Genomic DNA, 127,117 nt, shown 5'->3' with positions numbered 1-127,117 from the left:
TCACCTTGCTACTGGTCTCCAACAGGAGTGTTAATCATGTTCAATGTATAATTAATATCAATATATTTTAGTTTGAGAATTGTCTTATGACATCTGGCAAGAAGCATCACTAATTATTAATTAAAGTCCTATACTTTTGTCTACTTTCTTTAACATGTAATATAATGTAGACCAGACAGGTCAACTACACTCTTAATGTGTAGTTGACTATTTTTCGGCGTAGTGGTAAAGACTATCAATTCTCGTTGATAACAAGCTGATCAAACTATAAGTGTTAATAAGATACTATTAAAAGAAAGAATTCTTTACATGTAAAAGCTATATATAATTGAATACCTGAGTGGAAGAAGGGCCCAACTCCATCAAAACTGTTTTTGAGATATGAAGAAAAAACTTAATATTTGGAAAAGTTTTATAGACAGAATGTTTTCATCTTCAGGAGACCTTTTATACATGAACATACAATATTACATACATTCAAAATTATATATGATGTTTCCATGGCAACGGTACAGGTCTTAATACGATCTGGAGTTGGGCCCTTCTTCCACTAATATACTGCAAGTGGCAGTTCCGTAAGCAGTTGTGTTATAAATAGCTATGTGAATTTTGGTAATTATCCATTAATTGCACAAGTAGAAGCATGTAATATGTTAGCAAGAAAGTTTATTGTAGTGAAAAGCAGATTTCATGGATGAACAAAATTCCTATTTAACCCAATATTTGTGGAAGAAGGGCCCAACTCCATGGAGTTGGGTCTTTCTTCCATGAAAACCATGATTAAGTGTACGTGGAAGACTATTTAGAGAGTGGATTTTGGCTCATCTTTCACACACAAGGAAGAACTGTCTGCTAGCAATAAAATGCTGGGTCTAACTCATTTTTGTAAAAAATTGGAGTTGGGCCCTTCTTCCACTCAGGTATTCAATTAAGTGTTAATAAGATTCTATTAAAGTACATGTAAGGTAATGTATGTTACGGTTGTACAAGGTATATTTTGCTCAACCATTTTCAAATTGTTGGATTATAGAACCATCACTGCATGTGTGTGTGATTATTATTCTGTTATTTGCTTAAATGTTCATAATAATCAATTTCATGGATGAGGATAAGGCATTAGAAACAAGTTTGATCTTTGAAGAACAGGAATGTTGATTTTAACTTTTTAAATTTTAATTTTGTTTGAAGAATTTCATCTAAAAACGAAGGTGATTTACTCACATTTTAGTGACGTTTCACCACTACACCAGTGATTTCCCCAGACTGGCAACTCACACATCTGACTGTTTCCTTTTATGGACAACAGGAATCGCAAAAAATCTGCAATAAAGGACATGACACTCTAAACAAGGACGTGGGGGCCTTCGCACTCGATGAGATCTTTGACCAACTCATCATGCCCTCTACGGTGCTTCCTGTTGTCCATAAAAGGAAACAGTCAGATGTGATGAGTTGCCAGAAAGCACTAGTGTAGTGGTGAAACGTCACTAAAACGTGAGTAAATCACCTTCGATTTTAGATGGAATTGTTCATAATGGACAAAATTCACAAATTAGTTTAATCTTTTGATCAACCATTAAGGCTCTCATTTTCGGGAAATTCGGCTCCCGGATACCCGAACTTTTTTCGAAAGCGGTACCGGCACCAAATTGCAAAAAACAAAAAATTTTTTTAAAGTTTTTTTTCTGGACCTAGACCTAAATGCTAGGATCATGATTGACCTATAAAAAAATTTTTTTAAAAAATTGAATTTTGCACATTGTTTTGTGTTTTTAATCTGAAAATTGATACATAGTTTTCATGTCATACTCTATTAATGATATCAAAATGCATTCAAATTCAATGCATTTTTTTTAAAATTTCGGGGTACCCGGACAGGGAATTTCCTGCCCGGGTAATAGGATTATCGGGCGGGACTCGAATTCCCGGGACTCACTCAGAGCCTTATCAACCATTGATGCTTGGTCAATCCTTATTACTTATGATATCAAATTGCTAATTGTGATAACATATATGAATCTATGCCTGTATTGATATTGACCAATATGAATTTAGCATTAATTCTGATTAGTTCATTAAAGCCATAATGTTCGAGTTTATAATATAAAATTGGTTAATTTTTTTTAACCTGATTTTTTGGCATATTTGTTTAATACAATGCTTACACATCTCAACTTGCACCTAAATTAAAGCCAAGAATTTTCCGCACAGTGCGCCACCAATCGACTGGAAAAACTTCCTAGTCCAGTGTTTCTAACACGGGGGAAGTAGAGTCTAAATTGATTTAAAACAGACGCTTTTAAGCTACAATTTTGTAGTAGAAAACAAAATAAGCAATTAAAGATCACCGAGGCAAACTAACGGTCAATTCAAATATGAAAAACAGTTAAAATTGTGTATTTTGTTTAAAATAGTAGCTACTGATGTAATAAGTAGTAGAAACAATACGCAACGCGTGTTGGTACGTGGAGAGTGAGCTTCTTTCGATCTCGAGTCGGACTTTTGTACTGTCAGTATCAAAAGTCCAGAATCATGCAAATGCTTTATTTTGTCTAAAATACACGGCTTTCGACCGAACCACTAGCAGGCTATGTTAGCACATCTATGCCAATTACAAAGGTACCAAAATCTGAATTTTGATGATTTTTACGATCGTCCGGATGAGCAAATCACTGAATGGGCCTTTAACTTAAGGCTTTAATAACAAGTATCGAAACAGCATCGATGGTCGATCCAAAGATCAAACAAAATTGTTTCTGGTGCCCAAGATGTCTGAAAAAAGTCAAACTTTGCCTGCATGCACATCAACTGCTCAGTGCCAGAAGTGGGTAAGTGCAATACCTGCCATGTGTACATGTATGCAAAGTACAATATACATGCACTGTGTGTACATTGGCAAATGTTCATAGCCCGGGGTTCATAGGGCAGTTATTGCACTTACCCACTTCTGGCACTGGGCAGTCAAAATCAGGAATAAAACCATACAAATTTACAATTATGATCATACCCTATTACTCGTTTTTTTTTTTTTTGATGGTTATATTGTACATATTTTTAAATATGTACAAAAGTATGTTAAAACACCTAGCAGCGACATATGAGGGTTATGAGGTTTTGACGGAACTTTGGTATTAGTATCTGAACTATTCATTTGTTGATGGAACATAACAGTATTACTTTTGAGATTAAATTATAAAAATACTGTACTTTGGTGGTGTGCCTTGTCTTTATTGCTGTATTATACAGTCCAAGAATTTTGCTTTTATGTGAAGGGGCAGAATTACTGGTCCCCTCATCAATTACATACAGGCTTTATCAAAATGATTGTTACTCAGCAGTTTTCCTTAACCCTTTTCATATAAATTGCTGTTAACTTGCTCAAATCAAGTCATATAATACGTTTCATTGAGATATCAAAATGTGTAGAACAGATTTTCCATCCATGTAACTTCTTGATGTTCTCATTTAAGGGACTGTATAGCGACATTTGCACAATATGTTTTGTGGGATTTATTAAATTTACTTAGAGGACTGTTAAATGTTAAAAATATCAATGTTTACCGTAACCACTGGTATAAGCCCACCCCCTAGATGGCAGATTTCACTTCAAAAATGGGGGGGGGCTTATAAGCGGGAGGGGTTAGCAATAGAATTTAGAAATAAGATACATCATCCCCATTTGTACATGCCAATGTACCAGTAATTTCTATCATAATGTCAATTTCTTAAAATTTTAAGTGTGGAATGTTAATTATCAACTGATATTTTTTATATTTGTTCTTAAATATGAGAGCAAAGCATTGATTTGATTTTAGAACTTGGCCAAAATTTAGTACTGGGCTTATACCTGAATGCACCCTTGTTCCCAGAATGTTTTGAAAAATAGGGGGTGGGCTTATACCAGAGGGTGGGCTTATACCCGGGTGGTTACGGTAATAATTTGCCACAAAATTTGTATTATATCTCAAATTTCAAAAAATCTAAATTGTTTGATATTTGAAGAAAATTCCTCGTATTCAAAATGCAACTTGGTGTGTCTGATGTGCTCTCAGGTCCCATAAAAAATACAGGGTTCAAAAGAAATAACTCCCCCTTAAAATTACAAAACATTTCTTTACATAACTTGACATCTATTTTGTTGATTTGAAAAATTAAAAAAGCTGTGAATAGAGGAATAGTTTTTCAACCCTCCCACAGTTGTTTCATTTGCAAAAACAATATTTTTGGTCAAAAATAATCACATTTTCCAAAAATGATGCTTTCAGAAAAAGTTGCACTTTACCACATTATGTACAAAACGTTCTCAATAATGTTAAGGTTGATTTAATTCTTGGTTTTTTTCCTTCACCTTTCTGTCTCTGATCCTTCAGGCACCCATCATTCAGTGCAAAACAAAGATTTGTTGGAGTTAATTTTGGCGTAAAATAAGAATTTCTTTGAAGTTTTTAATCAGCAGTTGTTTCAAAATGATAAAATCACTAGGAAGGAGAAATGAGCTCTGCACGCATAAATTTGACCAAAAGGATGAACATTTACCTGTATTGGGTCAGTTGAAGCATCTTGCATTTTGATTTTAAATGATGGCTTTCTTGGATAGAGGTGTAACACTCATGGTGTAGCCACAAGAGAATGGCTGCATGCAGTTAATTGGCTGGATGCCGACTTCCAACCTCCAATCTTTGTTGGCCATTTCTTCTTTGTCACGTACACCTTTATTCAAGAGAGCCGTTGCTATAGATGTTTCAGTCTACCATTTGCAAGTAAATTTTTCATCTCTTCTAGCCAACGAAAGAAATAAGTATCACACTACAAACCTTATTTCGACTCCTATAGTGATTTTACCATTTTTGCAACACCGACTGAAAACACCATTCATGTCAATGAATCATTGTTTTATGTACTGAAAGATGATTGGATGGGTGACCAAGTAATCGAATACATAACATTTAATAAAATTAAGTCAATCAAACCATTGATCACATTGATATCGATTACGTTTTGAACATTACATGTATAGGATGTTGAAAAGTGTAACTTTTTCTGAAAGCATCATTTTTGGAAAATGTGATAATTTTTGACCAACAAAAATTGATTTTCAAAAGGAAGAACATCGGGAGGTGGCAAAAAGATTCCTCTATTCACAGGTTTTAAATTTTTCAAATCAACCTAATGTATGTCAAGTTATGCAAAGAAACGCTTTGTAATTTTAGGGGTCTTTTTTTGAACTCAGAGTTGTATTATGTACATCCAAATCGATGCATTTGTTGGCGGTTACATGTGTCTCATTTCACATATTAGTTAGGAATAAATACCAGATTCCTCCAAGTGGAGATCATTTCAATCATCCCAAGTCACATGGTTAAGGAATGTTCTTTGTATTCCTAAACCATGTGACTTGGGGATGATTGGAAGTGATCTCTACTTCGGAGATGAGTCTGGTATTTATTCTTTGCTATTATATGAAATGTGACATGTAGCAGCCGACAAGTGCATCGTTTTAATATGGATGTACACATATGTGACAATGTTGCTATCTGATCCCTCAACATTGTTAATTTCATCAAGAGATTATCTCTTATTTCAGTGTAATGATACTTTTTGTGTGCAGTTTTAGGAGTCTGTGAAGGAGATTCCTAAAAAGAAGCCAGTGTATTTCAGTGGTAAATGATAAAACAGTTTCAAGACCCCATTTAAAAAAATAAAGCCACATTCAGTGAAATTTGTACAAAATATTAATATTTCACCTGTTCAGAAGAGATATGGGACTATGGTGATGGCTTTAAAAAATTGGGTGAAACCTTAAACAGATGCCAGTCAGTGCATCAAAAAATCCTGAAATGGCAAAACAAATTCCTGAAAAATGTACTTTGCCTATACATTTGTGCAGGATCATCCGAGTAAAATTTTCAGGAAATTTCCTGACGACTGGCAACACTGCTTAAAATGATTGTAGTGTGTATGCATACATTGTGCATGTGTTGTACCTGGCTTTGTATTGTGATTCAAACACACACCTGCATACCCTCTTGTGAAGCACACACAGAGACGCAAACAGTAACATGGAGCATATTTATATACTGACCATAAATGAAATGTATTTGGCTCACAAACCCACTGTCACAACTTGCTTAAGATTCTACAACCAAATAAGATAAATATTTTCTTTTAACATAAAAATAAACTTTAGTTCTATGGTAGCCAGACTTTTTTTTTACTACAACTACAAACTATTCTACAATGGACAAAGCATTTCTGCCCAAATGGGTTGTGAGATCAGTTATTTAAAATGGAGATGGCAAATTTTATCACATTTTTACTCATGGAGGGGAAGCAGTGTAGCTCCAGAGTTTTTTGCAACCAGTGAACAACCTAGTTAGTTGTAGTAATGTATATATGTGTTAACCTTTGTATCACTAATGCTTTCTAAAGTTTGTTTGGCTGATAAAGGCGGAAATTATTCGGCTTTTGTTACTTCGCGCGTCAGTAAAGTCCTAACTCGCTCTCACGTACATTTACATAAGCGTGCACCAGTCACACATTACGCAATGCACAACACGCATTGCACCCAACTGCATTCATGCCATTCTATATCAATACAAGGTGTTATGAGTCTTTATTTTTTCCACCTTATATATAAGCCGAACAATTAAGCTTTATAACAAAAAAATTTGAAGTATACTATATCTTGGTCCCCAATGTGAAATAAACAAAAATAGAGTAATAAAGTGTGCCTTCTCATATTTAAATTATTTAGTTATGATACATCAACAACATGTTAATTTCAACAGCATATAGTGTGACACATGGATAGATGAATGTCTACTACACTTTCAAAGATAGGAGAGTATGCAATATCTTTTTTGTTTTTGGTTGTTGGTGGTCTTAATTAGTACAAGTATTTGAGAAATTCACATTTCATATTTGCTTCTGCAATTCAAACTTGAAGTAGATGTTAGAAACTTTTCCCCAATATTTGAGTAATATCCATACCTTTCCCCAAGACACAGACTGGTTATAGATATAATATAGCTTAATAAATGCATGTCACTTAATGGGAGCAGGGTTATCTTTAAGCATTTTGCTGAAGGGGTATATTCAATTTTTTGTACCCTTTCATTTGAGATTATTTTTTTCTCTGAAGGGGCACAAATTTTTCGTCTAAAATTTTCCATTAGTAGCTACTATTAGCATACCCCCTCTCCATTTTTTTGGCACCATTCAAATATCTCAATTGAATTCATACATGATGAAGATATCTGGTATTTCCATACCAAATCATGGAATATTTGAAGGGGTACGAAAAGTGTGTGAACGCAATGCATATACATTACACATGCTATTTGTGTGTTAAAAGAAAACCCTGAAAAATACTGAGATGTTGAGGCGTCTAAGCATGAGCCCTGCAGGGGGAGTGCATTAGATGCGTCAACATCTCAGTACAAGTGCGAGCCATTGTCCTAGGAGGGTATTATTTGTCCTATGAGGGTATTATTTAGGGATTCAATCATGTTTAACCGTTATTCATCACTGATTAACAATGATGCGTCCGCGTCGTCTGCATAGTTTACTTCGCGAGGGCAGTTTAGCGAAGCAAACCACAGATGCGCCGGACGCGAGTTGTTAAAACTGGACCTTTCGCTAATCAAATGCTTGTAACATTGCTTCTTGAAGTCACATTGGATTCAATGTGGTGTCATAATGTGCAGGATTAGATAGTACATCTATTAAAAAAACAAAAATTTACCCCAATATTGTTCAGTTTGGAATTTGTGATTATTTTTCCAAGTGTAAGGATACTTTATTGGCGCAGTATACTTTGGTTACAGAGACCGTGATATCATGTATTGAGCCAATCAGAGATATGTTACGAATAGTCAGTATGACTGAAGGAGATTCAGCTTAGAATTGCAAACAGACTTAATATCTCTATTTTGATTGGTTTTAAGCAATCGGGTACACTGAAACTAAGAAAATTTTATGTATCACATGGATCATTGTGCTATCATTTCATATGCAAAGAAAAAGTATATTTTACAATGTTTTGAGGAGTAAAGCAGTACTTGCAAAAGCTTAATTCATCAATTGTTTAAAATAATTGGTACAACCAATTATTTAGCTGCTTCAAGGGTATATGATTACCATGAAGTTATCAAACATGTCCCCATCTTTGCAAAATAGATTGATGGCTGTGACTCACAAAGATTTAATTTGGGAAAGTACAATTTCCCTCCAAATGCACACACTTACCAAAAAGGCGCTTCAAGGGTTCCTCACTTTCTCCAGCCCTTATCAATGACTAAATGTACAAATCTACATCATTCACTATTCAACAACAAATAAAGGATCAAGACTCGGTTATTTGCATTTTTCAAAAACAGCATTAACATTTTAAATTAGATGAGTGTCATTTCATTCAGTAATGTTCAGGCAACAGAACACTAGTACTATCAAGTACTGAGGTTCCACGACACTGAACAACACTTTGGTTAGCACCATGAGAACAGAAAAAGAAAATTGCATATCAGGATTGCCTGATCCTTTAATATGTTTGAGTAGTGTATGAGTACCTTATTACAGCTCATGAGTAAATCATTTGTGTGTAACAGGTATTTGAACTCAGAAATTAGTTGCCCGAGTTGAACCACTCAGTGCTTACACTTCATTTCAGTTCAAATTTGGAAGTGACATCAGTGCTTTTACATGGTTGCACCGCAAACGCGCCAACAAACTGCCCTTGTACACCTGAGCATACACTCTGCAGGAGTACGCTAATGCACACTATACTCGATACTGTGACCAGTAAAATACATACGGCACTACCAAATTTGAGTTGACAAAGTTAAAATAGAATTCTGCATGCATGGCCTAGTGTTCCTGCCCTGAAATGTAATATATAGCATCTCACTAGTACTCTTTTTTAAAAGTATGCCTGTTTCCACAATTCATGATAATTGGCTACACTTGTTTTCTGCAACTCTGTGAGTTCTGTAATCAAGCACAGAATTTTGCATCCATTTGGCTAGGCAGGCACACTAGTATAATAACTCGGACCTATTTGTGTACGTTGCCGAGTTTAATCACCAATCCTTGGTCACTTTGGGTGGTACTGCTGTACTTAGATGTCTTGTTAGCCAGAAGATGAAGATAGGTTGAAGGGCTGCAATGAAAAGCAATAGGTACATGCGTCTCTTGTTGCCATGCCCGATGTGGTCTGGATGCGACTCGGGGAGAATAATCAATTTTAAGTTGCGTCCCTGCAGAAGAAAATATCAAGATAGTCAAATATTATTGATAACATGCAAGACTTCAATTTCTTATGAACAGGTGGTTGACCCAATTGACAAGCAACATGAACCCTATCAAAATTTTTGACATCAGAAGAAAGCTCATATTTTTGTCATTATCCCAGTAACATTCCTAACCTGAGGTGAGCCTTGTTTAGATGGTACACATGTATCAGGCTTCCCGTTAGTAAAGGCCATTAAGCGCCCAGACGCGTATTTTACAAATTTGGACGCAAGTTCACATGGCTAATCAAGTATTTTGCGTCCATGTCAAATGCATGTGGACGCAGACAAAACTTCGAAATTTTATCATTAATTGATGATAAAAATAAGAAATATTTATTCTTTTATATTTTTAAGATAATAAAAGCCCCAAAATTTTGACCCACCTGCTGAGAATTGAAGTAAATTCTGCAATATTTGTAAATGCAACGTCAGGAAATCGTGCACTTTTTGCATGTTTTCCGAACGATCGCTAGCTGATTGATGGCCTGGGGAAGTCCCGAGTGATTTGTTTACAAGCAAGCACGTGCAGTTAATGTTTATTTAATTATTTATCACAACCCGACAATATTCAATTTTTAATATTTTAAGTTTATTTTCTCATAAATAATGTAGGTTTCCTTTATTAGTATTATTGTTACGATGAATAAAAGCAATTTTAAAGCCAAAATCCAAATGATAACCCTTTTTCGTATTTTTTGTGGCAGCGCGTGTTTTAGTTTTTGTAGCATCAACTACACGTTAATTTAAAAATAGAAATGCGGAAGTGAAAGTACGAACGAAAATTGCTAAAGATTGACAGACTTTGCTCATGTTTTTGACCACGTTTCGGACCAAAACTGACACAGAAATGAGAAAAATTATCATAGCGAATGGAGATAGAATATCACAGCGAAAATGCACTTTTATTTTTTTTTAACAATCAACATTTGATGAGGTGTAGACCCGGGGTAGGTCCTACGTCACGTGTGTATCGTCATAATCGTGAATTTCAGATGGACGCACAAAAATCTGTCTGGACGCAAGTTTTTGCAACCTCGTCAGCAAACTTGCGTCATTACGGACGCACATTTTTAAAACCTTAACGGGAACCCTGACATGTATGAACAAAAACATGGTAGTAGAATGATGTACTACCCAGTACGCATCAGTAAGAATTATCCCTCTACCACAAACACTGATGATGTATTTTACTTACCAAAAAGAAGACTATAGCAGCGCTTGTGTACAAAAGAGCCACCCAATAACCCATATTTCCAACCAAAATTTGTGCCAACAGACAGACTATCATTCTGAAACGGAAGAATCAACACAAAAAATATTAACGGAGCTTGAATACACACTTACTAGTTTTAACCAGTGTGAATATGAACACACTTGTATGTTTACATTCATTCTTTTCTTTGTAAGTTTGATGAACACTGCTCCACAAAAAAAAAAAAAGCGCAGTGATTTATAGTGCGCTACGCACAGGCACAACGCCTAGACGTTGATCCACAAGCCTCAGCACACTTTACAGGTTGTCGCTGACCACTACGGCCCCATATCATTCCATAAACCATTAAACATCAAATCAGGGACTTTGCTGCTTCAAGAGCGCACACCCTAGGCATTCCACAAATAACCTTCGCAACCAGGATCAGCTCCCCGAGTTTCGTACGGGGTACAACGAGACAAATTAGCAGTGAGTTCCTTGTCCAGGGAATTTCAAGCTAACTCAATTTTTCCACGTGAGCGTACTAGGCACCGCCAGGGTTCGAACCCGCAACCTTTCGCACCACAGTCGAACGCTTTATCGATTGAGCTAACTTGACTGCTAGATTGAAATTGTTGCCAGTTTCCAGTTGTGGGAATATCTAATTTAGTATATTATGCTGGTATCACATTGTTACTTCAGTCACCTACAGAAAAATATTACAGATAGGGAAACCCACCACTTGAACTACTGCATCCATCTTCTTAACCCGAACTCCACCAAAAGCCACAAAAAGATACTAGAGCAAGATACTGCGAGTGCAAGTATTAAACGCGATGTGATTGCGTCATCATGCGAAAGCACATTTTGTGACAGAAAGCTTGGCCAGCCAAGGCAAACCCCCATGGCAAGGTATGGCCATGAGCGTGTCTAGCAGCCGGTGGGTTGGGGGTTCAAAACCGCACCCGCAAAAAATAAAAATTCTCTTCATCTTCTTCCTTCCTTCCCCTGCGCGAAAAAGCCTCAGTGGAGTTAGGGTTATACAACCACTTTTTCCCCCTCGTCAGGGCGTTCCCTAACCCTAACTCCACCAAAAACCACAAAAAGCTACAAGAGCAAGGAAATGTGAATGTCTGGAACTTGTGTGCGCTACATGTTGTTTTCATTATTTCGGAGGAAGCGGCTAAACATTGCGCTTTTATTCTGTAGTTCTTTTGCTGTATCAACAGAAAAAGTATCGATCTTCTTGTAATATTGAGTGCCCGGGTTGAGTGGCAATGACTACAAAACTGGACATTCTTTAGCTTATTTTTGTTGTTGAAAGGGATTCAATCATGTTTCACCGTTGTTCATCACCGATTAACAACTCGCGTCCAGTGCATCTGCGTGGTTTACTTTGCTGCCCTCGCGAAGTAAACCATGCAGACGACGCGGGCGCATCTTGTTAATCGGTGATGAACAAGGGTGATTGAATCCCTAATTTATCAATACTGAATATGCACAAATTATATGTTCAGTTGTGTAAGTTCATACTTGCAGGTAGTAAACAAGAAGTAGAAAGATTAAAACATTCAACTGCACTCACCAGGTTATTTTCTCAAATATTTCGGAATTATATGTTGTTATTAGTTTTTCCAGTCCCCACCTTATGAATACAAGTGTACATCGCATACTACATGACCCAAACTTGTTATCACTATTCTTCCATTGAACTAAGCCACTTTTTAGTAAATTTGAAATGTTTTAGATCAATATCCCCTATCTAACATGCATATAAGTTTAAAGTAAAATACTTACCCCACATATTTATAACCACTAAATGCTATAAGATCCAAGGTTCTAAGTGTAGATTGTATATTCATTACGTAGAGTGTGAGCACAACTGCTAGGATTTCTATGACTAACCACACTAAGGCCGAGCTGGCTTGAATACCTAATTCTTCTGGAGTAAATCTGAAATGAGTGAATTAAAGACAAGAATCAAGACTACTTTTCTAAATATGTATTCCAACAAGGGCCAAAATAGCCCTCAAAAATTAAATTATGGGGGCAATTTTTGAAGAAAGTAGCCCCTGAAAGGAAACTATGAGGTTTGTGGCTCAAAATAAATGGAGATTTAGGGTATTTATCCCTTGAAATCCTGAAAGTAGCCCTCAAAAGTTAAATTACAAGGCGACTTTTTTCAAAAGTAGCCCCCAAAAGATCTGATTTTAATTTAAGAGTTTAGGCTGATATCCCTTTCAGACTTGTCAGTCTCACCGCATTTGGATGGAGACAAACTGTTTTAAATCTTTTGCCTGCATCAAGGTTAAATAGAGGGACACAATTTGAGTCACATGACATGATAGTTTTTGTTGGTAAGAAATCCCAGTAAATACATTTTAATTGTCCTGATTTAGTATTAGAGATCTCACATTCAAAACAGACCTCGAATACAGTCCAACCTCCCTTATCAGGAGTCTTTTATCCAGATCTCTCCATTATCTGGCTGTCTGATCATCATAAACCTACTCTGACACCATAAATAAATGATCTGAAGCATTCAGAAGGACATAACCATGTAGCATACAGCAATCAGATACCATCTCTCAGTGTTATTACCCCATACTGAGTAATTGCATGCTATTAGCACTTTGGTCATTCAATGCAGAAACAGCTCCGCAGTCATCTACTTTTGCAATATTGCCATGTGAGAGTCTTTGCTTAAGGGGGTACTACACCCCTGCCCCAATTTTGTGCCTATTTTTGCATTTTCTCAAAATTATAGTGCATTGGTGACAAGTAAGATATGTATATTATAGGGCAAGGACTACAACTACTGCACTGGAAATTTTATTTCAGCACAGACAACAGTTGTGGAGTTACAGTCAAAAATGAGGAAAACCAGTATTTGATCAATAAATCAATAACTACTTGCCTTGAGTTGCTGAATTTTCAGTGCAGTAGTTGTAGTCCTTGCCCCTATAATAAACATATCTTACTTCTCACCAATGCATTATAATTTTTGAGAAAAATGCAAAAATATGCACGAAATTAGCCTGGGGTGTAATACCCCCTTAATACATAAAACATGAACATGTGTTTACAAAATAAACCATGCTCAACAGTCTGACTGACAAGAGTGAGGTTTGGCTGATTCATTCCCTTCAGGTGAAATATTAGTATGTACAACAAACATGATCAACCAGAAATATTTACCTGTCTACTTTTCCAAGCGCAACACCTGCTAATAATAAGTATGTGACGAATCCCATGACTGGTATGTATAGGTCTGGTGCATTGATCTCGTACCGAGGTGCTATAGGCTCATCTTGTTGATTGTATCGAATGGACCACTCCTGTCAACAGGTGCAAGGGGGTCAATAGAACCATTTTAGTGACTTATCATGCTACAAGAATTACAAACAACTTCCCCATTCTACATACAACATCCACCCAAAAATATGATTTACTTAATGAAAATAAATGAAGTAAAACTTGATTAAATTTTATGATTGACAAATCCAAAAATACTCACTAGTTTTAGACTTTCGCCATCTTGGCTTCAGAATGACCATTGGGATCATTGACCGCTGCTTCCGGCAATTTTCGCATCACTCTGTGGCTTAGTTCAAAGTCTAAAACTAGTGAATATTTTTGGATTTGTCAATCATAAAATCTATCAAGTTTAATTTCTACAATCCTACAAATGCATCTATTTCATAAATGAAGTAGTTGATAAAACACATTTGATCAGATATGAGATTTACAGACTCATATGTAATGTATAGTGATCAAATATAATATTGAGTTGAATCAAACTAATGAGAAAAAACAATTATGGTCCTATTCAGTGCAGATTGCAGAACAGAGATGAACATTGTTGTTCCACTGGTTCCACTTTGCATTCACTATCTTCATTTTAGTAAGTCCCTGACATTATTAAACTGTTTAGATGACTATCAAATGTCACAGAAACAAAGCTTACCAATATAATTAGTGGGTTTTTAGCGGGTTCGCTGTCGGATAAGTCTAGAATTGTCAAGCAGAACAAGCAGATCTCGCCTATCTGCTAATTTTAAAGCAGATAGTTCTCTGTTGACAAGGGGCAGTCTTCAGTGAACGACTCTTTTCAGAGCCACCAGTAGGCAAAGGGCGGCCTCCATGTCTCATTCTTAGGTACTTTGTCCTGAAGAAGTCAGAGCTACTCCTTGACAGTTCTAAACTTGTTTGACGGCGAACCTGCTAAAAACCCACTAACTGTCCAACTACTTTTATATTCACAACATGACTTGTGTACTGTAGATAACAGGGCTTATGTTCCCTGTGTGTGTGGTACAGGCTGTATCAAAATCATTGGTAACAATCAATTTTAATGTTTATTAAAAATCCTGCTTCTTCCAAATGCAACATTGGATACTCTTGAAATGTCCAGAATGTACAATTTATGACTTGTTATACAATTAATCTACACATTTTATTTGGATCTTAAGTTGAATTATGATGAGTCAGACTCAACTGTCGGGTACCAATAAGTTTGACACTGCTTATATGTTTTGTATTGAAGTTCATCTGGTAAATCACAAGAGGTCCAGGAGCAAGAGAGGGGTTCCTGTTATATCTCCATGTTCCAATTAAACAACAGGTGTTATACCTCCAATGCTATGCGCAATGAAACACACAACTGTAGGGTGTAACACAACATTCTAGGTGCCCTTGAGTCAGTCAGAGGGTGATTTAAGGAAGCCCCATCATGCACTGCGAAAGTGTTATCACTAGAGTTTCAACTGCCACTTTACTTTTCAAATCCCATTGAACTCTGTGTAAAAGATGTTGTTTTAAAATTGTATGCGTGTCATTATTTTTCAGAACAAAAGTGATGTGTGTTTAATGGATAATTCACACCTTCTGTAGATAACATAAAATGTGAAATCGACCAGCATGTTCACAGCGTTTTTTATGTTCATATAACTGTACAAATTCAAATTTAACCATGCACTTCTATGCAGCATAGCAAAGCAGTGGTGTCATGTTACTCACACTGGTCGCCTGCTGCACAGTAAACCCAGTGGGGTATTGGGTAGTACTTAAATCATCCTCTGAGTCACAGTTGTCTTGGATTGGCTGCCCTTTCAAATTCTGAATTCAAAAAATGGTAGAATGTAAATGAACTCATTGTGATTTGGCACACTTACCGTATGTGTGAAGGGACAGAGCACAATGGCAAGTTTCTTGGCAACGTATGTAGTATCCACTGCAAAGTAGTACTTGAGTTTACTGACAGACATAAATCTGTCAATCTAAAAAAAAAAAAAAAAAAGTACAGTATTATAACTGACGAAAATTACCATGGTTTCAAATGTGTGTTGATGGGAATCAAAGGATTCACACCAATACATGTGCTGCCTGTTTAAAGGTGACTTTACCCCCATCAAAATGCAGATTTTGGTATTGGGGTGAAGCTGGTATTTTTCTCACACCTCTTGTGAAATTTTAGGTCTTAAATATGATTTGTTTAATTAGGTGGCATGAATAAATTAATGTTGTAACCCGTACAAAACTTAGGGAACTGATCCTGGTTGCGAAGGTTATTAGTGGAATGTCTAGAGTGTGCGCTCTTGAAGCTGCCAAGTCCCTGAGTTGTTAAGTGGTTTATGGAATGATGTGGGGCCATAGTGGTCAGCGACAACCTGTAAAGTGTGCTGAGGCTTGTGGATCAACGTCTAGGCGTTTTGACTGTGCGTAGCGTACTATAAATAACTGCACTTTTTTATAAGCTCATGCACTCACCTGTTTCTCCATAACATCTTTACCCTGATCAGCCAAATTTGCTCCGTACTGCATAGCCATATTCGCCATTGGATCATTCAGGTACTGTTGTCCAGGAAACTGCTGTACACCTCCATCATTGGGTGGAGGTGCCCCATATCCTCCCTGGGGTGGAGGTGGCCCTGTACTTGTGTCATCAAATAAGGGTGTTGGTCCCTCTTGTCCTCTTGATTTCTGGGTCTTACGTTGATGACCCTGTTGCTTGTGGGCTGCAATGAAATTACATGTTTGAAGATCAGATTACAATGAAGTCAATGAAAAGTACATTGATCTGTTTTTCTTTATGAAAACTGTAAAATTGATACCACTACAGAAATGGGTACAATTACTGAATAGGGTGCAACTTGCTAGACTTGAGTCCAGTCCTCGTTTACGGAATTTAGGGTTAGGGTTTAGGGTTAGAGTAGGGCAGTCTTGTAATAAGACTAGTAGAGTTGCACTCTAATCGGCAATCGCTCCCAGAAATGATAACTGTTTGTCAGGGGGTCAAACCCCCACCCTTTTTATTTTACCCCACGCTTTTTAGCCAGACACCCTTTTTATCAGGAACTGAACCCCCACCCTTTTGTGATCAAAGTTTACAACATCGTAGTTATCAAATTTGGAGGGGTGATACCCCGCAGCTTATTCCCTGATCACTCGTGTTAACTTTAAAAAAAATAGTGTCCCAAGCCATTCACGGACTTTAGCAATTTAGAGCCACCACTTAAATCAGGCGAGCTACAACCCTGCTGACAATGCTTGATTCTGATAGCGACCAAGAAGTTCCATTCCAATCTCTCGTCTTCCACAGAGCACAAGTGCTTGTTGTACACCGTTTTTGAGGTTAATACAATCATGACAAACACATTTGACACCTGAACTATGTGAAGTTTAATTCTGCATCCGATCATCGAGATGGCAAATTTCTCGAAAAACATGATACATGTTTCTGAACATGTTCCCTCATTTCTATAATTTTTCTGCACTGTCTATTCATCTGTTTATGCGATATGATTTGAGAAAAAAAAATCTAAGACAAACACACTTTCATTTGTTTTCAGTGGCGTAGCCAAAGGAGGGCAAGGGGGAAGCTGTCCCCCTGTGAGAAGTCTTGCCCAACCAACCCCTACATCACATCTATACACATGCGTGTACGAAATGCATATTCACATCAATTTTCTCATAAACATGGTTAATGCTGGCTGAATGCCTGCATGCACAAAACACAAACACAAAAGCCTCAGAACTTAACATGATCAATAAACAAAGAGTACGGTACAATAAAACATTAGTTCAATGACTTGATAAAAGGAACAGTGCTCAGCGAATGACGTACGTAGACTAAAAAATCTAAAGTATGCTCTCATCAAAGGTTTGCAGCATTTATTCAGCAATTTACTAATATTTATTGAAATTGCTGTAAACTTATGACATTTTACACTGCAGTTAATGCCACTGCGATGTTGAGTGTTGACGTTGACAAGCATGAAAAGTAAAAAAGGCAGAATAAATTTAAAAAAAATAAATGAACAGTCAAAGCGTACAACACATATGCATACATGTAGAACGTTCAGCAATGTTCAGTGACTTGACAACAGCAGGGATCGCGTCAGGCTCAGCCGTCAATCAGAATCTTAGTCTCAGACTCAGTCGGGAGCTGTGCGAGTGTGACCAATTTAACTGAGAGTAAAAATTTCATTTGAATGAACACAGCACAGCTGCCAATCTGTCAGCTGTATGCGATCGTGTGTCACACATTTCAAAATACAAAAGGAACTCACAACTTATAAACTCCTCAAAAAAAGTTTGGAAACTTAAAAAACGGCTGTATATCAGAAATTTTTGAAATCTATCTCTATATTGTTTCATATCAATGAAAACATTGTTCTTTCCTGTCAACAATGACACCTCATAATTTGTGACGATAACTTATTCCACGGCTGAGTAACTTTCTTTGAAAGACAGAGAGGTCTCAAAGAAAATGTGCCAAACTGACCGCTGTCTGCGCTCATCTTATTGCTTTTTGAATGAACGCGTGGTTTAATGCATGAATAAAAGAATGAATGAAAAGTTGTTTGCAGTACATGTACATCATGTTGAATGAAAAGTGTTAGGACGGGATTAACAGTTCTCTATGGATCAACGCAAGTCAATCTCTCTTGCTGGTCATTTGCAAGAAAGTTCTAATCAACCATTGTTCGATTATCACATCTGGATAAGGCTCAAGCTATTGGTCAGCTTGAGCCTGGCATACTTTAGAATCAAAGTTGTGACAACTTTTGGAGTTTCCCGCAGTATGATATTCTTCTTTCAACAGACCGGAGATGTCACAGACCCAGAAGTGGTAGCCCAAGAAAAACGGTTGCATAAGACCGGTACATCAGGCTGGCAGCACTTTGAAACCATTTTTAATGAAACAGTGTGATACTGATTCCTTAAATATTCATGTTTACCGATTCTCGGGTAAATGGCACAGACAATGGCAGATTTGGCACATTTTGTTTGAGACCTCCTTGTCTTTCAAAGACAGTTACTCAACCGTCCATGGAATAAGTTATGGTCACAAATTTGGTCTCATTTTTGACAAGAAAGAACAACAATGTTTGTAATTTGTATTGATATTCAAACAATATGTAGGTATGCCAGGCAAACCTTAGTTAACACATAATTTGCTAGTCAGCCAAATTCGCCTAGAACACAATACATATATATAAAAGGAAACCTACATACATGTACATAAATATGTTGTCTATACTTCACTTACATGCTTATTTAACCATATGATTTTTTATGGTGATAAGTCACTCGCACATGGAATTTTAGAGGGATTTTGATAGCAGTTCCATTAAAAAAGCTGCTATCAACATGAGGTCTAAGATCTAGAAACACCACCGAAATGCTTTTTTTGGGAATTTTGCTAGCTGAATCTTTTTGATGAAAGTCAATCTTTGACAAGATGTAACTTTGCTATGGAAAGTGCTATGAAAAAAAGGTTTTCAGTTTTGGCTTTCTTTACTCAAGAGCTTTAATTTGATATATAAAATGATGCAGTTTGATGGCAAATTTGAATTCACCTGGCATACCTACAATATGGAAATACAATGACATGTAGATTTAAAATATTTCTGATATATTTTTTAAAGCCATTTTGCGTATCCATGTATCATGCCCGGTACCCCAGGTCAACATAAAAAGTGGTAACCATGTGTGTTCTAAATTTCGCGGAAAAGGGGTATTTTGTTGACTGAAATCGCGGACCGCAAAATCGCGAAAAAAGGGGGTATTCTGAGCATTGTCTCCGCGAAATTTAAAAAAAAAGGGGTATTTCACAGGTTCGTTCGATCGATGTCTTCAGCCCGAGTCTTCAGCCTCCATCCTCTGGCATTTCATTGATTCCGCCCTCAATCGTCACAGCGAGAGCGTCAGAAGGCAGCTTTTTTACTATTGGCACGGCGGTTTCCGATATAGTTGTCTAGTGGGTGTTGCAATGTATGCTCCCGCGCTTTTGAAGAGAGCTGAATGAGCGACGCGAACATCGATGGTGTCAGATGTAACCGTTTTGGCTGCCGTATACACTTTTCCATGTGGTGAATTGAAAACATTGCGGGAAACATTGTAATTACCCCAGTTAATAACACAGGATCATCTGGGAGTACAACAGACACAAAGTAATGTTCATACTTGTACATTTTGTACTTAATATATTAAAATATTTGGAGTCATTGAAAAGGGGTGTCTGGAAATCTTCTCATTGAAAACCTTGAAAAAGGGGGTATTTTTACCCTGATTTTGTCAGTGATTTGGCAAAAAAGGGGGTAAAATCAATGAAAAATCAGTGAAAAGGGGGGGTTTGAAAAAGGAAGAACACACATGGTTACCACTTTTTATGTTGACCTGGCGTTGTGCGTTTATTCTCGACCAAATGAGAGCTGCACAGTAATGGAAGGAAGGAAGGAAGGAAGGGGTACCGGGGTATCATGCATGATGCGGGCAATCGTCACCACACTGTTGGCAGCTGTGTCCGTTTAAATAAAATTTTTACATAGTATTTACGCATGCATGATGATGACATCATTGACATGCATACATGTAGATTTGTAGTTTTAGTTTAAATACTGACACACCATGGACATACTGACATGACATTGGCATTGCATTGGCATTGCTGATGGCTGATCATGCTGAACTGAATAACTTCAATAAGCTTATAAATAATTATGTGGGCAGTGCTTGGCACAATTTTTACAGCGTGCAAACAAGACTTACACCAAGACGAACACCTAAATTAGGAAATTGTAACCTACACTTACGATTCCGGTATCCAACGGCACATCCATACTTACAAGGATGCAAAGGAATTACAAACAATAATAAATTTGATCAAGATTGCGACTAAATTTGTGTGTGATAAATTTGTGTACTGTCAGCAGCTAGACTGAGTCTTCCAGTCCCTCTTTCTACTCAGCGGAACAAAATTACACAACGGCCGTGCGTAGACTTTCAAAGACTAGCAGACTTATCCTGCCCAGTAGCCTCGATTTGACGTGCCACGAAAAGAAAGCCCCCTAGGCTGATAGATATTATTTTATCTTTAAAGGCACTTTGTGGTACATGTTTTTATTGATTCTTGTTTTGTAAATTACTTTTTCATCCATTTTTGTGTTTTATTTCACCATACTTTTGTTTTCTTTACTTTTTCATCAATGTTCTTGTTTTGATTATAATTTCAGTTTCATGTTTTACTGGTAGGCCCTATGATCCCTTTTTTTAATTTTTTATTTATTGACCTTTGCATTATTATTTTTTTGTTTACTGACTTTTTCATCCATTTTCATGTTTTACTGAACCCTTTGGATCCTTACTTTTGTTTTATTGACTTTTTCATTAATTTGTTTTGTTTATTGACATTTCATCCATTTTCATGTTTTAATGGACCTTTTGGATCCACTTTTTGTTGATTTTTTTCTTTGTTTGCTTTTTGTTTATTGACTTTTTCATCCATTTTCATGTTTTACTGGACCCTTTGGATCCTTTCTTTTGTTTTATTGACTTTTTCATTAATTTGTTTTGTTTATTGACATTTCATCCATTTTCATGTTTTAATCCACTTTTGGATCCACTTTTTGTTGATTTTTTTCTTTGTTTGCTTTTTGTTTATTGACCTTTTCATCCATTTTCATGTTTTACTGGACCCTTTGGATCCTTACTTTTGTTTTATTGACCTTTTCATTATTTTTTTGTTTATTGACCTTTTCATCCATTTTCATGTTTTACTGGACCTTTTGGACCCTTACTTCTGTTTTACTTTTTGTTGATTTTTTTTTTTAAATCCATTTTCATGTTTTACTAGATGGATCCTTTGGTTCCTTACTTTTGTTTTATTGAAGTTTTTATATTTTGTTTATTATACTTTTCCATTCATTTTCATTAATGTTTTTGCGTATTGCCCTTTTTCATCCATATTCAATTCACTGGAGTGGACGGATCCTTTGGATCCTTATTTGTTTTATTGACTTTTTCATTAGGCCTAATTGTTTTGTTTATTGACTTTTTCATCCATTTTCATGTTTTACTAGATGGATCTTTTGGTCCCTTCTTTTGTTTTAGTGAAGTTTTTTTAATTTTTTTATCATACTTTTTCATGCAGTATTATCATGATTACTGGACCCTTTGGATCCTTAGGACTACTTTTGTTTTATTGACTTTTTCATTCATTTTCATTACTTGTTTCTTTTGATCCCTGTTTTGGTTTCATCCTTTTCGATCCCTATTTTTGTTTCATTGACTTTTTCATTCATTATCTTATTTTATTGATTTTTTTCATCAATTTTTATGTTAACTTGAACCAATCCCCCTTTTTTTTATTTATTTAATTTTTCGTTCACTTTTATTTTTGTTGAATTTTTAAATTCATATTCATGTTTTGTTATTTTTTTTCCAATTTTCATGTTTTACTTGACCCTTTTGATTCTTACTTTTTTAAACATTTATTCATTTTCATATGTTTACTTGAGTTTTTGATCACTGTTTTTGTTTAATAACAATTTCATCCATTTTGTAGATCTTTTTTTCATCCATGTTTTCTGGGCCCTTATTTTGATCCCTACTTTTGTTGTATTGACTTTTTCATTCATTTTCTTGTTTATTAAAATTTTCATTCATTTTTATGTTTTATTTGAAACTTTGATCCATATTTTTTTTTGACCTTTTTTTCATTTATTTTGTAAATTTTTCCATCCATTTTTTTTCACTTTTTAATCCATTTTCTTGCTTTGTTCACCTGATGTTTTTTGTTTTTTGTTTTGTTTTGTTTTTTTGTTAACCAAAAGTTTACGATATGCTCAAATTGATTTTTTTTTTCTCCTTAGGCCTATAAGATCTTTTTTTTTTTTCCCAGATCTTCTTCGTGGCTGATTTTCAGATATTTTCCCTGACAAGTAAAAACAAATTCTTGGAGCAAATTTGTGAAGTTCTATCTAATTGAGAAATGTATAATCATCATTACAACAAATATGCCAAAAATATGTAGTTTGAAAAGTCATCCGGCTGTAGCTGTAGTATATAAGTTGTTGGTGAGCCTTTAAAAATTCTAGCAGAAACGTCAAGAAAAAGGCCCTCAGCTTAGAAATTCTTGACACACATTGTCAGCGTTTTTAACATTACCCTAAAAACGTATCTAAAAATTGCAATTAAATCTCTTATTCGAAGTAAAAACCTAAATTATCCCATTCTTATTTCCAAAACATTGAATCAATTGACAGCTAATGCTAATAATGGTACAAAATCTACCTTAGAAAAAAATACAACAAATTCACTAAACATCTTGATACAGAAACACTACGAGTTGTCACAGCAACGCCAAAACAGCTGAGAGAAAGTCGGAATATTGGCAAGAAAATAAACCTGTTTTTCTCTAAGAAATAAGCCTTACAAGGTAAACAAAAGTGCGTGAAATAAATGTAGATTAGAAGAATGTATTAAATACAATAAAATTAATGTACTGATTAAGTATTTTCCTTCATATTTATTGATGTGCATGACTTGGCCTGTTCGTGAGTTTTAAGCTTACCAACCACCAGCAGCACGTCTCAGCAAGGCCAGGGGCCAAAAAGGCCAAAAAAAAAAAAAAGAAGAAGATATTTACTTGCCCTCAACCGACCGACCCTAGTAATGGCGATTTAGTTTAGTTTAGTTTTTATTTAGCATTGCAACATATACAAAAATACAGAAAAATGGTAAGACATCAAGTACAATAAATGCATCAAAATTTAACAACAATAATAAAATGTGCACAAACCACAAAATGCCATCCCAGATTGGAACGGCATACACGCCACAACACCAAAAGTTGCAAGGCAAGGATAGCCCATAAAAGCCTGGCTACGTATGCAGGCTTATTTCCAATGGGGTCCCAAAACAAAAAAATGGCTGTGGACGTGGAGGAAAATAGAAAAAAAAGAGACATTTGGACATAAGCCTACATACGTATAAATTCTGCAGATTCCTGCTTCAAAGCACTATCAGCCAGGTGTTTTTGACAGCCTTTTGAAAGCCATCCTGTTGCTTATGGACTGAATTTGAGGCGGCAAGTCATTCCAATCTAAGATGGCATTATAGTAGAAGGACTTGTTGGCAATACCTTTGACTCTGGGCACAAAGAAATTAAAATTACTAGATCTGGTACGATGGGTATGAGCACTTGAGGTTCTAATGAAGTTGTTTCTGAGGTATGGTGCACCAGTATCATTGAAGATGTTGAATACATGGTTAAGCCTTAATTGTTTAGCACGGTCCTGAGAATTTAGAAGTTTAATGGAGTTACGAGTCAACTGATCAATGTGGGACCCAGTGTCCGATTTACAAAATTTTTCCTACCTGCACTGGTGCATGTAGCCCAAAATTTCTACATGCACAGCAAAAAGTGTGCATGCACCAAAATTAAAGCAAACATAAAATCACATTGAATCACAATCATTGTCAGTTAAGCTTGTAATAATATTCCGGCTCCACTGTCAGTGTCATTTTTATGCCGATCACTTTCGCCGATTTCTTAGCCAAAACACTGGATGCTGTGGCTTCATCTGTTCTAGAACTAGTCGCCCGACGGGTGCACAATTTCCAGAATGATGTAAGTGTTTTTTGAGCTATTTCCTTTTTTGCTGGACATTATTATGATTATTTTCCGTACGTAAACAAATATTTCCCACAGTTTAAATTCCGGTTCTTTTTTTTTTCAATTAAATGAAAATGACAGCTTCGACATGTGCGAGGGTATCGGGAATTGGTGGATGACGTCACATTACGCTAGCCCCTCTAAGGGTCTCGGACCAGACTGTATGTGGCTATCGCGAATGTTCGTTAGGATCGACGAGTATCAGACCGACGCAAACTGGCGGTGTAGAAGACTAGGGAAGTCAATGAAAAAAAGTGACAGTTCTCACGTGATAGGGGTATCGGGAATTGTCAATTGCGTCAGCCCTGAAGTCAGGATGTTGCGCTAAAAATAGATTGGGTTTTTCCAAATCGGACTGACTGCTTGTTTACTTTTGTATATTGGCCTTGTCATATCGCTAGCGCTAAAATCGTACATGCACGCGTGCAGGCAGGTAGTGAAAAGCTGCATGCACAAAGGGAATGTTACATGCACTGGTGCAGGTATGCAGGTGGTAAATCGAACACTGGTGGGACCTGGGAGACAAATTTAGAATAAAGCGGACTATTTTGTTTTGGGTGATCTGTAATTTGTGTTTAGCTCTGGTACTGATACCAACAAACCATGCTGAACAGCAGTAATCAAGGTGACACTGTATGAGAGCAGCACACAAATTTTTGCGAAGGGTTTGATTGAGATAGTTTGAATGCCTATAAAGAAACTTAAGGCGCCCAATGACTTTCCTGACAAGAACATCAACCATGTTGTCACCCGAGAGTGTTTGATCCATTGTGATTCCAAGATAATTAATACTATCTTGGGAGCAGATAATTTGCCCGTTATAATTGATGTTAAAATCAGTGACTCTCTTTAATTTCACATGAGAGCCAAATAAAATACACTCGGTCTTACCCACATGCAGGGATAATTCATTGTCGATTAGCCACTGATTACATGATTGAAGTTCTTTGTTGAGTTCATGGGAAACGACAGTGTCATCTTTGTCCGAAACTAAGATGACACTGTCGTCGGCATATAGTAATAGTTTATTGTGCACGGAGGACACCATGTCATTGCTGTAGCAAAGGTACAGCAGGGGACCCAATAAACTACCTTGTGGAACCCCACAGGTAATTTTCATGAAATCCGATGAAATGCCATCAACCGAGACAAGTTGTTGCCTGTTGGACAAATATGATCTAAACCAACCAGGGTTGATTCCCATGCACTCAAGTTTAGAACACAAAATATTATGATTTACGCTGTCAAAAGCTTTCTGTACATCTAGTAACAGCATCCCAACATAATTGCCGATCTTTTCCTTTAGACCACCCTCACTATATAGGGACTAAATTATTACTTTTGCATCAAGGTTTACTTTTGCATCAAGGTTAAACAGTTGCCAAATACTTTGAAGTCAAGGTTTAAATTTGAAGGAGGGCAGGGCTTCGATAAATGAGGGAAATTATGGGGTAAAAACAAGGTTAAAACAACTTTTTGCAAACAAGTGCATGAGTGAAAACGCCTATTACATGATTATGCACGGAAGTTTTTGTCTTAAAAACAATTTATAAATTATCGGAAAAACAAGAAACGTACCTTCATAAAAGCAGCATCACTTCCGTTAGGCTAATGAAAGTCAAGTCCCAGTTTCCCGTTACATAATATTTCATGACTGTGTAGGTGACCATTTCATTATTCATTATTCATTATTTTATACTATTTCATTATTGCAACTGTTACAGGCATAAACCAATAGCTGCCGATGTATACATGTGATAAATCACAGTTTGTAGTTTACAGATGTAGTTTACAACCACATGAAGGTGATTGTACAACTAGGCCCTATTATCAAAAGTTTCACAATATTTTTACGGATGAGATCAGAGCAGATCAAAAGTGCGGGACAGATAATTGAGTAGGTATTCATTATTAATTCATTATTAGCCATATACCATGCTCCTACTGCAAAGAAAAATCCCTGAAAATCAACAGAAAGAGATTTATGACATATTTAAAAACACAATTATTTATTTGTTTATTAAAAAGTTTGTTAGAAATCAACATTTATTCAAAATAATGAAATATTTGGCCAGCAATTTGTTTTGAGCGGAGTAGGGTAACGGGAAACTTTGAATCGACTTTCATTAGCCTTACATGAAAAGATGATCAGATGAGTGGAAAGTGGCAAAGAATTTGTGAAATGAGGGAATTTTTTAAAGAAAAATACATCGCGTTTTTCGAGAAATTCGCCATCTTAAATAGTGTAACGAGGTGGCTATTTACCTTTTATTAATCTGTGTCTTCACCTATCTGGGAGTGAGAGGAGCTAGAATAGGCCCTCTATTGATGCAATTCAGCAAGGATAATCAGAGGTCGGGAGGCGTGGTTTATTTTTTTATATCTTTGACCCCGATTGGTCATGGTCAAGGTCACATGTAACTTCTGACCAATCAGGGCTTTATGCAAATGGTCCAAAAACTGGACGCAAACTGGACGCAAACTGGACGCATTCTGGACACTCGTCCTGAAGACTTGATCGAGACCAGTTGTGTTTCTCACTTGCGGCGAGTTTAGTGTTTTTGGTATTTATAAAAAGGACAGGTCTGATTTTCAGGGGTTAGTAAACAATTGCAGGTATGTGATTAATTGGGTGGCGAATGGGTCGGCCAAAAGACCCGACGGGAGGGAGGGTAATTTCTTTTGCTATTTTACTAATTTCTTTGCTGAATTGCATTGGGAGTGTGCGAGAACAGACTGCTAGCACCAGGCAGATGGGGAAAGGTGGAGTCGGGAACATTGTCTACATCCAAAATTACGTCTCTAATTTAGGTCTTGTTTAAACTGTTAAGTGATACTTTTCTTAGGATTCTTTTATTAAAACCTTTGGGCGTTTATTGCACGGAAATGCTAGTCGGCATAGAAGTGACACTTTAGCGCTACTTGGAAAAGGTTTGGGCTAAAGACGCTAACTGCAGGGCGTTAAGGTCCTTCAAATTCTCAAGCTGAGTAGACATGTCAACCCACGCACCTTCCCTCTATATTGTCAGTTGTCACTCCCCCATGAGTATTAACATTGTTTTGATACACATGATAGGAATTTCACTTAGTCCTGATTCTGAACCTCAGTAATTAAGGTGTTATTAAACTTAGACAAGACGAAGACTAGGTAAGCTTAAGCCCTAGGTAATGCTAGGCTTTTAAAAGCATGATTGCTGAGATGGTCCCTAAAGTCTGTAGGTGTACAGCACAGTACACGCTACCTATTTGTGTGTTTGGGCATTTGTGCATAGACTGAGCTACAGTCTATGATTTGTCATATTCAGAATCAGGTCCCTTTATTTTATTAATCTCAGGTTTTTGGCATTGGAAGAAAAATAAAAAGCCTATTGAATTTTCTGGATGCCCTTTAATGTGTACAGCTTCGTCTGGTCTTTGTAACTAAATTTCAAGATGATCTTTAAATATTGATAGGAAATATCAAAGTAGTTCCATAACTAGAGAACCTTTTCAAATTACATGTATATTCTCTGGTAGTAAATGGTATGATGAAAGTGAGAAAAGAACCGCATACTCATGGTAAATGTAAAGACACAAAATCATGTCTCTCTTGTCATATTTCTTTATTAATAAACACAGATTTTCTTACAATCAATTACAGAAAGCTTAACATTACATTCAATAAGCTTAAAATCATAAGCTAGTGTTAAGGAAGGAAATTTCTTGGATTACAGGCCCATTGGTATTAGTTACTCATGCTCGGTGGATCACGACTACATTATAAATAATGAGCATGTTAATTTCTATTCATTTTTGCTGTCCAAATAATTGCTTGTGCACGTAATGTCAGTAGTAGAGATTTCTCATCCATTTCTTTGATATTAAGGTGATACTTCAAACTTGGTATCTGGTCATTTAGGCTTCCCCTCGTGTCGTTTTGTATCTTTCAGTGACCCCAGCACACCATCATCATCCCTATATCTTCGTCTTAAAAATTGCCGTGGTAGTAACGATAAATCCTCACGTTTTCAACAACTACGCATGGTGATTTTGAGCTATTTTGTTCGAGATAGGCCGTGCGACTCAGGCTATGCATACAATTTGAGATTTTGAGAGCCGGCCACACTGTTTCTATTCTATGTTTTACGATTTTCGCATGATCAGTATATGGCTGGCCGTAACCGCCACAACGTGGAGCTGCTACGCGTAGCTTACTTTGCGCTTCGGAGCTAAATTGACCAATCATGTTAGATCTTTTCATTACGCTGAGCCAGTTGATGCATCATCGTTCCAGAGAGAGAAAACTCTTGCCAAAATTAATGTTTACTATGTGGATTTTAAATGAATCGAATGTAAATAAACCACAAACAGTTGTACAGGATCAATACCATTGTTTGATTAGTGTATAGTCAATGTTATCTTGCATGCATGTGCCATGTGTGTGGCGTGTTTGTTTGTTTGTCTACTGTGTCAGGCCAGGATCACTGACACCCACGGTACTGATACTGTCATACTATCACGGTGATCATATTGTTGAATGTTGTTGACTTTAAAATAATCATGATGCAGTCATGTCTACAGTAGAATTCACCACGACCTTTGAAGGACTTAAACCACATTAAAAGCTATTAAACCAAGATAACACTCAATGAAAACAGCTCAACTATGTTACATCAGATCTTCTCTGGTTAAATACACACTGCACTTGTGTCTGTTTTACCTGTGCAATGAACAATGAGCTGGTATTATAGTTTCAGTTGGGTGAATGATTATAAAGCTTAACGCAAGGTAACAATACTGTCTGGGCTTTTGTTTACTTAAATGAGACAATAGTCTGCTTATTGTTAACCAGCGTTCTTGAAAATGAGAAGCATAATGGTTTGCAGACTTAACACAGTTTAGAAATAATTTGTTCATATTTTTTGGTGTTATCTGTCGTTTACATATCCTTCCTAAAACACAAAAGTACCAATATTTCCAAACACCTAAATTAGCTAAAAATTTAGGAAATGTTACAAAACTATATTTTCTAGAATTTCAGAGAATACTTTAAATATTGACTGGTTATTTTTTACACAGTGACGTCATATAGGCAATGGCATAAAACCTTCTAACATACACTACTAGGTCACGCGTCAATGGTGAGCGCACTGAGTATTGTGTATAGGAAAAGCGGGCAGTACCGTAACTACAGTATGTATGGCCTACTACTAGTATATAAAGTAGAGCCGAACTGGTTTGCTGAAGGTCGAATTCCGCAGGGCACGCCGCGCAAGATGTACAAATCAGCTCCCGGCGATACACTGCAGATCGCAGAATTGTGTGCATGGTTTACCACCACTCTGCCTAGCTATATAGTTGTGTACAATACTGTATGAGTTTCTTGTGAGTGCATGTCCATTTTAATAATAAGTCGGTTCGTACTTTTCATAAATTACTTTTGAATCATAACTATCGTGACCGAGGATATCTTGCAACCACGCGTGAAGCTCGTCTGGCAAATTCTTAATGACTAAATTCGCTTCACGTAATGAGTAAGTCGTACTTGATTGGTCAGTTTTACCTCCGAGTAATGAAAAACTCTAACATGATTGGTCAATTTGGCTCCACGGAACAAAAAGTCAGCTACTGCGTAGCAGCTCCACGTTAATGGCGGTTGCGACCTACCATATCAGTATCCCATATGATATTTCTATTGTAAGAAAATTTTATTTGTTGTCACGTAAATCACAGGTTTCGTTTAAATGTACTAACTGGATATTAAATGTACTAATTGGTGAGGACCGGTATTTTGCTGTGGATATGTTTAACTGCAATTTTGATGTAAAACATTTGAAATCCGCTGTAAAAATTTTGATAATATTCAACTCTTTGAGAAAATTATTTTATAAAGGAATGCTGGTAAAACCAGGTGCAATACAATGTACATTATTGACACACTATCACGCTCTTTATCTTCGTCAATAATAGAATAATCGATTTCAATCGAATTGAATGCATGAGTTTGTAGTTGACTACTGAGCGACCTAAGCGATCGATTGCTAGCCAATCAGATAGAACTCCTTTTCTTGCGTTCAGTGAAATACCACTCGCCTGTCGCTCACTACCACTCGCCCGTCGCTCACCAACGGAGTATTAAATTTATATTTATCGTATAGGACGTCGACCGTGTGCCCAGCCCTTCGCTTCGTCACAATAAATTCAGAATTGCGTCACGCAGTAAAAAACTGTCAAACGCGTTTGAAAATGCTTGATACGCGAGTGTTAATCACTGTCAAAGTGAGCGTACATCAAGTGCTCGTGCTACGCGAAGGTTTCTGAGTTTGCATCACCGGTTTTGCATTCAGCTCTTTTACGTCCAAAATTGCAATAAAAACATGGATTTTGGAACAAAATAAAGCTTGTTCGACAAAGTAAAATTAAAGGTATGTTTGAATAGCTAAAAACATGTTTAACCTTGATGCGAAAGTTTAATTTGATAAAATCGTAATTTTAACCTTATATAGCTGGGGTGGTCTAAAAGAAAAGATCGCCCTAATTTTTTGGAAATCAGAAAAACGGTTTTTTTTTCTATTTACTGTACAAAAGAATTTTTTTGAAATTCCTGAAAAGGTGTTTTTTTTCTTTTCAAATTTTTGCATTCTGAAGATTAAAAAAAATGTATTTTAGAGCTTGTGACGTGTTCAACATTTTAGTTGAACACGTAATGTTAGTTGATTCATTTTGACTCAAAAATTGTCTGATTTTTGCCAAATTCATACGGGACATTGAGACGAGGCATATACCGAGACGGTAATGCGAAAATTTGTTTGAAAACGGTCAAGAATTGGCTGCAAAAACAGTGAAAATATGGGTAAAAACAGTGTTTTTGATATGAAAATCGGTTGCCAGCCTGGTGACATCCCGCTATCTCTAAGGTCCGCTATCTCTAAGGTTCGCTATCTCTAAGGTTCGCTATCACTAACGCGTAAAGTCTATGGAGATCAGAATCCCCCTATTTTTAATAGAGAAAAGGGTTCGCTATACCTAAAAAAGGTCCGCTACTTCTAAGGTTCGATATCACTAATTTAGAATAAGGTTCGCTAGTTCTAAGGTTCGATATCACTAATTATAAATAAGGTTAAGCTATCACTAATATTTAAAATAAGGTTCGCTATCACTAATTTTGAATAAGGTCCGCTATCACTAATTTATTGAAGGTTCGCTATCTCTAAGGTTCGTTATCACTAATTCCAATAAAGGTCCGCTATACCTAAGGTTCGCTATCACTAATTTTGTTTCAGGTTCGCTATCCCTAATTAATTAAGGTTCGCTATCTCTAAGGTTCGTTATCACTAATTTCGATTAAGGTTAAGCTATACCTAAGGTTCGTTATCACTAATCTTAAATAAGGTCCACTATCTCTAATTTTAAATAAGGTCCGCTATCTCTAATTTCAAATAAGGTCCGCTATCTCTAATTTTAAATAAGGACCGCTATAGCGAACCTTATTTGAAATTAGAGATAGCGAACCTTATTTAAAATTAGAGATAGCGAACCTTATTTAAAATTAGAGATAGCGAACCTTATTTGAAATTAGTGATAGCGAACCTTAGAGATAGCGAACCTTAGAGATAGCGAACCTTAGAGATAGCGGACCTTATTTGAAATTAGAGATAGCGAACCTTAGGGATACCGGGATTGTTAAAATTAGAGATAGCGGACCTTATTTTAAATTAGTGATAGCGAACCTTAGAGATAGCGAACCTTCAATAAATTAGTGATAGCGGACCTTATTTAAAATTAGAGATAGCGAACCTTATTTAAAATTAGTGATATCGAACCTTAGAAATACCGAACCTTTTTCAAAATTAGTGATATCGAACCTTAGGTATAGCGAACCTTTTTCGTAATTAGTGATAACGAACCTTAGAGATAGCGAACCTTAGAGATAGTGAACCTTAGAGATAGCGAACCGTAACCGCCAGCCTACGCATCAATGCAGCTGGCCTGCAGCGCGTCGGTGCCGCATGTGTAATGCACACTACGCCAATGCGCGTGTGAACGGCGCAGAGCCACACGACTTGCGAGCCAGAGACCAGTGCAGCTGGACATGATAATAGGCCTACGGTGTTTCCCGGTATGATTGATCTTGAATTTCAGATGGATGCACAAAAAGCTGTCTGGACGCAAGTTTTTGCAACCTTGTCAGCAAACTTGCGTCACGCATGACGCACATTTTTTTAACCTTAATGGGAAGCCTGCCTGCGGTAACCAATCAAGATCAGCGGGCAGGTCTGCATTATAAGTTATAGTTCTGATATTTTTATCTCCACTACGGTAAATACAAAAGTATATACATGACCACCATCCAGCCTTTGTGTTATGCTTGAACTGCATTGTGCAGATAAAGCTGTTAGTGTTAGCACATATGTGACCATCCACCACGAAGTGGTAGTAAAGTCGGCTCTAAGTCATTTTCTGTTTATTGCAGATTTTGAAAGAATGCGCTTTCAGCTTTAAAATGACACCTCAAGCAGCTTCATCGGACATCTGGAAGTGAAGTTATGGTTCATCAGAAGTCAAATTCCTAATACTTTATATAGAAATCCATATACTGTTTTTGATTGTATCTCAAAATGGAAAATGCTGACTTTACGACCAGTTTGTGGTGGATGGGCACATAATTGTGTTAACATGCATGTCAGGAAAATCAATCAGCTCTCCCAAATTGTATTGACCCCTTGAGTTGACCTTGTTAGCTCTTTATAAATCCCAAACCATCGACAGTAGAGAGAGAGAAATCAACAGTTCATTGTTCAGTCATTGCACTTAGGAACGTAACTTTATACAAAGTATTTTAAATGTTATGGTATTTTCACAGACCTATAAGTATAATATTAATATTTATTATTAAAATGATATGAATCATTCATGTGCAGTCCTTCGTTTTTAAGGAGTGCAATTGCGCTAACGCTCCTTGGCGCTCCTGAATTCTGATCCTTTAGCGCAATTTACTGCGCTCCTTGCCCTGGACGGAGGCACAAGTAAACTAAACCCATCAATACGGCGCAGCGCATTGAACTTCATAATAACCTATGCTACACATACCACGGGTCTACACCCCATCAAATGTCAATTGTTCAAATAAATTAAGTACATTTTCGCCCTAATATTCCATTTCTATAGTCGCTTATAGATATATTTCTGTATCAGTTTTGGTCCAAAACGTGGTCAGAAACAGGTGCAAAAACATGCGCAAACTCAGCCAATTTCTAGCAAATTTTCGTACTTCCGGGGTCCAGACTTCTAAAATTAACGTGTTGTTGATGGCGCTAAAACATGTGGTGCCACAATAATACAAAAAAAATTATCATTTAGATTTTGCCTTAAAAATTGCTTTTATTCAACGTAACAATAATATTAACTAGCGGGAGACCCGCGCTTCGCGCGAGTCCCCGCTAGTTGAATAATGGTTAACGGGAGCGGTTAGTAAACAGGAGTGTTTAGTAAACGGGAGTAAACGGTGATAATAATCATGCTGTCTTGGTGTAGATTATTCATCCAGCAATAATCAGATGTTGATAATCATGTTAGCTCCTGTCATGTAAGAAGCTAAACTTTTATTTAAGTGAATATCCAGATCTGTGATAATGTTGTTATACTCACTCAATCCCTCAGATTTATTTTGCAAATCTGTCACCCAATAACCCCTTTTTTCACCAGCTTACACCCAATGACCCCCTTTTTTTTAATAGAAATTTACACCAAATCTGCAAATATTTTAGGCGCTTCGCACGCATTATGAACAAATTTAACATTTTTGTAGCAATTTCAGTTTCAAAAGGCAAATTTTCACAAAAACGTTGCCCAGAAAGTTATGCTTTACGGTTAATGGCACTGAATTTTAGGGTTCTCACACATTTTCTTAATCTTGGAGGCCCCCACTACTGAACAACCCCCTTTTTGACCATAATCGCTTTCGATAGACCCATAGTGTCATAGGGACAGGTACGTTACTTTCATATTCGAGTGCCCCCCCCCTTCCCGGCGCACCCTCCATCAGACACCCTCCCTCCGCGTATATTGATAAGAAGCTTGTTTTGGACATCCGATAACAACTATTATAGTGTCAAAGTGGTCGCGAAATAGCTTCAATTCGGTCTTTATTTTGATTTTTTTTTTTTTTTCAAATAGGGCCTACTCAGTGGGCCTGGCCACATCCCCCTGGGTATTAAGAAGTGTCCGTTTTTGCTTCTGCTTCGGACAGCTGTACACTTACGTTTTAAACAATGATAACAACATTAGTGTCAAAATTGAGCCTTTATTTTGATTTTTTCAAATACTCAACCCCCTGATACCCCCTGCGTATAAAGAAGTGTCCGTTTGGCTTCTGTTTTGGACACCTGTACACTTTAAAGCAATGACAAAACAAAAATGCTCCCGAAATGGCTTCAATTAGGCCTAGGCCTTTATTTTGATCAAGTGTTCAATTCTGAGTGGACACCCCCCCCTCCTCAGACCATCAGACAACCCTCTGCGGCACGTGACCTATAAACCCAGACGCAGTACGTGTCAGGGTGCGTGACTCGCCACTAATCACGGCGCATGCATTTGACACGTTTTTGGTCATGACCTGAGCCGTAAGGTTATTGACCTCAACGGCCTAGCAACCGACCATTTTTTTGTTATTTCCATAGTGATTGAATAGTTTTGCAAAATGAACCTCAGATGGTTTTTATGGCAATATGTACCCGATCAATGTACGAATAAATTAGAGCTGAAAGTGAAATCATCTCTGAGTCTATTCGCGAACAAGATTTAGCAACTTCCTTTTATTTATATAGATAAAGGAAACATAGATTATTTATGATAAAATAAACTTAAAACATTAAAAACTAAATATTTTCAGGTTGTGATAAAACTTAAAACATTAAATTTAAAAACTTGATATTTTCAGGTTGTGATAAATAAGTAAATAAACATTAACCGCATGTCGTCAGTCCAAAGTATGAATTTCATCAACCGGGCATGGGCTGGGATTTCCCATCAAACCATCGTTACGGAAAGCATACACAAAGTGCAAGATTTCCTGATGTTACATTTACAAATATTGCAGAATTTACTTCACTTCTAAGTTCTTAGCGGGTTGGTCAAAATTTTGGGGCTTTTATTATTAAAAAAATATTTATATTTTTATAAATGGAAATTTCTAATTTTCATCGTCAACTAAATTTGTTTCGAAGTTTTATCTGCGTCCACATACAATAAATGCATGATGGGATATGGACGCAAAACGATCTGCCTTCATGTTCAATTGGGAGCACAAATTAAGCTCCTCAGTTCTCAGGAGTGTAATTTTAAGTGCTCAAAGTTGCAATTAATTGAGCTCCACTGATTTATTTAAACGAAGGACTGAAGTGAATTGAGGAAACTGAAAATAGTTCAAAATAATGTAGTTTCCGTTGAGGAGCATTATAGACACCAAGTCGGCCCTGATCAATTATATTTTATTTTGAACAAAATTGGATAAAAAATGTTCAGTCGCAAGGGTTTTACAAAACATTATTTTTGTTACACCTTATACATGTACTGGCCTATTTTTTATGCCTTCAAATACTTTCTTTATATTTCCATAGATTTTGTAGACGCGGTTCAATCATGTCTGCAGAACCACCCTTGACAGAACAGAATGGCACATCAAGCAGTAACGGACAAGCTGCAGAGGACACCAATACCAATGTCAATGCAAACCCATCAAGTGGAAAGAAGTCAATACGTGGCAGTGCCAAAAGCATTAAGAAATCCATTCCCTCGCCTCTTACAAGTGCAAAGAGCAATGCAGCGGCTGATAATAGGAGCATGAGAAGAATCATTGCAGAAGATCCTGACTGGTCCCTTGCCACAGTACCACTCTTGACAGAATTGTGTGTTAAACATGTTGTAGATAATTTTGCTGGTGAGTTTCAAGACAAAATGGGACAATTATCAAGCAAAAGGAGGTGCTTGCCACTAAAATTGATTTTCAAGTTTTACAAGTTCGGCCTAAAGAAAATGAAGAATTTTGATATTTTTTTATATACATGTATTAAAGCCTACAATTTGGGCCTGGAAAAATGTTTTATTTCCCGGCAAGAGGGATAAATTTCCCTCTAACTTAGCAGGATTTCCCACTTTTTCTTATGTATTTCTTTATCTAGAAAAGCAAAATTTCCCTCCAAATGACCAATTTTCCTGGTCAGGAGATTGCCAAATTGCTCATTTTTTCCAGGCCTGGCCTACATGTAGTAGAGTTGGCCTAGTATTAAAACAGGGATTATAACGGAATAAAGCTATATAATCCCCCAATAAAGCCCTGACAAAATTTCTTGTAGGCTTAGGCTAAAAAAATGTTTGTTTCAGTTGGTTGTGTGTATTTTGTTTTGGGAGCAATTTTACTGCATTTTTTTAATTTGAGAAATTCTAGGAAGAAATTTTACTGCATTTTTTTAATTTGAGAAATTCTAGGAAGAAAAAATGTTTGAAGCAATAAATTTATAACAAAATTGTTCAAAAGATTTGAACTTTTTATTTTGTTTTGTAAGCAATATGAACTCAATAAATCCTGTGAAAATCATTTATCTAAATCTTGAAGTTTGCATAATTTTGTTGTAAAATAACTTCAGCAGAAAAGGTCTTCGGGCAACCTATGTACAGGAAACAAACTTGTTACACCAAATATTCTAGACTGCATCTTTATTCTATGGTTCACGTTTTTGTTTTTTTACAGATCACCCAAAATTAGATGAGCTGCAAGTCAAATACAAAGCCAAAGTGTTAGAAAAGATATCAGTAAACTTGCCTCTGAAAATTGTTGCCCATCTTGTGTCAGATGAAGGCTACTGGCAGAGACGATGTAAAGCAAGTTGGCATGTCTGTGACGTCTCCAAGTTTGGACACAGCTGGAAACGAATGTTCTTTGAAAGACATCTAGAGAACATTATCGAGCACTTTGTCCCTGAAACTACAGAACTAGATGAACTTAAAGAGACTCTACCCCTAGCAAGTCCATATGTACAGAGGATGGATATCAAACAACTCCTACCACCTGTCAAAGAGGAACAGATTAAAGCTATGGAAGATGTGTCCGATGCAGGAAGCGATGCTGGATTTGATGGTCCTGCTTTTGATCACTTTGAATTTAGCACAGTCATTGAGAAGCTTCCACATTTGAGAGAATTCCATGTGACGTACGGTGTTCAGGACTGTGGTATGAACTTTGAATGGAATCTCTTTCAATTTACTTCTCGTGATTGTCTGTTGTTATCAAAGTGTATCAAGAGGTGCAGCACGTTAAAGATCTTCCAGCTACATAAAAGTAAAGTGGATGACGACAAATCAAGAGTGTTGATTGCACACATCTTGGACCATCCGTCTCTTGAAGAACTTGATCTCTCACACAATATGATCGGTGATAGCGGAGCTAGAGCTGTTGGGAAACTTCTGAATGGACATTGCAAGTTGAAGAAGCTGGACTTGTCCAATAATCGTATCAGGTCAACTGGAGGAGCTGCAATAGGTCATGCACTTCAAAAGAATACAACCCTCAAGTCATTGAATATAAGACTCAATAGACTTGGAGATGATGGTAAGAAATGGTAATATAAGATAAGACTAATCCGAGGAAAATTACTTAGTACCAAATATGCAGACTACATTACACTCAAGGATTTATCAATGTTATTATTATTATCCAAGACATGTAGACTTAAAATGTACAAACACCATTTACACCAACACATAACTTATGATTGTGTTTCTCAGCATTGTTTTCCCAAAATAGGTCAACTTTGCAGGCACAGTATAACAAATGCCAACATTTTGTTTGGTGCTCACCAGAGTAAAGCAATTATATGTTACAGCTGTTAGCAACTAAGAGACTGCTTAATGCTTAAACATGGACAAACTTAAAGTTTGTTCGGTTTATATAAGGCTCATGCTCGCGTAAATTCACATAAGCGTGCGATAGTCACGCATTATGCAACGCAGACCTAGCATAAGCATTGTGCCCAACAGCGTGCACGCCATTCTATATCAATACACATTGTTATGAGTCTTATTTTTTCCGCCTTATATATAAGCCGAACAAACATTAGTATTATTTGTTTTTTCTTCTGAATAGACTAAACTACAATGATAACACACATTTTCAACTATCTATAGATATATCTATTGTTACCGGTTACGGTACGCTAATGATTAATTCTGTTAAATTAAAATATCATACATGAAATATTTCCATTGATAAATTAGCAAAGGCTCTAAATTTAAGTTATAGCATTTCTACACAAGTACTGATAGCGTACTTGCAGAAATACTATAACTTATTATGAATTCCTGTCGAGAATGCCTATACATATACTTGTAAAAGCTCTAAAAATACTGAACACCTTTTTTTGCCTACTCTGTTATGATTTGTGATGCCTTCCATTGATCATGTTCAATCAATATATTTACAAGTTCAGTTGTTTCAGCAATATCTGAATTGTGATTCATCTTTTACAGGTGGTCAAGCATTATGTCGTGCTCTGATGAAAAACACCACCTTGGAGCAAGTGAATCTTGGCAGCAATGAGATGACAGAACCAACGGCAGCTGTCCTTGCACAAGTGGTTATCCATAACACTACTATGTCACACGTTGACCTGTCTTGTAACAGACTGGGGCCTGTAAGTATATATAAAGGGTTAAAAAATACCCCCCCCCCTAAAATTACAAAACATTTCGTCACATAACTTGACAAACATTTTGTTGATTTGAAAAATTTAAAACCTGTGAATGGAGGAATCATTTTCTACCCTCCCAAAGTTTTCCTTTTCAACATCACTTTTCTTTGGCAGCTGACCCCCATTGAGAAGTCTTGTTAGTATTAATGTTAGTAACATTAATTATACAGGTGGCAGTGATTGCATTGGGTCTGTGCAAATTGTTATACAGTGTGGGCCAAAAACAACTTTACCCAATTTAAAAGGTTCATATCTCAAAATTGAAAAGTTTGCTTCAAATTGTTTTCACATATTCGTAAAAAACATCTTCTTAAGAGTATTTGGTGAAAAAACTATTAAAAAATGTATTAAAATAAAAACGTGACGCTAGTTTTAAATCAAAGGGTCAAAATTAACTTTGTCCACGCGAAGGCTGTCGCGTCGCATCACTTGCAATAGCGTGTTCGATAGAGAATGAGAACCACTCAGTATACGCACACATTTGTTCAGCAATTTTATATAACACAATCAAATATATCAAACATAAATAATTAGAATGTTAAAGTACGATATTTCTTCATGATATGCAACTTTCATGCCACAAAGATATAAAAACAATTCTCTTCAAATATGCGCAAAGCAATTGTAACCTCAGACCTAATTTTTGTCATTACGAAATGTTATCTACAATATGTCCAAGAAAGAAGTTAGTACACTTATTGCGTTCGTGGTATGTTCGGCAAACATTTGCGCCGAGAACTGACTCTGGGGTTAGCTTCAAATTCCCTTTGAACCGCTGCAATATTTGCAGCTGAACGGCCAGCTCTTGGACGCCCGTTTAGTGCTTTGCATCTATGTCATCACACTTCCGAAGTTGTGAAAGTTGTTCGCATATAGAGTTATGGTAGGTTTAAGCTGGACTCTTACATTCGGAAAACAAATCCGAAATTGACGCTGCACTTCCAAAAAGCTTTCTGTTCTTAAATAAACCTCTGCCATAAAATTCCTCTCTTGCGTTGTGAATTGCCTTATCTGACACCTTGCAAACCTATTTAGAAATACGCCACGCGGTCACAAAATGCACGAAGGCCTATAAGATTCAAAAATTGCGCCAGGTGAATCCTTTGTAATTGTGTCATTTTTATGCAAATTGTTGGTCAATGACAGGAGCAAAGTTCGAGTACATGACAAGTAAATGGGGATTAAAATCGATTGTATTTCGTTCATACATGTAAAACAATTATCACTTTCCAAAGACAAGCCAAACGTGTTTACCAATTACGTGTATGACTAACGCATAGGTATGCCTTACTCTTAGCAATCGGGCACATCCCATTGAATTACGTGTGGACAAAGTGATTTTTGACACTCGGACGTAAAACTAGCACCATTTTGTTAATTTAGCTTCTTTTGCTTTCATTTCTTCATCACATACTTTTAGAAAGACATACATTTAGAATATGTAACAATATCATGAACATCTCTTCTACAATTCGAGCAACCACCCCCCGAAATTGGGTAAAGTTGTTTTTGGCCCACACTGTACAGTGCATAATATGGAAATAGTGCCCTCCCATGCTGAAAGGTTTAAATTTTCGATTAAATGCAAGGTACAGAATACATGTATGCAAAGTGCTGTATGCAACAAGTGCGGTATTAAGAGCTGTTAAGTGGTGCTCACGTACATGTATGCATGATTTTACATTGTACCAACACGTGTACAGCTATGTACAAGGACCCTGCAAAAGTTTAAAATATTTTTTTAAATTAAGAATAATCTAAATATATCGGGAAATCTTATATAATTTTGCAATCTTATTATTATACCTGTGCTCCTGAATCATGATTGATCCGTAAAAGTATAATGTGCACATAAAGGTGAATGAATTGCAATTGCAAATTTGTGTGAATGACCAGGGTTGCATGAAATATATGGACAGAATGGAGATGATGTATTAGATGTAGAAGTAAAGTGAATGACCGCTGACTCATGTCCTGAAGGGTAACTAATATTATGAAGAGCAAAATGCATGTGTTCTTAGCTTGTATTGATGATACAATGAAATGAATAATTTTCTTGAATAAGGATAGCACAGAGAAGTATATGTATTTGTTCCCAGTTCCACATTCCTAATAGAAATCAACGATATATAATTGAAATTATTATAGCCTGTTCACTGCTTTCTTCTTTCATGCTATTTTCAGAAGATAACATTTTGTTTTACATACTATCTTCATAAAATAACATTTTATTTAACATTTCATTAATTGCGTGCCATCTTCACTCTTCAGAAGATAACATTTTATTAATTACGTGCAATCTTCAAAAGATAACATTTTGTTAATTATGTGGTATATTCAGAAGATAACATTTGATTAATTACTTGCTGTCTTCAAAGGATAACATTTTATTAATTACGTGCTATCTTCAGAAGATAACATTTTATTAATTACATGCTATCTTCAGAAGATAACATTTTATTAATTACATGCTATCTTCAGAAGATAACATTTTATTAATTACATGCTATCTTCAGAAGATAACATTTTATTAATTACTTGCTATCTTCAGAAGATAATATTTTATTAATTACATGCTATCTTCAGAAGATAACATTTTATTAATTACGTGCAATCTTCAGAAGATAACATTTGATTAATTACTTGCTATCTTCAGAAGATAACTTTTTGTTAATTACGTGCTATCTTAAGAAGATAACTTTTTATTAATTACGTGCTATCTTCAGAAGATAACATTTTATTAATTACTTGCTATCTTCAGAAGATAACATTTTATTAATTACGTGCTATCTTCAGAAGATAACATTTTATTAATTACATGCTATCTTCAGAAGATAACATTTTATTATTTACTTGCTATCTTCAGAAGATAATATTTTATTAATTACATGCTATCTTCAGAAGATAACATTTTTATTAATTATGTGCAATCTTCAGAAGATAACATTTGATTAATTACTTGCTATCTTCAGAAGATAACATTTTGTTAATTACGTGCTCTCTTCAGAAGATAACTTTTTATTAATTACGTGCTATCTTCAGAAGATAACATTTTATTAATTACGTGCAATATTCAGAAGATAACATTTGATTAATTACTTGCTGTCTTCAAAGGATAGCATTTTATTAATTACGTGCTATCTTCAGAAGATAACATTTTATTAATTACATGCTATCTTCAGAAGATAACATTTTATTAATTACTTGCTATCTTCAGAAGATAATATTTTATTAATTACATGCTATCTTCAGAAGATAACATTTTTATTAATTACGTGCAATCTTCAGAAGATAACATTTGATTAATTACTTGCTATCTTCAGAAGATAACATTTTGTTAATTACGTGCTATCTTCAGAAGATAACTTTTTATTAATTACGTGCTATCTTCAGAAGATAACATTTTATTAATTACGTGCAATATTCAGAAGATAACATTTGATTAATTACTTGCTGTCTTCAAAGGATAGCATTTTATTAATTACGTGCTATCTTCAGAAGATAACATTTTATTAATTACATGCTATCTTCAGAAGATAACATTTTATTAATTACTTGCTATCTTCAGAAGATAACATTTTGTTAATTACGTGGTATCTTCAGAAGATAACATTTTATTAATTACATTCTATCTTCAGAAGATAACATTTTATTAATTACTTGCTATCTTCAGAAGATAAAATTTTATTAATTACTTGCTATCTTCAGAAGATAACATTTTGTTAATTACTTGCTATCTTCAGAAGATAACATTTTGTTAATTATGTGGTATCTTCAGAAGATAACTTTTTATTAATTACGTGCTATCTTCAGAAGATAAGTGCGGTTTTTAATAGCTTGTCTATTCAAAAGCGTTTTTGTCACCATGGGGTCTCCCTGTTGGTTTTGTTTTGGCTGGGTTTTTTCTCGATGTTCGGGGGGAGTAAGGCAGGTTGTATTAATTGCCCCAGCTCAAGCCATATCAGTAACGTCACCCTTGTGAGGTAGTAACTGCGGCGGGGCTATTCCCTTCGTGATTGGCTGCCTTACGACCTTGCCAGGCTCGGTCCAATCAGATCTCTTGTTAGTGAGCGTCTGGTACTTCGCGGTTTTTTTCCCTTCCATCTCATTCACTTTTTCAGCTGGAGCGGTCAGGTTCGTTTGAAAATAAAATTTGTCTGAAGTGATCAAGTTCGCCTTTTAGAGCTGAATCAGTCGAACTTAGACTGAATTATAAACGGTCAAGTTCGTTGGACTAGCGTTGTTCTGATGGGTTGAAAGAGGGAAGTTACTGCACCGGCGAAGCAGCCGGACTCGGCGAAAAAAGGAAAATCTACAAGGAATACAGAAGATGACACATCGTGAACTGTGTTGGAAATTCCAAGATGGCCTCGGATAGCAGTAGCATGCATGTCTAGTGCCGGTGCGGTGCCTGCAGCAGCGCTGGGGCAAAACCAATGCCTGATGTCAGGGTCGGTGTCGATGCTGCAAATGCTATGATGCTGCCTCCCCACCTCAGGGGCCGCACCGGCCCTCCAGTAGTCGGCGTTTCAGCCACTAGAGGCCAAGATATTCACCCGGTGAGTTTAAACAGTTTAAGTAGTTCATTAAGCCCTCCTGTAGTGACTGAAAGGTGAATTCAAATTGGCCGTCAAACCGCAAACCGTAAAGAATGCAAAAACTGGGACCATTTTGTCATAGCCCTTTCCGTAGCAAAGTTACATATTGTCGAGGATCGTCTTTTATCAAAACTATTTCAGTCATTATTTTATAATGCATTATTTAAAAAACAAAAACAAAACAAAAACAAAAAACAGCATAGTCTTATGATAGCGCAGTTTGTCTCTACGCGTAGGCCAAATATCAAAATTCCTCTAAAATTCCATGTGCGATTGCTCATGAAAAATATTTAGGTGAAGTGAAGTATATGCAACATGTTTATGTAGCCTTTCATGGACATGCCTGAGCAATCTTTTCTTTTAAACTTCTTGTAAATATCAGGCTAAGATAAATCGCCTATCCGACTCGACTCCCGGGGCAATTTAAAAATACTGCCGGGCAAGCTAATTCCTCAGGCCTCTGCCGATCGGAAAATGGGGAAATTATTGTTCAAAGACGGCATTTTGACCCGCTGGCTTTACTTTTGTAACGTGGACAAGCAAACAAAATTTATTTCCGCACTAATTTCCACTGAAAATGTTATGGAGCGCGGGCTATTCCTAAAAGCATACATGCTAGACATGAGTGGACATCACCTGTTCAGACCGTGGGAATCCACCATATCAAAATAATGTTTTTAAATATTAATGAGGTCAAATCGTTTTTCATTTACCCCGAAGCGCGTACAGCGTATATCGCAGTGTTCATTATTGTTGGTACCGTACAAGCACATGTTTACTCTTTAATTATTAATGAGGTCGATCTGATGACGCGATGCTTTTTCCCTGACCGCGAAACATGTGCACGCAGTGTATATCGTATGTAGAATACGACCGCATGTGTACATCACTTATGAATTATTCAGCGCCGCGTGGGTTTTTTCGGGCGGCGCTGCTCGCCTGGGAGATGAGTGTCACCTAATTTGCATAGAACATTATATCAGGATTATCAGCCCGTCGAATTTTTCCCGCGCGGCCACCGCACTCGGAGGTTGCTTACAAAATTATTCATCACAAAAAACAAGATGATAATGAGATAATAATTTAGAGATAAACAGAGAAATAAATAATAGAGTAAAATTATTAACAATTACATAATGAGGAAATATATATATTAATAAATAAAGATATAAAAGAAAATCAAGAAATTTACAAAAAATTAAAATAGACAAGAAGGAAAAAAAAACATCTGCATGCAATAAGAAGGGGGTGCATTCCACATGCGATGACAAGAAAGGATGAAATGAACAATATTTATGATAGAAAAAAAAAAAAAAAATGAAAATTGAAAAAAAAAAAAAAAAAATAGAAAAAAAAATAAAAAAAAAAAAATAAAAAAAAAAAAAAAAAAAAAAAAAAAAAAATAAAAAAAAAAAATAAATAAAAAATAATAAAAAAAATAACGAAAAAAATAAAGTAAATAGAATTAACACAGTACATATATACATGTATAGTTAACAATAAATAAAGGACAATAGATAATCAAATACGAATAATAATAATGAAAAAAAAAAAAAAAAAATAACAAATAAATAATAACCAAATAGAATGATAGTTAAATAAAGTAATAGAATGAACACAGTACATATTATATATATATATATAACAATAATAAAGCAAAATAAATAGATTTAACTAATAGTTAATATGCACAAATAAATGGACCACAATGGGAAGGAATATACAAAAATAAAATAGACCACAACAATAGAAAAAAAAAAAAAAGATTAAAATAAATAAGTCAATAAAAGGGATTAAAGACTGGAATAACCCAAAACTCGGCTAGGTCATTCAAGACATAATTAAAGACAGGTACAAACCAAAACCAGTTAAGTTTAACAAGACACGATAATAAAAAGTAATAAGTTCAATATTAAGAACTAAATTAACAGGAGCAAAAACCCTAACCGGGTTAGTTGCATAATAATAAAAAGTAGTAAGATCAATATTAAGATTCAAGTCAAATTAAAATTAAATACAGGAACAAACCAAAATTGGTTTAGTTCTTAAATAAAGACAGGACAATAAAAAGCAATAAGTTCAATATTAAGAATTTAAGTTATCAAAGGCAGGAACAAACCTAAAATGGTTTATTTCAAGCAGGACATTAATTAAAGACTGGAACAAACAAAAATGGGTTTCGTTCAATCGGACATTACTCAGTTAGCTCAATTAAGGCATAATTACAGGAACAAATCAAGACTAGTTTACTTAAATAAATACAGAATAAGTTCAATATTAATGTTATTTATTTATGACAAAAAACAACAACAACTTGGTTTAGCTTAATCAGGACATTAACGAAAGACAGGAACACACCAAAACTTGGTTAGGTCAATCAAGACATGCTAATAAAAAGTAATACAGTTCAATCAAGGATACTCAATACAATATTAAAAATTCATTTAATTAATTAATTTAATCAAAATTGGTGTAGTTCAATCAAATCATTTAATATGGTAATAAGAATTAAAAGTTAAATATTATAAACCAAAAAATTAGTTAAGTTCAAGCACAACATATTCAAAGACAGGGAAAAACCAAAAGCGGGGTTAGTCAATCAACCCACGATATTAAGAAGCGTTAAGTTCAATATTAAAACTAATTTAGAAAGGATGGAAAACAAACAAACAAAACAAAAAACAAATTGGTTTTATAGTTCATTCAAGGCAGAGTGATAGACAGAGACAAACAAGAACTGGTTTAGTTCTTAAATCAAGACAAGTTTAGAAGAAGTAATAAGTTCAGCGTTAGTATTAAATTATTTAATCAAACAGAGTTTCAATCGAGACAGAATTTAAAAGCATGAACAAACCATAACTGGTTTAGTTGAATCCAAACATAATAGAAAGTAATAAGTGCAAAATGAAAAGAATCAATTTAACTAGGCAATTGAAGACAGGAAAAAGCAAAATTGGGAGTTAATATCATAGACGTAATTAAAGACAGGAACAAAACAAAACCTGGCTTAGTTCAATCAAGACACGATAACAGAAAGTAATAAGTTCAATAGTAAGAATCACTTTAATTACCGTAAGACAGTACTGAACAAGCCAAAATTTGTGTAGTTCAATCAAGGCATAATTTATGATAGGAACAAACCTAACGGTTTCGTTCAATCAAGATGATAATAAAAAGTAATAAGTTAACATGCAGAATTAAATTATTTAATCAAATAGAGTTTCAATCAAGACAGAAATTTAAAAGCATGAACAAACCATAACTGGTTTAGTTCAATCAAAACATAATAGAAAGTAATAAGTGCAAAATGAAAAGGTTCAAATTAACTAAGCAATTAAAAACAGGAACAAACAAAATTAGTTGAGGTAATATAGACGCAATTAAAGACAGGAACAAAACAAAACCTGGTTTAGTTCAATCAAGACACGATAACAGAAAGTAATAAGGTCAATAGTAAGAATCATTTTAATTACCGTAAGTAAGACAGTACGGAACAAGCCAAAATGTGTTTAGTTCAATCAAGGCATAAGTTATGACAGGAACAAACCTAACTCGGTTTCGTTCAATCAAGATGATGATAAAAAGTAATAAGTTAACATGCAGAATTAATTTAGTTAATTAAAAACATGACACAGGGTCGACACCCTATACTATTAACATAAACTTAATACTCTGGCGCTGCATTTTGCGGTCTATTGCCGTTTGGTCTAATACCATTTGGTCTAATTCCCGTTTCGTCTATATTCAATTGGTCTATTACCAGAAAGGCTAATTGCCATTTAGTCTAATAATCTTATAGTCTAATGTCCATTTAGTCTAATATTGTTTGGTCTAATATCCAGTATGTCTACTAACCATATAGTCTAATAACCATTTGGTCTAATAATTTTTCAATAACCATTTGGTCTAATAACCATTTGGTCTAATAACCATTAGGTCCAATACTCTTATGGTCTAATAACCAGTTAGTCTAATACCATTTCGTCTATTTGCCAATTAGTCAAAAAAAATTGCCATTTCGTCTACTACTGGTTACGGGCTGAAAATACATGTAATGAGGCAAGCATGTGTTATGAGATGAGCACATGTAAACAAAGGTACTATATGTATCAAATCTTATGCATTTTTAGTAGAATAATTGTTATTGTTTATTGATATATCCAAAAAATGAAGACTGATACATGTAGCCTACTCAAGTGGAAGTGACATTTTGCCGGATTATTTGTCCTTCTTTCCTCGGTCTTTTAAGGTTAATATGATAATAGGCTCATCACAGACCCTGGGCTCATCACGCATCACTGGAGGTGCCACGGGTACAGGGCATTTGCCGGTATTGTCATTCCAACATTAAAACAAATTAGGTTTCATGTTTTTGTCATTTGCATATGGAGTTACATGTAGATAATACATGTAGGCATATAGACATGTTTACACTGTTTATGAAACATGCTCCTTTAAGACCACGGTGACCATGGACTATGATCTCACACTCACAGTATGTGTAATAGCGTTTTTAGCGCTATGCAGCCTCACATATCGTGCTATTAGACCAATCGGTTAGTAGACCAATTGGGTAGTAGACTAAATAGCTTGTTAGACCAAATGGTTTGTAGACTAAATGGCTATTAGACCAAATGGCTATTAGACTTATTGGCTATAGACCAAATGGGTATTAGACTAAATGGTTGTTAGACTAAATGGTTTTAGACTTATTGGTTATTAGACCAAATGGTTATAGGACCAAATGGTAATCGGACCAACTGGTTATAGGACCAAATGATTATTGGACATACTGGATATAGACCTAATGGGTTTAGATTAAATGGATATAGACGAAATGGGTATTAGACGAAATGGTATTAGACCAAATGGCAAATCCCCCATTTTGCGAGCGGGCAAATGGTATTTCACCGAACGCAAGAAAGGGAGTTCGGTATGATTGGCTAGCAGTCGATCGCTAGATCGCTCAGCGGTGAGCGACAAACTCAAAATGGAGCGATGTATTCAATTCGATTGAAATTAATATTCTATTATTGATGCAGATAAAGAATGTGGCATAGCATGTATTGTTTAGACTTGTGATTTAATTTTCTAATATACGCGTTCCCTTATAGAATTGGAATTCCCAACAGTGGTATACATTAAATGTTTATTTTGACGATCCAATTCGTTGCTTATAAAACGTAGTAAAATATACCGCAGCAAACAGCAGACCCCGCTAATTATTCTTACATTTCCAGTTAGTGTATTTAAAATAAACCTGGGATTTACCTGACAACAAATCAAATTTTCTTGGAATAGCAATATCATACTGTTTATCAGAGTTAAGAAGGAAAATAAGAAATAAATACATACCATAGCGTAAGTTAAGTTGCATTTGCTGCTGATATTTCTCTTTTTTCTGTTCTGTGTCCCACCTTTTATTACAACAGGTCACCAGACGTGGACGGTGGGTGATAGCCGAGTATATTAGGCAGGAGAGCGCAACCCTCCACTCCCTGGCGCTGGACAGGTTCTCATGGATGGGGCTTGGCGGCACAAGAGTCAATACATTTAGGAAAGAGTTGACAAAAAGTGAATGGAAGGTCTGCTCCTCCTATGCTATAAGACACATTGGGAAAATGACATTTTCACACCCTAAGAAACTATGTCAGGCGGTTGACCGTCAAAGGAACTTCGACAGATTACCCCATACATGCGTAGGGTCGCATGACCGGTTTATTGTCACGCTATTCTGGTTCTGCAAAGTACTTTTGACGATCAAAAGTGGTGACAACAGGGTCATTTCACAAGGGCATCACGCATCATGTCCGTTCCGGGTGAAAGGCGGTGTCCATCCTCAATAAGGTTTTCGCCAGTGTCGCGACCAGGTGAAAGTTTTGCCAGCTCTATACAAACTCTTAGTCTAGACTGGTAGTCTAGTGGCCGTTTCATTTCATAAATAAACATTTTACATGAGTTGCACGGTAATTATAAGGGCAGCACTTTTCGAGCCTCAGTTTGCATTTTCTCATCCCATTGTCGGCCTGCAAAAGGCCCGGTTTCGGGTTTCATGTAAATGTAAAATGGTTTCACGGTTGGATAGGCCGGGCTGTGCTTCTGATATAGTTACCGTTCAATTGGATAAGGTATATCAGTAATTGGTTATAAGTAGTTGGTTAAACGGCTTGTTGGCATGCCTCGTTCAAATTCAATTCAAAAGATGTGCAAAAGCGTTGTAGCAGAAGGCCAGGGCAAACATGTCAGCTTTGTTGTGGGGCATTGGCTCACTTAAGGAAAACTAAAGCAAATTCTAAACCAATCAGCAATTTCAGGGGATATCGTTCAAAAACGTTAGTCTCGTTGTGGCGGTGCATTTTTCATGTTAACATCAACTTGCAGAATGGATTGATGTTGTTTTGTCCTGTTCTTAGTCCACTTACGTTCTGGTTGGATGGCAATGAAAAGCCAAGTGAAAATGAAAGAGTGTTCGGTAAGGCATTTTCATTGAATTCAATTAAAAATAGGCACATACGCTCTTGTGCGTAGGGTAACTAAGAGCAAATGACAGGAATCAACCAAAAGTGGTTTTGCATTTCGTTGGAAAAAAATAAAAAGGGTTTTGGGAACAGGATTCAAAAAATGGTTTCCGTTCAGAGTTCGCTATTGCCGGTGAAGATGGTAATTAAAAGCAGGTAGCTTTTTAAAAAAGACCAACCAAAAATGGGTTTCTGTTGTTGCGGTGACATAGTTCACTTCAACATTAATAGTTGAGTGCTTGAAAAAATGGTTCGCTTATTATGTTATTATTCAGTGGAAATCAAAGCGAGGTTGGAAAAAGAAAATGTGTTTTGGAAGTAACTTTTCACAAAGGTCAGCTAAAACATGCTTGCGTTATTGGCATGGTCAAGCATGTTTATTGTGTTGACGGCAATTTAAAAGCCAGACAGCTTGGTCACAAAAATCATTCCAAATGGATGTTGTTTGGGTGACTGTGTTCACTCAATAGGCAATTCAAATGCCCACCCAACCCGCCCCACATGAGTTTTACAAAAAGAAAAAAAAAGGGGCGGGGGGTTGGCAAGGGTTCAGTATGGAACCCTTGGGTGGCATGTTTTTCAGGGGGATCAGGGTCTGGACCGTGTCTTTTTTGGTAGTTTCAATGGTCGTGTCCGGAAAATATTTGGAGGTGTGTTGCCCCAAGTGGGATCCACCATCAAAATCATCAAATAATATGTCCAGAATCTGTTCCCACCTTTTTGTTCCCTATCAATGGGTAATCTCTGTGGATAGTCCTACTTGTTCGTGCATCAGTGTGGTGCTCTGACCGTTTCAGCTAATTCCGCAAAAAAATAAATGTTAATTGGGTGGTATCATAAATTGGCTGTGTGATGAGTTATTTTTCTCTCTGTGCATGTAGCCTAAGACCCTCTGAGGACAAGTGCGGTTTTTAATAGCTTGTCTATTCAAAAGCGTTTTGTCACCATGGGGTCTCCCTGTTGGTTTTGTTTTGGCTGGGTTTTTCTCGATGTTCGGGGGGAGTAAGGCAGGTTGTATTAATTGCCCCAGCTCAAGCCATATCAGTAACGTCACCCTTGTGAGGTAGTAACTGCGGCGGGGCTATTCCCCTTCGTGATTGGCTGCCTTACGACCTTGCCAGGCTCGGTCCAATCAGATCTCTTGTTAGTGAGCGCCTGGTACTTCAGCGGTTTTTTCCCTTCCATCTCATTCACTTTTTCAGCTGGAGCGGTCAGGTTCGTTTGAAAATCCCGCCCAACCCACCCAGTTTGTAGCTGGGGGAGGGTTTGGTGGGTCGTGCCCCAGACCTGTGGTGTTTGGGGGTAGCTGGCCAGGCCTGTGCGCAGTCCCCGTTCCGGATGTGGGGGTGGGCTGGCAAGATATCTTGCAGCCGTGTGCTCAGCCGGGTATGGCATGTTTTTCAGGGGGATCAGGGTCTGGACTGTGTCTTTTTTGGTAGTTTCAATGGTCGTGTCCGGAAAATATTTGGAGGTGTGTTGCCCCAAGTGGGATCCACCATCAAAATCATCAAATAATATGTCCAGAATCCGTTCCCACCTTTTTGTTCCCTATCAATGGGTAATCTCTGTGGATAGTCCTACTTGTTCGTGCATCAGTGTGGTGCTCTGACCGCTTCAGCTAATTCCGCAAAAAATAAATGTTAATTGGGTGGTATCATAAATTGGCTGTGTGATGAGTTATTTTTCTCTCTGTGCATGTAGCCTAAGACCCTCTGAGGACAACATTTTATTAATTACGTGCTATCTTCAGAAGATAACATTTTATTAATTACTTGCTATCTTCAGAAGATAACATTTTATCTATTACGTGCTATCTTCAGAAGATAACATTTTAATAATTACTATCTTCAGAAGATAACATTTTCTTAATTACGTGGTATCTTCAGAAGATAACTTTTTATTAATTACGTGCTATCTTCAGAAGATAACATTTTATTAATTACGTGCTATCTTCAGAAGATAACATTTTATTAATTACTTGCTATCTTCAGAAGATAAAATTTTATTAATTACATGCTATCTTCAGAAGATAACATTTTATTAATTACTTGCTATCTTCAGATGATAACATTTTATTAATTACTTGCTATCTTCAGAAGATAACATTTTATTAATTACGTGCTATCTTCAGAAGATAACATTTTATTAATTACTTGCTATCTTCAGAAGATAAAATTTTATTAATTACATGCTATCTTCAGAAGATAACATTTTATTAATTACTTGCTATCTTCAGAAGATAACATTTTATTAATTACTTGCTATCTTCAGAAGATAACATTTTATTATGTGCTAAAATTTACCTTTAAATTGTTGTCATGGTGATAGATGAAATCATGAATACACCTGTGTGCCTGTGTGCATACATGATTCTGTTTAAAAATAACATAAACACACAAATCTAATACACAAGTTGCACTTTTTACCTTTCTCCCTTCATGTACATTGTATTAAATGCATATGTGGCATACACAATGTATAATAATAAATATTATATGCATCACATAAAAATAGAAGTAACAAGACCTGTAGATACATACTCTGAAGTATTTGATTTACATGTTGATTATGGAATGAGATGCCATTAAATGTTTTAAACTCAGTTCACGTTTTGATACAAGCATATTGTAATCAGTCATTGTGCATCTCCCAGGTTATAAGGGATGTACGAGTAAGAGCAGATAAGATATCTCACCTCCCTTCCCTCCTTGCAGCAACTCATGCCCTTTTATAACACTAGTACATATATGCAGTATTAGATTACCCCAAGGGATGCAGACATGATGTTGAATCAAAGATAGAGATTCAGGTGTTTCCTTAGCTTAAATCTCTGGGTATATGATAATAACCAAACAATGTGTGTCTAGTTCTTTTTTTAAACTATATAGTACTGGGTATATTTGGCTCTCACATGTATCCAAAGTGCATAGCAGATGAATATGTGTTGTGAATGACCTACTGAGGGTTCAGCCGAAATCTATCATGGCACTTTTTTAAGAGTTTGAGTGAGTGAGAGAGGAGAGGTTGAAATGCATGATGCGCCTGGATGAAATTTTCCTGTTACTGTGCTATCGATTTCACACAAAATGTGAACATGAAGTGCCCATTTAGCTTGTTTCAGCTGTCATGTGAGTTCGTCTCTATCAATACAAACTGAGATTTGAGCCCAAAGATGTGTGCTCTGAATGTGCATTAGTGTTTGCCAAACAATTTCATTCTTTAATAATACTTGCAGAATGTAATAATAGTTAGTAGCACATTAGTTTCCCTACATGAAGCAAATTAAACCTTAAATTACGGAACGGAATGATTGATTTTAAGTAGTCGTTTGGCTTTAATTAATCACTTATTTTGGGTATGTGTTGAGCATGGATGTGACTTTTGACTTTCATACACACAGCCAGCATGCAAGAACTTTGTGGAAAATGTGAGACTCAACTTTACCATGAGTTAATAACTAAATGTGTTTATGCCTGAGGCATAGCAGCTGTATAGGAACAGCCGATTGTCATTTTAATTCATTGCCTGTCTGCAAACATGTGCAACCTGTCACGTTATCCCTTTGTAGGCAGTGTTTGTCTTGGTACTGAAATGTTGGGTGGTACTTTTCACACCTCTTTGGACATTATTGGACACTGTAAATGCTTAAATCTACTTTATAAATCTACTTGCAAATTGATCGAACATTATTTGTATGAATTTTACCTCTATTTTGATTTTATTGATCAGTGTAATGTTACTGTACCATTGCATAGGTAGGACAATTAGTAGCACATGTAATACAAGATTTTGTTTGCTTCAGGAAGGAGTTGAGGGAAAGTTGGTGCTGTGTGTCAGTCACACGCTTCAAGTTAACTAGTTTATTACCTTAGTTGTTTGGTGATGTCATTTTAATAGTCAACTGAATTATGATAGCTTGTTATGTATCAAAGGATTACCTAGTTTGGTGAACTCGTCAATGTATTATCATTTTTTTTGATATGCAAATAAGACAGTTGAACTGTTAACATTTTTAGTATGTTCATATAAATTTCAAATTTAAATCATGAAGGTTTGTTATGCTTGTTGGTGATATCATGTTGCTCTCCGCCTTCTGGTAAATTTGTTGTTGCCATCAGTGAGGTACACAAAGGGTTGTTTATTTTGTTGCAATTATATATGTGAATTTAGAGTGTTGTTTACAAAAACGAGTAACATAACACAAGAGAAACTATCAAATTCATGCAAATTGTTGTTATTCAACTATTCAAGTGCATCAATGATGAGACATGATTTCATCTTTTATTCACATTAATTTATTTTGATTGTAGTGTTTTTATTCTAATCTAAAATATGTTTGTGTCTTCCTTTTCTCTGTTGCAGGATGGTGGTAAACAGCTTCAAGAAGGAATGGAAGAAAACAACACCGTATTAGAAATGGATCTCCGTCTCACCGAGGTTGGACAAGAGAGTGAATATTGTATCAACCAAATCCTGAAAAAGAACCAAGAGAGGGATAGAGAACTCAAATTAGCACAGGAAAAAGAAAATAACAACAACATGAACTTAGATCGATGAAATGTTCATAATGTGACACCATCTGGTCCATGGAGTCCAAAGGAGACATCATAATACTGAAAACACCAAAGGTCTGGCATACTTTGTTCTAAAGCTATGACGTTTTGTGATGTCTATTTTATTGGGGGTTTTTTTTCTCCCTATTTTTGCCTTTACCTCAATTTCAAATTTGACCCCTTTGGCCTCCATGGACCAGATTGTCTCACATATTATGATTGCACCGGAGGGAAAGTTTGTAGTAATTGGTGCACAAAATAGTGCTGTTAATAAAAAAAAGTCATGATACTGTTGAATTGTGTCAAAATTGCATGACTTATCAATCAATAAGTAATTAGATGACTTCATGTCTTATATTTACAGTGTAAACTATTACAATGATTGCTATAAGGTAAATACGTACTGTCATTCACAGTTTCATAAATGGGTCCCTTCAACTGCTCATAGTGACAAATTGAAAGTGTAACAACACCTTGTACTAAATTAAGCCCCACATTGCAAAAGATTAAATTTCTAGTCTGGTACGAAATAAGCCTCCTGAACATTTGGCACACTATTGAATGTTCCGTTTTTGTTAACACCCCATGTTGCTGTAGGTCATGTCACATTAATCGAAGAATTCCATTAGGAGAGGCCTATGAAGACCATTGATTGTCCCATTTTATTACTTCACTAAGGAATTTTTCTAATTTGAAGTATCTTCCGAGAGTGATGTTCACATCATGTTGTATTACATCCAATTACTCTATTTACCCATAGTGATGTTTGCTGTAATTGAGCAAAACAGATTGACGAGATAGGTAAAGTGTGGAGTTGTGATGTCTTCCTTTTATCTTGTCTACAATGTACCTTGGCGTTATTACTTAATGAAAAACGAAATGGGTTTGTGTTCGTATACGTGGTAAATGAAATCTTGTTGATTTCAATGTGAGGTATAACCTGAACATACTGAATACATTCTATTTGTAAGATGTTGTTATATAAGATGTATAAAAGAATTTATTATCTGTATTATTTCATAATATTTTTCATAATTTTATGTGTTTCAAAAAATTTGTGAAGGAACAAAATTTCCAGCGTTAAGAATGCTAAAAAGAAGTTTTTGGTTTTAGAGTTCATGTTCCTGTTGTGTGTGCTTTAATCTTCAAAATAAAACATTTTCTACAAGTCACTTTTAGGAAAGCCATAGCCAGGAAAACCTACACTAAATTTTTTTGTTAATTGTATATTATGATGAAACAAGTTATAATATGACATGATTTTCATGTGTACTGTTGCTTTATGCAGTAAGCAGTTTAAAGTTATGCAAAATGAAATAAATATATCATTGTTACTTGCTATATAATAAACCGTCCTGATTGAATTTATAAGGAAGTGGTGTGTTTGGTTACTCTCTTTGATGTGTCTATGTGGTCAATAACCGTCTTAGAAATTCTCCTTTTAGTGTTCTTCATCATTACATGATACATGCAAATTGCATGTCAAGAGCATTGCATGATACAATTATTTCCGAAAGTAATACAACAAATTCGTGGATCGCCTCTGCATTGCTGATGGTGATCGACATCGATATGACATCATATCCCTAAGTATTTAGTCCACTACTTTATATTAGCTTGTATCATGTAATGGTGAATAATACGTACATTCCATCCAATATTTGGATTCTGGATTTGTCGTGTCTTATCATGGCTTCACAAGTCAAGTACTTCTTATAGTATTTCTTTAGTATGTGGAACGGGTTCACCTTCTAGAAGAAGCCGGGCAACATTGATTGGACTAGATGTGTAGAAAAGTTTTGCCTGTGCTGTAATACTAATATTGCCTGGCTTAAATTTCCTATATTTTTCTTGAATGATTCTCCAAATACTTGCCCATTGCATCAATAAGTCCACTTGCATACCGACTACCTTTGCGTCACTCAAGAAGGCTCTTTGCGTTTACTGTCTTCCTTTATTGAGAGAGGACATAAAAATAATCAGAGTGGCTTAATAGAATGGGGTGCACGTAATTTTGCTCTGACGGACCCAAAGTGGCATACTTTTGCGGACAAAATTAACAAACAAACATAAAATCCGCCGGACGTTATGTTCCCATGTACTGTCCATTTTGTAATGCAGTGTCTGTGGGTCTTAGGGCTACATTACACTAAGCCAAAAGAGTAAAATTTTCACAAGGTCATAGGCCTATCTTAAAATCATGTGCATCAAAATGAACCAAAATTACGCACAGGATTACTTCAATACTCTACTCTAAACACATGTGAGTAGTAACCAAGCAGTTGACACAACAGCAAAATGCACTGACATGGAACAGCTTCCTGGGCCACATTCACAGCCGAATAAATGGTACCCAGCATAAGAAATCTGTGAGTAAGTGGAATAAGACCTGTTTCTTGAAGAAAGTGCGTGAAAAGCAGAAATCAGCCCTTTCCACACTATTCTATTTACTCTTTGGAAATTGTCATCTGTGTAAGGATCGTATACGCACTTTCTATTAGGCTTCCATGGATGTACGGTAATAGATCAAGGTATTGTAACAAATTGGTTTTGACAGAGAACTTAAGTCAAGTATAAGACTTTTCGAAGGCAATTATATGGTAGTATTTTTGCCCGGAGGTCCTGAAGAAGGAAAGTTTTTATTAATTACGTGCTATCTTCAGAAGATAACATTTTATTAATAACGTGCTATCTTCAGAAGATAACATTTTATTAATTACATGCTATCTTCAGAAGATAACATTTTATTAATTACCTGCTATCTTCAGAAGGTAACTTTTTATTAATTACGTGCTATCTTCAGAAGATAACATTTTATTAATTACGTGCTATCTTCAGAAGATAACATTTTTAATTACGTGGTATCTTCAGAAGATAACTTTTTATTAATTACGTGCTATCTTCAGAAGGTAACTTTTTATTAATTACGTGCTATCTTCAGAAGATAACATTTTATTAATTACGTGCTATATTCAGAAGACAACATTTTATCAATTACGTGCTATCTTCAGAAGATAACATTTTATTAATTACGTGCTATCTTCAGAAGATAACATTTTATTAATTACGTGCTATCTTCAGAAGGTAACTTTTTATTAATTACGTGCTATCTTCAGAAGATAACTTTTTATTAATTACGTGCTATCTTCAGAAGGTAACTTTTTATTAATTACGTGCTATCTTCAGAAGATAACATTTTATTAATTACGTGCTATCTTCAGAAGACAACATTTTATCAATTACGTGCTATCTTCAGAAGGTAACATTTTATTAATTACATGCTATCTTCAGAAGATAACAGTTTATTAATTACGTGCTATCTTCAGAAGATAACATTTTATTAATTACATGCTATCTTCAGAAGATAACATTTTATTAATTACATGCTATCTTCAGAAGATAACATTTTATTAATTACGTGCTATCTTCAGAAGGTAACTTTTTATTAATTACGTGCTATCTTCAGAAGATAACATTTCGTTAATTACGTGCTATCTTCAGAAGATAACTTTTATTAATTACATGCTATCTTCAGAAGATAACAGTTTATTAATTACGTGCTATCTTCAGAAGATAACATTTTATTAATTACATGCTATCTTCAGAAGATAACATTTTATTAATTACGTGCTATCTTCAGAAGATAAAATTTTATTAATTACGTGCTATCTTCAGAAGATAAAATTTTATTAATTACATGCTATCTTCAGAAGATAACAGTTTATTAATTACGTGCTATCTTCAGAAGATAACATTTTATTAATTACATGCTATCTTCAGAAGATAACATTGTATTAATTACATACTATCTTCAGAAGATAACATTTTATTAATTACATGCTATCTTCAGAAGATAACATTTTATTAATTACGTGCTATCTTCAGAAGGTAACTTTTTATTAATTACGTGCTATCTTCAGAAGATAACATTTCGTTAATTACGTGCTATCGTCAGAAGACAACATTTTATCAATTACGTGCTATCTTCAGAAGGTAACATTTTATTAATTACGTGCTATCTTCAGAAGATAACATTTTATTAATTACGTGCTATCTTCAGAAGATAACATTTTATTAATTACATGCTATCTTCAGAAGATAACATTTTATTAATTACATGCTATCTTCAGAAGATAACAGTTTATTAATTACGTGCTATCTTCAGAAGATAACATTTTATTAATTACATGCTATCTTCAGAAGATAACATTTTATTAATTACATGCTATCTTCAGAAGATAACATTTTATTAATTACGCGCTATCTTCAGAAGGTAACTTTTTATTAATTACGTGCTATCTTCAGAAGATAATATTTCGTTAATTACGTGCTATCTTCAGAAGATAACTTTTTATTAATTACGTGCTATCTTCAGAAGATAACATTTTATTAATTACATGCTATCTTCAGAAGATAACATTTTATTAATTACATGCTATCTTCAGAAGATAACATTTTATTAATAACGTGCTATCTTCAGAAGATAACTTTTTATTAATTACGTGCTATCTTCAGAAGATAACATTTTATTAATTACGTGCTATCTTCAGAAGATAACATTTTATTAATTACTTGCTATCAATTCAATTCAATTCAATTCAATTCCCTCAAATGAGGGAAATTTATTCAGTATATAAAGGCATCCGGCCCTAAAATACATTGTAAATTACATAAACAATATTAACGTATACATCTACTGACGAAAGTATATATCTCTCTTCTTACATGCATTAAATAGATATTTACCGTATTTTTCAAGATCCTGCTATCAGAAGTCTGCATGAATTGGCAATACTTCAGTTCAGTTGGGTTTTCACGATAGTATCTAGGTATAAAACGTTGCCGCTCATTCGTAAAATAATCACACACTAGAACAAAATGCAGTTCATCTTCGACCAATCCAGACTCACATAATTTACAGAGACGTTCATCGCGTGGTATACCTTCATATCTTCCTAAAACTACTTCCAAATTCAAACTACCCAGTCGGAGTTTAGTCAACAAAATCTTCATCATAACATTTTCAATAATAAATAAATACTTTTCACATATGATATCAGTCTTAAAGATTGAATAATATTTTAACTTAGAATTAGTACGCATAGACTCATCAAAACGTTGTAGTTCTATGTCTGTACAACGTTGCTTAAAAAGTGAAATAAAAACATTTTTATTGGCAACACCTTGTGCAATCCAAACGTGACCAAATCCTCTAGAAAACAAAATGTTTTTGACAGCTAGTGTCCAACACTCCTGGCCACGTTCGGCTTTGTTGTACTGAAATTTATAACACTGAAATAATGTTCTATTATGACTTAATTCAAGAATATATAACCAATACTTGATAACTCTTATCAGAGTTTGAATAAACAAAGGATATCTGTCCAATTCACCTCGCACACCATCACTAGAAGTTGTTTTTGGTATGTTGAGTAGGTACCTGCAGAAACTTAAATGCACTCTTTCAATGAACATTGATTCATCTGTTCCCCATAATTCGCAGCCATAAAACATAATTGGGGCAATTTTAGTATCAAAAATTTTGCACATTACATCAGGAGGTAGGCGACCAAATTTACTGGCAATGCTTTTAACACTAAAAAGGGCTTTCTTAGCCTGTACACTTAAATACTCTTGTGATTTGATCCATGATCCAGACGAACTGAATGTAACTCCTAAGTACTTAAATGAATTAACAGTGTCTATTTGCTCGTCTAAATAATACCATTTTTCATATCTCTTTAATACACCACCACGACGAAAAACAATGATTTTTGTTTTCTCAGTATTGACTGTTAGACCCCATACTTTACAGTAGTTAGCAAGAATATTTATTTGTCGTTGCAGTCCAAATACTGTATCACTGATCAGTGCTAGATCATCAGCATAGAGTAAGTGGTTTATATATGCGTCGCCAAGTTAGATTTCCTGGATGTCAGAAGAATTCAGCTGCTGACTCAAGCTGTTGAGGAACAAATTAAAAAGAAATGGTGATAATACAGACCCTTGCTGAACACCTGATAAACAAGGAAAAGAATTTGTGACTCCATTAGGAGTTTTAACATGTGCATTTAATTGCATATACATGGAACGCAACACTTCAAGGATGTTACCTGTAATTCCAGCATCTTTTAGTTTAGAAATGAGCAGTTGGTGATTCACAGAATTAAAAGCTTTACGAAAATCTACGAAAGCAATATATAATCGACCTTTTTTACGTGACAAGTATCTATTAATTACTGTATACATAATAAAAACATTATCTGTTGTGCGATAACCTTTTCTGAAACCAGCTTGTTCTTGGCAAAAGAAATTCACTGCGTCTGCCCAGAAGTTCAATCTATTCAGGAGAACTCCCGAGAAAACTTTACATAGAACTGAAATAAGTGATATTCCCCGATAATTACTGGGCTCATCACGTTTACCTTGTTTAAAAATGGGGACAATCAGCCCAGTGGCCCACTGCAAGGGAAAGCAACCAGAGCTTAATATTGCATTGAATAAACTTACAAGCATATCGAGCAAGACTTTTGGCGAATGTTTAAGAAATTCAGCAGGTATGCCATCAATACCAGTCGCTTTGCCCTGTTTCAAAGAGTTCACAGATTTAGCTACCTCATCCTCAGTTCTTCATCTTCATCTGATACAGTGCATCCCTCAAAAATGAGTATTGCTGCACCTTGAATAATAACATGGCGAGGCGAACAAAAGTGCTGTGAACGTGAAGAGAGTTTGTTATATACAGTGCTTCGTGCGAGTAAAAATAGCATCACCAATTATGGAAGCTGGATGCTAGCAAGTCCGTGCCGAAATGCTTCTACGGACGGTGCTGCAACGAGGGATGGAGGAAGATCATTCCATAGCTTGATGGTATATGGAAAGAACGAGTACTGGAAAGCTAAAACTCTTGCACGCGGTTGGATGAACTTATGATTGTGGCCTCTCAGTGAGTCAATGTTCCTGCCACTTCTGATGGTAAGGTAGTCAGCAGCTGGAATATCCACAATGGCTGCTACAATTTTGTAACACATCACCACCTGCGATCTCATCCTCCGTTGGTGTAGTGTATCCCACTGCAGTGACTGAAGCATGTCGGTGACGCTACTGGTACGGCGATAATCACTAGTGACAAATCGTGCTGCCCGTCTCTGTACAGCTTCTAGACTCTGGATATTACGTTGCGTGTGGGGTGCCCAGGCAGATGATGAATACTCGAGAATTGGGCGGACAAAGCTCTCGTAGCACTTGGTCTTAATGTCAGGAGGACATTTGCTGACATTTCGCCGCAGGAAACCAAGTGTCTGGTTTGCCTTTTTGGTTATGGTGTTGATGTGAGCATTCCAGGATAAGTCAGAGCTGATGGTTACTCCCAGGTACTTGGAATTGGTTGTTAAGGCTAGATGTTGGCCATGTAGCGAATAAGTGGTGTAAATGGGAGATCGCTTGTTGGTAATACGCAGGACTTCGCATTTATCAGGATTGAATGACATCCCCCACTGCTTTTCCCATGTCTGGAGACAGTTTAGATCTTCTTGTAACAATCTGGCATCGTCGGGACTTTTGATGACTCGGTAGAGCAGAGAGTCATCTGCAAATAGGCGCGTGGTTGATGTGACACACTCTGGCAAGTCGTTAATAAAAACCAGAAAAAGCAAGGGGCCCAGGACGGACCCCTGCGGGACTCCAGATGTTACAGATGTTACAGATGAGACTTTCCCCTCAAGTAGAACACGCTGGGAGCGATTGGATAAGAAGTCCTCAATCCATGCCAAGGTGTTACCACCTATCCCGTAATGAGATAACTTATGAAGGAGGCGCTTATGTGGCACAACATCGAAGGCTTTGGAGAAGTCTAATAATATTGCGTCAATTTGTTGTCTCTCATTCAATCCTTTTGCCAAATCATGAACAGTGCGTATCAGTTGAGCCTCACACGACCGTTTTTTCCTGAAGCCATACTGGGCATCTGACAAGATATTGTGATCTTCAAGGTGTGATATGATGGTACTATGCAAGATATGCTCCATTAATTTGCAACTGACAGATGTGAGAGTTATAGGACGGTAGTTTGATGCTTTGTGTCTGTCTCCCTTCTTGAAAATCGGTGCAACATGCCCAAACTTCCAGTCAGTTGGAATTTCACCTTGAGCAAGTGAAGCTTGAAAAATCAAGGTCAGGCATGGTGCAAGCTCCTCTGCATATTCTTTGAGCAATCTGGTTGGGATGTTATCAGGGCCTGCAGCTTTGTGCGGCTTGGCTTCAGATTTTGAAGAAGTTTCAGAACACCTTCACAGTCAATGGTGATGTCAGGCAATTTAGGGTAAGGTGATGAGCCAAGATCAGGTAGATTATTGGTATCTTCCTTTGTGTAAACTGATGTGAATTGCTTATTCAGAATCTCGGCCTTCACTTTGCTGTCACTGAAGGTAATTCCATCTTGATACAAAGGGGCAACGCCACTGTTGTCACATCGTTAAGAAACGTATCCCATTCGGTGTCACTTTTATTGGCCTCCTCGGAGTGGTTATCAGGAGGACACTCACTTTCGATGATTTCAATATCATCATCACTGGCATCATCTTTCTCTGGGTTAAAAAGATTTCTAAAATGATGCAGCCACTGATTGGTTGATATACGATCAGATACACTTTTAGGAGGTGACTTTATTTGTGCCCAGAAAGTTTTGATATCATTACTGTTGAGGGAATCAAGAAGAGCCTGTTGCTTCTCTTTCCTGAATAAATATTTCTTTTTCTTTAAAAGAATTTTATACTGCTGTTTAATGATCTTATATTCTGACAAAGCCTCTTCTGTGCGACTCAATCTAAACCTGTTAAGTTTTCGCTGAACCGTATTTTTAAGCTGCAAACACTCGGCATCAAACCAGCTGTCTTGTTTCTTTGCAGTAGTTCTAACTTGCTTTTGTTGTCGGAACATACTTTTTCCAACAAAGTAGAACATGTCACCAAGAATTGAAACTGCCTGATCAATATGAAGTTCACGCAAAACCTTTCTAAACCTGTTATTCATGTGGATGAAGTCTGGATGTTTCCATCTTTTCATAAATGAATGCAGGCAATTGGTATTCCAAACAAAGCGCTTCAATAAGTTATTCATGGTGGTGCCTGCCTCATCATCATCTTCTTTATCTGAAATGTTAACATTCTCATTGTCCAAATGGTTCTCAAAATGCATGTTAAATACAATGGGCATATGATCTGACTCAATTATGTTGTAAATGGCAACATCAGTAATAAGCTAATAAGCGGGAAATTAGTTGGTTTGGTAAGTAAATAGTCGACGACACTTTTGCCTTGATGACTAATGAAAGTGAATAATCCGGAAGCTTGGCTATTAATTCTTCCATTCACAATTCTGAAGCCAGTACCTTTGCAAAAATTTAACAAATCTTTACCAAAACTGTTGAGTGTGCTGTCAGAATTTTTTTTTTTTTTTTTTCTTCATCCTCTTCATATGTCTCTGGGAGCCAACCATCAGGGCATTCATCTCCTTCAATAAAGTCGTCCTCATTACCTGTTCTACCATTAACATCACCGACTATAATGAACTTGAATTCACTGAAACGAGACTGGTAATTAGAGTATTCAGATTTGAGAATGTCATAAATATCTTCATTAATAGTAAATGGGGAGTTATGAGGTGACCTGTAAACAATACACACAATTAAAGCAATACCATCACTTGATGATATTTTGACCCAGAGGATATTATCTGAGCTACTAGATAATTTTTCTACAGCAATATCCAAGTTAGCTCTGTAATAAAATGATATTCCACCTGAATTCCTAATTGCATTGTTTGCCTTCTTTCGAATAGTGCTAACCTGGTCGAAACCTGTAATATCAAATTCATTGATTATTGATGCCCATGTTTCAACAAAGCATAAAAAGTCAAACGTTTGCAGAAATGCTTCAAAATCATAATCACCAATATTTGATGACATACCATTGATATTCCAAAAAATAAAATGTGATTTTATGAAGCTCTTAGCATCACTATTATCTGTAACACCACTCTCGTTGCTATTACAACCATTACTTTGATCAGTTGTCTCATTGTCATTATTATTATCACTAAGATTCTGACCTGTATCCCCTGTATTGTTGTTTTTATCACCCTCAGAAGCTTTGGCTTGTTCAGTGTCATTTTCCTTCTGTTTACTATCACTTTGATCATGACAATTAACCTTATCACAAGCTGAAAAAATGGATGGGTCAGTACTTTCTTCATTTTCACTATTGTATCCACTACTCTCATCGTTCACTTCTTTTCACCTCCTGCTTTCATCCCATTTACCTCACTGCCAGTTTCTACATCACATGTATCACACTCATCTTTCATCTTATATTCCCACAATTCATCTTTCATATCATTTTAACACTTTTTATGTTTTTAACTTCGCTGTAGTTTGACAATGAATCAAATAACAACATATCATCAAACTGAGAATTGTCAGTGCAAATTTGGCAACTATGATCATTGTTCATGTTCTTCGGCTTTGGCCAGCATCCTATGCTGTTTCCATGGCTACTGGTCTCTTGGTACCTTCATCCCATCTGTAAGCCTGACTATCAATAACTAATTTATCAAAGGCTAACTTTGCTTTTTTCTTTGCAGTTTTTGCTTCTTTTAAGAATGGTAGCAGGTTGCGGCGTATATCCCTTACCCTTGTAGTATAGTCTTCTTGTATTGAAATGACGCTACCCTTCAATTTGCTTGCCACTCCGAGCACCATGTTCCTATCCGGATAAAAACTGAATTTCACAATTATTGGTGCATTTTGCTTTTTTGTTTTTAGTCTATGTGCCCTTTCTATTGACATGTCCTTGCCATCTAAGCCCAGATTGTCCGTTATGATACCCCTTACTTTGTTTTCTGAAGTATCCCAGCTCTCGTTTTTATCTCCTTGCACACCGTGGAAGATCAGGTTTTCTCTTCTGGATTGCCCCTCCAGCTGGTCAACCTTGCTACGAAGTTTCTCAACGTCTTCTCGCAATCTGTCGGCTTCCTCATAAGCAGCTGCCGCTTCATCTTTGGCGTCCTTTACATCTTTTTTCAATTTGTTAAGGTCACCCGTTAAGCCGTCAATTTTCTTATTGATTGTGGCTACCGTATATCTGGTTCCATACAGCAATACGCAGTATTGCTGTCTGGTAAGCAGGTACGAATTGAGACGTCGTGAATTGAGACGTCGGAGCCGGTCAAACACAGAGGACTAGCCTACACCCCGTATCCTACTATCACTCAAACAAGCAAATCTCTTCACGAATTCACTCACCTTGCGATCCTACATCATCAGTTGAAACAAACATCTAAGTTTCCAAAAACAACTTTGTCATTCCTCAAAACTACAAGTAACTTCATTAATAAAAAATTGAAATCATACTATTACCCGTTATTGAAAATTTTGTTCGATTTATGTGAACCAAAAGAACGCACGAGTCGAGTTCAGTTTACCAAAATGGTAGCTCCTGCCTCCTGGTCACCTCAGATATGACGTCAGTATCAAGCTGCTTTATTAAACGGTGGATCGGATTGGTTGAAATCAACGCCACGTTTTTGACCTTACAGGGGTCAGAGATATGCATATTCATGTCAGCGATGCGGATATAGTATCATCACCGGAACTGAGAATTGCGACATTTTCGATGTTTGTACCGGGGAATTTCAGACACGGAGACTCCGCGTAGATTTCGAAAAATTCGTCCAAAGGTAACCAAAGGGTTGGGGATCGCATTTTTAACTATCACTAAATGTTTCGGAATTGAGGTCGGCTAAAAAGTAGACAGTTTCGGGGACTGTAATTGGTGTAGATGTCACATTTTGAACAGTGAGCGATAAGTGGCCAATTTCATGCTCAGCACAAGTGACTATCTTTACTCAGGGTAGTGGCTACCGATGCTTCGGTTGAACCTCTAAATTCACGCAACTCTTTCAGGATAGTATCTCCGATGTCTGTAGTATTTCGGCTACGCAATTCAGTAATAGGTCCTGGGTTAGATTCTACGTCCATTGCAACACACAAAAGAAAGAATGTGCATAAGCGTAATGCAAGCGTGACTCGGTCATGGTTGACTACTATGCCAAAATAGATGGACTTAGCTTTCCCGCGATACATAAAACAGCCTATTCTTGCACGCCACAACCCAATTCCAATTCCCATTGTATTGGTTGTCTGACTGCCACACACTGATAATAGAGATCAATAGTCCTTCTTGATTTGTATTGGTAGACTACTTGGTGAACTGATATATTCAATCAGTTATTGTAGTAGACTTGGGTTCGAGTCCTTCGAAGTTTCTTAAAAATAAAATTAGAAAGATCTCACCTGTTAACTAGATGAATATCGTGCTTTTTTGCTGATAAGCTGGCTGGAAGATGGGTTGTTTCTTGCTACATGTAGTGGCTATCTGCCTGGTACGCACTGTGATAAGCTGGTTGGAAGATGATTTCTTTCTTGCTGGTGGATATCTGTCTGCCTCTTTACGCACTGGTACGGGACTGGTACAGCCGTGATGCCGTAGACTTAATTTCTGTCCTCCCAACAACAACTATACTTTTCTTTCTTGAAGAAATTATGACCACCGGATTTTTATGAAAATAAAATTAGAAAGATCTCACCTTTTAGCTAGATGAATTTCGTGCTTTTTTTGATGGTACGATGGCCGGCTAATGATAACTTCGTTGTCACACACACTGGTACATGCACAGTAGAAATCAATGGTAGGCCTACTTGTACTGTTGTCACGCCTACTGGTGTTGACGGTGTTCAATGCAGAAGGTTTCTGAATTCGGCAGTATCACAACATGGGCGGCTCCCAGGTGATGATATTTTGGTCCAAAAGTGCATAAAAATGAGGTTCCAAACTTCAAAGTTGACCTCACAGTAGTTGATGATCAGCAAACTTTCAAACAGAAGGTTGAAAAGCCCGTGGAATATCTCCGGAAATGAGATAAAGTGATTTTGTCGCCAGAGAGAAACACGAACACGTCTGACCTGCGTGACGATGCATACGATGTTATATATCTTCAGAAGATAACATTTTATTAATTACATGCTATCTTCAGAAGATAACGTTTTATTAATTACGTGCTATCTTCAGAAGGTAACTTTTTATTAATTACGTGCTATCTTCAGAAGATAACATTTTATTAATTACTTGCTATCTTCAGAAGATAAAATTTTATTAATTACATGCTATCTTCAGAAGATAACATTTTATTAATTACGTGCTATCTTCAGAAGGTAACTTTTTATTAATTACGTGCTATCTTCAGAAGATAACATTTTATTAATTACTTGCTATCTTCAGAAGATAACATTTTGTTAATTACGTGGTATCTTCAGAAGATAACTTTTTATTAATTACGTGCTATCTTCAGAAGATAACATTTTATTAATTACGTGCTATCTTCAGAAGATAACATTTTATTAATTACTTGCTATCTTCAGAAGATAAAATTTTATTAATTACATGCTATCTTCAGAAGATAACATTTTATTAATTACGTGCTATCTTCAGAAAGTAACATTTTATTAATTACGTGCTATCTTCAGAAGATAACATTTTATTAATTACTTGCTATCTTCAGAAGATAACATTTTGTTAATTACGTGGTATCTTCAGAAGATAACTTTTTATTAATTACGTGCTATCTTCAGAAGACAACATTTTATTAATTACGTGCTATCTTCAGAAGATAACATTTTATTAATTACTTGCTATCTTCAGAAGATAAAATTTTATTAATTACATGCTATCTTCAGAAGATAACATTTTATTAATTACGTGCTATCTTCAGAAGGTAACTTTTTATTAATTACGTGCTATCTTCAGAAGATAACATTTTATTAATTACTTGCTATCTTCAGAAGATAAAATTTTATTAATTACATGCTATCTTCAGAAGATAACATTTTATTAATTACGTGCTATCTTCAGAAGGTAACTTTTTATTAATTACGTGCTATCTTCAGAAGATAACATTTTATTAATTACGTGCTATCTTCAGAAGGTAACATTTTATTAATTACGTGCTATCTTCAGAAGATAACATTTTATTAATTACTTGCTATCTTCAGAAGATAAAATTTTGTTAATTACGTGCTATCGTCAGAAGACAACATTTTATTAATTACGTGCTATCTTCAGAAGGTAACATTTTATTAATTACGTGCTATCTTCAGAAGATAACATTTTATTAATTACTTGCTATTAATTACTTGCTCAATACACTCAATTCTGAGAAAACAAAAATCATTGTTTTTCGTCGTGGTGGTGTATTAAAGAGATATGAAAAATGGTATTATTTAGACGAACAAAATAGACACTGTTAATTAAATGTAAATGTAAAAATGTAGATATTTATATAGCGCTTAATGCCGTAAACAGCCTCAAAGCGCTTTACATTTATTCCGCCGTCATTAGAATATGTCGGAACCACGTTTGCAGCCTACAAGTGGCGCAGGGTTCATCAGTACAACGACTGTGACTACCCCTAACAGCTTCCCATTGCACCTGGGTGGGGTGAGGCAAGCGAGGCAAAGCGCCTTGCCCAAGGGCGCAACACGGTGGTGGGACGGGGAATCGAACCCACGCACGTCGAGCAAGCTCTCAGATTATGAGTCCAAGGCCGTAACCACTGAGCCATCGTGCCCTCATAATTCATTTAAGTACTTAGGAGTTACATTCAGTTCGTCTGGATCATGGATCAAATCACAAGAGTATTAAGCCCTTTTTAGTGTTAAAATCATTGCCAGTAAATTTGGTCGCCTACCTCCTGATGTAATGTGCAAAATGTTTGATACTAAAATTGCCCCAATTATGTTTTATGGCTGCGAACTATGGGGAACAGATGAATCAATGTTCATTGAAAGAGTACATTTAAGTTTCTGCAGGTACCTACTCAACATACCAAAAACAACTTCCAGTGATGGTGTGCGAGGAGAATTGGGCAGATATCCTTTGTTTATTCAAACCCTGATGAGAGTTATCAAGTATTGGTTATATATTCGTGAACTAAGTCATAATAGAACATTATTTCAGTGCTATAAATATCAGTACAACAAAGCCGAACGTGGCCAGGAGTGTTGGACTAGCTGTCAAAAATATTTTGTTCTCTAGAGGATTTGGTCACGTTTGGATTGCACAAGGTGTTGCTAATAAAAATGTTTTTATTTCACTTTTTAAGCAACGTTGTACAGACATAGAACGACAACGTTTTGCTGAGTCTATGCGTACTAATTCTAAGTTAAAATATTATTCAATCTTTAAGACTGAGATCATATGTGAAAAGTATTTATTTATAATTGGAAATGTTATGTTGAAGATTTTGTTGACTAAACTCCGACTGGGTAGTTTGAATTTGGAAGTAGTCTTTGGAAGATATGAAGGTATACCACGCGATGAACGTCTCTGTAAATTATGTGAGTCTGGATTGGTCGAAGATGAACTGCATTTTGTTCTAGTGTGTGATTATTTTAGGAATGAGCGGCAACGTTTTATTCCTAGATACTATCGTGAAAACCCATTTGCCAATTCATGCAGACTTCTGATAGCAGGTTCTTGAAAAATTTGTGTAAATATCTATTTAATGCATGTAAGAAGAGAGATCAGTAGATGTATATTGTTTATGTAATTTACAATGTATTTTAGGGCCGGAGGCCTTTATATACCGAATAAATTTCCCTCATTTGAGGGAATTGAATTGAATTGAAAAATTAATTACTTGCTATCTTCAGAAGATAACATTGTATTAATTATTTGCTATCTTCAGAAGACAACATTTTATTAATTACGTGCTATCCTCAGAAGATAACATTTTATTAATTATGTGCTATCTTCAGAAGACAACATTTTAATAATTACATTGTACATGCCATCTTCAGAAGATAACATTGTATTAATTACTCGCTATCTTCAGAAGATAAGTACAGCAAGACTGAACCTGCCGACTTAACCAAGACAAGACAAGACAAGATAACATTTTATTATGTGCTAAAATTTACCTTTAAATTGTTTTCATGGTGATAGATGAAATCATGAATACACCTGTGTGCCTGTGTGCATACATGATTCTGTATAAAAATAACATTAACACACAAATCTAATACACAAGTTGCACTTTTTTACCTTTCTCCCTTCATGTACATTGTATTAAATGCATACGTGTGGCATACACAATGTATAATAATAAATATTATATGCATCACATAAAAATAGAAGTAACAAGATCCGAAGAGTACTCTGAAGTATTTGATTTACATGTTGATTATGGAATGAGATACCATTAAATGTTCTAAACTCAGTTCACGTTTAGATACAAGCACAGTAAGTACAGTCATTGTGCATATCCCCGGTTATAAATAATAAAATCTTGGATTTTTAAGGGATGTAAGAGCAGATAAGATATCTCACCTCCCTTCCCTCCTTGCAGCAACTCATGCCCTTTTATAACACTAGTACATATGCAGTATTAGATTCCCCCAGGAGATGCAGACATGATGTTGAATCAAAGATAGAGATTCAGGTGTTTCCTAAAGTAGCTTAAATCTCTGGGTATATGATAATAACCAAACAATGTGTGTCTAGTTCTTTTTTTAAACTATATAGTACTGGGTATATTTGGCTCTCACATGTATCCAAAGTGCATAGCAGATGAATATGTGTTGTGAATGACCTACTGAGGGTTCAGCCGAAATCTATCATGGCACTTTTTTAAGAGTTTGAGTGAGTGAGAGAGGAGAGGTTGAAATGCATGATGCGCCTGGGTGAAATTTTCCTGTTACTGTGCTATCGATTTCACATAAAATGTGAACATGAAGTGCCCATTTAGCTTGTTTCAGCTGTCATGTGAGTTTGTCTTTATCGTGAAAACTGAGATTTGAGCCCAAAGATGTGTGCTCTGAATGTGCATTAGTGTTTGCCAAACAATTTCATTCTTTAATATTACTTGCAGAATGTAATATAGTTAGTAGCACATTATTTTCCCTACATGGAGCAAATTAAACCTTAAATTATGGAACAGAATGATTGATTTTAAGTACTCGCTTGGCTCTAATTAATCATTAATTTGGGTATGTGTTGAGCATGGATGTGACTTTTGACTTTCATTCACACAGCTATGAATTTTTTTAGTATGCAAGAACTTTGTGGAAAATGTGCGACTCAACTTTACCATGAGTTGATAACTAAATGTGTTTATGCCCGAGGCATAGCAGCTGTATAGTTACAGCCGATTGTCATTTTAACTCGTTGCCTGTCTGCAAATATGTGCTACCTGTCACGTTATCCCTTTAGAGGCAGTGTTCGTCTTGGTACTGAAATGTTGGGCTGGTGGTACTTTTCACACCTCTTTGGACATTATTGGACACTGTAAATGCTTAAATCTACTTTATAAATCTACTTGCAAATTGATCGAACATTATTTGTATGAGTTTTACCTCTGTTTTGATTTTTTTGATCAGTGTAATGTTACTGTACCATTGCATAGGTAGGACAATTAGTAGTACATGTAATACAGATTTTGTTTGCTTCAGGAAGGAGTTGAGGGAAAGTTGGTGCCGTGTGTCAGTCACACGCTTCAAGTTAACTTGTAAGCTAGGAATCTAGTTTATTACCTTAGTTGTTTGGTGATGTCATTTTAATAGTCAACTGAATTATGATAGCTTGTTATGTATCAAAGGATGACCTAGTTTGGTGAACTCTTCAATGTATTATCATTTTTTGATATGCAAATAAGACAGTTGAACTGTTAACATTTTTAGTTAAATTTCAAATTTAAATCTTGAAGGTTTGTTTTGCTTGTTGGTGATATCATGTTGCTCTCCGCCTCCTGGTAAATTTGTTGTTGCCATCAGTGAGGTACACAAAGGGTTACTTATTTTGTTGCAATTATATGTGTGAATGTAGAGTGTTGTTTACAAAAACGAGTAACATAACACAAGAGAAACTATCAAATTCATGCAAATTGTTGTTATTCAACTATTCAAGTGCATCAATGATGAGACACAATTTCATCTTTTATTAACATTAATTTATTTTGATAGTAGTGTTTTTATTCTAATCTAAAATATGTTTGTGTCTTCCTTTTCTCTGTTGCAGGATGGTGGTAAACAGCTTCAAGAGGGAATGGAAGAAAACAACACTGTATTAGAAATTGATCTCCGTCTCACCGAGGTTGGACAAGAGAGTGAATACTGTATCAACCAAATCCTGAAAAAGAACCAAGAGAGGGATAGAGAACTCAAATTAGCACAGGAAAAAGAAAATAACAACAACATGAACTTAGATCGATGAAATGTTCATAATGTGACACCATCTGGTCCATGGAGTCCAAAGGAGACATTTTTGAACATTGAGTTACTGTAATTATTACCTTATTCAAATATTAGGCTATCATAAATTCATAATACTGAAAACACCAAAGGTCTGGCATACCCCGGAGGGGGTTCTTTCTGGTTGTAGGTATACGGGGATGTGCCACGGTTTTGGGGTACTTTTCAGCGATTTTGATATATCGATGGGTGGGTTTTCATTGGAGACCAATGCGCCCAAAATGCCCTTAAAGCGCCCAATTATGGCAAATTTGGGTGCTTTTTGGGTGCTTTTTCTTGAAAATTGGTATACTGATGGGTTGCAAAAACAGCAAAAAGTAGGTATAGAGAACGTCAGCATCCGAAAGTCTGCGTGGCATACCCCCGTACAAAATTTTTCGAAGAACCCCCCCCCCCCCGGGTGGCATACTTTCTTCTTAAGCTATGACGTTTTGTGATGTCTATTTTCTTATGTATTTTATTGGGCTTTTTTCTTCCTATTTTTGCCTTTACACATGTACCTCAATTTCAACTTTGACCCCTTTGGCCTCCATGGCCCAGATTGTCTCACATATTATGATTGCACCGGAGGGAAAGTTTGTAATAATTGGTGCACAAAATATAGTGCTGTTAATAAAACAAGTGTTGAATTGTGTCAAAATTGCATGACTTATCAATCGATAAGTAATTAGATGACTTCATGTCTTATATTTACAGTGTAAACTATTACAATGATTGCTATAAGGTAAATACATACTGTCAATCACAATTTCATAAATGGGCCCCTTAGTAGGGTAAAAAAGGGGATACTAGGACACCCTTGTATTTTCCCTGTAAAAATCAAAAAAACCTCTTAACACAAAAAATACACACAAAACTTTTTATACCCTGTAATCCCCCTGCATTATTTTACCCTAAACTTCCCTGTATTCTTCCCTGTAAATTGTTCAAAAATAACAACACAGGATTACACAGAAAAACAATTTACACAGGATTACACAGAACAATAATTTACACAGGATTACACAGAACAATAATTTACACAGGATTACACAGAAAAACAATTTACACAGGATTACACAGAACAATAATTTACACAGGATTACACAGAAAAACAATTTACACAGGATTACACAGAAAAACAATTTACACAGGATTACACAGAACAATAATTTACACAGGATTACACAGAAAAACAATTTACACAGGATTACACAGAAAAGCAATTTACACAGGATTACACAGAACAATAATTTACACAGGATTACACAGAAAAACAATTTACACAGGATTACACAGAAAAACAATTTACACAGGATTACACAGAACAATAATTTACACAGGATTACACAGAACAATAATTTACACAGGATTACACAGAAAAACAATTTACACAGGATTACACAGAACAACAATTTACACAGGATTACACAGAAAAAATAACAACACAGGATTACACAGAAAAACAATTTACACAGGATTACACAGAACAATAATTTACACAGGATTACACAGAAAAACAATTTACACAGGATTACACAGAACAATAATTTACACAGGATTACACAGAAAAACAATTTACACAGGATTACACAGAAAAACATCCTTGTATTTTTAATTCACCCCAATCCAAATTACACGGAAAAAATTCCCCTGCATTTCAACTTATCCAAAAAACTATTATGACCTTGAGCTGATCCAAGTAGGGGAACAGTCAATTTGTCTAACCGGAAACCTAGCCTGGAGGTACTTACAAACTAGCACACTTATGTACACTGTTGAGTTGCAGGAAGTGAGACAAAGTGGTTTTATGCTAAGCGGGAAGAATTAATTTGATATGTCTAACCAGGCGGAAACCTAGCCCGAAGGCATTTACATTTTATGTTTAAGGTTGGGTATGATTGTTCATCCTGAAAGCATCATGGGTAATATTTTTAATCAGCTAGCAGCCTATGCAGTGGCTGTCAAAGGTTATATGTCTACACCGGAAGTAGCAGCCAATGTATTGGCTATTAAAAATCTACTTGTGTGTATTGGAAGTAGCAGCCTATGCAGTGGCTGTCAAAGGTTATATGTCTACACCGGAAGTAGCAGCCAATGTATTAGCTATTAAAAATCTACTTGTGTGTATTGGAAGTAGCAGCCGATGCAGTGGCTGCCAAAGGTTATATGTCTACACCGGAAGTAGCAGCCAATGTATTGGCTATTAAAAATCTACTTGTGTGTACCACGTCCTGTATTATCAAAAAAAAATTTGATTTTTACTTTTAATATATTATTTCACAAAAATTATCCACAAGACCAAATTTGTCTTGATAATTTTTTAACATAGTCATATCTTTTTTTTCAATCGGTGGTTCGTTCGTAACAAACTCAAGAGTCTTTTTAAAACCTCGAACTCCTCTGTCCTTTCAGGAAAAATCCAAGGTGGTCTTAAACACAATCTCATCCTGTATCTATCCTTATACCACCCAATGTAACACATCAAAAGGTTGATTGCCTGGATTCTTACTTTGTTTCCGTTGTAACCGCTAGCAGCAACAAACAGGTTTCCGAGACTAGTACCATTCCACATATAAAAATCTCCTTTGGACGAGTCTTCCAGTTTTTGGAATATTTCATCATCAGCGAGCTCAAAATAAATCGAATCTGCCATTTTTTATTAAAATAAAGATGATCGTAGCATTTTGGATTCTCACGAGCGCTCTTTTGGATTCTCCCGAGAGAAGAATCAGGATGGAAGCCAAGCGTATGACAGAAATTTTAAAAGCCTACAACGATGCTAAAGAGACAGAATGAGTAGGTCGTGCAGAAATAAAAAAAACCTCTTGTGATTATTAATCACAAGAGGTTTTTTGTTGTATTTTGCACAGTTAATCAGATTTATACCAACTTTTGATAGTTCCATCAGGCAAACGTTCACTTTTCAGTTGGCCGTTTTGTACCATCTCCTTGATGCTTTATCAGGAAATATTTCAAACTCCAGTTGACCGTTCTCGTACCAACTTTTGATAGTTCCATCAGGCAAACGTTCACTTTTCAGTTGGCCGTTTTGTACCATCTCCTTGATGCTTTATCAGGAAATGATTCATACTCCAGTTGACCGTTCTCGTACCATTCCCTCGTGGTTCCATCCGGTAATTTTTCACTCATCAGTTGACTATTTATGTACCACTTCCTTTCAGTTCCATCCAAACATTCGTACAGCAATTGAGTTTCCATACTTTTATTTACAATATTTGTTCTTTAAATTTTGGGAGCAGCCGTTATTGGATTAGCCATCGTATATTTTCGTTAAAATAAAAAGATGGATGTCCCACCAGCCGAAGAAGCAAGTGAAAGGGAGAAGCTGATAGAAGAGAGAGAAAAGCCGCTTACAATACAAGAGTTGAACTAGCATTCACGTTTGTGTGGATGACTTGTCTCGCGGCAAAAATTTGGTGGCTTAAGTAAAAAAATAATCCTTAGCATTTATTTTTTGCTAAGGGTTATTTTTTTGCTCGTCGTATTACTTTTTCTTTTTCTCGTATACCTCTGTTATATTTTTGTACAAAATTCCTCCGACCGCGAGAGCAAAGATCCATAGGTGTTCCGCTAGAAATCCTACCACGGATCCGGCTGATTTCATCACAAAATTTACTACGGCTCCGATAACTCCTGGAAGAGCTATCAAGGCTTTTTCTCCTAATTTTAATAGAAGATTTGCGATCTTTTGCAGTTGATCCTTAATCCAATCCGACCAGGTTTTTGGCTTTGGAGGTGGACCTGGGTCGGGCTTGGGTTTTGGACCGGGGTCTGGTTTTGGTTTTGGACCGGGGTCTGGGTTTGGCGCTGGAGTGACGGCTGATTTTGCTGCTAAAAGTATTCCTTCAACAACAGCTGCAATTGTCATGCCAATGGCTGTAAGCAAAGATGCAATGGTAACACCTTGCTCCGTGAATAAAATTCTGAGTTTTTCACCGACCGTTTTGTTTCCATACAGTACTTTGTAAATTGTTTCTCGAATTGCCACGAGTTGATTTCTAAGCGGCGGTTTCAGATCGTTCAAAAGTTCTTGCTGAGCTTTGTTTTCCTCTTCAAAATTCCCAATTTCTTCGTTTAATCGTTCTATTGTTTCTTGATCAGTTTCTGGGTTATCTCTCTCTCGTTTTCTCTCTTCTATTAACTCGTTGTTGGCTGTAATTTTTGCCGTTGCTATTTGAATTTGTCGTTCAAGCGTGTTAATGGATTTATGCGCTCTTTGAAGGTTTCGCGCTGTTCTCGGAGTGAACGAGGTGTCATGTTCGATAGTTTGCGGTTCAGTAAATGAAGTCTCAGCTTCTGGCGAGGCCGCCCTTGCGTCTGGATCAAACGACGTTTCACCTCCTTCTTCGACAATTGTTAATAACAATTTCTCGATGCTTTCAGACACATTTTGTAATTCTATCCGTTCTCCATTGTCCATATTACTAATCTCAGCCTGCGCTCCGCGAGAAACATTCAAAGCCGCAGCCTCAGTTCTTGGTGATATATCAGGTATCAACCCTAATGCACGAAAAAAATCTACTCCGACTCCAGGTATCTTTTGTAGACTTGACTTCGCATAAAAATTTTGAGGATTAGACTTGCGAGTCAATTGCACCCATTTTCCACCCCATCTCACCCATAATTGACCATTTTTTTTCCCTCAAATTCATAGTTACCAATCTCCTTTTCCACCTTATGAAATTGTTTAAACGCGTTAACACGTTCTAAAACCTCTTCTTTGGATGCTTGAGTTTCTTCAGTTAAACCAAGCGGAACTGTGTCTCTTGCCCAATTTGGTCTTTGACCTTGATTGGGCACTTCAATTCACTTTGATTAAGTGAACTGTCGGCTGCTGCGTTAGTATCTGCTCCCCATACTTCATCCATTGTATTTTCCAAAAGTGGGGTTTCTTCATTATCATCAAACGTTGGATTGTCATATCCTGACATTTTGTTTTTATTTTACACTTTTTCTGAATGAACTTTGTAATAATAAAAAGAAAGATGGCGACTGAATACGGATACAAATTGGACCCATACCGACAACTTCGCAAAGCGCGAGGAGTTAAAGGTGATAGACGTAGCATTCGGAATACGCACGTTCCGAGTACCATCGACCAAACCGGAATTCTCACGGTGAGATTTCCTGGTCTTGGAAAAGATGACGTAATATACCCTGGAACGAGTTTTCTTTGGTTCAAGATTGCTCTAAATTCCGCCTCTGGTGGAAATCAAGATCTTAACAGGACTATCGTAAATAATCTCGGAAGAGCGATAGTGACAAAAATTGAGGTTAAATTGGAAGGACAGAGCATCTTCACTCTGAACGATGCTGATATATTCCTATGCTACCAAGATCTCTGGAAGACGAGCGAGGAAAGAGAGAACGCCGCTGATCAGGGCATCCAGTCTGCGGCAGGTCGAAAAATAAGAATCGACGCTGGTGACAAAGGTACAGATGCCGAGGATGTTGCCGAAGGAAAGTCCTTCGGCGACAACATGTTTTGCATCCCTCTGGACTTTGAGATGCTGAATTCTCATAATCCATATTTCCAGTACGAGATGAAGGACAGGCTGAGTTACGAGCTGACGTTCAACAATTACGGAAAAGTCGTGGTGTCCACGGATACAGCAGCCAGCTATTCCATCTCAGATATTACCCTTGAGTTTGATGTAGTCAATGATCCTGAGCTAGCGATGGATATCAGGAACAAGGTGAATGGAAAAAGCGTTGTCATGTACGACAGAGTCATCAGACACAGCAAGGAGTCGCTGAACAAGTCAGACACCGTCTGGAATATCGCTCTAGCACCGCGAGCAAAGTCCATGAAAGGTATTCTGATTCTCTTCGTAGACCCAGCTGCGGATGGAGGAGGAGCCAATTACGCTCGAGATACCGAAAAGTTCTACAACCCAAAGATCAAGAAAGTTTCAACAACGCTCGACGGTGTTCCAAATCAGCTGTACTCCTCTGGGATGCTGTCTCACCATCACTTCAAAGAAATTCAAAAGCACTTCGCGGATGGAAAATTCAGAACCGTTCCACACGTAATCAAGGAAGCGGGATTGGCTGATGTGAGGAGGCGAGATTATCTCACGACCAAGTATGGTCTCTGGTTGGACATGAGAACCACGGATGATGACACGTTGCATGGATCTGGTAGGAAAATTGAAGGAGCTAGTCAGAGTAGTCAGATCGAGATCGAAAAAAGAAGCCGAGACGGCAGGAGCGTTGAACGCTTACGTGTACTACATACAGGATGCACGGGTGAATATCGAAGCCGGAAAATTGCAGAGCGTGAACTACTAGAATAAAAGATGTTTCCAAAACACGCGCACTCGGCTATAATCTGCGGAGCCACCGGCTGTGGCAAGACTGAATTTGTTCTGGATTTACTCGAGAGGGAATACAAGAATTTCTTTGAATACATCATAATCGTTTGCCCTACCTGGACGCGCAACAAAGCGTACTTAAACAGATCCTGGTTTTTTAAGGACGTTGATGTCATTCCAATGGATCCTAACTGGTGTCCAAAGTCCGACGATTGGCTGAACGATTGTCTGAAATTTGGCTACAAAACTTATGGAATACAAGACGGACACACACTTTTCATTATCGACGACTGCAGCTCTGACAGATCATTAACCAAAAAGAAATAGATGCTTTCTCAGCTAGCATTCTCGGTAAGACACGATAATTATTCCTTTTGGGTGCTTACACAAAAATATAACTCCATCGTTACCGATCTCAGAGAGCAGACAAAATGGACAGCCCTGTCTTACACAAAAGATCAAGATAGTTTCGACGAGACTCTAAGGGAGAACGATATAATCCCAACTCTAGAAAAGAAGAAAGAGATCAAAAAAAAGCTAGCTAAACAAAAACATTCCAAACTAATTCTAATTACCGAGCAACCGACTGAGTACTGGTGGCAAAAATAATCTTAAGATAAAAAAGCAAGATGACTGAAATTGAAGATATAGTTAACGAGGCGATGACCGTGGACGTTCTGCCCACCATAGGCGGAATGTCTACCTTAGACGGTACGGCTACACGGAGGAACCTGTCAACACGGACTCTGCTAAAACGGAACAGCTGCGGGAACGGTTGATAGGCGTAGCAGAGGCAGGAAAAAGCAAAGAGTATTTGGGAAAGAGCATAACCTCCGCTGAGATCGATAGACTTGATCAAAAGAGCCTGATGAGACTCTACGCCAGATACGAGGCTCACATGGGTGGGATAGTAAAAAGGTCAAAAAAAAGCACTTCGTTACCGCTTACGTAAATTTGGTCGGACTCTTCCTTCCAAAAAATTTGACGATTACCGATCGCGATGCTCTGGAAGAGTCTCTGAACGAAGGGCCCTTTATTGATTTAGCTTTAAACAAATGGACCTGTGGGCTGTATCATAGTTTTGGACATATGCTAGCTCCGTTGGAGGCTATTCTGTTAACTAGCAACGGTGTTAAAAAGTTGACTTTCCACCAGAAGCGAAGTGCACAGTAGACGACTCCCAAGTATTGATGTGATTGATTAACCCTTTGAAGTTTGCGAAACAGTTTTTAAGATATAACTTTTTTTATATTCTAAAAATGCCATTTATTTCTTCGGTTAGCGATTTGATCGATTTTTCTCCAGAAGAAAACCCTAGTTGGAGAAAGGGCGAATTTCCAAGTATCAAAGATGCCATTCGAGAGATTCTGAAGTGCAAAAAGATGAGTAATTGCGAGGTTCCGAAAGACTTTCTCTTGACGGAATTTGTTTATCATTGTCTAGACGAAGAATATCATGGATTTCAAAACCTATCGCAAACGCGAGAGTTTCTATCAAACCCCGACTCCGATGACACCTCCTTACAAGCAAAAGAAACGCTCAACCTACGCGAAGCCTGTCAAAATTTAATGAGTTTGAAAAATGATAACAATTTTGGGTTTCTAGAAGAAAACTTGATTAGACAGACCAACAAAATTGTGAGAAAAATCTTCCGTTAAAATTTGGCGAAACAAAGCCCGGAGAGTATAGTCGGGCTCGGAGGTTTACAACGTTTATGGGTCAGAGACACGAGTATCGCATGCCTGAAGATATGGAAATGGCGGTAATCAACATTGTCGATAGATTCAATAGTTTGTTCATTCAAAGCAGGGAAGATCCTGACGAGGAAACAAGATTGTTGAATACCTTCAAAGCTTGCGCATATTTCGTGACCGAAATGCTCGAACTGCATCCTTTTTCGGACGGAAACGGAAGAACCGTAAGGCTGATGGCAAGCTACATACTTTCTTCATTTTCACCGTTTCCGACTCCGCTTTACAACATTTTTAGCGAATCCAGCAAGGATGATTTTACGAGGGCCGTGATTTTAGGAAGAAGCGAATCACCGGCTCTGTTGACTACCATGATGATTGAATGCAATCTTTTCTTCTGGAGACAGCTCGTAAAGCAACAAAAACCCGTCTAGTATGGAAAGGGTTAAGATCCTGGAAACTAAAAAATTCAAGAGGAAGTATTTATTCCTCTTGAATTTTTTTGGTTTGACTAAACTTTAAAAAAAAAAAAATATTACAAAAGTTTCAAAACTAAAAAAAATTTTCAAGTGAAAAATATCCCTCGAACATTTTTTTTTATGAAATCGCGGCAACTACTTTATAATTTACCGTGTAAAATTTACACCTTTTATTTTTTAAAATTTGCAACTCTTTCCAAATCTACACTCTTGTTCAAAATCTCTGGGAGAGTGAGCGTCTTTGCATTCTTTGATGTTGGGGCACGGCTTATTTTGCTGGTAAAACTTGCACAGTCGGATTATCACCCTGGGGCGCGTCGTTTTCGCGCTCGAGCCTTTCGAGACGTTGCCGTTCTAACCTCTTTGCGCTCTCCTCCCTCCTTCTATCTTCCTCCACGATGGTGGCTTCGGTCTTGAAGAGGTTGCTCCACGTCTTTGGGTTGCTTTTTTGGATCGCGATCGCCGGCTCGGGTTTTGGAATACCGTGCGATTTTTATGCAGATCCGGTCTCTTGCAGTCGCACTGTCTTTCCCAGGTTATCTCTTTTTCGTAGACCGAGTTCTTGCAACCGAACGAGAGGAAGTGAACCAGCGTCACCGGGGGCTCGTCCTCTTTGTGGGGCATTTTTTTCCTAGGAAATTTGCCCTGAGCGATCTCTTCCACCAGAAGTCGCGTCTTTAGGAGCTCGACCTCTCTTTTTTCGGCGATCCTCTCTCTGCTTCTTTTCACCCTCTGCGATATGGTGAGATGCTCCCCTCTTGAATCGCAGTACAGCGGATCGAACGCGTCGCATTCGTCGCTGAAATCTGATTCTTCGGAGAACGAATCCGTCATCTTACTGAGTTTCAGAGTCAGAATCTTCAAACACCAATCTCGGTTCCGATGATCAATGCCTGATTTTTGTTTATTTATCAAAACTTTAAAATGAAGTTTCAAAGAAAATTTCAGCTTTCACTCAGGTGTTACTCAGGTACTTGAGTAATGTTACTCAGGTGTTACTCAGGTACTTGAGTAATGTTACTCAGGTGTTACTCAGGTACTTGAGTAATGTTACTCAGGTGTTACTCAGGTACTTGAGTAATACTTGAGTAATGTTACTCAGGTGTTACTCAGGTACTTGAGTAATGTTACTCAGGTGTTACTCAGGTACTTGAGTAATTTGTTCAGTTTTTTTCTAATAATAAAAGATGAGTGATCAAGAAACCAAATCAGTAGACATTCCGCCTAAGGTAGACGTTCCACCCAAGGTGGTCGTTCCAGCAGCGGACACGACGCCTTCGACAAAGGTGACGGCAGGAGTGAATCAAGCAAAAGTCAAAAACCCGAACCGGGTTGCCGCTGGAAAAGCATTAGCCGCAAGAAACAAAGAAAGGGTAGCAAAAATGAAAGCCTCTGAAAAAATGCAAACAACACCATCCAAAGATACACCTGAGACCATACCTTCAGACGTGTCAAACTGGTTGTCAGGTCCAGTTCTTGTTGGAGGAGCGGTCGTCGTCGTTGGAGGGATAGTGGCATATGGGTATTCTACCTTAAACGGTACGACTGAAAGCCCACCCACCGTGACCACAGCGGTCGATCATCAACCAAAAGTCGATCCTTTCGATGATTTTTAGTTACAATAAAGAAGATGGCAGAAACCAATCCAAACGTACAAATGATCGTAAACGGCGCGTATCACGCAACAACGATAAGTCTCGGTATATGGGCTAACTCGTTCGTTATGAAAAAGTTCCTAAAAATGAAGCCGGCTAATCTCTCACAGCTTGATGTGGAGGATATTGGAAAGTTGACTTTGAGCGTCTTTTCGGCTACGATGCTCAGAGATTGGCTCGTGAATCAAGGAATTCTTCCGGATCAAATTATGGCTTAGTCCAAGGGAAACATTCTGTCAAGGTAGGTATATTAAAACCCTCTTAGCACTATCTGTGCTAAGAGGGTTTTTTAATTAATAATAAAAGGATGGCACTTTTGAAAATTGAAGATCTAGAGTTGAACAAAGATTACAAAGTTACCAAGATCGATGTTGAAACCGGAATTCACTTCCTCGCCAATGGTGACCGATTAAAGGTAGATCCTCTTATTTGGACCGATATTCCTGATGTAGAGGATGAAATTTGTTGTTATAATTGGTTGGCTCTATACATCGTAGCCGTACCGTCAGAAGTAAAAGAAGAGCCCGCTGTTTTATTTTTTCATACGGGAAAAGGACAATTCTATGAAAAATATGAAACCGAACACTGTATGAATTGGTACGACTATTATATGGCTAATTAGTGATTTTTTCAACCACTTCCTGAAATTATAACCGCGACTGCAAAACATTCATTTTTTTAATTTTAAAATAAAGAGAAAATGGCGTCGATCGCATTCATGGTTGGTGGAGCCATGGTTAACGCTTTGGCATTTTCAGGGAGCAATTATCTGTTCAACTCTCTCAGTAGTTCGGAAGAACGCAAAAGACACGATCTCGCTCTCGAAAAACTTCAGCACGACCGAGATTCTTGGAATTTAGCGCGTCTTTCAAGAATAGATTACATCAACGATCAATTAAAAAAACAGGGTCACGCGGAGAGAACCTTTTCGGACGTCGATGACGCGATGAGACAGTATTATAATTTAACGGGAATTTTGATGGATTCTTTTCCACCCGAACCACAACTTTATGATGGAGAGTATCTCGACGAAGATCAAACAAAATCGATTCAGAACGGGGAATTAGCTTTGCTCGGACTGGGATTGCTCGGAACCGGTGTGGTTGCTATCAAATACTTTGGATAAAAGTATTTGGGTGGGAGCTGAACCTCTAATCTCTGGAAAATCGTTAAGAGTTACGGGATAATTTTTTCGTTTGAGTAGGTAAAAAAGAGTGTAGTGGATGTTAAAATTATTTCTCTTGGGTTTATTTTGTAGATAAATTTTCAGTATATTATCAAGATCGCATAACAAATTAGCTCGATCGTGCCAAAAATCGACAGGAGAATTGCCCGTAACTTTGTAATAAATCTTGTGAATGGCTTTTGGGTCTGATCTCAAGACTTTTAACAAGTCTTTTTTACTGAGGGACTCGAACAATTTTTTATTTTTTTATATTTTTTTAACAAACTCGTCGATCAAAATCTCAGAAGTACTCGTAACATTTCCACTGTATTTTGAGTTACAATTTGGTATGCTTTGCACTCGCGCGGGTTCTTTAAACAACTGATTAAATTCAGTACCGTATAGACAAATCGGCTTTTTGTTCTGTTTTCGGAGGCAAGTTTTCTTTTTACACAATTTGCAAAAACAGCGCTTATATTTACTCGTACACTTCATTTTTGTAACAAACTCGTCGATCAAAATCTCAGAAGTACTCGTAACATTTCCTAGATAGATTTCGATGTATTCTTCAAACTGGTAGGTCTTGGTTTCGCAGTATTTGGTCGATGTTAACTCGGGGTGAGTTCTCGTTAAGAGACGCGTCATTCTCTAAACCACAATCATAACACACATCGTCTACTATGTATTCTGAGTTGCAATTTTTACATTTTGGCAGGCTTTGCACTCGCGCGGTTCTTTAAACAACTGATTAAATTCGGTACCGTATAGACAAATCGGTTTTTGTTCTGTTTTCGAAGGCGAGTTTTCTTTTTACACAATTTGCAAAAACAACGCTTGTATTTACTCGTACAATTCATTTTTGTATCAATAAAAAAATCCTCTTTAGACTGAATGTCTAAAGAGGATTTTTTTTTTTGGTTATGGTAGACTGTACGTCTAGTCTGAGTCTTCATCATATTCCAACTCTTTCACTACAAGGTCAAAACTGTGGTACATGTTCCCGGTTGTTTTGCTTTCTTTTTTGCCTGTGGGTTTAACAAAAGCTATTGATTTACCGAAGTCCAAGTCCAAGTTCTCTAGCCTTTTTGTTAGGGTAGAACAACTCCAAACTCGAGTGTTATCACTGAGAGTGATAACTCCGGATTTTCCAACCCTGGTTTCCATGATCTCAAAATTGGTAATTTTGTAAATTCCACCTTCTTCTAGTTCAACCCATTTCAAAATTGAAGATCCTTTTTGCTCTTCTAACAAGTGCTCAAATTCCACCTTCAGTATGCTTGATTGTTTTGCCATTTTGTTTGTAGCCGGGATTTTCTTAAACTGATTTTATTTTTAAATCGGGCTAAAAATAAAAGATGGCTGAAACTAAAATATCTAAGGTTTACTACAGTCCGAGAGGGTATTGGAAGGGTGTTTCTGCGATAGACAAGCTGGCGAAAGAGGTTGGAGTGACGAAAGAAAAAGCTAGAAATTTTTAAAAAAAGCAGACTCAGTGGCAAATTTACCTACCACCTCCGAAGTACATTCCCAGAGCAAAATTTAACGTAAGTGTACCTAATGAAGTTCATCAAGCCGATTTGTTGTTTCTCCCTCACGACAGACCGAGTAAAGGAAAAAAGCTTTACAAGTACGCGTTGACTGTGGTGGATGTCGCGAGCAGATACAAGGAAGCTGAGCCTCTGAGCTCGAAGGAATCTGGGGAGGTGTCTAAGGCATTTGAAAAAATTTACTCTGAGTTTTAAAGTGGCCGAAGCTTCTGCAGGTCGATCCTGGAAGAGAATTCATGGGCAAAGTGAACGAAGTGATGAAAAAGCACAAGGTCGATATCAGAAGAGGGTTGCCTGGTCAACATAGAGCTCAGGCAATTGTTGAAAGATTCAACAGAACTTTGGCTGAAAGACTGTTTGGCCATCAGTACTCGCAGGAAATACTGATGGAAGCTCGTGGTCAGAAAAATGTGAGGTCTACCGAGTGGGTGGGTAGGCTTCCGGATGTGATCAGAGCTTTGAACAGCGAAGAGACTCGGCTGATAGGAATGAAACCGGTTGATGCTATCAAGAAGAAAAAGATTGAAACGTTGCCTTCAGCTCCACAAAAGTTGAAAAATGAGATTAAAATTCCAGGTAACGTGAGATTGAGATATCTTTACGCTCCCGGAGAGTTGGAGGGAGGTGAGAGAAGACGCGCAACCGATCCCATTTGGTCTCTGGAAACTTACACGGTTGATAGTATCGTGAGAACACCGGGTGATCCAATTTTATACTATTTGAGTGAAGGTGCACCAAAGAGAGCGTTTGTTAGACAGGAGCTTATGATAGTACCCGAGGGTACACAGTTGCCACCGACAGAGTTTTGAAGTAAAATTTCTTATTCAAGTTTTACGGCGTAGTGTCCAATCGCGTACGTGTGTATTCCGTCTTCGAGTATAACTCTTTTGTCATCGTTAACATCTAAAGCGACTTTGTTAACGGTTTCTGTGTAGATATCGTGATTGTAACTCCTGATCACATTCATCTCTCTCGTCTGAGGTTTTTTGTCAGTAAGGCATTGCTTGTAGTCGTCAAAGGTAATCCTTCTTTCGACGACCGCTTTCTTGATGCCTTTGCACCTCTTTTCATCGTTTCCCTCATACATTCTGAAAGAGTACAACTTTGGTCTCAGTCCAACAAATTCCGCTATCTGCTTTCCTCCGGCTTCGTCCTTGAACTTGCCGGGAACTTTTTTGTTCTTTCCGGTCGGAATTCCCGATGGATGATCAGCCGGGTAGTTGGAAGTGTCAAAGTAGCGGTCCACGTCTGGTGCGATGTCCTCGTAGAAATCTTCGGTCTCGATTTCATAAAGTAGCGAGTCTGTGTCCGTCATACAGAGCTTCGCTTTGTCTCCGTACTTTTTCTTGATGTAATTGTAGTGAAAGTCGTACATCATCGTCTTTGCGATATCCAGGATGCTCGCTCCGAGATATATCGGTTTGTTGAAGTACAGCGAGGTTTTCTTCATGTGAACGGCTACGAGGTTTTCGTCAAAGATGGTGAATCGGTCGTAGGTAGGTTTGGCGGTTAACTTGCGCGCTTCATCTCGGGTGGTCACGAGATGAATGACCACTCTGTTTCTGATGTTTTCTATCGTTTTTCCAAAGACGCTGTTGTTCATCAACTTGAAGAAATCCTTCTCAAACTCCGATTCAGCTTTTGTTCGAAGACTGGTATTCTTGTCGATGTACGATTTCATGAAGGCTTCCTCTCGGTATTTTATCCCTCGGTGAACCTTGGTCAGTTTGAGTCCAAGCTCCAAGCACTGCTTCAGAGCCACGTGGTGGATAACGTACTTTTCCTTGTCGTTCAGATTCGGAATTAGTTTTTCCACTTTGTTCACGATCAGTCTTTCTGGAGCTAGGGGAAAGTCGTTGTGAAGGTCGTGCAGCTCTTTGGGATATTCCAGATTCACTTCAAGGGTGCACGGGATTTTGCGCCAATTGTCTAGCTCTTTCGACGTCATCCACTCAAAGCCACCGACCGGAAGCTTTTGACTCATGGCCCATCCGTAAAGGTTGTTGTTGTCAACGTACTCGATGTACTTGGAGGGCTTGCTCGGATCGTAATCGTCGCCCATGTACTTGTTGTTGGCTTTGGCGTATCTGGTAGGTATCAAGCAAACCCCTCCCTTTATGTTCTTTTCAAAGAACAGAATCATGTCGTAATCAGTGAGAAGTTCCAGACGTACGCCCGTCGTTTTCAGCATGGCGTCGTAAGAAAGTCCGGGAGCCGTATAGTACCAACAAGGATCCAGTTCGTAGTTTTCCAGACTAGTTTTTCTGAAATTTTCGAACATGTCGGCTAGAAGGAGAACGTCCGTCTTAAGATACAGATCGTGGTACTCCCTCATGGTTTTCATTCCGAAGGTATCCCAAACATTCCGCGCGTGCTGGTAATCTTCGTCGGAGAGTTCCACATCGTTGAGCTTGGAGTAAAACGCTTCTTTGGGAGGAAGACGGGTCTCTCGAAGTTTCTCTAGAGAGTTGACGTAATCGTAAGGGTACACTCCTTTTCTCAGAAGAAGTTGCAATTTTTCATTGTCTTTGAAAAATTTTGTGATTTCAGGAAAATCCGAAAGATTCTTCACGAGCGTATCCAAGCCGGCGGACAGAAACTTAAAGCTATCGAGAAACCTGATCTCGTATTTGACATCGACTGGTTTGATGCACTTTTGGTGAGCCGGTCCTAAAGATTCTTTCTTTGGATACGACACATCGGCTACGGTTGGATTCTTCTTGTCTTTCGGTTTTAGAGGACCTTCGCAAATATGACAGACTTCGTTCGGTCGCGCGTTGATTCGATCCCTATAAGGAACGAAGGAATCTACCACCATTTTTTTGCTGAAGGAGATGAACTTTTCCTCGTTGTTCGGAATGCAGTCAATTTTTCCCTTAGTCTTACCGAGATTTTTGATGAAGAGGTGAGAGTCGTATCCCGCGAGATTGTGAAAGAATACCGGAATAAAACTCGGCATTCTGTAAGAAAGATTGCACTGATTGTGAGCGGCTCCTCTGAATTTTCCAGTAAAGTGGCAGTGATCTCTAACGGTTCTGTTGTTCTTGTTTTTCGGGGTTAGAGGTTTCTTACAAATGTGACATCGCGTAGACTTCTTGTACAGCTTTCGCTCTTCGGGACTGATGATCATATTTTCCACGAGTATGTAAGGATTGTTTTCCCGTTTCCAAAACCTGTCGTGGATCTTTCTAACATCCTCCTCGAGCTTGTTCACAAAAACTTGCGATACGTCCTCGGTTTCACTTTGCTTGGTGTACACTACAGGCTCTTGAGAGTACACGGAATCATCAAAACACTTGATGTAGTAGCTAAAGCCCGAAGGTTCGTGCTTTTGGTATTTCGTCGTCTTCTGAGAAACTTCAGGTTGACAGGTTTGTATCGGACTTGTAAAGGATTCAAAGTCAGCGTAGACGACAAATGGAAGTCTCTGCGACTTGAAGAAGTGCTTAAAGAACTGAGTTGGATGATCGCCGTCTTTCGTTGCTTTTGGCATCTCAATTCTCGTGGGCTCATTAAGATGGCATAGATCTTCATGCACCCTTAGTCGTTCTATGGAAGTGTAACCTGCGTAGCAGTTTCTGCAGTGGTAGTGTTTTACTTTTTTCTTGGTTGTTATCTTCCTCAAAAGTCTGCCCATGTCCTTAACCACGGTATAGTGACTGGTTTCTTCGCCTTTTGTGTTTTTTCCATTAATCAAAAGCAGATCAACTTTTTGCGGTCGATCGAGGTTCTTACTAATTAATAAGGGAACAATGGCGGGATTGTACTTCGTGTCTTTGTCCGTACCCTTTGGTTTGTACAATGCTACATTTATGGAGAATGAAGGATTGTTCTTTTCAAACTTGGGAAAATCCGAAATGGGAGTAGGAAAGGAGATACCATCCAAGTTGAGCTCTTTGTATTGTATCCTAAGGTCTCCGGTTATTCTTTCGGGATGAATATCAGTTAGATTGACACCTCGAAGGGTGCTCCACACGGCGCATCGATTGTCTTTATTTTGCATATTGATGATCGCTTTCTTGTTGGCTAGAAATTTTGGAAGCGGAAAGTACGTACCTCCATGCATCGGTTGGTAATGACCCATGTAAATTTCGAAGCTTACAATCTTCACAAACGCCCAATTACTTCCAATGTTTACAAACTTAATCAAACTCTGTAAAATTTGACCCGTCGTGGTTTGGTAAAATTCATCAAGATCCGTACCTTGTAGAAGCATCATCGTGGTAGAACGAAATGGTCTGGATATGGTAACAGTTTCATTGGTTGCCATGTCTACTTTTTCAAACGTGCACTTGAGAACCATATGAATTCTTCTCTGCCTGTTGTTGTTTAAAAGACTGATTATGCTCAGCCTGACGGTCGCAAAGAAGGTGTTGGGGTCGTAACCATCACGTCCTTCGATCGTGTACATTTCATAAAAATTCTTAAGAGTCGAAGGGTCTTTTTGTTCTTGAACGGATGACGAGGATTTGCGGGTGGTACCACAACGTCAAAATCGTTAGAGGAAATGATGTAATTTTCCTTGAGTTTTTCATTGAGAGCATCTTTGTTCAGTCTCGAGTATCCTCGAAGACCCGCGTTTTTGCGAGCGCGCGTAATTCTTTTACGGTGTACTCTCCTCTTTGTCGTCTTGCTTCTTTTTTGCATTATCGATCGCCTTGTAATCCGGAACTGGTTCGTTGAGTACTATAAGCAAAGCTGCTTTGTTTAGTTTGGAGTATCCACGATTTCCGCGTCTTTTAGCGTTTCTGCGTAAAAATTTTAGGCTTGAAATCGATCGAAAGACCGGCATTCTAGCTTTATTCTTTATTTATAATCTTTTTAAACCAAAATATTTATTTTTCTAAATTGATTTTTTCCGCTTTCTTTTTAGCATAATATTTTTTAGAAGCCTTTATATATGATTCTTTGTGTCTCAAATATCGCTCTTTCGAATATTTAACCGGATTACACAGTCCAAGTTCAGTACACAAAATTCCATCATATCGATTAATTATCGTAGAATAACCAAAAATTTGTCTGGATTTTTCTTATGACTAAGCTGAATCCACTGATCCTTGTAAAATACAAACAAATGCTTGTTTTCAACTTTTGACTCGAGAGTAATTTCTTTTTCGATATTGCGATAATTTTTAAACGATTCCATTTTTTTTTTTTTTTATAAGATTTTTTTTTATTTTATCAAAATTTCTTAAATTATTTTTTTAAATTAGGAAAAAATCTAAAAATAGTGTGTGCCCTCTCCCAGCTGGTATTAACTAGTAAAAAATAACAGCGCCATCTCTGTTTAGCATTTCCACATTCCGATCCGGCACAAACATTCCAAACAGTATCAAAAAAATTAAAAATTTTTCAAAAAATTATGTCGGATCGGAATGTGTATGCCGGATCGGAATGTGTGATACCTTTAGGTATGTCGCCCAATTTGTATCAAAAAATCTGGCAACTGGATAAAATCAACAACAAAAAATTCCCTGCAAAATTATCCTAATGTACGTAAATAGGGTTGATCAGGCAACATGCTAACAAAGGAATGTGCGTTATTAAGTTTCAACTCCACAATGCCTTCGGGCTAGGTTTCCGCCTGGTTAGACATATCAAATTAATTCTTCCCGCTTAGCATAAAACCACTTTGTCTCACTTCCTGCAACTCAACAGTGTACATAAGTGTGCTAGTCAAGAATTTGTGAGTTGCCTTCGGGCTAGGTTTCCGCCTGGTTAGACATATCAAATTAATTCTTCCCGCTTAGCATAAAACCACTTTGTCTCACTTCCTGCAACTCAACAGTGTACATAAGTGTGCTAGTTTGTAAGTACCTCCAGGCTAGGTTTCCGGTTAGACAAATTGATTGTTCCCCTACTTGGATCAGCTCAAGGTCATAATAGTTTTTTGGATAAGTTGAAATGCAGGGGAATTTTTTCCGTGTAATTTGGATTGGGGTGAATTAAAAATACAAGGATGTTTTTCTGTGTAATCCTGTGTAAATTGTTTTTCTGTGTAATCCTGTGTAAATTATTGTTCTGTGTAATCCTGTGTAAATTGTTTTTCTGTGTAATCCTGTGTAAATTATTGTTCTGTGTAATCCTGTGTAAATTGTTTTTCTGTGTAATCCTGTGTAAATTTTTTTCTGTGTAATCCTGTGTAAATTGTTTTTCTGTGTAATCCTGTGTAAATTGTTTTTCTGTGTAATCCTGTGTAAATTATTGTTCTGTGTAATCCTGTGTAAATTATTGTTCTGTGTAATCCTGTGTAAATTGTTTTTCTGTGTAATCCTGTGTAAATTATTGTTCTGTGTAATCCTGTGTAAATTGCTTTTCTGTGTAATCCTGTGTAAATTGTTTTTCTGTGTAATCCTGTGTAAATTATTGTTCTGTGTAATCCTGTGTAAATTGTTTTTCTGTGTAATCCTGTGTAAATTATTGTTCTGTGTAATCCTGTGTAAATTGTTTTTCTGTGTAATCCTGTGTAAATTGTTTTTCTGTGTAATCCTGTGTAAATTATTGTTCTGTGTAATCCTGTGTAAATTGTTTTTCTGTGTAATCCTGTGTAAATTATTGTTCTGTGTAATCCTGTGTAAATTGTTTTTCTGTGTAATCCTGTGTTGTTATTTTTGAACAATTTACAGGGAAGAATACAGGGAAGTTTAGGGTAAAATAATGCAGGGGGATTACAGGGTATAAAAAGTTTTGTGTGTATTTTTTGTGTTAAGAGGTTTTTTTGATTTTTACAGGGAAAATACAAGGGTGTCCTAGTATCCCCTTTTTTACCCTACTCCCTTCAACTGCTCATAGTGACATATTGAAAGTGTAACAACACCTTGTACTAAGTTAAGCCCCACATTGCTAAAGATTAAATTTCTAGTCTGGTACGAAATGAGCCTCCTGAACATTTGGCACACTATTGAATGTTCCGTTGTTGTTAACACCCCATGTTGCTGTAGGTCATGTCACATTAATCCAAGAATTCCATTAGGAGAGGCCTGTGAAGACCATTGATTGTCCCATTTTATTACTTCACTAAGGAATTTTTCTAATTTGAAGTATCTACCGAGCATGATGTTCACATCATGTTGTATTACATCCAATTACTCTATTTACCCAGAGTGATATTTGCTGTAATTGAGCAATACAGATTGACGAGATAGGTAAAGTGTGGAGTTGTGACGTCTTCCTTTTATCTTGTCTACAATGTACCTTGGCGTTATTACTTAATGAAAAACGAAATGGGTTTGTGTTCGTATACGTGGTAAATGAAACCATGTTGATTTCAATGTGAGGTATAACCTGAACATACTGAATACATTCTATTTGTAAGATGTTGTTATATAACATGTATAAAAGAATTTATTATCTGTATTATTTCATAATATTTTTCATAATTTTATGTGTTTCAAAAAATGTGAAGGAACAAAATTTCCAGCGTTAGGGATCTAAAATGAGCGTTTATTGCGTTTCGACAGTATTTTTTTGTGGGACATGAGAGCACCTCAGACCTATCGAATTGCATTCTGAATACGAAGCATGTCTTTCTGATATCAAATAATTTTCATTTTTGAAAATCACAATATAATACAAATTTTATGACAAATTATAAAAATTTGATATTTTTCAAATTTTGATATATAACAGTCCTCGAAGTAAATTACATATATCTAATGACATATTCTTAAAGTGTATGTAGCAGGGAGGAAAAGCCGACGGTCAATTGAAAATTTTGATCTTTCATATTGAAGATATGGATTTTTTTCCCAAAAAGACCTAATTTTTTTTGGTGTTTTTGGAAAAAAATCCATATCTTCAATACGTAAGGTAAAATTTTTCAATTGATCGTCGGCTTTTCATCCCACCTACATACACTTTAAGTATAAATCATCAGATTTATAAAGTTTACTTCAAGTACTGTTAAATATCAAAAATCTCAATTTTTAATGATTTGCCATAAAATGTGTATTAAATTGCGAATTTCAAAAATCAAAATTATTTGATATCAGAATGACATTCTTCGTATTCAGAATGCAATTCGATATGTCTGATGTGCTCTAATGTCCCACAATAAATACTGTCCAAACGTTCATACCCCACCCCTTAAGAATGCTAAAAAGAAGTTTTTGGTTTAAGACTTATTCATGTTCCTGTTGTGTGTGCTTTAATCTTCAAAATAAAACATTTTCTGCAAGTCACTTTTAGGAAAGCCATAGCCAGGAAAACCTACACTAAATTATTTTGTTAATTGTATATTATGATGAAACAAGTTATAATATGACATGATTTTCATGTGTACTGTTGCTTTATGCAGCAAGCAGTTTAAAGTTATGCAAAATGAAATAAATATATCATTGTTACTTGCTATATAATAAACCGTCCTGATTGAATTTATAAGGAAGTGGTGTGTTTGGTTACTCTCTTTTTTTGTTTATATATTTCAATGTTTATAATTTTTATTCATTTCGGCAAACAAATTAACAAATTAATAAAATCAACAACAAATCACAAAAAAAGCAGCAATACAAGAAATACAAATTTATGCAGTCACACTACCCACATTTTATTGGTTACTCTCTTTGATATGTCTAGATGTGGTCAATAACCGTCTTAGAAATTCTCCTTTTAGTGTTCTTCATCATTACATGATACATGCAAATTGCATGTCAAGAGGATTACATGATACAATTACTTCCAAAAATAATAAAACAAATTCTTGGATCGCCTCTGCATTGCTGATGGTGATCGACATCGATATGGTATCATATCCCTAAGTATTTAGTCCACTACTTTATATTAGCTTGTTTAATGTAATGGTGAATAGTCCGTACATTCCATCCAATATTACCATGATTATGTACAGCTGGATTTGACGTGTCTTATCATGGATTCACAAGTCAAGTACTTCTTTAGTATTTCTTTAGTATGTGGAACGGGTTCACCTTCTAGAAGAAGCCGGGCAACATTGATTGGACTAGATGTGTAGAAAAGTTTTGCCTGTGCTGTTATACTAATATTGCCTGGCTTAAATTTCCTATAATTTTCTTGAATGATTCTCCAAATACTTGCCCATTGCATCAATAAGTCCACTTGTATACCGACTACCTTTGCGTCACTCAAGAAGGCTGCTTGGCTATGTTCACCTTAGGTATTTGCGTTTACTGCCTTCCTTTATTGAGAGAGGACATAAAAATAATCAGAGTGGCTTAATAGAATGGGGTACACGTAATTTTGCTCTGACGGACCCAAAGTGGCATACTTTTGCGGACAAAATTAACAGCAAACAAACATAAAATCCGCCGGACGTTATGTTCCCATGTACTGTCCATTTTGTAATGCAGTGTCTGTGGATCTTAGCGCTACATTACACTAAGCCAAAAAAGAAAATTGTTTACAAGGTCATAGGCCTATCTTAAAATCATGTGCATCAAAATGAACCAAAATTACGCACAGGATTACTTCAATACTCTACTCTAAACACATGTCAGTAACAAAGCAGTTGTCCAACTGACACAACAGCAAAATGCACTGACATGGAACAGCTTCCTGGGCCACATTCACAGCCGAATAAATGGTACCCAGCAAAAGAAATCTGTGAGTAAGTGGAATAAGACCCGTTTCTTGAAGAAAGTGCGTGAAAAGCAGAAATCAGCCCTTTCCACACTATTCCATTTACTCTTTGGAAATTGTCATCTGTGTAAGGATCTTATACGCACTTTCTATTATGCTTCCATGGATGTACGGTAATAGACCAAGGTATTGTAACAAATTGGTTTTGACAGAGAACTTAAGTCAAATATAAGACTTTTCGCAGGCAATCATATGGTAGTATTTTTGCCCGGAGGTCCTGAAGAAGGAAAGTTTACATTACTATTGAATTTGTAACGTGTTGTTTGTGTAAATAGGTAGGCCAATTCAATGGAGTGAGGGGTGTCTGTCCCTCTTGTGGGATTGTCGTGCTTGTGGATGTGTGGGGGATGTGTAAGCAGTATTTATTTGCAAAATTTGACATCTTTGAATCAGCGTCTAACCGTTTTCGAGTTGTAATTCTGGTGTACCAGAACGCAATTCAAATTTGACCATATTTGCTAAATAAAACGAATTAATATAATCTGCAAAAAATGCAAGAAATATTTTGTACATAAACATTATGTTACCCGGTGTCCAGTGGTATAAAAAAATCTCAACTTTTTTGGGGGATGAGGCTGTGGATTACGAAATGCCTCTTTAATCTGAAGAGCAAAATATTAATTTGTAACAAAACGCAATAACTCGATCACGCACCCGAAGAACCAACGACGGGCTATATACATCAGGTTAGTTTATAGGCCGGTGGATTCGATAAGAAAATGTAGGCTAGTGTGATCATATTTCACTACCATGACTATTTAAATTTAGGTTAAAATATGTGTCCCATATCACGAAATATGTGCATATCTTGTGAAATTGTTCTTTTTAGCGGCATACACTTGTGTAATTGTGTTTCAGTATACTGAAACCGTACGAGATGCGTAATAAAATACTAACTTTTACATACCAACACAATGAAACTGATATTCATTATGCAGAACATCCACAGTACTTTTAAGATGGGAGTTTCGAATAGGGTTTGGGTATAAGTATGAGTTAAAATGGTGCTGTTGCCAATCTGAAAATCGACCCGACTTTAAGGGAAGGGGTATGAACGTTTGGACAGTATTTATTGTGGGACATTAGAGCACATCAGACATATCGAATTGCATTCTGAATACGAAGAATGTCCTTCTGATATCAAATATTTTGATTTTTTGAAATTCGCAATGTAATACACATCTTATGGCAAATCATTAAAAATTGATATTTTTGATATTTAACAGTACTCGAAGTAAACTTTATAAATCTGATGATTTATAATTTAAAGTGTATGTAGATGGGATGAAAAGCCGACGATCAATTGAAAATTTTGACCTTTCGCATTGAAGATATGGATTTTTTTCCCCAAAACACCAAACAAAATTAAGTCTTTTTGGGAAAAAATTCCATAACTTCAATATGAAAGATCAAAATTTTCAATTGATCGTCGGCTTTTCCTCCCAGCTACATACTCTTTAAGAATATATCATTAGATTTATAAAATTTACTTCGAGGACTGTTATATATCAAAAATTTGAAAAATATCAAATTTTAATAATTTGTCATAAAATTTGTATTATATCGTGAATTTCAAAAATGTCAATTATTTGATATCAGAAAGACATGCTTCGTATTCAGAATGCAATTCGATACGTCTGAGGTGCTCTCATGTCCCACAAAAATAATGTCGAAACGCTCATTCCAGATCCCTTAAGACAGTTGTGAAGTAGTGAAGGAAAAATCTTTATTATTATTTATAGACACAATGTTGACGTGATTGTACTGGCAAATGCGGACCAAATGTTTTCATGTTTACAGACTTCCAATGAATATATAATTTGTTTTTCTGCGGTGATTTTCTGGGGCGAGACGATCAAATTCCTAACTAATGGGCCATCAGGACTGTAATGAAGATCTATTTGCGAAAAATACTCTTTATTAACTTTTATTACTAAACGACCCTGAAGCAATTATGTGTAGGATATACAGAGTACATTTAATCATATTTTTGCTAAACGAATGAATCTGCAAGAAATATTTTGTACATACTAGTAAAACTTTTGTAGCCAGAGAGTGTGTCCAGTGGTATAAAAATCTCAACCTTTTGTTGTTGTTGAGAAAGTGGGGGATGAGGCTGTGGATCACGAAATGCCCCTTTAATTTGAAGAGCAAAATAATAATATGTAATAAAATTCAATAACTCGATCAAGCACCGAAGACTCAACAACAGGCTCATCATCATCATCATCATCAGTCGGCTGCGGAGCAGGCGACTACAAGCTTTCTCCAACTAATGCGATCTTGGGCAAGCGAAACAACAACAGGCTATATATATATAATAAAAATCACCAGATTAGTTTATAGGCCTATGGATTCGACAAGAAAATGTAGGCTAGTGTGATCATATTTCACTACCATGACTATTTAAATTTAGGTTAAAATATGTGTCCCATATTACGAAATATGTGACATATCTTGTGAAATTTTTCTTTTTAGCGGCATACACTTGTGTAACTGAACCCTCGTCAGTATACTGAAACCGTACGAGATGCGTAATAAAATATTCATTTTTAAAAATAAAATATTCATTTTTACATACCAACACAATGGAACTGATATTCATTATGCAGAACATCCACAGCACTGTTAAGATGGGAGTTTTGAATAAGGTTTGGGTATAAGTATAAGTAAAAAATGATTCTGTTGCCAATCTGAAAATCGACCCAACTTTAACCCAGTTGTGAAGTAAAGAAGGAAAAATCTCTATTACTATTATAGGAACAATTCTGACGTGATTGTATTGGCAATTAAGGGGCCAAATGTTTTCATATTTACAGACCAAGGGGCCATCAAGACAATGAAAATCCATTTGCAACAAATACTCTTTAAAAAGACCCTGAAGCAATTATGTGTATATACAGAGTACATGTACAATATATTTTTTGAATATATGACTCTTACAAGCGCCAGAACAAAAGCTCACAAATAAGACAAAAAATTGAAGTCCGCTGACCACAAATGATTTTAAAGGAGGCACAATTTACGTCTACGTCCATTTGGTCTAGGAGCAAAATGAGGAGAGAGTAGACCACAAGAACCTAAACGGTCTCCCACAAACAACCAAGCGTAGACTACTGTTTAATAACAAAAAAGTATTTTGATCAAAATCATATTAGGAAATCAAAAGAAAATGTAAAAAACATATATTGCACATAGGTCATTCCCCGTTGCATGGTTGCATTGAAATGTCATCCTTGACATTTTAGTTCTAATCATAACCACTTCGATTGCCATTATTTTCTAGTAAGAGTCGTATTACCGTACGATTTTTACTCTAGAGCGGACTTCAGCAACATTGATCTTATAATATATCTTGTGTATTTGATGATCTCAAAAAACAAGAGAACAACGACCGAGTAATATAAAGGATGCCTAGTGTTTGATGTACGAAATGTATCAATAACCCTCGTCTGCCCCCTGTGAGATTTACCGCCAAATGACTATGGCTAATTGAGGTGCCATCATTTGCACCTTACCCGGGTTAAAGGCGTCCCTCGACCCAAGAGGGTGGGGCAACCTTAGTTTATTTGTATCAATAACCCTCGTCTACCCCCTGTGAGATTTACCGCCAAATGACTATGGCTAATTGTGGGCCATCATTTGCACCTTACCCGGGTTAAAAGCGTCCCTCGGACCAAGAGGGTGGGACAACCTTGGTTTATTTATATCAATAACCCTCGTCCACCCCCTGTGAGATTTACCGCCAAATGACTATGGCTAATTGTGGGCTATCATTTGCACTTCACCCGGGTTAAAGGCGTCCCTCGGCCCAAGAGGGTGGGGCAACCTTAGTTTATATGTATCAATAACCCTCGTCTACCCCCTGTGAGATTTACCGCCAAATGACTATGGCTAATTGTGGGCCATCATTTGCACCTTACCCGGGTTAAAAGCGTCCCTCGGACCAAGAGGGTGGGACAACCTTGGTTTATTTTTATCAATAACCCTCGTCTACCCCCTGTGAGATTTACCGCCAAATGACTATGGCTAATTGAGGTGCCATCATTTGCACCTTACCCGGGTTAAAGGCGTCCCTCGACCCAAGAGGGTGGGGCAACCTTAGTTTATTTATATCAATGACCCTCGTCTGCCCCCTGTGAGATTTACCGCCAAATGACTATGGCTAATTGAGGTGCCATCAATTGCACCTTACTCGGGTTAAAGGCGTCCCTCGGCCCAAGAGGGTGGGGCAACCTTAGTTTATTTATATCAATAACCCTCGTCTGCCCCCTGTGAGATTTACCGCCAAATGACTGTGGCTAATTGAGGTGCCATCATTTGCACCTTACCCGGGTTAAAGGCGTCCCTCGGACCAAGAGGGTGGGACAACCTTGGTTTATTTATATCAATAACCCTCGTCTACCCCCTGTGATATTTACCGCCAAATGACTATGGCTAATTGAGGTGCCATCATTTGCACCTTACTCGGGTTAAAGGCGTCCCTCGGCCCAAGAGGGTGGGGCAACCTTATTTTATTTATATCAATAACCCTCGTCTGCCCCCTGTGAGATTTACCACCAAATGACTATGGCTAATTGAGGTGCCATCATTTGCACCTTACTCGGGTTAAAGGCGTCCCTCGGCCCAAGAGGGTGGGGCAACCTTAGTTTATTTATATCAATAACCCTCGTCTACCCCTGTGAGTTTTACCGCCAAATGACTATGGCTAATTGAGGTGCCATCATTTGCACCTTACTCGGGTTAAAGGCGTCCCTCGGCCCAAGGGGGTGGGGCAACTTTATTTTATTTATATCAATAACCCTCGTCTGCCCCCTGTGAGATTTACCACCAAATGACTATGGCTAATTGAGGTGCCATCATTTGCACCTTACCCGGGTTAAAGGCGTCCCTCGACCCAAGAGGGTGGGGCAACCTTAGTTTATTTGTATCAATAACCTTCGTCTACCCCCTGTGAGATTTACCGCCAAATAACTATGGCTAATTAAGGTGCCATCATTTGCACCTTACCCGGGTTAAAGGCGTCCCTCGACCCAAGAGGGTGGGGCAACCTTAGTTTATTTGTATCAATAACCCTCGTCTGCCCCCTGTGAGATTTACCGCCAAATAACTATGGCTAATTAAGGTGCCATCATTTGCACCTTACCCGGGTTAAAGGCGTCCCTCGGACCAAGAGGGTGGGACAACCTTGGTTTATTTTTGTTACTCTTTCTTTGTTCTTATGAAAATATTCTAAGGTTAATAATGATAGTATTTAGATTAGAATAGTATTATTTAGCAAAATCGTATGTTTTTTGTATTTGTTATCCGAAAATCGAATTTGGTATTATATCAACATAATAACGTCATGACAATTTCCAATGCGTGTATGAAAACGCGGAATACAAATACAAATGAAACTATGAATTTTGGGACGAGTACTGGCCAGACAAAGTTTAGGATTGGTACATTTTAATTCGTTTTCATGGCTAAGAGTATTCATGAGAGAAAAGGCCCGATTTAAATTTTTACATTTGGTCAGAAGACATACTATTTGCATCCATGGATATTATCATGGGTATAGACCAAAGTAATGTATCATATCGATTTTGACAGAGAACGTAATGTCAAATAATACCGACTTCGCAGGCAATTATAATTATGGAAGCAATGTTTTGCGCGGTCGTCCTGAGTAACCGTCTAACCGTTAGACAATGATTCAAAGATGGTAACTCTTGATATAGTAACAGGTGATTTTTTTCAAAACCATGCTTTTCATGATCCTAGCAAAATACCAGAATAAACAAAAGAAAATTACTTTGGTTAATTGTGAGCTGAAACTGAGCATTTCCGTTAATTTTGTCATAAAATAGTATTTTTAGTAGGGCAGGAATTGGTGAAATGATCATGGATCGCTCATCGCTTTATATTGTAGTACGAATCAAGAAGTCTCAGCTTTGCATCTTTGAAGGAATTCTAAAGATGCCGATGTCTTTCTTGGATTGTCTATGCATTACTGATGGTGATCGATTTTGAAGACAGAACCTTTCAAGTACGTATCATGTCTTGCGTATTAAAAGTACACCACCTCACATCAGCTTTTACAATGTAATGGTGAATAAACCCTGCATTCCATTCAACATTACCAAGATTATGTACAGCTGGATTTGTCGTGCCTTATCATGACTTCACAAGTCAAGTATTTCTTAAGTATGTGGAACGAGTTCACCTTCTAGAAGAAGCTGGGCAACATTGACTACCGGTATACTAATGGTGATCGATTTTGAATACAGGACCTTTCAATGGAGTATCATGTCTTGCGTATTAAAGTACACAACCTCGCATCAGCTTTTACAATGTATTGGTAAATAATCCGTACATTCCATCCAACATTACCTTGATTACTTGATTATGTACAGCTGGATTTGTCGTGGCTTCATAAGTCAAGTATTTCTGTATGTGTAACGGGTTCACCTTCTAGAAGAAGCTGGGTAACATTGATTGGACTAGATCGACTTGTAGGCAAGTTGAGCTTGTTATTCTGTAATTGCCTGGCCTACTTTTCCTTTATTTTTCTTGAATGATTCTCCAAGTACTTACCCTTTTCATCAATAAGTCCTTGGTATTTGCATACCAACTACTCTTTGCGTCACTTGAGAGGGCGGCTAAGCAGCATTAAGTTACTGAAGACTCACCTATCATATGTTCACCTTATATGTATTTACCTTTGACTACTTTGCTTCTGTATGGAATGTGAAAGATAAGAAACCGTTACGGTTTCAGTAAAGTAACTTTATAACTGATCAAAAGCATTATGAATGTAACTATAAAGCCACAAGGTCATTATTGTACACACTGATAATACCAGGGTAGGCCTATACTCTCGGGTCTTAGCTAGCCCGTCATCCACCTGTCATTTTGGACGAACCACCTGTTGTTTTCGATCAGTGTGCTCCTTGGACAGGCAAAAATGCATATGGTAATTTCTACAAATAAATGCTTGAATAAGTTCTGTGAACTCAAATCAAGACCAGACTGATAAATCAAGGCTATAGCTATAGCCTATATGAAGTGACTGAACCTCTAGAAGTTACAGTGTTTGGTTTATGTGTTTAGGGTTACATTTTGGACAGGCAGTTTTGTTTGGTGAAAATGATTGGCACTTGTCAAATCCTAGCCATGCTCCTGGAGTAACTTAATAGATCCGTTCGAAGTAAAGATGCAGATTATTTTACCCTGGCTATATGAACCCACAATGTCATACTAATGCGGACAAAACTAAAACAAACAAACTGAAATGACTGAAATAAAGTCAAGTCAAGTATGGCTTAAATCTTAGCATTTTATTGCATCGTATATTTTGGTTTGAGGTGTTCTTGTGTTTGTTGTTTGTTTGTGTGTTGTTGCTGTTGTTGTTGTTGTTGTTGTTGTGATTTTCTGTTTCCAATTGATAATTTAAATCTAGTCAACTGGACTTACTATTTTTGACAGGCGACGTTTCACATCCTATCCTGGGTGCTTCCTCAAGCCGTCTGATTTCTCGGCGGCGATTGATTGATGTGAAACGTTGGTAGTCAAAAATAGTAAGTCCAGTTGGCTAGATTTAAATTATCAATTTGATATTTTATATACCTGGATCACTGAGAATATACACAAATACATTTTCTGTTTCCTTTCTTCTGTAAATGTGAATTTTGGGACACCGTACCCGACTGCCGTACACGACTACAGTTTAGCATTGTTTTTTTTTGTCTGTTTTTTTTTTTTTTTTTTTTTTTTTTTTTTTTTTTGATAAAGTGTACGTGATCAAAATGGCCTGATTTTTTCCTTGCAGGCATTTTGTCCCGAAAGCACACCATTTGCATCCATGGATATAACAGACCAAGGTATATGTAACATAACGATTTTGACAGAGAACTTAATGTCAAATATAAATGTATGATACACACTTCGCAGGCAATCATATATCGAAGTATTTTTGCGCGGAGGTCCTGAGGAAGGAAAGTTTACATTGCTATTACTTTTGCAATTTATATTTGTAACAGGTTGTTTGTGGAAACTAGCATTCAGTAGCATGTGATCTGTAAAAGAGGTGTGTAAGTTGGAGTCTGTCCCTTCTATGGATTGTAGGCCTATTTGTGTTTTGGGGTGTGGTGGTATTTAGTAGTATTTTATTTGCACGATTTAACCATCGTACATTGTACATTGTACCCAGGACCCTGGAAATTTCATCACTGTTCCTTAACTTGATAGTAAATTAAAATCATGAATAATCTAAATATATCTTGGTTATCTGATTATTTTGTTCAATCTTATGTATACCAGTGTTCCTGAATCCTGATTGATACGTAAAAGTATAAATTTATGTGCTCATAAAAGTGAATGAATTACAATTGCAAATTTGTATGAATGACCAGGGTTGCGTGAATATATGGACAGAATGGAGTTGATGTATTATATGAAGAAGTAAAGTGAATGACCGCTGATTCATGTCCTTAAGGGTAACTGTAATATTATGAAGAGCAAAATGCAGATGTGTATCTTCTGTATGATACAATGAAATGAATAATTTTCTTGGATGATGATAGCACAGAGAAGTATGTATTTGTTCAACTTCCCACATTTCCTAATAGAAGTAATGATATCAACGATATATTGAATTTATTATAGTCTGTTCACTACTTTCTTATTTCTTTTCTTTTGCTTCAATTTACACCTTTAAATTGTTGCCATGGTGATAAATGAATACACTTATGTGCCTGTGTGCATACATGATTCTGCAAAATAACATTAACACACAAATTTGATATCCAAGTTGCACTTTTTACCTTTCTACCTACATTGTATTATGCATGTGTCATACACAATGTATAATAACAAATATTATAATGCATCACATAAAAATAGAAGTAACAAGACCCGCAGAGCACTCTGAAGTATTTGATTTACATGTTGATTATGGAATAAGATAAAATGTTCTAAACTCATTTCACATTTAGATACAAGCATATTGTAATCAGTCATTGTGCATCTCCCAGGTTATAAATAATCAAATCATGGATTTTCAAGGGATGTACGAGTAAAAGCAGATAAGAAATCTTACCTCCCTTCCTTCCCCCCTTGCAGCAACTCATGCCCTTTTTTGATGATGGAATGATAGGTCTATGACATTCTCACAAAGTCGTATTCTGTGTGCAAACTCACTGCTATGGTTATGTTAAAGGTGTTCAAACTTGGAAAGACGAGTACATATGCAGCATTAGATTCCCCCAGGGGATGCAGACATGAAAGATAGAGATTCAGGTGTTTCCCTACCTTAAGTCTCTGGGTATATGATGATAACCAAACAATGTGTCTAGTTCTTTTTATAACTATAGTACTGGGTATATTTGCCTCTCACATATATCCAAAGTGCCCGGGAAAGTGCCTTGCAGATGAATGTGCGCTGTGAATGACCTATACTGAGGGTTCAGCCGAAATCTATCATGACACTTTTTTAGGAGTTCGAGTGAGCGAGAGAGGACAGGTTGAAATGCATGACGTGCCTGGGTGAAATTTTCCTGTTACCAGGTTACTGTGCTATCGATTTCACACAAAATGTGTACATGAAGTGCCTATTTAGCTTGTTTCAGCTGGCATGTGGAAACTGAGATGTGAGCCCAAAGATGTGTGCGCTGAATGTGCATTAGTGTTTGCCAAACAATTTAACATCATTCTTCTTGCAGAATGAAGTTAGTAGTACATTATATTCCCTACATGGTGCACATTAAACCTTAAATTACGGAACAGAATGATTGATTTTAAGTCCTTGCTTGGCTTTAATTAATCACTTATTTTGGGTATGTGTTGAGCATGGATGTGACTTTTGACTTTCATACACACAGCTTGCATGCAAGAACTTTGTGGAAAATGTGAGACTCAACTTTACCATGAGTTGATAACTAAATGTGTTTATGCCCGAGGCATAGCAGCTGTATAGGTACAGCCGATTGTCATTTTAACTCGTTGCCTGTCTGCAAACATGTGCTACCTGTCACGTTATCACTTTGTAGGCAGTGTTTGTCTTGGTACTCAAATGTTGGGCTACATGGTGGTACATTTCATATATCTTCGGACATTATTACATACTGTAATTGCTTAAATCTACTTATAAATCTACTCTACTTGCAAAATGGTCGAACATTACTTGTATGGATTTCAACTCTATTTTGATTTTTTGATCAGTTTAATGTTACCATATGGCTAGGACAATAGTACATGTAATACAAGATTTTATTTGCTTCAGGAAGGAGGTGAGGGAAAGTTGGTGCTGTGTGTCAGCCACACGCTTCCAAGTTAACGTATAAGCTAGGAATCTAGTTTATCACCTAGTTAGATGTTTGGTGGTGTCATTGTTATAGTCAACTGAATTATGATAGCTTGTTGTGTATCAAAGGTTGACCTAGTTTGGTGAACTCTTCAATGTATTATAATTTTTTTAGTATTGTTTTCTAAACTAATATGCAAATAAGACAGTTGAGCTGTTAACATTTTCCAGTATGTTCAATAGATTTCAAATATAAATTACGAAGGTTTTTTTGTTGGTATCGTGTCGCTCTCCTCCTGGTAAATTTGTTGCTGCCATCAGTGAGGTACACTAATGGTTGCATATTTTGATAATGAATCAGCAGCAATTATGTGAATTTAGAGTGTTGTTTTCAAAAACAATTATATGTAACAGAAGACAAGAGCAACTATCAAATTCATTCAAATTGTTGTTATTCAAGCGTATCATTTATGAGACATTATTTCATCTTGTTTTAGCATTATTTTATTTTCATTGTGTTTATTTTTCAACAAAGTTATTTTATTCAAATCTAAAATATGTTTGTCTCTTTCTTCTCTCTGTTGCAGGATGGTGGTAAACAGCTTCAAGAAGGAATGGAAGAAAACAACACCGTATTAGAAATGGATCTCCGTCTCACCGAGGTTGGACAAGAGAGTGAATACTGTATCAACCAAATCCTGAAAAAGAACCAAGAGAGGGATAGAGAACTCAAATTAGCACAGGAAAAAGAAAAGAACAACAATATGAACTTAGATCGATGAAATGTTCATATTATGATTGCACCGGAGGGAACGTTTGTAATAATTGGTGCACAAAATAGTGTTGTTATACTTCTGAATTGTGTCAAAATTGTATGACTTATTAATCAATAAACCAATATAATTATCTGAGTTTTTGCACCGATTAGATCACTTTTAACATGATTAACAGCATGTCTTATGTCTACAGTGTCAACTATTACAATGATAGCTATAAGGCAAATACAAAATGTACGTACTGTCATTCACAGTTTCATAAATGGGTCCCTTCAACTGCTCCTAGTGACAAATTGAAAGTGTAACAACGCCTTGTACTAAGTTAAGCCCCACATTGCTAAAGATTAAATTTCTAGTCTGGTACGAAATAAGCCTCCTGTACATTTAGCACGCTATTGAGTGTTCCGATGTTGTCAATACCATAAAACCCCCATGTTGCTGTAGGTCATGTCACAATAACCCAAGAATTCCATTAGGAGCGGCCTGTGAAGACCATTGATTGTCCCATTTTATTACTTCGCTAAGGAGTTTCTCTAATTTGAAGTATCTTCCGAGACTGATGTTAATTCACATCATGTTGTATTACATCCAATTACTCTATTTACCCAAAGTGATATTTGCTGTAATTGAGCAATACAGATTGATGAGATAGGTAAAGTGTGGAGCTGTGATGTTTTCCCTTTTATCTTGTCTACAATGGTACCTTGGCTTTATTAGCACTTAATGAAAAGCGAAATGGGCTTGTGTTCGTGTGCCAAATGAAATCTTGTTGATTTTAATGTCAGGTATAACCTGAACATACTGAATACATTCTATTTTGTAAGATGTTGTTATATAAGATGTATAAAAGAATTTCATTATCTGTATTATTTCATAAATATTTTTCATACATATTTCACAAAAATGTGAAGAATTGTTTTTTTCAGCTTTAAGAATGCTGAAAAGAGGTATTTGGTTTAAGGCTCATTCATGTTCCTCTTGAAGTCAGAATTAGTGTAAATGACAAACTATTATAATATAATTCAATTTATTGGGAATAATTAAGTAAAGCAATTGAATTGATAAGGTGTGTTTTTCAAATGAGTCTTCAAAATAATTTCAGTAACAATATTTGGTTTTACTGCTTCAGATGATTGTCATTATATGACTCAATATGCAATGCTGTGCTTTGACAAAGAAAAAGGATGTATTAATATGTCTTTACTAATGTCAGGGTATATTTTTTCATTAAGATCTTAATATGGTTGAAAATGGTATTTTTATTCTGATATAATACACTATATGTTTAACTTTTACTTTTGTTGATTTGATTTGATTTTTTTTTATTCAGCATGTTAAAATGGATACACATTACAAACATTATATTGCACTTACATGTAAAATACTTATTATAAACATACAATTTTTTAACATACAGAATCCATAACACCATGCAAAGGATAGCCCTTTAAGCTTAAAAACTTATTTCCAAAGGGGTCCTTATATTACAGAAAAAGATATTAAAAGTTAAGACTGGTAAAAAACACCAAAAAACAGCTTCAAGAAGGAATGGAAGAAAACAACACCGTATTAGAAAAGGATCTGCGTCTCACAGAGGTTGGACAAGAGAGTGAATATTGTATCAACCAAATCCTGAAAAAGAACCAAGAGAGGGATAGAGAACTCAAATTAGCAAAAAGAAAATAACAACAACATGAACTTAGATCGATGAAATGCTCATAGTATGATTGCACCGGAGGGAAAGTTTGTAATAATTAGTGCACAAAATAGTGTTGTTTTACTTCTGAATTGTGTCAAAATTGTATGACTTATTAATCAATAAACCAACATAATTATCTGAGTTTTTGCACCGATTAGATCACTTTTAACATGATTAACAGCATGTCTTATGTCTACAGTGTCAACTATTACAATGATAGCTATAAGGCAAATACAAAATGTACGTACTGTCAATCACAGTTTCATAAATGGGTCCCTTCAACTGCTCCTAGTGACAAATTGAAAGTGTAACAACACCTTGTACTAAGTTAAGCCCCACATTGCTAAAGATTAAATTTCTAGTCTGGTACGAAATAAGCCTCCTGTACATTTAGCACGCAATTGAGTGTTCCGATGTTGTCAATACCATAAAACCCCCATGTTGCTGTAGGTCATGTCACAATAACCCAAGAATTCCATTAGGAGCGGCCTGTGAAGACCATTGATTGTCCCATTTTATTACTTCGCTAAGGAGTTTCTCTAATTTGAAGTATCTTCCGAGACTGATGTTCACATCATGTTGTATTACATCCAATTACTCTATTTACCCAAAGTGATATTTGCTGTAATTGAGCAATACAGATTGATGAGATAGGTAAAGTGTGGAGCTGTGATGTCTTCCCTTTTATCTTGTCTACAATGGTACCTTGGCTTTATTAGCACTTAATGAAAAGCGAAATGGGCTTGTGTTCGTGTGCCAAATGAAATCTTGTTGATTTTAATGTCAGGTATAACCTGAACATACTGAATACATTCTATTTTGTAAGATGTTGTTATATAAGATGTATAAAAGAATTTCATTATCTGTATTATTTCATAAATATTTTTCATACATATTTCACAAAAATTGAAGAAATTTTTTTTTCAGCTTTAAGAATGCTGAAAAGAGGTATTTGGTTTAAAGCTCATTCATGTTCCTCTTGAAGTCAGAATTAGTGTAAATGTCAAAACTATTATAATATAATTCAATTTATTGGGAATAATTAAGTAAAGCAATTGAATTGATAAGGTGTGTTTTTCAAATGAGTCTTCAAAATAATTTCAGTAACAATATTTGGTTTTACTGCTTCAGATGATTGTCATTATATGACTCAATATGCAATTGCTGTGCTTTGACAAAGAAAAAGGATGTATTAATATGTCTTTACTAATGTTAGGGTATATTTTTTCATTAAGATCTTAATATGGTTGAAAATGGTATTTTTATTCTGATATAATGCACTATATGTTTAACTTTTACTTTTGGTGATTTGATTTGATTTTTTTTATTCAGCATGTTAAAATAGATACACATTACAAACATTATATTGCACTTACAGGTAAAATACTTATTATAAACATACAATTTTTTAACATACAGAATCCATAACACCATGCAAAGGATAGCCCTTTAAGCTTAAAAACTTATTTCCAAAGGGGTCCTTATATTACAGAAAAAGATATTAAAAGTTAAGACTGGTAAAAAACACCAAAAAACAAAGCATTGGAGCAAAAACAACAAACTAGACATTCATTTGATTTAAAAGGTGAGCTTTGACATCTTTTTTAAACTTAATGTATTTCAGTGAAACAGATTTAATATCTTACGGCAAGTTATTCCAGTTTTTGATAGCATTAAAATAAAAAAGAACCAGAACTAAAAGACTTGATCCGGGGAACTTAAAAATTAAAGTCCCTTCCCCTTGTGCTATAATGATGCACACTTGATAGTCTAGTAAAATTCTCATTCATGTAGTCAGGACAAGTATTGTAAAAAATATATATGTTGTGTGTGCTTTTTAAAGTTTAAAAACTTCAAAATAAAACATTTTCACGTGTACTGTTGTTTTATGCAGTAAGCAGTTTAATGTTATGCGAAATGAAATATATATATCATTGTGATCAGTTGCTATATAATAAACCGTCCTGATTGAATTTATAAGGAAGTGATGTGTGTTTGGATACTCTTTTTGATATGTCTTTCTCGGATTGCCTATGCCTGTGCTGATGGTGATCGATTCTGAATACACAGTGCAGGACTTTTTCAAGTCATGACATCATGTCCTAAGTATTTAACCCACAACTTCAAATCAGCTTTTACAATGTAATGGCGAATAATCCGTGCATTCCATTCAACATTACCATAGTGTCATAGCGGACAAAACTGAAACAAACAAATTAAAAACGATTAAACATTCCAAGTATGGCTTAAGTATGCTGTGCGAAATTATATTATATAGAACTTTATTGCTTCATATGTTTCGGTATCAGGTGTTCTTGAGTAGTTGTTTGTTTAGCATTGGTTCATTTTTTCGAACTGGTTATCCGAACTATAATAAGGTGTAAATGAGCGAAACGATCTGACTCGATTTTTTTCCATGCGGACATTTGTCCCGAAGGTACGCCATTTGCATCCATGGATATAATAGACCAAGGTAATGTAACATAACGATTTTGACAGAGAACCTAATGTCAAATATACATGTACATGTATGATACAGACTTCGCAGGCAATCAAATATCGAAGTATTTTTGCGTGGAGGTCCCGAGGAAGGAAAGTTTACATTGATATTACTGTTACAATTTATTTTTGTAACAGATTGTTTGTGGTAACAAGTATTCAGTATAATGCGAGCTGTAAAAGAGGTGTGTAAGGTGGTGTCGGTCCCTTTTATGGATTATATTTGTGTTTTGGGGTATGGTGGTATTAGTAGTATTTTATTTGCACGATTTACCATCTTTGCACATTGTCCCTTGACTTAATAGTACGTTAAAATCAAGAATAATCTAAATATATCTTGGTTATCTGATCATTTTTACAAACGTATGTATACCAGTGCCCCTGAATCCTGATTGATCCGTAAAAGTTTGCTCATAAAAATGAATTGCAATTGCAAATTTGTTTGAATGACCAGGGCTGCATGAAATATATGGACAGAATGGAGATGATGTATTACATGTAGAAGTAAAGTGAATGACCACTGACTCATGTCCTTAAGGTAACTAATATTTTGAAAAGCAAAATGCATGCATACGTTGTATTGATGATACAATGACATGGATAATTTTCTTGAATGAGGATAGCACAGAGAAGTATACATGTATTTGTTCCCAGTTCTACATTCCTATGAATCATAATAGGAGTAATGATATCAACGATATATTGAATATTGAACTATGATAATGATAGAAATTATTATAGTCTGTTCACTACTTTCTTCTTTCGTTTCTTTTGCTTCAATTTACACCTATAAATTGTTGCCATGGTGATAGATGAATACACTTATGTGCCTGTGTGCATACATGATTCTGTATAAAAATTACATTAACGCACAACTCTAATACACAAGTTGCACTTTTTACCTTTCTACATACATTACATTGTATTATGCACGTGTGGCATACTATGTATATAATAAATATTATATGCATCATATAAAAATAGAAGTAACAAGATCCGTAGCTACGTACTCTGAAGTATTTGATTTACATGTTGATTATGGAATAAGATGAAATGTTTTAAACTCATTTCACGTTTTGATACAAGCATAAGTAATCAGTCATTGCGCATCTCCCAGATTATATAAAATCATGGATTTTCACGGGATGTACGAGTAAGAGCAGATAAGAAATCTCGCCTCCCTCCCTTCCCACCTTGCAGCAACTCATGCCCTTTTATGATGATGGAATGATAGGTCTATGACATTCTCACAAAGTCGTGTTCTAGTGTGCAAACTCACTGCTATAGTTATTTTAAAGGTGTTCAAACTTGGAAAGACTAGCACATGTGCAGTATTAGATTCCCCCAAGGGATGCAGACATGATGTTGAATCAAAGATAGAGATTCAGGTGTTTCCCTAGCTTAAATCTCTGGGTATATGATAATAACCAAACAACGTGTCTACTTTTTTTAAAACTTATAGTACTAGGTATATTTGCCTCTCAACATGTATCCAAAGTGCCTTCCAGATGAATGTGCGCTGTGAATGACCTACTGAGGGTTCAGCCGAAATCTATCATCTCACTTTTTTAGGAGTTAGAGTGAATGCGAGAGGACAGGTTGAAATGCCTGACGTGCCTGGGTGAAATTTTCCTGTTACTGTGCTATCGATTTCACACAAAATGTGAACATGAAGTGCCCATTTAGCTTGTTTCAGCTGTCATGTGAGTTCGTCTCTATTTTTAATTTTTAATGTTAAAACTGACATTTGAGCCCAACGATGTGTGCTCTGAATGTGCATTAGTGTTTGCCAAACAATAAAACATCATTCTTTAATATTACTTGTAGAATGTAGTTAGTAGCACATTATTTTCACTAATTGGTGCAAATTAAATCTTAAATCAGAATAATTGATTTCAAGTACTTGCTTGGCTTTAATTAATCATTTATTTTGGGTATGTGTTGAGCATGGATGTGACTTTTGACTTTCATACACACAGCTAGCATGCAAGAACTTTGTGGAAAATGTGAGACTCAACATTACCATGAGTTGATAACTAAATGTGTTTATGCCTGAGGCATAGCAGCTGTATAGTTACAGCCGATTGTCATTTTAACTCGTTGCCTGTCTGCAAATATGTGCTACCTGTCACGTTATCCCTTTGTAGGCAGTGTTTGTCTTGGTACTGAAGTATTGGGCTGCATGGTGGTACATTTCATATATCTTCGGACATTAATACATACTTAATTGCTTAAATCTACTTATAAATCTAGTCTACTTGCAAAATGATCAAACATTGCTTATATGGATTTCAACTCTATTTTGATTTTTTGATCAGTTTAATGTTACCATTGTATGGGTAGGACAATAGTACATGTAATACAAGATTTTATTTGCTTCAGGAAGGAGTTGAGGGAAAGTTGGTGCCGTGTGTCAGCCACACGCTTCCAAGTTAACATATAAGCTAGGAATCTAGTTTATCACCTAATTAGATGTTTGGTGGTGTCATTTTTATAGTCAACTGAATTATGATAGCTTGTTGTGTACTAAAGGTTGACCTAGATTGGTGAACTCTTCAATGTATTTTAAATGTAATTTAATTTTTTGAGTATTGTTTTCTCAACTAATGTGCAAATAAGACAGTTGAACTGTCAACAGTATGTTCAATAGATTTCAAATATAAATTACGAAGGTTTTTTTGTTTGTATCGTGTTGCTCTCCTCCTGGTAAATTTGTTGTTGCCATCAGTGAGTTACACTAAGGGTTGCATATTTTGATAGTGAATCAGCAGCAATTATATAAGTGAATTTAGAGTGTTGTTTTCAAAAACAATTATATGTAACAGAAGACAAGAGCAACTATCAAATTCATTCAAATTATTGTTATTCAAGCGTATCATTTATGAGACATTATTTCATCTTGTTTTAGCATTATTTTATTTTCATTGTGTTTATTTTTTAACAAAGTTATTTTATTCAAATCTAAAATATGTTTGTCTCGTCCTTCTCTCTGTTGCAGGATGGTGGTAAACAGCTTCAAGAAGGAATGGAAGAAAACAACACCGTATTAGAAATGGATCTCCGTCTCACCGAGGTTGGACAAGAGAGTGAATACTGTATCAACCAAATCCTGAAAAAGAACCAAGAGAGGGATAGAGAACTGAAGTTAGCACTGGAAAAAGAAAATAACAACAACATGAACTTGGATCGATGAAATGTTCATATTATGAACGCAACGGAGGGAAAGTTTATAATAATTGTTATACAAAATAGTGCTGTACGTTAGTTAAAAAGTCATACTTCTGAATTGTGTCAAAGTTGTATGACTTATAATCAATAAACTAATATAATTATCTGAGTTTCTGCACTGATTAGATCACTTTGATCATGATTTACATCATGTCTGATATCTAGTGTTAACTTATAATGATTGCTACAAGGTAAATACGTACTGTCAATCACGGCTTCATAAATGGGCCCCTTCAACTGCTCCTAGTGACAAATTGAAAGTGCAACAACACCATGTACTAAGTTAAGCCCCACATTGCTAAAGATTACATTTCTAGTCTGGTACGAAATAAGCCTCCTGTACATTCAGCACGCTATTGAATGTGCTGTTGTTGTCAACACCATAAAAATCCTGTTGCTGTAGGTCATGTCACATTAATCCACGAATTCCATTAGGAGAGGCCCATGAAGACCATTGATTGTCCCATTTTATAACTTCACTAAGGAGTTTCTCTAATGTTTTAGGAAAGCCATAGCCAGGAAAACCTACACTAAATTATTTTGTTAATTGTATACGGTATTATGATGACACAAGTTATAATAAAACATATGATTTTCATGTGTACTGTTGCTTTATGCAGCAAGCAGTTTAAAGTTATGCAAAATGAAATAAGTATATAATTGTTACTTGCTATATAATAAACCGTCCTGATTGAATTTATAAGGAAGTGGTGTGTTTGGTTACTCTCTTTGATGTGTCTATGTGGTCAATAACCTTTTTAGAAATTCTCCTTTTAGTGTTCTTCGTCATTACATGATACATGCAAATTGCATGTCAAGAGGATTGCATGATACAATAATTACTCTTGAAAGTAATACAACAGATTCTTGGATCGCCTCTGCATTGCTGATGGTGATCGACATCGATATGACATCATGTCCCTAAGTATTTAGTCCACTACTTTATATTAGCTTTCATAATGTAATGGCGAATAATCCGTGCATTCCATCCAACATTACCGTGATTATGTACAGCTAGATTTGTCGTGTCTTATCATGGCTTCACAAGTATTTCAAGTCAAGTATTTCTTTAATATTGTGGAACGGGTTCACCTTCTAAAAGAAGCCGGGCAACATTGATTGGACTAGATGTGTAGAGAAGTCATGCTTGTGCTTAAATTTCCTATATTTTTCTTGAATGATTCTCCAAATACTTGTCCCTTGCAACAGTAAGTCCACTTGCCTACAACAGTACAATTACCTTTGCGTCCCTCAAGAGGGCTGCTTGGCTATGTTCACCTTAGGTCTTTGCGTTTACTGCCTTCTTTATTGAGCGTGAGAAATAAACGGTTTTATTTTGTGAAGTAACTTTATAAATGACCAGCGTAATTCTAGCCATTATGAATATAATTAAAAAGCCAATGTCATAATGGGATGCGGGTAATTTTGCTCTGACGGACCCAAAATGGCATACTTTTGGGGACAAAATTAATAGCAAACAAACAAACAATCTACCGGACCTTATGTTCCCAAGTACTGTCCATTTTGCGAGAAAAAAAAACAGTGTCTGTGGGTCTTAGCACTATTCTATATTTATCATATGTTTTGATTTGCGGTGTTCTTGTTGACTAGATTTTTTTAAACGAACGGAATGAAATTATGAATATCAGAAAGCAGTACATTTGTTTTGTTATCCGGGCTATAATAAGCGAAATGACCTGTCTCGATTTCCATCACTCGGACATTTGAATTGAAAACACACTATATGCTTCATGGATGTACGGTAATAGACCAAAGTAATGTAACATATTGGTTTTGACAGTGAACTTAAATCAAATATCATTTATGGCAGTATTTTTGCGCGGAGGTCCTGAAGAAGGAAAGTTTACATTACTATTGAATTTGTAATGTGTTGTTTGTGGAAATAGATCAGCGGAGTGAGAGAGGTCCTTCTTGTAGGGGTGATTTGTTTGTGGGTGGGTGGGGTGGGTGTGTGTGTGTAAGCAGTATTTATTTGCACGATCTGTCATCTTTAAGCCATCGTCCAACCGTTAGACGGTGGTTCAAAATGCCAGAATAAACCATGAATTTAATTGTAGGATCAGCGTTTTGCGTTAGTTTAAGCATAAACTAGTATCTTTAAGGTAGGAATTGGTGAAACTTCAAGATGTTTTAGAGTCTAGTGTTAACTTGCAGAGCAAAATAATAATATGTAATAAAATTCAATAACTCGATCACGCATCTGAAGACTCAACGACGAGCTATACACATAATACATATCATCAGGTTAGTTTATAGGCCTATGGATTCGACCAAAAATGTAGGATAGTGTGATCATATTTCACTACCATAACTATTTAAATTTAGGTTAAAATATGTGTCCCATGTCACGAAATATGTGACATATCTTGTGAAATTGTGCTTTTTAGCGGCATACACTTGTGTAATTCAACCCTAGTATGTTTTAAAAAACCGTGCGAGATGCGTAATAAAATATTCAATATTTCGATTTATTACTATTATAGGAACAATTTTGGCGTGATTGTATTGGCAATTGAGGGGCCAAATGTTTTCATATATACAGACTACAATGCAATAAAATCAATTGTTTTTCTGTGGTGATTTTCTGGGGAGAGACGATCAGATTCCTAACCAAGGGTCCATCAGAACAATGAAGATCAATATTACTAACAGACCCTGAAGCCATTATGTGTATAAACAGAGAACATGGCATTACCTTTTGAACATTTGACTCTAACACAAGCGCACGAAAATTATAAAAGCTCACAAACTAGGATAAATGACAAAAAAAAAAAAAAAAGCTCGCTGACCACATATGAACTTTAACAGGAGCACTTCCAGCGCATTTTACGTCTACGTCCATTCTGGTCTAAGAGAGAGTAGACCAAAAGAACTTTTATTGTTTAATATAAAAAATTATGTGAACTAACAAGTTATTTTTATCAAAATCTTATTTGGAAATCAAAAGAAAATGTAGAAAACACATATTGCACATAGGTCATTCCCCGCTGCATGGTTGCATTGAAATGTCATCCTTGACATTTAGTTCTAATCATAACCACTTCGATTGTTATTATACGATTAAGTACGAGTCGTATTTCCGTATGATTTTTTTAGCAACATTGATCTCATAATATATCTTGTGTATTTGATGATCTAAAAAAAAAAACCAAGAGAACAACGACAGAGTAATATAAAGGATGCCTAGTGTCTGCTGCATGAAATGTACCAATAACCCTCGTCTACCCCCTGTGAGATTTACCGCCAAACGACTATGGCTAATTGTGGGCTATCATTTGCACCTCACCCGGGTTAAAGGCGTCCCTCGGACCAAGAGGGTGGGGCAACCCTAGTTTATTTATATCAATAACCCTCGTTTACCCCCTGTGAGATTTACCGCCAAACGACTATGGCTAATTGTGGGCCATCATTTGCACCTTACCCGGGTTAAAGGCGTCCCTCGGACCAAGAGGGTGGGGCAACCTTAGTTTATTTATATCAATATCCCTCGTCTACACACCGTGAGACTATGGCTATAATCAAATGCAATAAACCTTTGACGAGCGCGTATTTTAAGTATACATCGCGTATTTATTGCGTTGGAGGCACTTGTCTCTGATTTGCTGCTGAGGGAATCTGCTGTTGCCGAGTGAAAATTTATGAATGAACTGTGCGCCGTACGTGTTATTAGCTCCGAATTTGCAACATCACGGTAGTCGCGCTCGTCAAAGGTTTGCTGCATTCGACTATAATTGTGCGCCATCATTTGCACCTTACCCGGGTAAAAGGCGTCTCTCGACCCAAGAGGGTGGGGCAACCTTAGTTTATTTGTATCAATAACCTTCGTCTAGCCCCTGCGAAATTTACCGCCAAACGGCTATGGCTAATTGTGGGTCATCATTTGCACCTTACCCGGGTTAGAGGCGTTCCTCGGCCCAAGAGGGTGGGGCAACCTTAAAATATTTATTGCTTCTCTTTCTTTACTCTTATGAAAATATTCTATAGTAAATAATAATCGTCTTTAGATTAGAAAAGTGATTTCTTTAAATGTTTAGCAAAATATTTAGTGAAAACCGTATATTTCTTGGATTTGTTATCCAAAAATCGATTTTGGTCTATATCAACAGAGATTATCCATATTTCGCGAGGACGCACTCACGTACTTATTTGGTATCAAACACAAAGCTATATTGTTTTACGTTTGAATCATACAGGGAGTTTGCAACAACCCCGGGGCAACAACACCCTTCGGTAGACGTGTTACAAAAATTAAATTGCCTCCGGTAGACAAGAGTTTATAGCACTTTATTTACACTGTAAATTCGAATTGGTATGGGGTGTAAAATACAATTTCCAACCCGAATAATGAGAAGAATTATGGAATGAATATAATTTTTTTTCTTCAGACTGACAACATTTTTTAAATATAATGTCCAATGCGTGTATGAAAACGCGGAATGCATTACTGGGAACAGTACTGGCTAGAAAAAGCATTGTTTCATTATGTTTAATTATCATGGTTATAATAAGAGCATAATGAGAGAAAAGGATACCTAAAAACATCCACTGACACATCCACTGAATGAGTAACCCAGGCAAAAGAAGAAATATAACAAACAAACAAAAAGGCTTCATTCGATTCTTTTCCTGCTCAAATTCGGTCATAAGACACATCATTTGCATCAGAAGACACATCATTTGCATCAGAAGACACATTTTTTACATCCATGGTCAGAAGACACATTATTTGCATCAGAAGACATTATATTTGAATGAAATAAAGATGAATGAATGAATGACACATTATTTACATCTATGGTCAGAAGACACATTATTTGCATGCATTGATAGCAAAGAAATGTAACATATCGATTTTGACCGTGAACCTTATGTCAAATAATTCACGGGCAATTATGGTAGCATTTTGCGCGGAGGACCTGAGAAAGGAAAGTTTACATTACTATTAAATTTGTGACGGGTTATTTGTGGAAACAGGTATTCAGTGACTGTTAGCTGTGAGAGAGGTGTGTGGACGTGTAAGGGCGTGTCTGTCCCTATTATAGATATGGGTATATTGATGTGTGGGGGGAATGTGTTAATAGTATTTGTACGATTTACCATCTTTCAACCATCGCCTAACCGATTTTCACAACCCTAGTTTTTATGATCCTATTAAAATGCCAGAATAAACAACGAACTTACTTTGGTTAATTGCGAGACCAGCGTTTCCGTTCATTTGCCATAAAATAGTATATTTAGGGTAAGAATGGGTGAAACGATCGTGAATCGCTCATCGCTTTATATTGAAGTATGAATCAAGACGCCTTAGCTTTGCATCTTCTGAAGAAATTCTTAAAATGCCGATGTCTTTCTTGGATTGTCTATGCATTACTGATGGTGATCGATTTTGAAGACAGAACCTTTCAAGTACGTATCATGTCATGCGTATTAAAAGTACACCACCTCACATCAGCTTTTACAATGTCTTGGTAAATAATCCGTACATTCCGTCTAACATTATCATGATTATGTACAGCTGGATTTCTCGTGTCTTATCATGGCTGCACAAATCAATTAGTCAAGCATTTCTTTAGTATGTGGAACGGGTTCACCTTCTAGAAGAAGCTGGGCAACATTGATTGGACTAGATTTGTAGGCAAGTTGAGCTTGTTATTCTGTAATTGCCTGGCCTACATTTCCTTTATATTTCTTGAATGGTTCTCCAAGTACTTACCCTTCTTGTCAATAAGTCCTTGGTATTTGCATACCAACTACTCTTTGCGTCACTTGAGAGGGCGGCTTGGTAGCATTAAGTTACTGAGGACTCACCTATGCCAAATATACATGTATGATACAGACTTCGCAGGCAATCAAATATCGAAGTATTTTTGCGTGGAGGTCCCGAGGAAGGAAAGTTTACATTGATATTACTGTTACAATTTATTTTTGTAACATGTTGTTTGTGGTAGCAAGTATTCAGTATAATGTGAGCTGTAAATGAGGTGTGTAGGTGTGTAAGGTGGTGCCTGTCCCTTTTATGGGTTATATTTGTGTTTTGGGGTGTGGTGGTATTAGTAGTATTTTATTTGCACGATTTACCATCTTCGCACATTGTGAAGTAATAGTATGTTAAAATCAAGAATAATCTAAATGTATCTTGGTTATCTGATCAATTTTACAATCGTATGTATACCAGTCCTCCTGAATCCTGATTGATCCGTAAAAGTTTGCTCATGAAAGTGAAAGAATTGCAATTGCAAATTTGTGTGAATGGTCAGGGTTGCATGAAATATATGGACAGTGAGAAGTTGATGTATTAGATGTATAAGAAAGTGAACGACCACTGACTCATGTCCTTCAGGGTAACTGTAATATTTTGAAAAGCAAAATGCATGTGTCCTTAGCTTGTTTTGATGACACAATGAAATGAATAATTTTCTTAAATAATTATAGCACAGAGAAGTATGTATTTGTTCCTAATACAAGCAATGATATCAACAATATTGAAATTATTATTGTCTGTTCACTACTTTCTTCTTTCTTTTCTTTAGCTTCAATTTACACCTGTAAATTGTTGCCATGGTGATAGATGAATACACCTCTGTGCCTGTGTGCATACATGATTCTGTATGAAAGTAACATTAACACACAAATCTAATACACAAGTTGCACTTTCTACACTCGTACATTGTATTATGCATGTGCCATACACAATGTATAATAATAAATATTATATGCATCACATAAAAAATAGAAGTAACAAGACCCGAAGAGTACTCTGAAGTATTTGATTTACATGTTGATTATGGAACGAGATACCATTAAATGTTTTAAACTCGGTTCACGTTTTGATACAAGCATATTGTAATCAGTCATTGTGCATCTCCCAGGTTATAAATAATCAAATCATGGATTTTAAAGGGATGTACGACTAAGAGCAGATAAGAAATTTCACCTCTCTTCCCACCTTGCAGCAACTCGTGCCTTTTTTTGATGAAGGAATGATAGGTCTATGACATTCTCACAAAGTCGTATTCTGTGTGCAAACTCACTGCTATGGTTATTTTAAAGGTGTTCAAACTTGCAAAGACTAGTACATAATATGCAGTATTAGATTCCCCCAGGGGATGCAGACATGATGTTGAATCAAAGATAGAGATTCAGGTGTTTCCCTAGCTTGAAATCTCTGGGTACATGATAATAACCAAACAATGTGTCTAGTTCTCTTTTTTAACTATAGTACTAAGTATATTTACCTCTCACATGTATTCAAATTGCCTTGCAGATGAATATGCGCTGTGAATGACCTACTGAGGGTTCAGCCGAAATCTATCATGGTATTTTTTAAGAGTTCGAGTGAGTGAGAGAGGATAGGTTGAAATGCATGACGTACCTGGGTGAAATTTTCCTGTTACTGTGCTATCGATTTCACACGAAATATAAACATGAAGTGCCCATTTAGCTTGTTTCAGCTGTCATGTGAGTTCGTCTCTAGATCATGCAAACTGAGATTTGAACCCAAAGATGTATGCTCTGAATGTACATTAGTGTTTGCCAAACAATTTCATTCTTTAATATTACTTGCAGAATGTAATATAGTTAGTAGCACATTATTTTCCCTACATGGAGCAAATTAAACCTTAAATTACGGAACAGAATGATTGATTTTAAGTAGTCGTTTGGCTTTAATTAATCACTTATTTTGGGTATGTGTTGAGCATGGATGTGACTTTTGACTTTCATACACACAGCTAGCATGCAAGAAGTGGAAAATGTGAGACTCAACTTTACCATGAGTTGATAACTAAATGTGTTTATGCCCGAGGCATAGCAGCTGTATAGTTACAGCCGATTGTCATTTCAACTCGTTGCCTGTCTGCAAACATGTGCTATGTCACGTTATCCCTTTGTAGGCAGTGTTCGTCTTGGTACATTTAATATATCTTCGGACATTATTACATACTGTAATTGCTTAAATCTACTTATAAATCTACTCTACTCGCAAAATGATCAAACATTACTTATATGGATTTCAACTCTATTTTGATTTTTTGATCAGTTTAATGTTACCATTGTATGGCTAGGACAATAGTACATGTAATACAAGATTTTGTTTGCTTCAGGAAGGAGTTGAGGGAAAGTTGGTGCTGTGTGTCAGCCACACGCTTCCAAGTTAACATATAAGCTAGGCATCTAGTTTATCACCTAGTTAGATGTTTGGTGGTGTCATTTTTATAGTCAACTGAATTCTGATAGCTTGTTGTGTACTAAAGGTTGACCTAGTTTGGCGAACTCTTCATTGTATTATAATTCTTTAAGTATTGTTTTCTCAACTAATGTGCAAATAAGACAGTTGAACTGTTAACAGTATGTTCAATAGATTTCAAATATAAATTACGAAGGTTTTTTTGTTTGTATCGTGTTGCTCTCCTCTTGGTAAATTTGTTGTTGCCATCAGTGAGGTACACTAAGGGTTGCATATTTTGATAGTGAATCAGCAGCAATTATATGTGAATTTAGAGTGTTGTTTTCAAAAACAATTATATGTAACAGAAGACAAGAGAAACTATCAAATTCATTCAAATTGTTGTTATTCAAGCGTATCATTTATGAGACATTATTTCATCTTGTTTTAGCATTATTTTATTTTCATTGTGTTTATTTTTTAACAAAGTTATTTTATTCAAATCTAAAATATGTTTGTATCTTTCTTCTCTCTGTTGCAGGATGGTGGTTAACAGCTTCAAGAAGGAATGGAAGAAAACAACACTGTATTAGAAATGGATCTCCGTCTCACCGAGGTTGGACAAGAGAGTGAATATTGTATCAACCAAATCCTGAAAAAGAACCAAGAGAGGGATAGAGAACTCAAATTAGCACAGGAAAAAGAAAATAACAACAACATGAACTTAGATCGATGAAATGTTCATATTATGAATGCACCGGAGGGAAAGTTTGTAATAATTGGTGCACAAAATAGTGTTGTTAATTAAAAAAAGTTATACTTCTGAATTGTGTCAAAATTGTATGACTTATTAATCAATAAACCAACATAATTATCTGAGTTTCTGCACCGATTAGATCACTTTAACATGATTAACATCAGGTCTTATATCTACAGTGTAAACTATTACAATGATAGCTATAAGGCAAATACAAAATGTACGTACTGTCAATCACAGTTTCATAAATGGGCCCCTTCAACTGCTCCTAGTGACAAATTGAAAGTGTAACAGCACCTTATACTAAGTTAAGCCCCACATTGCTGAAGATTAAATTTCTAGTCTGGTACGAAATAAGCCTCCTGTACATTTAGCACGCTATTGAATGTTCCGTTGTTGTCAATACCATAAAAAACCCTATGTTGCTGTAGGTCATGTCACATTAAACCAAGAATTCCATTAGGAGAGGCCCATGAAGACCATTGATTGTCCCATTTTATTACTTCAATAAGGAGTTTCTCTAATTTGAAGTATCTTCCGAGAGTGATGTTCACATCATGTTGTATTACATCCAATTACTCTATTTACCCAGAGTGATATTTTCTGTAATTGAGCAATACAGATTGACAAGATAGGTAAAGTGTGGAGCTGTGATGTCTTCCCTTTTATCTTGTCTACAATGTACGTACCTTGGCTCTATTAGCACTTAATGAAAAGCGAAATGGGTTTCTGTTCGTGTGCCAAATGAAAACCTGTTGATTTCAATTTCAGCTATAACCTGTATTTGTAAGATGTTGTTATATAAGATTTATAAATAATTTTATTACCTGTATTATTTCATAAATATTTTCATATATTTCAAAAAATGTGAAGGAACAAAACTTCCAGCATTAAGAATGCTAAAAAGAGGTATTTGGTTTAATGCTTTGTCACGTTCCTCTTGAAGTCAAAAGTGTAAATGACAAACCATTATAATATAATTAAATTGGCATTAAAGTGTGCTAAATTTTGCTAATTGTATAATCATGATGATGAAACAAGTAATCATAAGACATGCCTTTCACGTGTACTGTTGCTTTATGCAGCAAGCAGTTTAATGTTATGCAAAATGAAATGTATATCTTTGTGATGACTTACTATATAATAAACCGTCCTGATTGAATTTATAAGGAAGTGGTGTGTATAAGGAAGTGGTGTGTTTGGTTACTCTCTTTGATGTGTCTATGTGGTCAATACCGTCTTAGAAATTATCCTTATAGTGTTCTTCATCATTACATGAAACATGTAAATTTCTTGGATCGCCTATGCATTGCTGATGGTGATCGATTCTGAACAAACGGGAGACCAGGACTTTTTCAAGTCATGACATCATGTCCTAAGTATTTAACCCACAAGTTTTTACAATGTAATGACAAAGACAAGCGCGACATACTACAAACAGCGGAGTGTGTCTACGAGATTCCGTGTCTTAATTGTGAAAAATCTTACGTATGGGAGACCGCCAGGGTATTCGGAACACGCCTTTAAAGAACATAAGACTGAAGCTGACAAAGCCCCTAATAAGGCGTTCACAAGATCTCAGAGAAAGGCCTCTATCACAGGAGAGGTAAACAAATCAGCCATAACAGACAATGTAGCGGAGGAAAACTACGTAATTCTCGCAATTCATAATACGAGGCGCCGCCAGCGGTTGCTCTTGCCAGTCCAATTTTTGACCTCCAGGGTCGATATAGCCGTTCTAGCCAACATTGGATTTTCAATGATAATAATGATGTTTAAATCAGGCCCATGAAGGATTTCGTGTAATCAATAGATAGCACATGGATCTACTATAATTGTAAATTAATATTTTAATGTGCTTTCACGTGTAACATCGTTATATTGCCATTTAAACACACAATCGACGTAATGTTCCTGTTGTATTCGTATTACGCGGGCTTTGGATGTCGACTGTTTCCCATTCTTAAATAATTATACCACAGAGAAGTATGTATTTGTTCAACTTCCCACATTCCTAATAGAAGTAATGATATCAACAATATTGAAATTATTATTGTCTGTTCACTACTTTCTTCTTTCTTTTCTTTAGCTTCAATTTACACCAGTCCTATAAATTGTTGCCATGGTGATAGATGAATACACCTATGTACCTGGTCGAATCCAACGAAAAGTGTACACGGCATGTTCAGGGCCATAACTTAAAAGTATTAATCAATTGACATTCGTTTTTATATTGGGTTTATTCGCCTTGATCATACGCTTCGCGCCATATATAATAAGACCCCCTTCTGTGAAAAATTTAGACACAGATACCCCAAAACATGCTATTTTTACCCATTTTTTTCCAAAATATTTCTTAAGGTATTTTTAAAAACATCTAAATCAGTTATGAAAAGAAGTCATTGGATTGAATCTAAATTGATTTCCTGAAAGGTGTGTATTCAAAGATTGCCTGTTCAATTTTTCACATATTTGTACATAATTATGAATTTTTTGTGATCATTTTTTGAGTGGTATTTTTTACATTACCTACGAATACAATTTTTCATAGCACTAGATATATCTTTAAAAATGGAAATCACTAATAAATGCGCAATTGATACAAGCTTTGATATGTCCAATACTGAAATGCATTGTATTCGGACATCTTTATTATTGTGTTTAGCTGCCAGAAATTCTAAATGGCACAAAGGTAGGTTTGGTAAAAAATATGCATTACCTCCGAATACATGTTAAAAGCTGTGTCATTTCCACAAAGTGAGAGAATAGTAAACGATAGTTAAGGAATAGGTGCAGGGTAATACACTCTTTATTTCTACCAAGTTTCAATAGCCTGCGTTTAAATATTTCTGAGATGTCAACAATAAAAGCAACTATTCGTAGGTAAATTTCGGTAACCGAATATTACCTACGAATACAATTTGACATCATGACAGTATTGTGAAACACCGCCATTCATGCCAATGCCCATATTGGTACATAACGAAGGCCTGTATGTTTGCTATCAAATCATATGTCAATGAAAGTTGCGAATTCACATACATGCCCACCATGCAAAACCGAATACGGCTTAATTGTTGAAAAATATGTACTGAAATAGACGACGGTCTGCTCCTTTGAAAGAAAAATCAGATTCGAAGAAGATTACAAGGGGATAAATACTTGGATTTGTCAGCTGTCATGTGTGTTTCATTTTAAACGTATGCCGACCTTCTGGTTTCTGAGTAATTTGTGTCCAAATTGGTTTATTCGAAGGTAACTTTTGACGTTTTCGCTAAGTTTACCTACGAATACCATGAACAAAAACGACTTTTCTCATTGTCTCATGATCTAGACAACACAGTGGTCGACCCAAGTATAAAGCTAATTATAGTTGCCCTCAAACGAAAGGCCACAAGACGTAACTAACTCCAAGATGGACTTCACAAGTCTGCAATAACGGTTTTAAGCGATTTGTGTGCAATTAAGCAAATTAAAGTCACTTTAGTGCCTTTGTTTCTTACTTCAATCCTCTTTCAACTGCTGTGAACCGACATTATTAATACATGATAGGGTCTTAAGTATCAATAAACGCACATAAAGAAAATATTACATTCAAAGTGCTTTATAAAATGAAGTTTTGATTGCGATATCCACCAAAAGTCTAATTCTTACCTACAAATACTGAAATGTTACTTACGAATACAGCATAATACATGACATGTGTAATGAAGTGTCCCTACCAATGGAAATTAATTGTCAAAAACTTTAAGCGGTACCCCAGGACACTATTATCACCCATATACGTATTCATTCAACAATTATTTATTATGTAAAATTGCTGATTAACTACTTGTATATCAAAATGAAGTGGTCAAAATCTTGCTAAAAGCATCAAAAATTTTTGATCTAAGGTAATAGCATTTATTCATTTGGACGTACCATCTGAAAGAGATCTAAAACTACCATTTTATTAATTCATTACCATAATAGCCAAATTTAAACCTCTAAACTCAATATAGATATTGTTAAATCGCTCATGTTACCT

At 36.4% G+C, this 127,117-nt stretch overlaps 3 protein-coding genes across 5 annotated transcripts; 1 reads left to right on the top strand and 2 right to left on the bottom strand.

Moving 5' to 3' along the window:
- Nucleotides 1-8,945: 8,945 nt before the first annotated feature.
- LOC140152178 (protein YIF1B-B-like) lies at nt 8,946-24,037 on the bottom strand. Its single transcript, XM_072174479.1, has 8 exons — nt 23,945-24,037; nt 20,577-20,610; nt 16,252-16,499; nt 15,657-15,761; nt 13,681-13,820; nt 12,280-12,435; nt 10,486-10,579; nt 8,946-9,254 (listed from the first exon to the last, which is right to left on the bottom strand). Exons 1-8 carry the CDS (start codon nt 24,035-24,037, stop codon nt 9,078-9,080), a joined length of 1,047 nt encoding a protein of 348 aa, XP_072030580.1. The 3' UTR covers nt 8,946-9,077.
- Nucleotides 23,097-73,235, top strand: LOC140153098 (dynein regulatory complex subunit 5-like). Of its 3 annotated transcripts, none has more exons than XM_072175718.1 (5): nt 23,097-23,206; nt 36,043-36,362; nt 37,173-38,030; nt 38,948-39,111; nt 72,963-73,235. In XM_072175718.1, exons 2-5 carry the CDS (start codon nt 36,065-36,067, stop codon nt 73,155-73,157), a joined length of 1,515 nt encoding a protein of 504 aa, XP_072031819.1. In that variant the 5' UTR covers nt 23,097-23,206; nt 36,043-36,064; the 3' UTR covers nt 73,158-73,235. The 3 variants fall into 3 exon arrangements, with proteins under 3 accessions (XP_072031819.1, XP_072031817.1, XP_072031818.1); XM_072175716.1 differs by lacking the exon at nt 72,963-73,235 and adding an exon at nt 54,647-55,925; XM_072175717.1 differs by lacking the exon at nt 72,963-73,235 and adding an exon at nt 54,647-55,926 and having other exon boundaries at nt 23,103-23,216.
- A 13,634-nt stretch (nt 73,236-86,869) lies between these two features.
- LOC140152177 (uncharacterized) lies at nt 86,870-90,319 on the bottom strand. The gene has a single exon (XM_072174478.1). The coding sequence runs from the start codon at nt 90,317-90,319 to the stop codon at nt 86,870-86,872; it is 3,450 nt and encodes a 1,149-aa protein (XP_072030579.1).
- Between the last annotated feature and the right edge of the window lie 36,798 nt (nt 90,320-127,117).

This window comes from Amphiura filiformis, chromosome 5, assembly GCF_039555335.1.
Source record: "Amphiura filiformis chromosome 5, Afil_fr2py, whole genome shotgun sequence".
Classification (NCBI taxonomy): Eukaryota; Metazoa; Echinodermata; class Ophiuroidea; order Amphilepidida; family Amphiuridae; genus Amphiura; species Amphiura filiformis.
Note: the sequence above shows the minus strand (reverse complement) of the source record. Positions and strands in the feature narration are given on the sequence as shown.

What these genes read in the sequence shown, in the direction of transcription:
- LOC140152178 (XM_072174479.1), bottom strand. Translation starts at nt 24,037, where the DNA reads ATGTATTCAACATCTTCAATGATACTGGTGCACCATACCTCAGAAACA. An exon ending in AAGATGTTATGGAGAAACAG is followed by an intron (nt 15,762 to 16,251) that starts GTGAGTGCATGA and finishes TTTTTTTTTTAG; the next exon opens with ATTGACAGATTTATGTCTGT. An exon ending in AGTGGTTATAAATATGTGGG is followed by an intron (nt 10,580 to 12,279) that starts GTAAGTATTTTA and finishes CTTCCGTTTCAG; the next exon opens with AATGATAGTCTGTCTGTTGG.
- LOC140152177 (XM_072174478.1), bottom strand. Translation starts at nt 90,319, where the DNA reads ATGGCAACCAATGAAACTGTTACCATATCCAGACCATTTCGTTCTACC.
- LOC140153098 (XM_072175718.1), top strand. Translation starts at nt 36,065, where the DNA reads ATGTCTGCAGAACCACCCTTGACAGAACAGAATGGCACATCAAGCAGT. An exon ending in CAATAGACTTGGAGATGATG is followed by an intron (nt 38,031 to 38,947) that starts GTAAGAAATGGT and finishes CATCTTTTACAG; the next exon opens with GTGGTCAAGCATTATGTCGT. An exon ending in CTTGTAACAGACTGGGGCCT is followed by an intron (nt 39,112 to 72,962) that starts GTAAGTATATAT and finishes TCTCTGTTGCAG; the next exon opens with GATGGTGGTAAACAGCTTCA.